General features: G+C 37.4%; 3 protein-coding genes and 1 long non-coding RNA gene across 4 annotated transcripts; 2 read left to right on the top strand and 2 right to left on the bottom strand.

Moving 5' to 3' along the window:
- The first annotated feature begins 4419 nt into the window (after positions 1-4419).
- Positions 4420-55843, top strand: LOC129753017 (homeotic protein female sterile-like). The gene is made up of 10 exons (XM_055748811.1): positions 4420-4471; positions 33222-34288; positions 35003-36026; positions 36131-36301; positions 36719-36838; positions 37311-37439; positions 42656-42765; positions 51567-53479; positions 53551-53719; positions 54780-55843. Exons 1-10 carry the CDS (start codon positions 4420-4422, stop codon positions 54843-54845), a joined length of 4821 nt encoding a protein of 1606 aa, XP_055604786.1. The 3' UTR covers positions 54846-55843.
- A 1276-nt stretch (positions 55844-57119) lies between these two features.
- LOC129751521 (DNA repair endonuclease XPF) lies at positions 57120-60793 on the bottom strand. The gene is made up of 6 exons (XM_055747070.1): positions 60481-60793; positions 59655-60413; positions 59444-59598; positions 58350-59368; positions 57953-58177; positions 57120-57893 (listed from the first exon to the last, which is right to left on the bottom strand). The coding sequence occupies exons 1-6, from the start codon at positions 60702-60704 to the stop codon at positions 57222-57224; spliced, it is 3054 nt and encodes a 1017-aa protein (XP_055603045.1). The 5' UTR covers positions 60705-60793; the 3' UTR covers positions 57120-57221.
- A 3264-nt stretch (positions 60794-64057) lies between these two features.
- Positions 64058-64796, top strand: LOC129757294 (uncharacterized). The gene is made up of 2 exons (XR_008739665.1): positions 64058-64305; positions 64394-64796. It is a non-coding gene; the product is annotated as an uncharacterized LOC129757294 (long non-coding RNA).
- Positions 64797-94899: 30103 nt separating this feature from the next.
- On the bottom strand, positions 94900-96264 carry LOC129753016 (uncharacterized protein K02A2.6-like). Its single transcript, XM_055748810.1, has one exon. It carries the CDS (start codon positions 96262-96264, stop codon positions 94900-94902), a length of 1365 nt encoding a protein of 454 aa, XP_055604785.1.
- Between the last annotated feature and the right edge of the window lie 25632 nt (positions 96265-121896).

Here is a 121896-nt window from a genome sequence, read left to right as displayed (position 1 = left end):
TTTAAAAAAATTATTGAGGAAAGTCCTTTTTTTCGCCAGGCTTCATGCCCTTCTCCGTTCGACTAATCCGGTCAGGTCCGGCTTTTCAGGAATGATATCTGAAGGATGATATGGAATACACCTCGAAGCGGGCCGATCTGAAATAAAAGCAAAATATTATGACGACAACAAGCACAACTAAATGATATCTAAGAAAACACTTACCATTCTGTTCCGATTTTCTTATATTGGCACGAAACAAAACTTCCCTTCTGAACGAAAAAACAGCTTAACCTCAATAAACGGATTCGGCAAAAAGTTACTTTTTTCGAGATGAATTGTACCGTTTTGTTTTGCTCAATCCAGGTCAACTTCACCTCGCTACGAGGTAAGTTTTACCTTATTTGGATTTACCTTTTTTTCTAGGTGAATTATACTTTTTTATTAAGCTCAATTCAGGTGAACTCAAACTCGCTACGAGGTAAGATTTACCACCTTTTTTCTCGGTGAATTGGACCTTTTTTATATCTCGATTCAGGTAAATTTTACCTCGCTGTGAGGTGAGTTTCACCTCGAAGAGGTAGAAGTTACCTTTTTGGCTTTCACGAGCGTTCACCTTGCTTTCTCGGTAAATTTTATCTTTTTATTATTTTCCGTGTATAATAGTTCTCATTTGTCTACCCCAAATTTACACGAAAAATCCTACCATTGGACGTGTCTTTTTTCGACCTTTGAAGGCACAATAGACCAAGTTACTGGTCAAGTGGAGGATAATCAATGCCAGGCAAGGTCATTGACTTCTGAAATGCGCAACAAATCTCCATAAAGGGTGATACGGTCAAAATTTGGTCAAGGGAAAACGCTTCTAAATCGGTGAAATCGTGTATTTAAAAATCAAATTAAATTTCTTTTTCAAGTTTAATTAGTACAAAATTCAGGAAAAATATTCAGTTAGGCTTCCGCTTTTCCAAATCCGAATTGCCGGGCCTTACGCTTAACCCCTGCAATCAGATTTTGTACAGCCACCTTGTCCACCTTCTTCGCCGCAGAAAGCCATTTTGCCTTGAACTGCTGCTCGTCCTTAGCAGTTATTTTGGTCTTCTTTAGGTTCCGCTTGACAATAGCCCAGTATTTCTCAATTGGGCGGAGCTCTGGCGTGTTGGGAGGGTTCTTGTCCTTGGGAACCACCTGCACGTTGTTGGCGGCGTACCACTCCATGGCCTTTTTACCGTAATGGCAAAATGCCAAATCCGGCCAAAACAGTACGGAACAACCGTGTTTCTTCAGGAAAGGCAGCAGACGTTTATTCAAACACTCTTTCACGTAAATTTCTTGGTTGAGAGTCCCGGAAGCTATGAAAATGCTGCTTTTCAAGCCACAGGAACAGATGGCTTGCCAAACCAGATATTCCTTCGCGAACTTTGACAGTTTCATGTGCTTGAAAATATCTTCTACCTTTCCCCTTCCTTTTGCCGTATAAAACTCCCGTCCCAGAAGCTGCTTGTAATCGGCTTTGACGTAGGTTTCGTCGTCGTTTCGTTACCACGCAGCCAAACTTCGTCAGCATCGTCGTGTACAGCCTCCAGGATCGCACTTTGGCCGTCGTATTTTGTTTATCATCGCGATTTGGAGTCACTACCTTCTTGTAAGTCGATAGTCCGGCTCGTGCATTGAGCCAGGTTGTAGACGATACACTCAGCTTATTTGCGGTTAGGTTAAGGTTTCGCTTGAAACTACCGGCAACTCTTTTTGTCGTCTCAGCGGCTTCCGGTTTTCGATTTCCCCCCGATCCAGACTTCCTGGCTGTCGACAAACGTTCCCCAAACACTTTAATTACATTTGTAACGGTTGATTTGGCAACTTTAAGCGATTTTGCCAGCTTTGCGTGCGAGTAGCTCGGATTTTCGCGATGCGCGAGCAAAATTTTGATACGCTGCTCTTCTTCCTTGGACGGCATTTTGACAACTGAAGAGTGAATTCCAAAATCAAAATAGGAGCAACATTCTACACACACACACACACACACACACACACCTTCAAAATGAGGGGTGTTCAGGTTTTTTAAGTGCAAAATTGAAAGATATACGTCAAGTTGATATTGACCAAATTTTGACCGTATCACCCTTTACTATCCGTTAAGGGGGGGGTAGGGTCTAACGGGTATAAAAAAAACACCATTTTCACGATTTTTTTCTAGAGCTATCGTTCAAACAAATGTATTCAAATTTTTTGCATTATACAAAGCATTGTTAAAAGAACATTTAGTAATTTTTTCGTAGAAAAATATTGAAAAATGAGCCGGTGACGGAGCACTTTCGAGGATGCCTTTTAGAAAACAGGATTTGCGGTGGACACTGTATCTCAGCACAGAATCATCTGAAGTCAAAAAATCAGAGCAAAATATTTTTAATAGATGTTTTTCTGGACCCCAACGTTTTTATTCACCTTAAAAATATTTTTATGAAATTTTTGTGGCTGTTTGAAGTAAAAACTACGATTTTTCATTTAAAAATCCGCCATTTTTCACCTGTAAAATCTCCCCAAAGTAAAAAAATCAAAAAAGAAAAACGTTGGGGTCTGGTATTTTATATGTAGAAAATATGTTCCAAATTTGAAAAGTATCGGATAAGTAGTTTTCAAATGACGATGTCCACGGACTTTAAAAATGTGCTTTCGAGAAAAACGCGTTTGAAGTTTCTGTTCTTGCTTTCTTGCAGTATTAGATAGGAGGAGATAAAGGCCTATAACTTCAACAGTTTTGCTTCAATTGACTTGAAAATTTGACACAACATTCTTGAAATGTTTTACAATAAGAAAATAAAAAAATCAAAAAATCGATTTTTTGAAAGTGTTAGACCCTACCCCCCTTCCCTTAAACAAATACTGATAAACGGGGGTTCTCCCCATCAGGCGACAAATTAAAATGGCACCAAAGAGATTAGAATTCATTAAAATTGCAGAACAATCGCAGGGGAACAGAGAATGCAATTATCTTCGAAGAAAACTCATCCGAGCACCTTGCTTAAAGGTTTGGAGCCATATTTGACTGCAAAACATGAAGAACAGGAGAACAGCAACTGCGGTCGAGAAGATTTAGCCTTCGCACGAATTGTAACCTGTATATGACGCTCATTAGACCGGTTGTTCTCTACGGACACGAGACGTGGATATTGCTCGAGGAGGACCTGCGTACACTCGGAGTATTCAGGCGACGAGTGTTAAGAACCATCTTTGGCGGCGTACAGGAGAACGGAGTATGGAGGTGAAGGATGAACCACGAGCTCGCGCGACTCTACGGCGAACCCAGTATCCAGAAAGTGGTGAAGGCTGGCCGGATACGCTGGGCGGGACATGTTGCGAGAATGCCGGACGACTGTCCTGCAAAACAGGTGTTCGCTACGAATCCGGTAGGAACAAGACGAGCAGGGGCGCAACGAGCGAGGTGGTTGGACCAAGTGGAGCGTGATCTGGTGAACGTGGGGTGCCCGAGAAATTGGAGAACGGTTGCCATGGAACGAGTGAATTTTAGGAATTATGTTCGTCAAGTTATGTCGTGAGACGGAGTGCTATGTAAATAAAAAAAATAAATAAATAAAATAATTGACTGCAAAACAGGTACCGACGTACAGTCAATCGCAAAATTGATCGTACACACAATGGTTTTTCAAGGCTTTTCATTTATTTGGTGTGAAAAAGTGGTTCAATATATATGATTTTGATGCACATTAATTGTTTACAGATTAAGCTATTGATCTGATCGCGACGATTTTGAAACATATGTTTTGCTTATTTTATAATTCAAGAAGTTGATAAAAATCCCAAATCAGAGATATGCAAATTTGATCGTACACCTTTTATTATTTAACTTTTTTTTTAGTTGGTAACCACAGGTGGTAAATCCCGGTTTACGGATTGTATTCCAAGGCACAGCGAGCCATCGCGTCCCCCCAGTTTGCTACTCTGGGTCCATGGGTACAATGGGAAGACTCATGATATACTCCATGTATATTCCCTACTCCCTAAACTTCACCTGGGGCCGCAGACCTGATTCCCACCTCGAACTGTTTAGTACACTATGCTTCAATAGTGGGAGGTCTATTCGCGCTAATGCGCTCAAAGGCAATACTCATTAACGAGACCACTTTCAGCAAAACCTCTCATCCTTACGACTCGACGCCTGAACTCTCCTCTAACGACTTGAGAACCGACATCTTCTCGCAATGACTCGAGATTCCCACACAAACCTCTCCTCTTCGCGACTTGAGGCCTGATCTCTCTTCTAACGACTTTATTATTTAATTTGAAATGTTTGATGTGTAAACAAGACCAATGTGGATAAGTGAAGTTTTTTTTCGTCAGTGTGTCATGTCAACACCCAGCAGCTACTTGGGCAGTGTTTGTTTTTGTTTATTTGCTGAATTTCGTAGAGTTGTGATCAAAATGGCAAACAAGCGCAAGGAAATGGACATTGCGACGCGATCGTTGATAATAAGTATGTGTTATCGCTGTAAATAGCAGAAGCTGTCGAGAGAACCCACTTATAGGATCGCCCCTCGATGATAAGTGTTGTGATTGTCTACATCAATAACAAATGTAAGTTTATGTATAATCAAAGACGGCATTGGAAAAGAGAAGAACCGAAGTAGGCTTTGACGGAATAGGACGAAGAAAATTTTCCGCGTGTGTCAAAATCATAGTGTTAAAAAAAATTTTGTTTTTGAAAAGAAATTAATCGAAAAGTGAAATGTCTGCACTGGCCATGTAGTTAGCGATTCCCTCCGCTAGTAAAGCAGAATTATCCTGTCAGGCTATCGAAAATCGAAGCAAGAAATTCTCTTCCCGGAAGGTCCTTTGAGAACACTCGGACGTCAATCATGGAATTCGGATCAAAACAAAGACGGAAACAAATGTTTACCGGAATGCAAGTAGGAAGTAGCTCAAGACTATTCAGGATTCGGGATGGTCTGGACGGAAAATGGATCGAAGCTAAGTATCAACTTATTAACCTGTTTCAACTCTGCAAAAAGCAGTGATTTGTTTTGAAATTTGCATGTTCATTAGAGGAAGATTCCTGGATTTTGGTGTGGGTTTTCGATCTGGGGTATTTGTGCTGTGGCAAGGATCGGGTGAGATTGCTTAGGGGAAACGGTTTAAATACTTTAAGGTCTAGGGTCTAGTTACTTGTAATGCACATAAAAGGACGAAAACATAATGATTGGAAGACAAATTTCGAATTTTATCGAAAATTGAGAGGGGCAAGTTAGCGATTGTGTGTGTGTGTGTGTGTGTGTGTGTGTGTGTGTGTGTGTGTGTGTGTGTGTGTGTGTGTGTGTGTGTGTGTGTGTGTGTGTGTGTGTGTGTGTGTGTGTGTGTGTGTGTGTGTGTGTGTGTGTGTGTGTGTGTGTGTGTGTGTGTGTGTGTGTGTGTGTGTGTGTGTGTGCCATAAAAAAACAAATTCAACGAATTTCAATAAGTCACGATCAAATAATCTCTCTCTCCATATGATTCTAAATGTTAGCAATCATTGTGTAGAAATCAGTGACCCCTGTTCGATTTTAGTCGATTAGAAATAACAATCATTTTTAAATTCGTTATGCCAATCCACAACCCTTATGGAGAGTCGGTTTAAAGTAAACATTTGAAGACTATATGAAAGATCATATTGAAACATCATATTGGTAATGTGAACTTCTTTTTTCAAATCCTAAGCGTGTTGGTTTGTTTCATCACATAATAAATCACAATTTGTTGTATAGTGAAAAGTTAAATTCCTTCTGTTATTTTATTTCTGATTTATTTAATTATAAAATAAATCAACTCATCAGTTGTGAAAATAAGATTGCAAATAATAAAAGGAACATTTAAAGTTTGGTAACGATTTGTTTCATTCTTTTAGAAATCTATAGGAACGTAAGTTAATTTCAATAGTTTTGCGGGATCTTTACACTAGTCAAAAGTGTCTCCTGATCATATCCCTTCACCCATCCTCCAAAAATAATTATTTGCTAGGATGCAGAGGTGACCTCGGTCCTAAAGCATAAATTTGTTCTTTTATCCCTTTCTCTCTTTTTCAAAATCTATCTATTGACTACTAGGACGTGGCCGGCGCCGTTATTGATGTTTAAAGAGAGAGCATCAATTTTGTTCATTGCGAATGTGCTGTCAATCCCAGACACCATTCTTTTGACCTCTGGACAAAATTGATGGCCTCGGTCAATCACGGAGTAGCAACCATTGGCGATGTGGAATTGATTCTACTGAGCCACGCCTGCGATCATGGAATTCGAAATGTGTAGGTTTAAAAAGATTCCCATAATTTTAAAAAACATGAATCAAGTTTACTTAGCTCATTAAAAATATTGGTCTTGAACATTTTTCAGGTTGCATTTCGAGTTCAATGATTTAGGGTGGATGTGAGTAGTCAAACAAGCTAAGCTAAGCTAATCAAAGACGGCATTGGAAAAGAGAAAGGAAGTGATTTGACAGTTGAGGAGTGAAAACGTGGAAATTAAAAGCTGAGTATTTTATTGAAGAATAAACGTTTTCCAAATCGGGAAATGTTTTAACTGGACTCTACAAATTGGCGACGAGGATGGGATGTGAAAACGCTGTACCTACCTGTACCCGTAGTTGCAGTACACATTATTTTTCATTCCTCGCGACCTGCTGTGAACTACAAATTGGTAATTGTGAAAACAATGCTAAGATCTCGATGGATTTTTATGATTGAATGTCAGTTCCATGGGATGATGATTGCATCCTTAGTAAGTATATTGAAGGTAAAGTTCCTTGTGTGAGCACAAATTGTTTGCGTGAGCGCAAATCTCCTGTTGCGAAGTTCCTTGTGTGAGCACAAGTTGTTTGGGTGAGCCCAAATCATGTCCTGTTGCGGAGTTCTTTGTGTAAGCACAAATTGTTTGCGTGAGCGCAAATCATGTGCTGTTGGGAAGTTCCTTGTGTGAGCACAAGTTGTTTGGGTGAGCGCAAACTATTTCCTGCTGCGAAAAAATAGCGTGAGCGCAGACGAGATACCGTTAGATGCGTGAGCGCATACGGAGTACTGCGTGAGCTCATGTGTGATGTTTGCGGAGAGACGAGTTCTTCAAATTGTTTTTGCGTGAGCGCAAAGAGCTATATGAGCAAGCACATTTTGAAATATATCTGGTGATTATGTGTGGGCATTAAAATGCATGTGTGAGCACATGAAAATGACATTTATTTATGATATGTTACGCGAAATTTGAGAATTCCTTTGCTCAAATCGGAGATAGAGATCTTTTCAAAAGAAAAAAAGGAAAGAATAGTGCAAGTTCGCAGAAGTTGGGAGAAACATGATCAGTACTCCTGTAGTAGTGACTCATTTGATAAATGCTCGATGAAAATGGCATTGTACTGTTGTGTAAATGCTAGCTGAAATCTAGTGCAATTTCGCAGAAGTTTGGAGAAACATGAACAATACTCCTGTCGAATATTCAATGTAAATGCGAATGTATAAAGTGACTGAATATACAGAAAATTTAACTACAGCGATCCATTATGATCATAAAGTACATTTTATTACAAAATAGAGCCCATTGAATAGGAACCAATGTATTTCTATGTTTACGTAGAACATTGGTCTTAAAAAAGTAAAGGGGGGATTGTAGGATCGCCCCTCGATGATAAGTGTTGTGATTGTCTACATCAATAACAAATGTAAGTTTATGTATAATCAAAGACGGCATTGGAAAAGAGGAAGGAAGTGATTTGACAGTTGAGGAGTGAAAACGTGGAAATTAAAAGCTGAGTATTTTATAGAAGAATAAACGTTTTCCAAATCGGGAAATGTTTTAACTGGACTCTACACCACTCTACAGTGCAGTACATCATCAAAAAGTGGAAATACGAAGGAACCGTGAAAAATATCGCTGGAAGAGGACGAAAACGCATCTTGATTCCTACAGATGAACGGGTAATTGTGCGAACTCTGAAAAGGAAACCTGAAACAAGTATTCCGAAATTGGTCACTGAGCTCGCTTGGACCATCGAAAGACCTGTCTGCGTAGATACTGTCCGAAGGGTATCTCAGAGGAGCTGTTTGAGAGGTCATGTAGCCCGTAAGAAGCCCTTTATCTCGAAGGTAAATATGAAAAAATGACTGGAGTTCGCAAAGGCTTATGTTAATAAACCTAAAGAGTTTTGGAACAAAGTTCTTTTTACCGACGAAACAAAAATAAACCTTTTCGGATCGAATGGACGGCAAATGGTGAGGAGAAAACCTGGAACTAAACTCCAGCCTAAGACTGGTTCCAACTGAAAAATACGGTGGCGGCAACCAGATGTTGTGGGGTTCAATGTCGGCCTCTAGACCTGGAACCATGGAATTGACTCAACGATGCACAAGATGAGCTATTTAAATATCCTCAAGCGCACTTGCAGCCTTCCGTGGATAAATTGGGTCTACCTCATTATTACTACTTCCAACAAGATAATAACCCTAAACATACCGCTATTGTCGCACGGAAGTGGTTGTTATATAATACCCCTAAACAATTCAAAATGCCTCCGCAGTCTCCCGATCTGAACCCGATCGAACATCTGTGGTGGGAGGTCAAGAATCGCTTGAAAAATAAATATCCTATAGGAACAAGACAGAGCTCAGAACGGCGATTAAAGAGATGTGGGAGAACATTCCATCTGAAGTGACCAAAAACCTCGTTGAATCGGCGCCACGACGCTTGCAAGCAGTGCTAGATGTCAGTTTAAAAATCTTACTTTGTCTTACCAGGGGGGAAGGAGGGTTGAAAATTTCCAAAATCTTGCTTACGTAATTAGTGAACGGCCCCTTAGTTGTTTTTTTGATATTTGTTACTTTCTATAAATTGATAATTTTAAGAAAAAGTGCTGTACGATCAATTTTGCCACGTCTGAAATGGTGTTTTTTTTAATTGAAGTGAAAATGAGCATAATACGCTGATGGGATAGTCCTCTTAAGGAATGATAACTTTTCACTGACGTAGAATTACGTCTAACGGCAACACTATAGGGGGACAAATTGAAATTTGCGAAAAAATCTCGCGTAACGAAAAACGCATCATTAACGGACATCGCATCTAAAGGATTGTGACGTCATCACCAACGCCTGCTTTGATGGCTTTTGTTTTTCCCTACCTACGCAAGGTATAAAACAAAGCGCTCGTCAGTCGACTTGGTTTCTAGGGATGAATCATCCAACAGGATGAAAATCCCAAGAAAAAAAAATCGACTTTCTTTCTCTGTTTGCCGTCAAACTGAATAGACGTTGCTGCGCTTCGATCTGAATTTGGACCCCACCGTCTCAGATATCGACTTGCAGTTGCAGTAGTTCAGTGGCAACCGTGGTGCAACATGGACCAGTGAGCAGCGATGACGGCCAGCAGCGTAGACAGTCAGCGATGGAGGCGTCCAGTGGCAAAGGACTTCAGTGGCAGGGATCCTACATGTCATCGCATGCGGCGTTGTCAGATTATGTCACATAGTCGAATTATGTTGCATGATCGGATTATGTAACATTGTCTGATTATGATGCATGGTCGGATTTTGTCTCATGGTCGACTATGTTGCTTGGTAGATTATGTTGCATGAGCCGATTATGTTGAATAGTCGGATTATGTCAATGGTCCGATTATGTCACATGGTCGATTATGTTGCATGATCGGATAATGTCACATGGTCCGATTATGTTGCATGATCGGATTGTGTCACATTGTCGATTATGTTGCATGAGCCGATTATGTTTAATAGTTGGATTATGTCACATGGTCTCATTATGTTGCATGATCGGATTATGTCACATGGTCCGATTATGTCTCATGGTCGGATTATGTCACAAGGTGATTATGTTGCATGATCGGATTGTGTCACATGGTCCGATTATGTCACATGGTCTATTATTTTGCATGATCGGATAATGTCATTTGGTCGATTATGTTGCATGGTCGGATTATGTCCCATGACCCGATTATATCACATGGTTCGATTATGTTGTACGGTCCGATTATGTTGCGTGGTTAGATTATGTCTCATGATTTGAATATGTTGCGCGGTCGGAGTATGTCATATGGCAAATTATGTTGCATGGTCGGATTATGTCACATGGTCGGATTATGTTACATGGTCTGATTATGTTGCATGATCCGATTATGTCACATGGACTGATGATAATGCTTGCTCAGTTTAAATCGTTTAGCGGTCGTAGCTAAAGTACTACCTCCTCAACTTTTTTGTGGAATACATAAATTTAAAAAGATAATTTTAACAGTTGATGAAAAATTATTCTGCTTTTTCTATATTTTTTTATAGATGAATGTTAATTTGACGAATTTATTTTTAATCCAATCACTGATTGGCAATCAGCACTTCGTTTAGGGGATTGAAAATGGAAGTCAAACTGTCTGGTTGTGTGGATTGAAAAAAAAAACTTATGGCATGTGCAATATAGAACCACACGAAGATTTTTTTAACTCTTTCCATCAATCGATACTAACTCGACGTAAAAAATTCAGTAAATCTAGGTTACAAAAAACACAAGCATCGAACAACGAACAACAAATTTCGGATGGAAATCAGTGAAGACCCTCACGACGAAAAAGGACTAGCAATTGGATACTTGGAACATGGAACTGCCGATTTTTAAATTTTGTGGGCAGTACTCACGTGCTCTCCAATGATTAAAAGAGCCGCAAATCCGACTTCGTAGTGCTGCAGGAGGTATTCTGGGCTCCACGGTACGAACGTCCCAAGATGGTCGTGCAATCTACTAGAGCTGCAGCAACACACACGAGCTTGGAACAGCTTTTATAGTGACATACGAAACACACGAAAACATACGAAACTGGCGCCCGACTCGGTTAAATATCGCACGACTGAAGCAACCTGAGGTCGTGGCAGACTATGCGTAATTGCTCGAAGTGGCGCTGCCGGCTGGCAGCGAGCTTGACGGAGCCCCTCTTGAGGTCCGTTGGGATAAGTAGTGCAAAGAGGCACCCGTCGAAATGTGGAAAATTATCGACAGCGAGTCCGAATTTTCCAGGAGAAATAGCGCCGCCTGGAGGAAGAGGATCTCGAAAAGTTAGAGCTGCTGCATCGTTCCTAAGAAACACGAAAACGGTAGGGGAAGGTACATCGCCGGCGAAGCAAATGAAGTGGTGGAGCCACTCTCAAGGATGAGTGAAGCTAAGGAAGCCATTCGTCAGCTAAATAGCAACAAGTCGGTTGGGATGGATGGCATCGCAGCTGAACTGGGAATCTGGGACACACAACAGCAACCGGAGGAGTGGAATGAGGGACTAATTTGCTCCTAATCAACAAGAAAAGCGACAAATTGGACTGTGAGAAATACCGAGCGATCACTGTCCTCAATGCTGCCTACAAAGTGCTATCCCGAATCCTACTCCGCCACCTAACGCCACAAGTAAACAGATTCGCGGGAAGTCATTAGGCCGGCTTCATGGAAGGACGGTCAACGACGGCCCAGATCATCATATTACGGCAAATCTTAAAAAATGCCGTGAACATCACGTTCCTACGCACCATCTATTCAACGGCTTCAAAGCCGCATACGACACGATCGAGCGTGACGAGCTATTGAAAATCATGGACGAGAATGGCTTTTCCGGGAAACTGATCAAGGCGACGATGGATGGAACGCAGTGCTGTGTGCGGATTTCAGGTGAATTACCAAGTTCATTCCAATCGCGTAGGGGGCTTCGACAAGGTGATGGTCTATCCTGCATGATGTTCAACGGGCCGATAGAAGATGTTTTCGACGAGCGGTGGGCGAAATGCAGGGCACGATTTTCAACAGATCCAGTCAACTTATCTGCTTTGCCGATGACATTGATGTAGTTGGCAAATCATCAGCGGCGGTGGAGGAGATCTTCCGCAAACTGAAACGCGAAGCAAGAAGGATTGGGTTGATGATTAATACGTCCAAGACGAAGTACATGCTGGCCTGCGGATCCAGGACCGACTGAACCCGCTTGTCCAGCAATAAGGTCACGATCGACGGCGACGAGCTGAAGATAGTCGAAGATTTTGTCTATCTCGGCTCACTGGTGACCGCAGATAATGAATGCTTACTATGGACTCCACAAGCAACTGCGGTCGAGAAGATCTAGCCCTCGCACGAAGTGTAACCTGTACATGACGCTCATTAGACCGGTTGTTCTTTACGTGCACGAAACATGGATATTGCTCGAGGAGGACCTGCGCACACTCGGAGTATTCGAGCGACGAGTGTTAAGTACCATCTTTGGTGGCGTGCAGAAGAACGGAGTGTGGAGGCGAAGGATGAACCACGAGCTCGCGTGACTCTACGGCGAACCCAGTATCCAGAAGGTGGTGAAGGCTGGCCGGATACGCTGGGCGGGACATGTTCCGAGAATGCCGCACGACTGTCCTGTAGAACAGGTGTTAGCTACGAATCCGGTAGGAACGAAACGAGCAGGGGCGCAACAAGCGAGGTGGTTGGACCAAAGGCAGCGTGATCTGACGAATGTGGGATGTCCGGGAAATTGGAAAACGGCTGAGAAAAAGCTCAAGAAGGAAACAAAAAAACAAATGAAGAAAGAAGTTTAAATTGCTCAAAGAAAGCAAAAAAAAAATAAAAACAAGAACAAAAAAGAAACCCCTATTTAGTTTTGCTCTGTTTTTTTATGATTGATTCGTTGAATTTTTCAATAATTTTAATTAAAATCAGTTTTCAATAAATTTCAGATGGAACACAAGCTATAATAAATCAGTCATAAAACACAACCATGCAACTTTCGAAATTTGAATGAAGACAATAATTTTCAATCGACTTTTTTGAACAAATGATAAAAATGTGGATTTATCTCCTTATTTTAAAATTGAAATGAAATTTATGTTTCTCATGTAGAATAAATCTAATTTTGTTTTTAATTTTAGGGAATCGACACAGGAATATGCTACAGGAGGAAACACACAGATAAAATATTAATTATTGGTCACCATCGTAATGCAGTTTGAGAAAGCAGCGTTAGATTATTATCAGAGGATCCATTGATATGGGGCACATACTGAAAAACACAGAACCCAAATTTTAACTACATAGTCATGCAACAGAATATTTCAATATATCTACTTTGGTCATAGTGTACGGAGAAGATCATTTAAATGAAATTTTTTTTCTAGAATCCAGCAGCTGTGAAACCTGAATTTCATCTAGAAAATATGAAAGGCAATACTTGGTGTTGAAATTTATTGTTTCTTAAAAACAATATTTGTTCTATAGATGTAACAGTAAATTAAATAGTACTTTCGGGCGCACTGCTCATTGGTAGCTTCTATCTTGAATACACTAGACAAGCATAAATTTTCTTGCTTACAATTTCATTTCGCCCGAATGCCGGAAGTATTTTCTTCTTTTGCGCCCGTACGATTCCGAAAATATCAACAACTTTTTCGGCATCGCACCAGCAGTATGAATGTGTGTGTATCAGCTATGTTTAGGTAGCATTGAGGTTTGACTGCTCTTGGAGTATATTATGCTGGCCTGTTCTGTATGTATGTGTGCGGGTTAGTTAATCGCTCGTCTCGACAAGACATTTTTTGCATTTCGCTTCAGACGATTTTTTTGGAAAAAATATTCCCGTAGTTCCTGGATTAACTGTAGAAAATGGTCGCGAAGGATAGTTTGTGCGAGGCGTGTCTGTTCGATGATTTCGCATCCGCACAAGAAAGTTATTTGGATGCTCGAATCTAAGAATTCCGCGTAAAGGTGCTTTCGACAAGCAAATCACTCCGGAACTGGCCTTGGTTGCGTTGATGCTATTGACGCGACAAAACTTTTTGATAGTAATTTTATATTAAATGGTGTCCTTCGTGAAATAACGCGATGAAATAGTGATGAAAATCAAATGGTCAATTAATATTCAAGTATTTAAGCATGATATATATCAGGTGAATACCTAGTTAAAGTCGTATGACTGATATCATTTTCTTAAAACCCGGTAATACGAGAAATATAAAAAATCATGACCCATTCCAACCAGCGGCAAGATAGAAAGTGAAATAAAAAGCCGTGCGCCGCCATTTTATTTCAACATCGCATTTTTGAATTCGCTCGCTGCCCGTCAACTCCAAACAACCACATACAAATGCGCTGAATCGGGCAGCCAAGTGCTACCAAAAAGGAGGAACCAGTTCTCAGGCAAAACCTTCGGCTGGTCGATTAAGTGAAAAATTCGCGCTGAATTAGGGTGAATTTCGGGGGAAAAGTTAGTCAAAGTGCAAGTTGAAGATGCTCTGCAGTGGTGTGATATGAAATTCAAAGTGATAAAGTGCGATTCGAGGCAAAAAGATTGATTGCAAATTGCAGGAAAATTTTCACACCAGAGCCTACTTTGAAGCGCTGACTTGCACAAAACACCAATACAGTGAAAAAGGCAGCGAAATACGTGTGAATGCAAAAGTGTGCGTTGGGGAAAACGAAGCTGCGTTGAAAAGCGAAATTCGCTCGGTCTGCGCCTTTACTACTACTATTCCAAATACGTCGTCAACGACAAAACGAAAATAAAAAGTAACCCGTCGGTAACCAACAACAGCTAAAAGAAGAGAACTACGATCCGGAACGGCAAAGTGAAGACGCGCGCCCGAAGTTGTGTGGGTTGAAGCACCGTTTCGGAGTTGAGTAAGCGTGCGATTGTGTGTGTATATCCGTGAGGGTCAAGTGAAGCGCCTCCGATTCGGTTCGGTGTTTCTTCCTTAGGAAAAGAAAAAGAGAGTGGCTTGTGTTGTATTGCGAGGACCTGTGTTTTTCTTCGCGATTTTCATGTGGAATAACTCACTGATAACACAGGTAAATAGCCACAAACGTATTCATACAGATTATTCTTGATCTATTCGTTGGAAATCATTGACATCACCTGGAAGAAGGCCTCATAATCTTAATGTCATATAAAAAATACTCACGGGCGTTCTGTCAAGTGCCGCCCGCCATATTTGGTAGAGAGAGGTAAAAATCATTCATCTGCTACTAAACCGTACCAAAATGGTTTAGTCCATCGTGTGAAAAGATTTCCATTGTAAACATTAAACCATGTTTCAAAGGAAATAAAGGATTAATTTGCAAGGGAACCAAACTAGATGAGGAAGTGAAGTGAATCCCGCCTGTCCGATCCTTTGTTTTACACAGTGTTCTGTAGCATTTTTAAATGCCCAGTGCCAATATCATAAGGGAGCAAAATAAAAGGCGTATTTTATCAAGAGAACTTGAAGATAAAAATGAAAATGTCATTAAGAGACATTATTTAAGTTTTAACATTTGACTAGCGAATTACTTCCTTAAAAATGTAACGTATTTGTAGTTTCTGAATGCTAACAGTTCCGGTTATAATCCGGATGGTAAAAATGTCAGATCTTTGTTTTACTACCACTGTAGGTGCTGCAGTTCTTGATTGTCCCTACTGCTTTCAGTTCCTTTTTTTTCACTTGCCGTCGGCTTTTGGAGTTTGTGGATGTATATGACATTTTGGTTATTATTTGAAGGCGTATAAAAAAATTATTTTACGTACGTATAGATGTGGGTCTATCGTTTGCATTTTGCTAAAACCGTGTTGCCAAATAGTAAATATTTTCGATGAAACGGAAAACAACATTATTCAGGATCAGATATTTTGATGTTAGTTTTCTTTCCTAGCACTATAAGTTATAGTTCAGTACTAGTATGGTGTTGAAATATTGCAAATTATATCGTACGTCCAAAGCTAAATTTTGTCATTTATGTATAAATATTTGAAATGGACTTCCTTCTTTATTACACTTCTAATTTTCAAAACACTTTTCGTGATTGAGGGGTTGTTATACTGCATAATTCTCAGACGTAAAATGTAAGCATTTTCAACCAAAACAAAATTACATATTGTTAGGATCGTAGAGACCCTACTTCCCTGCGCTAGCTCAACAGGGGAAAATGTATTGATCACCGGAGAAACTTTTACAACAATTAGAACAATTAAAACTGTGATTCTTGGGCGGACTTTTTAAACCTTTTAGAAACTTTACGGAAACAAACAACAAGAGAAGAAATATTCTGGATCTTTCAGGGAATGCACTTTTAATTAAAGAAAGACTCGACAATTTGGATGAAAGGAAAAGACCATACAAAATTTATTCCAGGAATCTGTTAATTCACTTTTCTTTGTGAGTTTTGTTTCTCGAATGTTTATGGGGAGTTTTTACAAAGAGAAAATGGTAAGTTTGTGGGGTTTAATTTTGTACTTGCGCTTTTTATTTGAATCTCGATGATCTCGTTGCGGCCGTTTCGCGGTGGTCGACTCGTTGGGGGACTTCTACTGGAACAACGTAACGGGATCGGACGAATACAGGAACAGGACGGAATCCGGAATTGCTCTTTGGGCAATTCCCGCAACAACTCGACCTGTTGGGCGTAGGCCTACCGTTTCACTTCGGTCCGGGGAGCTTTTGTGTGCACGGTAACCACGCGAGTGTCTCACTCTATCGAGGGGCAAGTAACGGATTGGTCGGCACTAGAACACCCAGAGGGAATTCCCACCAGACCTCACCACAGCGCGGAGTGCCCCTAAGGGGGTTGTAACGGGGGCGGGGCACTAGTCACAGGCACGACCTAAAGCACTCGCGAGACACCGGTGTGTTCGCGTAAAGGCTGATGGTGATTCACGGCACTGGGGGAAGACACTTGTTCTGGGGTTCTCTTCACTTTGCCACCTCGACCGACCAGCTGGGAAATGGAGTCGTGAAGCTTCCAGCTGGCCGTTGAAAATTGTTCAGACCACTACAGGAACTGATAATAACGGGGAAGGGGGTCAATGCCACCCAAGTACGGTTGGAAACGGGCTAGTCACGTAAGGTGTGTGACGCGCTGTTGCTGCTCAACCTCGGACCGGAAATACTCGAAAAAGCCTCGAGCTTCTCGAGCTCCTCCTATTTATAGGTTTTCTTGTCCTTTCATCGCCATGTTCCCATTTCCCGTGAAGCATGTTTTGTCCCCTTCGAAGATTCTCGATGACAGCAACATGACAGGAACAATACAGGAACTGACATATAGAGGGCTGGTGTCTTTTCGAACAAAAAATTTTATGGCGTGCATTCCATAACAAAATATATTAATCTAACAAAACTAAACCTAACAAATAACTAACTAAATGAATAATAAATAAATAACGCGAAAATAAATAAATAAATAAATAAATAACGAAGAATTTAATAAATTAATAAATAAATAAATAAACAAAACTAAATCCCTAAATGACACCAGCCGATTGCTATTAAAATTAGAACAAGACACCACACAAACATGAGATATCTTATCCTAATTTTAGACAATTACGAACAATAATTTTTATTTACAATATTTACAAAGTTTTCATCCAAACTGGCCCAAAAATCACAATTTTTATTGAAACCATTAAATGAATGGTTACAATATGTATTTCGAGCTAACCAGCAATGTGTATGTTGTTACGTCACTAAAGCGTATAACTTGAAGATCTGACCTGGCCTATGCCTTTCCTTTTGATAAGAACTATTTCTAACATCAAATTTTTGTAATAATTGACCCTTTGCTAAACGCTTTTGTCCACTGTAACTTCAAATCCTGTCCGTTTAGAAGACCTTTCTCGGTTTCCCGGGGTCTTCTCTTCATAATGGATTGTGGCGAAGTTCTGATGAGTAATGGTGTATTTGTCGCAAAAACCTTTTTTTTCTTCGTACCAGTCTGTCTATTTTATATTTGACGTTTATTGATCGTTATGTACGTCGTTTAAGAAGGTGCTTCTACATAATCGCCCAGTACTTCTCGATGGGGCGGAGCTCCGGAGTGTTGAACATTTTCGGCACGAAATTTACCTTACTGTCCGTATACCACTTCAGCACGTCCTTGGAGTAGTGGCATGAGGCCAAATCCGGCCAGAAGATTGTTGGGACGTTGTGGAGAGGAAGCAGCCGCTTCTGGAGGCACTGTTTCATGTACACCTGTCGGTTCATCGGGCCCTGCGGGTCACGAAAGGTGCACTCCGCTTCCCGCACGTGCTGATGGCTTGCCGAACCAGGAATTTATTCGCAAATTTGGACATCTCCTAAGTGCGGACATGCTCAAGAACGCTGAACTTATCATTGGCCTTCACATATGTTTTGTCGTTCATGATTCAGCATTCAACTTTCGTCAGCATGTTGAGGTACAACTTCCTGGCACGGGTTTTGGTGGACTTGTTCTGCTGCTCGTCGCGATTAGGGGCTTTTTTTACCTTGAACGTTCGAAGTCCAGCCTTAGTTTTGGCCTTCTGGATAAAACTTCGGCTGAGGTGCAGCTTCTTAGCCACATACCGAACGGAGACGTAAGGGTTTCGGTTGAAGGTCCCAACTAAGTGGTTGTGATTTTTTGTGTAGTACGGAATACTTTTTACTTCACTTCTGTGCTTACGATCTAAAATCAATCATTCCTCAAACAGCTTAATCATTCGCGACACAGTGGATTTCGCGATTCTCAACGTTTTAGCGTTGGCACGATGCGAGAGATCCTTGTTCTCGTGATGAATGCGCAAGATTTTTTCACGCACGAGCTGTTCTTTCGACCCCATTTCCGCGAGTTTTGATCAGAGGACTTTAAAAACTTGCAGGATGTAAACAATGCACTAAGAACTAAATCCACCCAAATTTCCATTAATATCTAATCGACGGTTAAAAAGTTAGAGCATTTTCATAGTGTGGCAATTTCATCGTGGACACCCTTGATTGCCGGGAATCAAGATTGCAAGGAGAAGCTCATAACAAGAGTGGATCTTGCGATACACAACTACGCTGTCACTAGCATTCGATGGCTTGAAAGAGCTGTTGGAGTTTCTGGAACAAATGAAAATTTGCAATCTGCGAATTGAGGGGATGTGTTTGTTATGTCAAATTTCGGACTATTTGTGTAATAGGGGAAAGGTTTCCTAAATGGGCCTATCGGGTTAAATGGCCCTACGGCTGTTTGATGAAATGGCTGACTAGACAGCTTATCTGACCATTGCATTTTGAGGGTGATACGCTTAGAACATAAGGCAAGAAAGAATTTTATGAATTTACAAACTCAAAAAAATTTAAAAAAACATACAAGGTTTTGATAAATTTTGATGTAATATTTCGTCTTTTAAAAATTATACGTGAAGAAGCTTAAAACAAAAACTAGGATGGTTTTTGTTTCTTACTCAAATGAACTTAAGAAATTAAACATATTTCAGCTTTTGTGGAGGTTCAATACTGATTATATAGTGGAATAATAGAGTGTTTTTGTATGCCCCCATCATGTTTGTAAAATGCCTCCATCCTAAAATAACAGATTAAATAGAATAAATAAATGATTTTTATAATTGAACCTTCAAATCTAAGCTCTGAATAACATCTTAAGAGAGAATTGAAGATCTTAAAACAGATTTGATTAAGTTTTTCTCATGGATAAACTGCCTCCATATTATTGCATCCCTAAGTTATGTTTTATTCCATAAAATTATAATATACATAGATTTTTATAAAACTTCAGCTTTGTCGTACGGAAATTATTACTTTCTAGCAGTTTCAATGAAATTATACGGAAATATTGCCAAAAAAACAGAAATTTTGTTCAAAATATAAATAGGCGCGTTTAGCCCGCACGGTTTGAGGTTCGGCATTTTAGACAACACTTACAACAAAATCATTTTCTTGTAAACAGAAGAAAATTTTAACATGAAAATTACTCCAATGTATAGAAAACAGATGCCTGCACACGTGCATATAGTTTTTGTACACATATTCGATGTGATATTCGATTAAATCAGTGTTCTGCTTAGCTAGCATGGCTAGCCTGCTCCTCCTCTATATATAACGAATGTATGTTTAATCTAAATTATCATTAGTTACCTACAACTTCTTGCAAGTAGCTCATCTTAGTGGTTTTGTGCCAACGTAAGAACTTATACCACAGAGAACAGACGTACAAGCTAGCCCACGAAACTTGTGTAAAATTTCCAGCGGGATTAGTTTAATTATGAGTTCATATATACGATTACGCCTTTTCGAAAACTGTACACTTGAAAATTTGATTTGTAACTTTTGAACGGCGCAATAGGTGCCACTGTTTAAAGTCAATTTTCAACATATTTTTTGGATGTCTGCAATTGAAATTTTAGACACTTTTTTAAAGATTTTTTGTTCGAGCTTGTACGTCTGTTCTCTGTGCTTATACTACACATATAATATACGGCGTATTACAGGACACGACACTTCACGTTCTTACTAACATAAAAGGATTTACCTTTTTTGTCGACCGGTTTCGTGCTCGATGTTGCCCATCTACAGGACGATGTCCGACTGGTTACTCAAAAGAAAAACACTAACACAGCTTCATACTACTGCATAGTATTCGTCGAAGGATGGTCATATCATTTTTGGTTGACCAAGTTGAAAAGAGGCCAACCAAAAATGCCTACCCTTTTTCTGGAACCTATCTTGCAAGTAGGTTCCAAAAAAGGGTAGGCTTAATAGCGGCACGTTATCCCAACATACGGGAAATCGGATCAGTCTTATCGACTAGCTCTTAGAAAGGTCCAGTTTCAAGGACTATACGACCAACGTTATATTCCGCAGAGTTTACAATCTTGTACACTCCGTAGAGCAGGCATGTCACTCATGAGGGTAAAAGGGGCTAATAAGAGGGTTTTTGAAGGTCCGCGGGCCACAAACAATTTTTTTTATGATCTGAAGGGCCGCATGCAAAAATCGATAGAAAAATATTCGCACACAAGAACCTGCGGGCCGCATGCGGCCTTCGTAAAGCCAGTTTGACATGCCTGCCGTAGAGATATTTTGCATTCTTTTATACTCCGTAGTGTTTACAAATCCATTTTCGTTCTTCGTGTGGACTTACAAAGTTCCCTTAACGTAAATTGGAAGCGGTGGGATTCGTTCCAAACACGCTAATCATCAGGCTAAGCGCCCGTCCCAATCCGAAAATCCAAATTTTGTTTTTAATCTTTTGTTGACACTCTCGCACGTGGTCACCTGAATACGGACATAACACGCATTGCATTCCGAATTTCTGCTTTGTGGTTGAATTTAATAACGATTTTGGCAACACTTACCCTCGTTATATTTTGCTTCCCTATATCTCTGGTTGTGTATGTTGAATGATTACCCATACACAGACACACGTCTGCATTGAACAGAATGGCACGGGCTAGCTAACCAATCCATGGAAGCAGTTCATTCCAATGACGTTACTCGCACCAAACGCATCGACGAAAGTCTGATCGAACATTCTGGATTACGGTAGGACGCTCTTCCTTCTTTTTTCGGTGTCAGTTTATGCATGATTTTTTTTGTTCTCTGCTAAGCGTTTAGAAAATATTCAACAAAACAAAGCGAACGTTTTCCAATACGGGTCGACGAAAATTGGCAAAAGCACCTGACGTGGTAACTTGCGATAATTTACTATTGTTATAACAGTCAAAAATGTAGAGATGACGAAACGTATTTCTAAAAATGGTGTAATGGCAGCCTTCATCGAACGGCTAGTCAAATATGTATTGCTGAAAGGTTGAAATATCATTCCATATCAGTGATTGCGTCGTGTGGTGTGTTTTTATTTGCGTTTAGATGTATCAAAACAAACGACTACACACATCGTAGTACTTATGAATTTCTGCTCCGGCTGTACACGTAATGTTTCTGATGGAAAGAATTCACCGGGCCGGTTAAACGTCACAGAGCGGAAGTCTAACGCGATTTGTTGTGTTCAAGGAAGTTTCTGCTACGAAAATCAGAGTAATAGTACTCAATTGGAAGCCGACGTTAAAAGTATGTCTTTCGTCAACGCTCAATTCATGAAAAGGGGCTTTGGTCTCACGCTTGATGTCAGGTGAAAGTATGCTATTACGTCTGCGGGAAGGCACTTTCGTTTTCAATGTGCTTTCCAATATTAATACTTTTCCGCCGCAATCCGCAATGTGTATGCTTCGCAACCGGTATCCCGGGTTAATGTGAAGATTAAAAAAAATTCTTCAAAAATACGGTTAAAATAAAATTACAGCACGATGTTTTCTTGTTTATTCGAAATGATGAGATGGGGATTTTCAAGGGCATTTTACGTGACTTATGGAAGTAAATTAAGATTAATTCTCCAGAACGATAGTATTATTTTTGTTTTCACGAGTCCTAAGCCTTGTCATTCAATTTTGGTTTGGTCTTGTTTCGTAAATGCTATTATGCACAGCAAAAATTATTTCCTGTAAAATTACTCCAATATCCTGTAACAAATAGGAGCAGGACATTTACCGTTATTTTACAGGTCGAAAAATAAATTACGTGACATTTAATTTTCAGTGTACAACTTTTTTACAGGACATTTGCTGTAATAATAAATGAATCTTCGTTAACTTTCAAGGAAAACAATTTAAAGTTACAGGTTTTGTTAATTACAGGTTGATTTATTTAAAGGTTGCAGTTTCAGTGACACGTAATAGTCGAAAATTTATTCTGTGTGGTTTTCCGTGAATCGTATACCTCTTAGAGGTAGATAGAGTTTTCAGTTCAGTTTCTCGGAAAAAATATAATGTGGGTAGCTAAACTCGTCTGAATAATAATCTACCACATTCCGTCTCATTCCATGCGGAGTCTCTAAAATTATTCTATCACCGAAAAAAAAAATAATAATAAGCCATTCATGTAAATTGTTCAACCAAGTTTGTGTATTTTTCGATTAAAATATCAGCAAGGATAGTTTTTAGCATATAGAATAAGTCATCAGTCAGTATGATATTGAGTTATCGAAGACTATGAGCAATAAATAAAATAAATAAACCGACATGTTTTTTGTTTTGTTAATAATCTAACAAGAAAATCTTCTCTAGGTAATTTGTTTTTCTCATCCTCAGTTTTTTTCCTTTCTTTGTACCGAAAATCTACCTAGCTAATTCAGTTTTTTCATTGTAATGAAACGGAGATGATAACTTAGTTTCGTGAGATAATTGGTTATATCACTGGTTATATGTATAATAGATTTTAGTATGGTCATAACTCTGATCTCTTTTTCTCTCTCTACAATTTCAGTGCTGTATAGTATTCCAATAAATTGTGATGATTCTGAGCTGACTGCGCGTACTCCCGTAAGACCTGTGTTGGTAAGTAGTTCATTCAGCTAAAGTAGTTTATAGTTGTATATGATAGGCAACTGTTCCCTGATATTTCCACTATAGGATTCATTGGTTCCCCTAAGATCCATAAGTTTGTCTGGATCACCAAACTGATACAGTTAAAGATACGTACCCGTTGATGAAAGTAGGTTACGCATCATAGCTTTGTCACCAAAAAAAAACCATTGCGTGTTGAGGCTTCTGTCCGCGTTGCGTCAAAACTTCACCTTGGGTGTGCGATATCAATCGTACAACCTTACCGATCAATCCAAAATATAATCCGCGCCGTGAAGCCGCGTCGCCACAAGCGAACGACAGCACCACGACAATGCCACGTTTTTCTCGTCATGACCGTCGCATGTACCGGTAGACCTGCCGCTGCAATTTGGCTTAACCATACAGCTGCAGGGTGTTCAAGTTGAATGAATTTTTCGCGGCGCAAGCCAACACGCCTACTATGAACCTGTTTTGAAGTGACTGGGCATAGCTGATTTGAACGCGCGCGCTTTTCAATGCGCGTTTGTGTTGGAGAGCGGAAGGCACTGTCCTCAGGTGTAATTTTGGTGTTGCCTTTGTGGCTGCTTTGTGTATCTACAACGAATTCGACCGTAAAGTACCGAAATGCTTCGTGCATGGGAACTTTTTCACACCAACACTGCTACTGAATTGAATTCCTATGTTTTGTAATTCACAACTCTTAGTTGCATTAAACAAATTTTAAATATTTTCTAATATGAACATTAGACTACCCAAATTTGTATGAAAAATTTAAAACCTGTGAAATGTTATGCGCTGCAGGCTAAAATTGATCCTAGGTGTAGTACAAGATCTCATGCCAAATTTGGGCCAGATCGGATCACGGGAAGGGGTCGCTCAACAAGCCTGAAGTTTGTATGGGATTTTGAGACATTTTGTTTGGGAAAAACATCTCCGATTTCTTTTGAATGCGGTTTTTCTTAAAACCTAAATTATGACAAATATTTCATCCCAAGACTGCATTTCGATAAAAGTTAAGATAAAAAAGTTATTAGGCTTCAAAAATGGGATAACTTGTTTAACCCTCCAAAGCTGTTCGGGTCAATATGACCCGAAGCGCACATTTCAAACCTTTTTATCATCATTCCAATATACTGAAGAACTGCGAAATTTGACAGACCAAGTATGTTCTATGAAAATGATAAACAAATTATCGACAAAAAACTACAATTTGAGTTTTGAAAATCGGTTCATTTTTGAATGAAATACAGCTAAGCAAAGCCAAAACTGGATGTCGTTTTTTTAAAGTAAGATTTTTTTCTACCGGAAGATCTGAGATAGCGATCAAACCATTCATTGAACCCCAACATATCTAGACATTGTCGGATAGATAGATTCTTGACGATTTCAAACATCATGAAACACTTAAATACAGCGAAGTTGTCAGAAGTTATGAGTATTTTAAAAATAAAATTGGTTTTTCGGACTTTTTACTTTCTGAACAAGTTTCTGATAATCTGGTAATACTTATCGACTTTATTTTGAAATGTTGAGTAATTAGACTAAATTACCAACACAATGAATATAATATCATCAAAATCGGTTAACATTTACAGCCAGGAGAACGAAATCAAACTACAACTAAGATTTCCCCAAAACGGATATTTTGCGAACGGCTTTGGAAGGTTAAGGGTGGTTAATGTCACTGTTAATGAGTTGGGTTGGGGAGTGTGTTTGTCCACAACGTTTTTAAATTTTGAGTACTTAGTTTAAATTTTGAGTACTTAGTTTAAATTTTTTGTTGTTGGAATTTTTGTTGTTGTTTTTTTATTACCATTTAAGAACGTAAATATGCATTTAATATTTATAGTGTTTGTCTAAATTATATTAGTCCTGTTAAAGCGAAAATTGTCTATCACCTTCTTGTTTTGATGATATGGTCGGTGGAAATTTTTAAATTGGTCAATTTTTATCAAAATCAATCATTCACAACCGATGAACTAAAAAACCTAAATTTAAAAAAAAAAACTGATTTTATATATTCTTTTATCATCCATTCAATATAGGATTTAGATTTACAAAGCTTTAAAAAATTAAATCTTTTTTTGTTCTGAATTTTTTATAGATATAATTAAAAATATTTTGAAGAGATTGCTAATCAGCCCAAAACTTAAGTTTTTAAAGCTACTTCGTTTAGGTGACTGAAGAGAATGCTACTCAGCTTCTAAGAGAATGTCAAAAAACTTCTACGTGTCGAAAAAAATCCGTGTGACAGATTGCTCTGACAACCAGTTGACAGATTGCTATGTTGCCGGTCTATCATGGTCTATTTCATTGATGTTAATTATATTGTTTTGTTTACAAAAGCTACTCACGCCTAGAGAATTGAACCGCTGCTCTCTAGGCAGGCTTGTAAGTGGTCACCATCGTTTGAATTTTTCCGGAGACAACCACCACACATCGTTCGTGACAATCGTGGAGAGCGCAATCGTTTGATCGGAGAGCAAAAAAATGTCAAATGAAATTTTGATCTTTTTTGTGGTTAGTCGTTTGACTTTCATCCCCCTTTGCGTAGATAATCGAGATAATCATCCCACATTGTTCGACCAACACATCCAAACATCACCCGGCGCTGCAGAGTGACGAATTTTTTTTCAACAGGAGGGAGTGAATAGAAAAGATTGCATTTGCTTATTGAGTCTGTAAGTTCTGCTGCGTGAAAGAGATAGGCGATGTCGTAAACTGTCGGGAATGATGGTCGTTTGACCATCAAATTATCCCTCTCGTGTACCAAGACACGAAATTTCGTTCGACAATCACACAAAGAAGAATGAATGTCGTTTCGTTTGATGGTAGTCGACTGTTCGGCAAGTTTTCGGTCGCATTCGTTTGATGGCACGAACAATGATACTGATAAAAGCAGGCTGTGCGACTGTCAGAGAAAATGTCGATGGTTTACAAGTCTGTCTCTAGGTTGCAATGAAACTCACCAGCCTCTCGACGAATCCAGAAATAGTTCACTGTCATTGTAATAATTAGTACTCAAACTTAATGTCATTTTAGATCAGTAGTTTTCAAACTTTTTTCCTTCACCGCCCCCTTTTATTAAATTTTCGTGCTCAACCCCCCCCCCTCCCTGAGCAAATTTTGGATAATCTTTACAAAGAATGCTAATAGGCATCGTTGCAAAACTATAAGCTTTTGAAATTTTATGCATAAGTATAAGTATTTTTTCTTAATAAAATAAATTTTAAACTTTCATTTATGATAATTGTAGATTAAATTTGAATAATGTTTCTTTCAATTTTACATCGGTTCCAAAAACTTAAATCCGACATTTAAGTCAGTTGTGTTGTGAGCCTACTTGGTTGAATGATTCAACTGAATCAAAACTATCGAAAGATTCCTTTTAATTCAACCACGGTTAATGAAAAGTTCATATACCGGTATTTTGATAGCAACTTACTACCTTCTTCAGTGAGCGTTTTCGAGTAAGTGTCAATCGAAAACGCTCACTGAAGAAGGTAGTAAATTGCTATCGAAATACCGGTATATGAACTTTTAATTTACGGTGTTTGAATTAAAAGGAATCTTTCGATTGCTTTGATTCAGACATTTAAGTGAAAATCGATTAACATTTGTTGTTTAATCATGTAAAAATTGCCGAGTTCGCTTTTTTCATCGATTGAATTAAATGTCAACTATCAGAACTAGAAATAAAAGTTCCTTTGGCTTGTTAGCATTCTCATGGGACGCTTTTTAATACAGATTTTATTCGATAGATTTTATTGTCCATTTTTAAAGACAATACATTTTAAATATTTTCAGGCTTTGCCATCCTAAATTTTTGCTTTTAGTACAACCCAAAATAAACAAACCAGAAGCAACTCCGATGCCTGAATTGACAGTAAAACAGTAACCAAAATAAGCAATTAAGGCCAAATTCATAGCATAATTTAGCATCGCATCTTTCCCGATGGCAAAATTAGGTTTTGTTGAAGTATCAATATAACAAAACAAGGCATCATTTAGGTTTTTTTTATTACTATAGAGTAGAAAAAGGAGATTATAATAAAGCATGATTTGGCATACAATTTTCTGTTCCGAAAAATCAGATTTATTTAGGTGTTGAAAATAAAATCAAACTGAACACAAAGAACAAATTTGTTCGTTGCTGGCATAATTCGCGCATTTTGAGTGTTGATTTTCTAGTGATGGCAAAAGTAGGCATCATAAAGGTATCATTATTTTGAATACAGGAAATCAATCTTTTAAGTGTTGAAATTTAAACTTAACTGAAAACAAACTTTGTGTTAATTTTGCTGTTATATCAAAACTAGGCATCGTTAAGGTATCATCGAATGGATAAGAAATTAACAACTAATATAAATTTAAATATTTCGGTTGCACTGAACGTTTTTGCAACCTCGTTAAGCCAGCCTTTTCATAGGAGTTTTGAAGGCACAACGATACCAAATTTTTGTTCTATTGAACACCAAAAAGTGGCATCATTAAACCTACACTTGGCATGATTGAGGTATCCTTATATGAAAAGTGAGACCTAAATTTTGGCGTTATACCACCTTTATTCGGGAAAAGTGATACCACATTTCACTATCAACTTTGCCAAAAAAGTCTACTCGGGCAACAAAACCAGATCAATATACAGATGGTATACGGAATTTGTCACAATTTAAAAAAAATCTGTCTGAGCTGTGACCTACAGAGACAAAAACTTGCTTATAAAAAAATGTGAATTTGAAAATGACCAAACCGCCTCCTGAGCTCTTCCAACGCCCCCCAAATTTGAAAGTTGTGCTCACCGCCCCCATAGAAGCTCCACTTTGGGGGGGACCACTTTGAAAACCACTGTTTTATATGATTGAATGAGTTGGTCAATAGATTGTACATTATTTTGTTAAAAGGACTTTCAGTACATTTAATAAATACACTGAGGTTTTTTTTACGCGGTTTTTTTTACACGGTATTTTTTTACGCGGCTTTTTTTACGCGGATTTTCGAATTAACGCGGTTTTTTTTACGCGGATTTTCAAATTAACGCGGTTTTTCAGAGAAAATGTTCTAAGACTTTTTCAAAGGAATACACTTAGGATCTTTGTGTAGTTGAGAAAATCTTAGCTCTGAGACTAAGAGCGTGATACATACATGAGATCTGAGACCTGAGACCTGAGACCTAAGACCTGAGACATGAGACATGAGACCTGAGACCTGAGACATGGAACATGAGACCTGAGACATGAGACGATCTGAATTCCACACTGTCAAATAAGCCTCACTATATTCTACTATTCTATTAATCTAATTGATTTTGTTTTTTATCTTAAAAATAAACTATCATTGTACGCAAATTTTTAAATAATCATATACATATGGCTTGCCGAACCATATTTCTTCGCGAACTTTGACAGTTTCATGTGCTTGAAAATATTATAGACACTATAATTTCATGAAATCATGAAATCATATGAAATTATAGTGTCTATAGAAAATGTCTGCTACCTTTCCCTTTCCTTTTGCCGTATAAAACTCCTGTCCCGGAGGTTTCGTCGTCCATTACCACGCAGTCAAACTTCGTCAGCATCGTCTTGTACAGCCTCCGGGATCGCGCTTTGACCGTCGTATTTTGTTTATCATCGCGATTTGGAGTCACTACCTTCTTGTAAGTCGATAGTCCGGCTCGTTTTTTTGGCTCGATGCACGGTTGTAGACGATACACCCAGCTTATTTGCGGTTAGGTTAGGATTTCGCTTGAAACTACCGGAAACACTCTTTGTCGTCTCAGCGGCTTCCGGTTTTCGATTTCCCCCCGATCCAGACTTCCTGGCTGTCGACAAACGTTCCCCAAACACTTTAATTACATTTGTAACGGTTGATTTGGCAACTTTAAGCGATTTTGCCAGCTTTGCGTGCGAGTAGCTCGGATTTTCGCGATGCGCGAGCAAAATTTTGATACGCTGCTCTTCTTCCTTGGACGGCATTTTGACAACTGAAGAGTGAATTCCAAAATCAAAATAGGAGCAACATTCTACACACACACACACACACACACCTTCAAAATGAGGGGTGTTCAGGTTTTTTAAGTGCAAAATTGAAAGATATACGTCAAGTTGAGATTGACCCTTTAATTGTCCTTTTTTTTAACCGTAAAGGAAGGTTAAAATTGAAGTTTTCATTGATACTTCTTACACTTATATTCTTTAGAAAAAGAAAGCTTTTTAGCGTCAAACTATGTAGACTACAATACTTAAAACTACTTAAAACTAATGTAAGCTATTTTGTTGTTCTATGAAGTTGTTTTTGAATGCCTTTTTTAATTGTGTTTTGTTCATCGCTACGTCTATAATTTCACTTTGTAAATTGTATTTGTACATCATTTGATTAATAGGTTGATGTTTTGCATAGTCTTTGTCGTAAAGTTTAATGTAGAACAAATGTTTATTTCTTAATGGACGGGAGGGTGCGTAAAAATTTAGTTTTGAAAGTAATTCAGGACTGTCTATTCTTTGTGTAACAACATCATTTACAAATGCAATTTGGGAAAATTCTCTGCGTTTACTGAGAGGTTCTATATCAACACGCTTACAACGAGATTCATACGATGGCAGAGGAAAAGTGGTCCAATTTATTTTACGTAGCGCATATAACAAAAATTGTTTTTGAACTGATTCGAGACGTTGCTCGTGAATATTTGAATAAGGATTCCATATGATGCTACAATACTCCAATATCGAACGAACATAGGATATATAAAGTGATTTTATGGTGTTACAAAATAACATCACTTGAAAGTGTTTGCTGAAACGTTTTACAAATCCTAGCATGCAATTTGCTTTATTGATGATATTGTTCTGATGTTCTACAAACGTGAGTTTTGAATCCAGTATGACGCCGAGATCCCTTACAATTTTGCATTTTTGTACTGGTTGATTGCCTAATTTTGTTTCAATGATGGGGTAACTTTGCTTTCTGCTAAATGATATAGAGTTGCATTTTTTAACATTCAATTGAAGTAAACTTTTGTTGCACCATTCAAAGAAAACATTTATTTCGTTTTGAAATGTTTCAACATCTTCGGTTGTTTTTATTTTCAGAAAAAGTTTAATATCGTCGGCGTATATTAGGTATTCAATCCGTTTTAGAATAAAGGAAATGTCGTTAACGAACAGTATGAAAAGGAGAGGTCCTAAATGAGACCCCTGAGGCACACCAGAGGTCACAGCTACAGATTTGGATAATTCATTTTGGAAACGAACGATTTGCGTTCGATCAGTTAAATATGATTGTAACCAGGAGAGAAGATTAGGATGAAGGCCAATTTTTTTTAATTTGAAGATTAAAAGGGGTATGTCAATGCGATCAAAGGCTTTGCTAAAGTCGGTATAAATAGCCTCAACATGAAAGCCTTTGCTCATAGAATCGATAACGTATGTAACGAATTCGAGAAGATTTGATGCTGTAGAGCGTCCTTTGAAGAAACCATGTTGTTTACTCGTTATAATATTTTTTACTTGTTGATAAATTTTTTCATTTATTATTGATTCAAAGAGTTTTGGGATGCAAGACAAAATAGCTATTCCTCTATAATTTCGTACATCTGATTTTTTTCCGGACTTGAAAATCGGAATTAAAAAAGATTTTTTCCAAAATTTGGGTACTTTTCTATAATTTAATGACATATTAAAAAGAATCAGAAGAGGCTCCGTCAATTCGGCCGCCAAGTTTTTAAGGAAACATGGGGGAAGTCCATCAGGCCCTGCTCCTTTGGAAGCATCAAGTTTTCTAAGTCCTTCGGAAACATTATTGTAATCAATTTCATTGACCTGAATGACTCTGGACTCAACAGCAACAGGTGCATCTTAATGGACGACTAAACCTACGTCAAATTCTACACAAAAGTGACGGATGAGGAGGAGAATGATGCCGACTGCACGATTGCGATGGAAAAATTTGGACAGAAGGTTGTATGGCAAGCTATTTATACCTGAGTGGTCTGCGGTCAAGTATTTTCTTCCCAATAGGTACAATAATTGCTTAAGTTTACAAAAATGAATGTTTGAATGAAAGATTGCTGACCCTCTATAAAAAAGCATCAGTATAACCCTTTCTACTGGATTTGGCATCTGTACATTACGCCAAGTCTGTACAATAACATCCAATTCGTCGAGAAAAACATCAATCCACCAAATTGTCCACAACTCCGACCGATTGAACGATACTGAACGATTCTCAAGAAGATCCTCTAGGAAGGAGGGGACAGTTTCTCGAAGCATGGAAGAATTCGAGAAAAATTGGAAGGCAGCATCCAGTAAATGCGCAAAAGCTACTGTGCAAAACCTGATGAAAGACATTTCATCAAAAGTGCGACCATTCTTTAGAACATAATTTTTTGACTTATGTTAATCATGATATTGCTTCTAATCATACTGATCTTCAATAAGCCGAATTGGAAAATTCAACTACTTTTGTTAATTTATCTATTCTCTTAGAATTTTCTCAACTATTTTAAACAAGTTAATACGTCCTGAAACATGTTCAATAGTTGTGGTGTGAATTATGATTGTGCCAATGCTACGTATAATAACCAACGTGTCCTAAATTCGTTTCTCAAAAGTGCTTTTAAATCTTACTCGGTCTCTTTCTATTTATAATTTTTCATAGTTGATCGAATAAACTCTGTAGAATTTTGGAATTTTTCTCTGGTCATTGTTTTGGTGTTTGGTGTTTGAGTAATATGTTTAAAGGACACTGCTTCTGCTGAGAACATTACCGGGTTATGACGAACCCGAGTTTGCTGAAAAGTAACAAATACAGCTAACGTGTGATATTCTAGGTCGAAAATATCCACCAATGGCAGACGTATCTGTTCTGCTTCCGAGGCACCGCATACCAATTATCGATTGTACGGTCTATCATTCTCTCATCTTGCTACCCTAGTGCATCTTTTTGCTTGCTTTTCGGGTGCTCCGACGATGACGACATCACCACGCCAGTCCAGTAGAGTAGCACGATGCTGGCAGTGTGCGTTATTTTGGACTTTGATTACAAAATAACATCACTAATACAAATGCAGACGATTTCGCCGATAATCGGAAGCCAGCGGCAACCCTCACATGTTGGCATATTTTATGTAGGATAGAAAAAAAAAACGTCTGGCTATGACCACCAATGTGTGAGTGTTATTTCGGTTTGATCCGGATTTTAAGGTTCAATTTCGGATATAATTTTTGACATGTTTAGACATACGTTTGCATTCGATGCATTCGATTTTGTCTATTTTTTGATTGTTTTGTTTTATCCCTTTTGTTTTTTTCTGTAATTGCCAAAATGGGGCTTTTCGGTTGTTAAGATTTTTTTGCTTTTCTATTTCTGAGATTTTGATTTTATGCGGATGATTAATCTCTTCGGTTTTTCTGAAGTTTTGAACTTTAAGGCAATGTGGACTATGGTTATTTAAAATATTTTTCATTTGCTTTCGCCAACTGTTTGTTGTTATAAAACATCGTCAAAAAATAAACCTTTACCAAATTCAGTTTTAGTACGACATACATTATGAGTCTTCAGGTGCATTCGAATGATTATCATTAACGCTGCATCTCTTTCGCACGCATTTATGCATTAATTGATAATTAATCCTTATTTAAAAATTTACTCGTCCACCATCGAACCCTAATGGAAGACTGATGCCGAAAGACACCCTCTATAAGCCCCTTCCTTCCCCTCAATTAAATATTGTTAACAGTTGAGTCGCCGCGACTATTACGGCCCTTCCCTACTAACCTTATAGCGAAACGAATATAGGTACTCGGCACATTGAAACTTTGTAAAAATAAAAGGCTTTTAAAAATCTAGTTGTAAATTAGAAAAAAAAATACTCGTAATTTTAAATGTAATTATAACTGTTATTGTTGATTTGTCAACACACGAATTATTGAAGTTAAAATGTTGTTTAAGGTTCAGGAGCCGTTAGCCTAAATTGTAGTAACAAAACGGAAACAAATAGATAACAGCGTTTGCAGCAATGTTGTAAACAAAAGACTTTGAATGCTGATTTTGATTGTGTTTTCTTTCTCTTTGCAGACTTCTGTTGTAACACCAGTGTCGCCGGAGGAAAAAAAATGGACGAACCACCGCCACGAAACGAACCGGTCGTTGAGCCGGTGAACGGCATCGTTCAGCCACCGGTGGTTCCGCCACCAGATAGGCCTGGTCGGCTTACCAATCAGTTGCATTTTCTACTGAAAACGGTAATGAAAGCTGTTTGGAAGCATCAGTTCTCGTGGCCCTTTCAGCAACCTGTGGATGCGAAAAAGTTAAATCTTCCGGATTACCACAAAATAATCAAACAGCCAATGGATTTGGGTACGGTTAAAAAGCGGCTTGAAAACAACTATTATTGGACGAGTAAAGAGTGCATACAAGACTTTAATGTTATGTTCTCGAATTGTTACGTGTACAATAAACCGGGTGAAGATGTTGTTGTTATGGCGCAAACATTGGAAAAGCTATTCCTAACAAAAGTGTCGTTGATGCCTAAGGATGAAGTCGAGATGGAAGTTACCACGCAAAAAGGTGGTAAAAAGAAACCTCCACCTCGTCAGCTAGCACCCCCAGGAACTCTAGTCGGTAATACGACAGTTGCGGTTCCGACTACACCAACAACACCTGTTACACCTGCAGCAACACCGGCCGCGGCCCGGGCTCGACCCAGTTCTTCTCTCGGAGGTGCCGTCACGTCCAGTGTTGCACCAACCAATGCTACGCCCACGGTTCCGATCGTGCCTGTAGTACCCGGTGTTCCTCCCATTGGCACCTTACCGCCGCAAACAGTTCCCGGAAGCACAAACACGACAACAACGGCCACGCCAACTGCTGTTAGTGCCACGCACAATTCAACCCTCACTTCACCTGTCACGCCCGTTGTGGCCAAACCGCCTGCTCCGACGACGTCACCGTACATAATGAACAGTTCGCAGTCAGGAATTGAAACGGTCTTACCTCCACAACAGCCCGCTAAAGTTAAAAAGGGCGTTAAGAGAAAGGCCGATACAACGACGCCAACTGCAACCGCTTACGATCCACACTATGGCGCTAATTTGGACCCTAGCAGTGCTAAGATCGCCACCCGGAGGGAATCTGGACGACAGGTAAACAGTCGAAACTATTTTATTGTCCTTTTTTATAGGAATTTAACCCATTAAGGCCATTCTTCCTCGTAGTCGAAGCTATCTATATACGGCTAGTTATATAAACATTTGCGCTTGCGTTATATAAACATGCGTGATGTAAGATGACTCAAAATACTCTCACCACTTGATTCAGGTCTTAACGAAAAATGTCACTTCGGATGATCTTCAATGGGTTCTCTTCCGGAACCCATCCGATGTGAAGTTTTCGCGATGCTAAGTCTTTTTTTTTCTTCGAGATATCCACAACTTCCATAAGAGAACTAAATCAAAAATTAGATATGAACATTTGGATCTGTCTCTTAAGCTAGTGCTCTGCTTTGATATAACGTCTTGAATTAAAGATAACACAATTTTTAAAATGTTCTTTTGATTAAACTAGATCCCACTTAACATTTTCTGCAAGCGTCTCTGCTTGCCATCTATGTAAAGGTTTTTCAAACCCGTTCGATTAATCTTTCACAATAAAATTTTGTTTGCCTTCTTGGCTGCGTCCTGCTGCTCTTCAGAGAATAAAATTTCCATCGTTGACGAAAGTCAGTTGATATTTGTTACCGACTATTACCCTAAACGGTAGTCCATAATCTGTTCATATTTCACTTTGACAAATACACCATCGACTACTCAAAAGTACTTAATCTTATCATCAATTATTCAATGCATTTTTTCGTTTAGGAAATCGCACCCTTCCAGTCTGCCACTTATCCTATTTCGCCATACCAGGGCGCGGCTGCTCAGCAGAATCAACCGAAGAACAAGGAAAAGTTATCCGATGCGCTCAAATCGTGCAATGAGATATTGAAGGAACTGTTCTCAAAGAAACATTCAGGCTACGCCTGGCCCTTCTATAAACCCGTGGATGCCGAACTGCTAGGTTTACATGACTATCATGATATTATCAAGAAGCCGATGGATTTGGGGACGGTCAAACGGAAGATGGATAATAGGGAATACAAATCTGCGAACGAATTTGCAGCTGATGTTAGGCTTATATTTACCAATTGTTACAAGTACAATCCCCCAGATCATGATGTCGTTGCCATGGGTCGAAAATTGCAAGATGTTTTCGAAATGCGTCTAGCAAATATACCGGATGAACCGGTAAACAATGTGACACCTAATCAAAGTAAAGAGAGTGACTCCTCGTCATCAAGTGACTCAAATGCAAGTGAAGACGATTCTGATTCGGATGAAGAATGTAATCAGAAATTGAAGCTGCTAGAGAAACAGCTATTTGAAATGCAGGAACGAATGCGGAAGCTAGCAGAGGAAGCTTCGCTGAAAAAGAAGGCGAAAAAGAAACTAAAGGAAAAGAAGAAACAGATGGCATCTATGGGATCGAGTGAAGTGAAGCCCGTGCTAGACGTACACAGCACCCCAACCCAGGCAAAAGCCCTACATCAAACAACTGCGCTAGCACCACCTCAGATTGGTAGTGCAGTACCGGCAATACCGCCAGCAGGTGCCGCCAAAACCAAAACGAAAGGTCAACGAACGCCCAAAGCAGCGGCTGCTCCAAATGCGCCCGCCAAGCGAGCGAAAGGAGCAGCAGCTGCTGGAACCGGCGCAACTCGGGGGCCGAATAAGAAGAAAGGTTCGCAAAATATTGCTAACTTTGACTCCGAAGAAGAAGATACTGCAAAACCCATGTCCTACGATGAGAAAAGACAACTATCACTCGATATTAATAAACTACCAGGTAAGCTATGTTCCGGTTATTTTGCGGATGTTATAGTTGAAAAGGTTAAGTATACAAAATGAGCTCGATTCTAAAAAAAATCGTTTTTTTTTTGCTTTTCGCAGGTGATAAACTCGGTCGTGTTGTACATATAATTCAAAGCCGGGAACCATCACTTCGTGATTCCAACCCAGACGAAATCGAGATAGACTTCGAAACTCTTAAGCCATCGACTCTGCGAGAGCTGGAAAGCTATGTCGCGTCCTGTTTGCGCAAGAAAACCCGTAAGCCTTACTGTAAGTTTTCCAATCTAACAAACACTGCTACTGAAGTAACTTCCTACCATAGTTGGAATCTTTGTTCATCTTTCATCGCCAATTCTTGTAATATTGATCACTTATGGCCCTTCCAAAAGTCCTCTTTAATTCACGTGAAACACACATGATCGCAGAACAGCATTGCACAACAACTTAGAACAAATATTTACACCAGTAGCTCAACTAGTCGACTCTTAATGAATGATTTGATTATTCAGTAGTGTCTGTTAATTGGAAGAAAATGTATCAATAGTTTTTGGTTCCCTTTCAGTTTGTTCAGTAGAAGATTGGTATAAATGCTAGTACCCAAAAGACAAACTTCATGTTGAGAATCGTCGAAACTGTTAACGACTTGCTCGCAACTAACAAAAACTTTTAATTGCGTTTATTCAACAGATAAAAAAGTTTCTGGAAAGTCTAAGGATGAACAAATGGCGGAGAAGAAACAAGAACTCGAGAAACGGCTTCAGGATGTCACCGGACAGCTGGGTACTGCCAAAAAGAACGCTAAAAAAGGTTAGTTTTTTTTACAATTGTATCTGTTGCTTTTATAAAAGATGATTTTCTGATGAATGTATTGTTCATACTATTATACAAAAATGATGTCTCATCAGGACGATTATCTCAGTGGTAGATTTGTCATTCAAGCCGATTCACGTGGTACTTAGTGTAAATCGCGCGTGTCTAAATATTCTTGAAAAGTTTCTCGTTAAAAACATTCCTTAAAGAAATATTGCTCAATTTGTTATTCAGTTTAAGCTGCCCATTTTTTTTTTCAATTAATCGCCTTGAAAGACATTTTTAGATATTATAGCCTGGTATTTTTAAACTAGTTTAACGAGATTTTTGTTGTTAAAAAATCACCCATGGCATAATTTCTTTAAAAAATAAAGTGGAGAAATACATGAAATTTTAAATCCAATACTGATGCCTTCTACAAATACATTAGCGAAGTGAACTTATCTTATGCTTTTGTCAACAATTCCAGCAGATGAAGCGGCCAAACAGGATGTGGCACCCTCCGGTGGAAACATTTCATCCAGCAGTAGTTCCAGCGATTCATCGTCATCAAGTTCCAGCGATTCCAGTTCGAGTGATTCCAGCGATAGCGAAGCAGGTTAGGACTTTCGTTGTTTTCGCCATTCTCTAAGTAGAAAAAGAGTTTCCCTTCTTTAAGTAATGTCTACATTGTGCAGAACCACAAAAACTAATGGTGAGGAAAAACGTGAACGAAAATTGAAAGGAAAACACAAAGAGTAGCAGCTATTATAGACCATGAGGTTCGTGCATGGTCTATCCTTTTTTTTATCAGCATTAACTCATGAAAATTCCTTTTCCTTTAACATAGTAAATCAAGCTATTTTTCCTATTTCTTAATATAGAAAAAACATAGGAAATCAGCAAACTTTACTTGAAATAACGTATTTTCTTACCACCTAAGTTTTATTTCGACATTTTGCCATCAATTTGAAAAGCAAAAGCTAGCATAACGATTTGTGCAATACGCTCAATGGTTTGCTCGCAACTGCCTCCGAACTTGTAAAATAGGACACAGGATAAAAAATGAGATCAAATTTTACATAGATATGATGATCGATAGCCCTTGAATAAGATGATCAAAGGTTTTTAATAGTAAATTCTTAAATCAATAGTAAATCATGATATAACAACCTACTAGGGATTTGTTCACTAGATCCTCATCACACAGCCAGAAATTCGTAAGAAGAAGAAGCGTTTTCACTTTCTTTTCTCCAAAAAACTGAAACGGTACAATGATGATCGTTCGCCATACACTAGAATTCAGTAAAATCGATATGATGGATGTTGTTTTGCGCTGCTAATCCTATTTGGCGTGGGGTTCTTTTCGTCCTCCAACGTTACAATTAGATGTCAAAAATCGAACATCAAACTTTGGAAAATAATGGTTAGCAATATTATCATTTTACTTAAAAGTGTCTGAATCTCAACTTCAAACCGAGAAGTTAGGAAAGCTACAGGATTAGCGCATTTCACTACACACACAAAATGGTCGTACTATGTTCAAACCTACAACAACCAACAGCAATCATTCAAATGAAGGAAACGGTTTTATTGTGTAGAAATTTAAACCTACCACTAACTGTATTATTAGTTTACGCGATCGAAAAGATCAAACAACAATTAATTTTAGTTTTGTAAAATGCGAGGAAAAGTCAAATGTACCAATCCCAACAACACGCGGTTTAGTTGTGTTGAGTTGAATTAGAAATTGTGAATAATAAATGTGAGGAAAAAATTATTTCGAATGTTTGAAACAGTCAGTTAAGGTATTTGTTTTCTATTTTTTGTTGCAATGATTTTGCGCGGCCAAATCATGAGACGCAATCGTGTAAATGCATGGCTCCGTTCAAAAAATCATTCTCAGTTTATTTGTTACAAATGCGTTTTTAATCAGAACTCGATACATCCGAATGTACAGAATAAGTGTAAATTGCTATTTATATATTTGTAGTGAAAATGATCAAATCGATAGGCTTAGGAAAACATAGAATAAATAATACCACGTTTATTGTTGTATGCGGTCTGAAGAAAGTGAAAACGAAATATTATTTTCCATTGGCCTGTAATTGAAATAAGACAAACAAAAATAGCGTAAATTGGTTAGACAAAAGTGTTAGGCACAGACAAACACAAATTCATGCAAAGTCACTGTAACGTTCGAAGCACATATTCAAAAACTTCTGGCGATTTGATAAATCTATACTTGGCCCACGGTTAAATTGCACCGCGTTAACCAGTGCGGCCTCCGTGTGTTTATATTTTTATTTTATTGTGATTTTTTGATCATTTCGTTCATGTCAATCATCATTTGTTTTCTTTCTTTATTGGTTTCTGTGTTTCCTCGTTCGTTTACTTTCGAAAGAATAATGGACATATTTAAGCTTTTATACAAAAATCATCAGCAAATTTTCTCGTGTGTAGCAAATGTGTAATTGGGGACAGCCAACAACAAACAGGAAAACCGAAATGCACGCGTTCTCTTTCTATTAGTAAAAGTATCAAAGATTTTATTCTACTCGTTTTACAATGCAATTGTCAGCACAAAATAAACGGTACGAAGACGAAAAGCGATTTGTACTTTCATAGCAAGAGTATAGCATAATCTGAACCAACGAATGCTAACAACAGTGCTGTCAAGCAAAAGGTATGTTTTCTTTTGTATATTTTTGCTTTATGATATGAGCATATACATGAACTTTTAGCTAGGATTATTTGTAAATCTCTATGAGTCACAAAAATTCGTAGTATGAAACCTGCTTGCGCTATCAGCAACAACTAAAATCAATTTGTGAAGATACTTCTTAGCCATGAAAACAGATCTAATCAAAAACCAATAACGATCAAATAACTTCTCGATGTACCCGGAATCAAAAGCTCTTAACAACAATACAATTATGCAGTTTAAGTTGAAATGTAAACACCAAAATCAGTTTTTATTGATTTCTTATAATTCTGTATTCTATTAAGTTTTAGACGAGGCATACGGTATCTATATTATAGAAAACAAAGTTCCGTATTGTATATATTATCATCAGTCATTTCAATACCGCCGATTCCGTGTTATGCACTTTCTGGTATTGTATTGGTGAGTGATCATGATAAATATGAAAACAAATTCAGAATAAGTTAGGAAACATGTTGAGTACAGAAATTAATCCAATGAAGGCGGTCACAGGATCAACAAATGTCCCATAAACTCAGACTTCTCGTATAGTTGATTGATTGTACAGAAAAAAAACTATCATAATTTTAATAGTGATGAAGAAAAGGAAAGAATGAAAAAACATGAGCACCACTACCAAAGTTTTGCCAAATTCAAAATTTTCAGAAATGTTTCACTAAAAAGGCTGAAATCATTATGAGTGGACGTAGATGCCGTTTTGAAATGCATAACGTATAATTAAACAAGATTTTTATACTAATGAATTCTTAATAGGTATCGATAAAAACTAGTCTAACATGAATTTGTATCAGCCTTTTGTGTTTCATGGACGTATTATACTTATAATTATCATTATTCCTCAAGTGTAATATTTCATTCAAAATTGTAGGCATATTTAAAAAAAAATCAAAGCACGAGTATAGAGATAGTTTCTTCATAATAGTAGACTTTTATATTTTTGACGTTGATTCTGTGATCTCATTATATTTTCATCCTACATCCTACAACATCTCAACGCAGGAATCATGTTTTCATTATTTTTATGAACACTCACGAAGAATGCCAAAGAAAAAGAAAAAAAAATGCAATTACAATCGCAGACAATGTGTAAAGCAAATCAATTAATCATCGTGATGTCTGTCAAGAAAACCGTGGAGAAGTAGTATCAAAATATTCTTTCCGCTTTCGATAGAAGTGCTATACATACCCGCCATATTGGGCGTCACGATTCAACTTCGTCGGCTGGTAGTCCTCAATCAGTCCGGCGGGAACTTAAAATTATTAATTTATACTCAAAAGCGTAGATAATCAACTTTCACTTAGTCAGAAATGAGTGCAATTCGATATAATTATATCCGGCTGTCGGCGGCGCAAAACCCGTTACACATTGTTTGCACGTGAAAATGAACATCAACCTTCTTGATAGCGTATCCTGGCCTTGTATATAAATATACAGAGATTTCGATTTCCTTGTAAAGGAACACCCAGTAATGACATGATTGACAGCAATAGTTATTTATGAATTATTATTTTATTTCCATTTTTATTCAGCTAATTCGGAACCCGTTTTCGATTATGCTTCCGTTCTATATTTTGCCTTTGATTATTGGGGAGGATCGAAAACGTTACAGAGATACAAAAAGAAAAACTGATACAGATATATGTATAGATACAGTCAACAATCGCATTAGTGCAAGTTTTGGGTTTCCTTCGCATGAATATATATATTTTGCTTTATTCATATTAAGCGCCAGCAGAGTAGATAGAGAAAGTCCATAAAAGTGTATTTTATCAATTATTTTTCTTCCTGGTACTAATATTCTTCACTAGTTTAGTAGAGTTTACTGTGAGAACGTATTCGTTAAGATTTTTTATTGAACGAACTCCCGTGTACTATTAAGAAAGAGCTCATTGCAAAACAATAGTCCAGTATCATTAACTTGGCTTGATAACAACATACTAAGACTTGCAGAAACGGAAATATGAAAGTCCTTCGCTACCGATTGTAGAATTTCAGTTCCCAACTATAAATTCTGCATAACATATACTGTAAAGGAAATTTCAACAAAACTTGCAAAGAGTTATCATTCAACAAAGCGATGAATTCGAAAGAACAATTTTTTTTTTCCAAATGTTCGAAGAATTGAAAGGGCAACAATATTCATGTTGTGTGTAAGTTTCCGACTGTACTGCGCACCACAGGCAACATTACATAACATAATGCTTGACACAATGATAACAGAAAAGAACTATTTCTTTACATAAGTGTATTTTTTGTTTGTTTTCCTTTCAACTAGTGGCTAAGAAGTTCTTATTTAAAATTTCAAGATGATTAAACATTGTGGTAGATTACAGACGACGAAAATTAAGATAATGTTTCAAGCATCAGCTAATCGAATGAGAACCATCATATTGTGCATCTATGTGTTAAAAATTTAAACATTAACTATAAAAAAAGATTCAAGCGTTTTTCGCAAACAGGTCAAACGAAATATATGAAACAACTACAAGTTAGTGGAAACAAATTTTACAAACACATAACTTTGACGTAGATTCAATTGCTACGAGATGATAAAATAAACATACCCATTACAAAAAAAAAAAAGAAATGAGAAAACAGCAAATAATCGTAAGCATTAATAAAGTTTATTACAAGATAAAATGAAACAAAAATCTACTTTAACTACTACGAAGAAAGTACAGAAAAATATATAACTAAATAAAAACAAATAATATGTTTTAATCACAACCACTGAATGCATTGTTTATTTCCTTTGCCTGATTCTGTGAGGGATAAGACAAAGGCTATTGTTGGTATTATTTCGGTTGCTTTGAACGCGTTGCACAAACGCCCTTCCATTCATCTCGGTTTGTTGGCTGGCTGTCCTCAGGTACACGATTACGCGCGCGTCCACCAAACTGTTTGTTGTTTTGAAGAAAGAGACGCACAATTGCTTGCAGCAGCACACACGTACGCACGGGAAAGTCTGTTGATGAGTGAGAGAGAGGAGTTGATTAAAGACCTACTACTAGCATTTCGAGGTATTTATATACGTTACGATAAACTCGGTGGGTGGTTTACGAATTTTCATAACCGATGATAACTATGGGATCTATCAAAATCATTACAGAATCCGGTCGCCCGCCAAAGAAGAAAAAGAAGGATTCTTCCTCTCCGTTGCTTCAATCCCCCGTTGCCGCTAATGCTTCGACGTCTTCGGGTGTGTCCATATCCAGTGCGGTAAGTAACTATTTTAGTTTGGGTTGTTCGCATGAATGAGTCTGAACCTGTGCATCATGATAACACATTTAGTGAATAAGCAAGCAGTTCTAATATAAATTACTGCGAAGAGAGTTTGTATTTCATATTTTTGAATACGCACTTTAATTACTTTTAGTAAACTATGATTTTGGACTGGTAATAATACTTTAAATATAGGGGTTGAATAAGGGGTTTCCGAAATAGAATAAGAAAATAGTTTAAGTTCGTGTGCCTCCACCTTGACTGATGGCTAGACTTAGACTGATCTTCAATGATCGTTTATTCTTTTCATTCTCGTTCGAGTTCTCTCTCGAGATGATTTACGCTTATAATTATTTATGTACAATTGGGTAAGTATAGGGATACTAAAGTTCTCCCTTTTTTAGAAAATTCTTACAGGAATTTTAATCATGATAATACAAAATTTGAAAGCATGACATGCTGAATATTTGAATATAATTTCGAACACTCGAAATACTTTCGAGTACAACTTTTCGATTGCAGGTTTAATCAATGAGTCTTGTTTTCCTGGACCTCGTCACGATCGGGCTCCTTTCGTGAACAAACCGTCGATCTGTGGTCGGGGCCCCCGCGTCATGCACAAATCGTCCATCCGGAAAGCCTCGGAATGCTGGTTCCTCGTCGCAAGAATCTCGCCTTCGCTTTTTGTTGTCATTCTGATTGTCAGAACTTGGTAGGAACAGCCGACTCATTCTCCTCGGTTTGTAGGCCATTTTCAGCTGATGCCTGTGTGCTGTAGTTACGTGCCTCCCCAACGCAATCTGGAAAATATTCCTTGTTAGTTTCTTGATGAAAATTGCGTCCAACCATCTAGGCACATCATGTAGATGATTGTTCTTGTAATACAGCTTATCCCCTTGCCTCAAGTTGTCAAATTGGTCTGGAGGGATGACTTTTTCATTATTTAAAACCTTTTGTTCAACAAAAGATTTTTCTAAATGTTGCTTATATGTTTTTGTTGGATTAATTAAATCCATCAGCATTTTAGGTCTATACGAAAATACTCGCTCAGATGGAAAATTTGCTTCTGTTCCGTTGCAAGTATTCCTATAGTTAATTAGGAACAAACTCAATCTATCGTCAATGTCCAAAGATTTTGTTTCATCATCAAGCAGAAATTTCTTTAAAACATCCTTCACTACTCTGACAAGACGTTCAGCTTGACCATTGCTACTAGGATGATATGGCGGGCTTTTTAATACATGAATTCCTTGCCTTTTAAGAAAATCCGTAAATTCATAGGAATTGAAAGGAGGACCACCATCAGTAACCACCACATCCGGAAGTCCAAAACGAGCAAACATGGTTATAAATTTTTTTATGACAGTTTTGGCAGTAGTCCCATAACGCATATGCTCTACCTCAAGCCATTTCGTATGACTGTCTATTATCAGTAAAAATACATTGCCATTATAATGGAAAAAATCCGCATGTATCCTACTGAAAGGACGTACAGTAGGAATCCATGATGATTTTTCTTTTGGGTTTTTAACATTTTCCATCCTAGTGCAAATATTACAACTTTTAACGAAATCCTCAATATCTGGATTTATCCCTGGCCAATAAACTGTCCGCCTAGCCAGTTGCTTCATTTTTATCATGCCTCCGTGGTTCTTGTGCAGCATATGCAGAACTTTTGGCCTCAACAGTGAGGGAATTACTACTCTCTCATCCAACAGTAACACTTCGTCAACTATTTGTAATTTCTCCTTTTGAGAATAATAATCTTTAAATTTGTTGTTCACTTTTCTTGGCCAACCTTCTACAATATATTTAAAAATTTCCAACATAAACTTATCATTTTTTGTTTCTTTTGAAACCAAAGCGAAATCTAAAGGAAATTCTGTCGAAAAATTTATGCTATTGACATTTTCTCCGTCAAGGCTGCTGGGGACTGATTGTTGCAATGGAAATCGGCTACAAAAATCCGCGTTTGCCAATTTCGAAGCAGGTCGATATTCAATCTCAAAATTATAAATTGAGAGCTCCATGATATATCTTTGGAGTCTTGTAACATATATTGCATTTCTACCCTCTTTTCCAAATATTCCCAAAAGGGGCTTATGGTCAGTGAATACCTTAAAAGGTTGTCCAAAAAGAAATTTGTGAAATTTTTTAATAGTGCACACCAGAGCCAAAGCTTCTAGGTGCAGTATTGGATACTTCTTTTGTGCAGAGTTGAGAGAGAATGACGTGAAACATATTGGCTTTTCCAGACCATCTTCAATCTGTGCCAAAACTCCCCCCAAGCCGTAACACGAAGCATCAGTTACCACGACAAGTGGTTTACTAGGATCGTAGAAAGTCAACAACTTAGCATTTAATAAACTTTTCTTGCTATCTTGAAAAGCATTTTCACATTGTTGAGTCCATTTGAAACTTACATCTTTTCTGAGTAGCTCGTACAAATATTTTAAATTAGCAGACATGTGAGGTATGAATTTATTGTAGTAATTTATGAGTCCAAGGTATGCTTTTAACTCTGTAGTGTTTTCTGGAACTTTAGCTTCTGATATTGTCGATAGTTTTTCAGGAGAAGGTAATAAACCTTTATCGGTAACTAAATGTCCAAGGTATTGTAAAGATTTAACGAAAAATTTACATTTCTTAAAATTAACACGAATATTAGCCTTGTCAAGTCGTCCAAGGACTTGAATCAATTTGTCTTTACAATCTTGAAAGTTTTTCCCTGCTATCAGCAAGTCGTCTAAATAACAACAAACATTATTTAATCCCTTAAGAATTTGGTCCATACAACATTGGAATAAAGAGGCAGAAGAAGAAGCTCCCTGTGGAAGTCGATTGTAAGTATATAAACCTTTAAGTGTGTTTATGACTACGTATTTCCTTGAACGTTTTGATAATTGCAGCTGAGTGTAAGCACCAGCTAAGTCCAAACAGCAAAAAACTTGACAACCAGCCAAAGACGCAAAGATATCCTGCGCCAATGGAAGAGGATAAGTGTTTGGAATCAAAATTTTATTCAAAGAAACTTTGCAGTCAATTACCATTCTTATGTTACCATCTTTTTTTATAACCGCAATCACTGGTGACGCCCACTCGCTGGCGCCTACGGGAGTAATCACCCCTTGCTCTTCCAACATATCCAAATGTGAATTAAATTTATCTCTAATTTTGTAAGGAACTTCGTATGCACGACGAAATATTGGTTGATATGATTTGAAAGTTAAATCTGCTTCGTGTCCTACAATCGGTGTAGAAAAATCTTCTGTAAATACTTTTAAAAATTGTTGTTTTAACATACATACTGTTGCATTGTGTTGATCTTCAGAGTTTAAATTATTGATGCATGCTGATCCTACAAAACTGGATTTCCAATTTGGAAAAAAGTAATCAATCCAGTCTCTGCCAAACAACGGTGTGAAATCAACATCACTTTGTAAAATGATCAAATTAAGTTTTGCTTTGATGTTGTTAATTTGAACTTCTACCCAAATCTGTCCGAAAATAGTCAACTTTGCCCCATTTACGACAACCAGTTTCTTTGAGCAATGGTTAATTGTGGAATTATTAAAAAACCTTCTATACAAAGGAACGCTTATGACCGAAGCTGCCGATCCTGTGTCAACTTCCATTGATAGATTTTTGCCCTCAATCGAAACTTGTATCATGCATGGTTCATTAAAATTGCTTTCAATTTTCATACAATTGATGTCTGAATCGTCACTTGATGCATGCAAATTCAGTCTATTGAATTTGTCAAATGGAACAACAGATTGTTGCTGAACCTCCTGCTCCACAAATTTGACTGCTTTAGTGTGGTATCTAGCTCCATTATTAAGTAAAGGACAGTTTTTTCGTATATGTCCCCTTTCCCTGCAATTGTTACAAATCGCATTGTTGTGCCCATTCCATTCGCTCTTATCACGTCTCGAATTGTAACCATATTTATCCTTACTATCTTCTCGAGGTCGACTACCCGGAACAAAGCGGTAATTATCTCCCCGATCCCGACTTCTGCTTCTAGAACCTGACCGATATCTCCCCGCAACATCTCTACGGTATGGATAACGCTCATCCTTTCTTCCCAAACGATGCTTTATCGAAAATACATTGCCTCCTGAACTTTCCCCAATCACCTTGGCCCTTTCTACGGCTAACTCGTTGCTAACTACCATCTTTTCCGCAGCCTCTAAGGTCACATCATCTTCCATCAACAACTTATGCTGAAGCTCTTTATCCCGCAAACCAAAAATTAACCGATCGCGAATAGCCTCATCCTTGAATTCGCGAAAGTTACAATTTTCAGCAAGCATTTTAATCGCTAGAATAAAGTTCTCAGCAGATTCCGTGTGACCTTGGTCCCGTTTGCTGAATCTGTAACGATTCATTAACGCCGGCTCAGATTTGTCAAAACGCGATTTTAGTTTTTTAATTATTTCGTCGTACGTCAAATCATTCACGTCTTTTTTAGGGAAAAGTAGCTTTATCTCGTCGAACACATCGTCCCCGCTCAACGAGATAAACCACGACTTTTTAACTTCTGGCTTAACAAGATTCAATTGGCAAAGTATTTCGAATCGCTCTACATAATTGGCAAACGGTCTGCCAACCCTGTAGTGGTCAATTGAACCAATGATTCCAGCCATCATCAAATATATCGAGTAAGGTTTTCTAAAATAGTCAGTATACAATGCAATCAATTCAAGATAAGTACTCACGGTTTTTTTTTCTTTTTCAGCACAAACCTGTCTCCTGCCCTGCAGCCCGTACCAGACCACAACAGCAGCAACGTGAACCGATAGTAGCAACAACAGCAGGCAACAACAACAGCAAACAGCAGCAGCAGTCTGTCCCAGACCTTTCCAGCAACAACCAAATTCGGAGCACCGCAATTCAACAACAGTCCGTACCGGACCACTTCATCCACAACTAAATGCACAGCAGCAACAAACAGCAATCCTCCGATGCAAAATAAAACTGTACCACACCAGTACTTGTCATCAAGCAAACCAATTATCGTCTTAATTGTCGCAATCCACAATCGTACCGAATCTGCACAAGTGTACTTTCCACCGAACCGCTTCTCACCGCAGTCAATCAGAAATGATTTTCTGGTTCACTTCTCACCAACACCGGCTGTCAGTTTTCGTGCTCTCTCACCGGTTATTTTCTCGGAGCTTTTTTATTGCTCGGTGATGAGGATGAGAACACTCACCAATTTCTCTCCTGCGGGTGACTCTCACTTTTCAAACGTAAGCGTTTTATGAGATGGAGATTAAACTTAAACCGATTCGATTCCAGTGGTGCCGAGAAACTGGTAGCTCGGAGCAAAGAAGAAAATAAGAACTGTGGAAGAAAAGATACAAAAGAAATTAGCACAAAGAAACCATGCGGTGTAAAATCCAAGCCGCTTTTATTGATTTGACATCAATTTCAACACAAAATTGGCTAAATTATATGTGTCTTTTTCCAAAACCAATATTCTTTATGCGCAGTTTTACGCTTCAACAGCAACTCTAACCTTTATATTATCTTTTCTTTTCAGGTTTTCAAGTACACCGTCTTACTTACGCTTGCTCACTCTTTAAATCCAACAGATTTTGTTTGAGCTCCCGTTTTCCTCGTCGCCACTTTTGAATACGCACTTTAATTACTTTTAGTAAACTATGATTTTGGACTGGTAATAATACTTTAAATATAGGGGTTGAATAAGGGGTTTCCGAAATAGAATAAGAAAATAGTTTAAGTTCGTGTGCCTCCACCTTGACTGATGGCTAGACTTAGACTGATCTTCAATGATCGTTTATTCTTTTCATTCTCGTTCGAGTTCTCTCTCGAGATGATTTACGCTTATAATTATTTATGTACAATTGGGTAAGTATAGGGATACTAAACATATGAATGAATAAGTACCCTGGAAAAGCGTGGAGTTGAAGCGTTGATTCCGTAGAAAAGGAAAAAAAGGGTTATGGATTTTGATGTTGATGATTCGTCTCCGATTATTTTATCTTGCATTGCGTCGAAATCTGTTGAGCAGCAAGAAACACTTTCGTAGTGGAACGAAGAGACAACCAACACGTTCTGGGGTTAAAACTGCCTACATTTGCCGAGGTCGGGCGAAAGCCATCGCTTTTCTTAATACACTCTGTTCACAGTTATTTTTTATTTACAAAGTATTCCGTCTCACCATATAATTCCTAAAATTCACTCGGTCCATGGCAACCGTTCTCCAATTTCTCGGACACCCCACGTGCGCCAAATCACGCTCCACTTGTTCTAACCACCTCGCTGGTTGCGCTCCCGCTCGTCTTGTTCCTACCGGATTCGTAACGAACACCTGTTTTGCAGGACAGTCGTCCGGCATTCTCGCAACATGTCCCGCCCAGAGTACCGGGCCAGCCTTCACCACCTTCTGTATACTGGGTTCGCCGTAGAGTCGCGCGAGCTCGTGGTTCATCCTTCGCCTCCACACTCCGTTCTCCTGTACGCCGCCAAAGATGGTTCTTAACACTCGTCGCTCGAATACTCCGAGTGTCCCCCTCGAGCAATATCCATGTCTCGTGCCCGTAGAGAACAACCGGTCTAATGAGCGTTGTATACAGATTACACTTCGTGCGAGGGCTAAGTCTTCTCGAACGCAGTTGCTTGCTGAGTCCATAGTAGGCACGACTTCCGCTGATAATTCGCCGGCGGATCTCACGGCTGATGTTATTGTCTGCCGTCGCCAGTGAGCCGAGATAGACAAAGTCTTCGACTATCTCCAGCTCGTCGCCGTCGGCTGTGACCTTGTTATTTCTGGACAAGCGAGTTCGGTCGGTCTCGGATCCGCAGGCCAGCATGTACTTCGTCTTGGACGTATTAATCATCAACCCAATCCTTTCTGCTTCGCGTTCCAGTTTGCGGTAGATCTCATCCACCGCCGCAGATGGTCTGCCGACTATATCAATGTCATCGGCAAAGCAGATAAGTTTACTGGATCTGTTGAAAATCGTGCCCCGCATTTCGCCCATCGCTCGTCGAAAAACACCATCTAGCGCCACGTTGAACATCATGCAGGATAGACCATCACCTTGTCGAAGCCCCCTGCGCGCTTCGAATGAACTTGACAATTCACCCGAAATCCGCACACCGCACTGCGTTCCATCCATCGTCGCCTTGATCAGTCTGATCAGCTTCCCGGAAAAGCCGTTCTGTTCACAGTTATCCAACTCCAATAAATTCGACGCAGCAGCTCGACATTTCATCGGGACTCTCGGCTCGAACCATTTCTATTGACCCCAGTCTCAACACCTCCCAAGCTCGACATCTCCGAAATCGGGCTCGACACACCTTCGGTTTCCAGCTGAAGCACTTCCAATCAGTCCCGGCTCGTCCTGCCGCTGATGATTCCATTCCTCATCCTTTCCACTAGTGCTGGGCCCATAGTCTGTCGACACTAGAGTTGGCATCGATAGCCTTTGGTGAAATGTTAGTCCTGGAATTCGTTTATTTGTTCCAGTGTTGCCAGAAAAGGTTCTGAACGACAAATCCTCTCTTTTATCACTTTTAATCTAAGAGATAAATAACCCACTGATTCAGCTCTGCCCATTTCTCTGACGCTTGGATATTTGACGCTATAAAATGAGGCTCATTAGGCTCATTCGTTTAACCAATGTTAAAGTGAGAGAATCCTCAGAATGTACGAACAATTCGGCAGAATGGCTGAGAAGACGGTTCCTCCAACATCATCCAAAAAGAAGGTTCCTCCAACATCTTTTAAGAAGACGATTACTCCAACATCCTCCAAGAAAACGGCAAACCTCTTATCCTCGACGGAGGATCCCGACAGTTCTTGAATTCTATTCAGAATGGACCGAGAAATTACGACACTTATGAGTCGAAAATGGTTGCGTAGGTTAAAAAATAACTTTGTCCGTTAGCAATGTGGAATGACCAGCAAAATATTCTAGGCCAATCTAGATGGGTTCAGAATGTGCTTTGATGGTTGTCTAGCTTTGAAAAAGTGATCTGAAAATTACTGATAGAGTTAAGGAAAGTGTCCGAAATTGATTCTGGCTGCGTGGGTTAGCATGGTGTGTGTGTGTGTGTGTGTGTGTGTGTGTGTGTGTGTGTGTGTGTGTGTGTGTGTGTGTGTGTGTGTGTGTGTGTGTGTGTGTGTGTGTGTGTGTGTGTGTGTGTGTGTGTGTGTGTGTGTGTGTGTGTGTGTGTGTGTGTGTGTGTGTGTGTGTGTGTGTGTGTGTGTGTGTGTGTGTGTGTGTGTGTGTGTGTGTGTGTGTGTGTGTGTGTGTGTGTGTGTGTGTGTGTGTGTGTGTGTGTGTGTGTGTGTGTGTGTGTGTGTGTGTGTGTGTGTGTGTGTGTGTGTGTGTGTGTGTGTGTGTGTGTGTGTGTGTGTGTGTGTGTGTGTGTGTGTGTGTGTGTGTGTGTGTGTGTGTGTGTGTGTGTGTGTGTGTGTGTGTGTGTGTGTGTGTGTGTGTGTGTGTGTGTGTGTGTGTGTGTGTGTGTGTGTGTGTGTGTGTGTGTGTGTGTGTGTGTGTGTGTGTGTGTGTGTGTGTGTGTGTGTGTGTGTGTGTGTGTGTGTGTGTGTGTGTGTGTGTGTGTGTGTGTGTGTGTGTGTGTGTGTGTGTGTGTGTGTGTGTGTGTGTGTGTGTGTGTGTGTGTGTGTGTGTGTGTGTGTGTGTGTGTGTGTGTGTGTGTGTGTGTGTGTGTGTGTGTGTGTGTGTGTGTGTGTGAGACACAAAAATCCAATGTTTTGAGTTTTGTGATCACTAATGTTTGTTTTGTATCATTGTTAACAGCCGATTACTGCTACTCCATCGGGAACTACAAATACTGCCCCAGTCACACCACAAACCTCATCAGCGGCAGTTCCAACTAGTATCCCACCTCTCGCTAACCCAGCATCGTCAACACCCACAGCATCATCCACAACGCCGCAACCGACGCCACAGAATGTATCCTCTGTCCCATCCTCTGTCGTTGTTCCTTTATTAGAATCGACAGCAACTACTGTCGCATCTACTCCTGCTACTACTACTACTTCCATCACTGCTGCTACACCCACAGTTCCGACAGTTTCCAGCACACCCAGCAATGCTCCCACTTCGAATGCAAATATGACCAACTCTCAAAAAATCACACCGCATTCTCAACCAAGCAACCCGGCTACTATTACTGCAACACAAATCAATTCAGCATCCGCATCCGCATCGACCCTTGTCACACCCACCTCCGCTATCAGTTCCCTACTGTCGCAGGCAACTCAGATCCAGTCGCAATCATTGGAGAGCATGACTTCGTTGACTTCAGATCCTGGTAGCAACACAATTGTAAATAACACGCTCAGTAACAACAGTAACAATTCGGTCAATAGCAGCTCTAGCAACAGTAATCAAGTTCCATTACCAACCCCGTCACCAAACGCGACGGGGATGTTGGCCACCAATTTGATGACAACTAGCAGTAACAGTATAAATAACATCAACAATGTTACACAGCATGCCCATCAGCAACAGCAACTGCAACAACAACAACAACAGCAAACAAGTCAGCATCAATCTCAAAATCTGCAACTGGGCCAACTACCTAGCAATAATGGCCTATCAGTGAACGATACGAACGGTATTGGCAGTGCGCTCAACATACCAACCTCACAAATACCTTCGGGCTTAGCGGCAATCAATAACCTAGCGAATATGGCTAGCGCCAGCATGCAACAGATGCACCTGCCACAAACTCAACTTGTTCAGCCAAATCTTTCGCAGCAGCTTCAGATGGGGTCGAAACAAGCTTCGAATCAATCCGTTGGTCATATGGCAATGCAATTGCCAACCAGCAGGAGTTCGGCAAGTAATCTGCAAACTCATAGCATAGATAATTTTATGGAATCCCTACAACATCTTGCACCGTTCGATAAGTCCGATCCAACCGCGTTGTCACTAAATCTCTTGAATGATCTCAGCTCATTGAAGCAAGATTTGTCGGCTGGTAACATGCAAAGCATGAGCTTACTGCCAACCCAAATGGAGCTGATGACGCACCTACAAAATACCATGCACCATTCGAACAATGGCTTCAACAACGACTTCAACGGTAATGGTCCACTAAACGGCATGGGAAATCTTGCGTCTAGCGTCGGAATGAGCCAGATGCTGATGAACTCGATAGCCACTAGCAATCCAATGCTGAGCAATATGACCATGTCGTCATTATTCGACCCACTTCAAAACTTTATGCGCCCGTCCAGTTACCAAAATAATCAAACACTAAACGATCGCACTATTGACCTCACGGGTGGCAGTAGTGCGGCCGCTTGTTTGCCCAAAAAAGAGGAAGGCAAATTCATGCTAACTCCCAAACCCATAGAAGATTTACTAATGAATCCAAATGAGAAAAAAATTGGTGGAACTCCCCCTGATGTGAAAGGTAATTTTCCGCATGCATCATTCAAGGCGGCCGCGCACGATCAAAATTTAAAGAATGCGTGGTCGTCGTTGGCCTCCGCAGGCTCCCCTCAAAATACTCCTACCTCCAACAAACCGAAACCAGCAACGGACACCTTCCTGGCGTTCCGCAACAAGGCGAAAGAGAAACAGGAAAGGCAGAAACAGCTTCAACAACAGGAACTGAAGCGATCTCAAAAGGAACTGGCGGATAAACGCCAACTGGAACAACAACAGAAGGTGAAACAGGAGGAAATCAACAACGGACGGTAGGTTCAAGTTCAACCAAATGGGAAAATAATCGTTTCATTACTAATTTCATTTTTTTAAACTTTAACAGAAAAGTGGCCATCGAACCGGTACCGGTTCGTGTTGCAGAAGAAATTAAAGCTTCACCTCAGGGAAGTCCTTCGCCGGGAACACCAACCACACCACACAATTTGGATCGATCGGCGGCGAAAAGGGCTGAGCTGCGCAAGCAAGAGCAGGAACGTCGACGAAGAGAAGCGGTAAGTAGGAGAAGAGGCTTTTAAGAATCTTAACTCCGGCGGGCTTTCCCTATCCGAGGAAAAAAAAAATAAATTCTTTAATTTATGGCAGCGGCACTGTTGAGGTCTTATAATGGTTTTTGATCAGTTAGGACCTTAACTTAAAATTTTCCGCTTATTTGCATGGTCTATACTGCCGTTCTAAGCAAGATTGTCCCAGGTGGAAAAACGTGCAAACGAGAAAAACGCGATTGAAATATCAGCTATATTTCCAATTTTTCTCAATTACATTTCCTACAAAAAAAAAAAAAAAAAGAACAGCAAGTTAGAGCCAAAAATGCTCCGTGTGACACTTTTGCGTAGAATCAGAACGCATGCCGATGCTAGTTCTACGAAAAACTGTCACACGGCTACAATTTTTCTATCATTTTGAAAGCTTTCGTGGTTTATTTTTTTCCCAAAAACTCATGCTAAACCGTAATTTGAAAAATACGTTCCTTTTTGTATATAAAAATGTATAGTTGAGTATGGATCCTGTAAGTAGTGCTACCGAAAAGTGTTTAGTGAAAATTTCTCTGAATTAAACACTCAAGGCTTCTCGCTCCTCCTCTGCCCTCTATTTTAGTGTTCTTTTCAATGAATAACATTAAATTCAACAGTTTGAACTCATGTTAAGACAATTTTTTGATAAAATTTGCATTTTTCATAAAATTTTCTCTAGTGTGACATTCTTGCGTAGAACTATCAACATAGATACGTATGAGTTCAGAACAAAGTCTACTTGTTTGTGTTTTTATTCAAAAGTTAACACTAAAAGAGACCGTTTCCAGCAAAAAAGTGAAAATGACCCAAAAGTCACATGGGACATTCTTGCTTAGAACGGCAGTATATAACATATAACCAGCAAATTTTCAATTCCTCAGTAGAGTAGAGACCCTCAAATGAGCTGCAAATTTTAAGAAATAATTTGAACTTTAACAGATAGGAATGCAAAACACATGACTTTTTCTAGAGGTCATCCTATTGTTAGAGGATTAAGAATACGCAAGATAGTTATGCCTTTTCTTTTTGTCTTTTCCAGATGGCAGGTCAAATCGATATGAACATGCAAAGCGATCTGATGGCCGCATTCGAGGAGTCGTTGTAAAGTGATTCCGGTTCGAGCAAAAAAAAAATGCCCGCAGTCCAGGATAGTGTAGAAATGATGTGCGGGCCTGGGCAGATTAAATTAAGTTTCCAAAGCTGTAAACCCACACAACAAACACAATCATACCGACTCATACACACACGCATTCGTATGGCATACCACCGAAGCTGAGAGACTACATGCGAGTGAGTGTGTATTTTTGGTAGCTGCGGCTGCGTCCTTTTTAGTTGCAAACGGTGCTGTAAACTACAATATGCACTCCTTTTGTTTTGTATAAATAGAACTCGGTTACGCAGACCGTAAGCATCTGTCTTCTTTCAGAGTAGGATGAAGAGTAGACACACAGATCATACTAATATTGTAATAAAATAAGTGACATTATAATTTGTGATATATAACGTAAATATATTAAAAATATATATTTAAAACGTGAACACTATGTATGATATGCAAAAAAAAAAGTTATCATCTAAGATCTAGTAGAAAAAATATGAAAGAAAGCTGTTTCCGAGAACGAAGATAGAAACCCAAAAATCACCTTCGACTCAGACGCTCAGTTTAAAGAATCAGTGTTACTCCAACGTTCGCGTGTTAGCAATTAACGGTTCTAAACAGCCAAAAAACTAGATGTAATGTATAGACAAACGAAAAAGTTAGCTTTATGAGTTTCATCGGGTATATGTAGATAACATATTGTAATTCTCCTTCTCATCTTTTCACAGCTCCATTAAAAAAATCAGAGTACTTTTCCTGCGAAAGTCGATGATTAACTTGGATTATTTAATTTTCTTGTGTGATCGTTCACAATATTGATCAGATCAAGGTAGTGAAGTTTCCCAAACTATAATTTGCTTAGAAATTATGTATTAAAAGTTGAAGCTCTTATTTTATTCCGGAGTGCTCTGTTGCTACTTAGTCCTGTCCATTTTAGTTAGTAATCGTGACTAAATTTAGATAGCTGTTTTTTTTTTGAAAATATACGAATGCAAAACAAACTACGCCAACTGGTTTTTTTTTCTCTTCACAAAATTGTTATTTTTTCTTTCTATACTTCATTCAGATATCTTCAAAGGCACAACTCACTTTTGTCGTCAGAATAAAAATTAATCGAAAGATGTCTTGGAAATCCAAATCAATTCAAGTGTAAATGCATGAAAAAGCCAAAATTTATCCAGATACACAAAACGATAACATATGCTCTGCAGCTACGAATTTGATTTTCTAAAGAAAAGTGGCGAATATGTGTAGAATATGTAAGGAAAGAGACGTCTGATAAACCTGTTACAAACTGGTGAAAATCAACATCCTAACCTGACATGAGTCAATAGCTGCTACTCAGGCTGAGTGTGTTGTTCGGAGTTTTGGTTTGTATTTCGTTCAATGGTTCAGTTTTCTGTTAGAATCCAATAAATAGTATTACTAGAGTACCGAGTGAAAGCAAATTGCCAGGAACTTTTGTAACGGAAGAATCTGAGAAGCAGAGTATTTCGTGTTTCCTTAGCTGCCGGTCAAGCTAGCCAAAGAAAACTAAATGAACGATGATGGTTGGTCGTATCGTGTCAGTGGTGTCGTGTATCCGTTCACTTTTTCTACTACCGGGCAGAAAGTTCTGGTACGAAAATAATTATTGGAAAAAAACGAGACACGTTAAATTGAACATAAAGAGCAGAGCAATAGTTGTAGAGGTTAAATATTAAGTAATTGAAAATACTAAAAAAGAAAAAAAAACTTTTTTACTATCTAAATTCAATCAAACACTGATTTAAAAATTAAGTGAAAGTAAACATTGATGAACGTTGAAAGTGAATAAAGGTGTTTTGGCTTGTTTTATGTTATCACAGCCCTAAAAGAATTGGCTTAGTTTTCACAATCTACACGGGTATGTGCGGTGTAAAAAACTATCAATTCCCGAAAGTCGTGTTTATTACGAAAAACGGGACAAAAAAAACCATGATAATTCAGAAGCTCTGAAATTTGAGAAAATTATCCTTAGACTTGTAATATGAAACCTGCAACTTGAGATGTGAAACCTGAGACCTAAGAAATGAGACCTGAGACTGAGAATCATTTTTCTTCCTGTTTTCCATCACAAATACACGTAAGTTCTAAATCAAACAAAAAAGAACTGAATAGTACTGTTAAAAAAAAAACAAATAGAGTCAAATTTATACATATTCTATCACTATAATCGTAGCTATTACCGTTTCTGAATGATTCAAGCTTAAGTTGGTACTTTAGTTTTTTTTTCATCAGAATAATATAGAATTGTTCGGAATCAGATGACCAAAGACAACGTACTAATGAACTGACATTCGAAATGTAATTTTGACAAAACTAAATAAATATTTTATTATTGAACAATGGACACCTTAATTCCTAAAAAGGACGTTTTCCTAAGCCGCGTTTGAATTTCGAGGCAAACTGTTTCTCTCCTGCCTCGTTTTGCACCGGCTTGTGTGCAACATGAAGGATCTCCCACAACATTTTTGCCTGCATTTGGTTGCCGAGCAGCTCGTTTAACTCTTCCTGCGATTTTTTCAACAGTTCTTTGAGATTTTTACAGCGTTTCATCACCTTGGCAATATTTTTCGAATTTATGCCGGGTAGTTTCAGGAGAAAATCGTAAATATTTGGGTTGGTTCGGTCCGAAAGGTTTTCGATTTCGTTACTAGCTTCGTCCGAACCGACGGCCGCTGCAACATCTGGATCCGGCTCCTGTTTACCCTGTTTCAGCTCTTCAAACAGCTGGGCCGTAGCGTACGGACTGGGTGACCAGACCAGTTTTAATTTGGGGAAATGTAAAGTCAGCAACTGCAACTTTTGGGTGATGTCAGCGTTGGACGACGCTGAATCTCCAGACATCATGAAGTGTCGCTGCAGGTGGAAAGGCTTATTCTGATCAAATTCTATGAGCAGGATAGGTTTGGCGTAGCTACGAGTCATTTGCACACACTGATTGTACAAACGACCAGAATTCAGAGACCCAATCAAATCGGAGATGGATTTCCTTTCTACGCAGATTTCCGGGGTTAGGATGTAGTCACCAATCTAGAAGCGAAATAAAATATTATTTACAGGACAGTAATATTAACATAGAAAAAAGTTACGGTGATCGTCAACGGGACCACTTCTATGCCGCGTCGGTGAATCAGGCAAGGTAAATCGGACCGGAATTCTCGCATGTCGACAATGATGCGAGGAGTGATCGTGGCGGCTTCTTCCGATTCGTTTATCTGACCACCTGCTTGACGGGACGAAACTTCCTGCTTTTTCTGAAGCATCATAATTGCGTCCTCCGATCTACCGTCTTGATACTCTGGGATGACCATTGTCTGAAGAACAAAAAACGAAAGTAAGTAATAACCGATAGGAGCGAAATTACAACAACAGGAAATTTACATTTTTAATTGAAGTTCAAGAATGTCTATAAAATTTAAGATACCTTGAATGTGTAATAAATGTAAAGCGCGGTTTGGCACGGACTTTAAACTAAAAGATACTTACCCTTTTTGTGTCGATCAACAGCTCAAACGCTTGTTTTTCTCTCCTCAGCGATGTAAGATACGATTGTTCTTCAACCGTTTTCGAATGAATGATTACGTAGACACGAACTCGTGCCAGTTCAGTGCGCTGCTGACGTGCCTCAAAGACTTCGATTTGACGAATAGCCGTCACATTGCTGTGGTACATGACGATGTACCGAGGTTTGATTTCCTCCAGCGTTCGATCCAACGAAGCTATCCCGTTTACCTCACTTTTGAATGTTTGGATGAACACCACAGGTTTGTTGCTTTCGTTTGCTATCCTTGTGACATCTAAATTTTCCATTTCAGCGAACGATTCAAAGGTTCCACTCTCCAACTGAGTGACATCGAACAAATCCGGATCCACACAATTCTCGGGTAGCGTCTGGTTCGCACTTTGTGTCATCGTCAGTATATACGAATCCTTGAAGCACTGATAATCATCACTTTCTTCCTTAGTAAAAAGTTCGCTATCTCCCCCGGAGGCTGCGTTTTCACGTTCTTCTTCCTCCTGTTTTCTTTTAGCTTCTTCTTCAGCTTCCTTTTTAGCTGCTTCTGCACGTCTCTTAGCTATACGTTCCTTCAAAAAACCACCCGATGAACTGTTTTCTTTCACTGGAGGCTCTTCGACTACTTCTTTACTAGTTTTAGAAGAGGCAGGTTTAACGTAAGTTTCTACATTTTGAATTCGATACGCGCTAGGCTCGTGATCCTTACTGATCTGTCGATAACTTTCCGCCAGTTTTGAAACCGTGATGTCATTTTTCATGGCTGTGTAGAAAAGATACCTCTCTGCGCCCTGCGTTAGGTATTGATTCAACTGATAACATGTTCTGGCGTCTTGGCACAGTATCAGCACCTTAACCTGCTGGCGCAAGTACTTTTGGCGTTCCTCTTTCTTGCGTATCTTATTTGCCGTTTCTTTGATATCCGTTGGTATTTCTTGGCGTAAGACTTCTGAGAGCGATTTCCATTTCGGGCATTTTTCGGGTTCGAATTCTGAAATAAAAGTAACAATAGGTTTTAAAATTTTAAACAGTTTTTTGCGGTGTTTGACAAACGGTTTATAACTACCTTCGTTTTTGTTGAAAACGCGTTCTTTCGCAACGGTGAACATTTTTTCAGCAGAATCGAGGATGGTCCAGCCGGAGTTGCTCAGCGCGTATTCCGTGGTGCGGTACTTTTTCATCGTAGCATACAGTGTGATGGAGTCGTGGTAAATTGTGGAGCTGTAAAGATTCTTTTCGAATAAATTGAAATTTTCAGGATTTACAAGATTACGTACATCATCAAACTGCGGAGCACTTTGAGATCAGCAACGATTAACTTCGTTTGTGAGCTAAGCTGGTGCCAAATGGTGTCTAGCTGGGCTTGTAAAATTTTGTGGAATTTCTTGGTGACACAATTTTCTACCGTAACCTCCTGCAATTCCACATTTCTGTTGAGGGTTTTGATATTTTTGACCAAATAGTTCATGATATCAAGAATATTTGTTTGCAGCAGAATCATATTCTGGCTCATGGGTATTTGCAATTCGACTACCACTGGTTCGAATGGTTTCAACGATTTTTGAATTACTCCATGAAATCTGGGCCAGATAAAAAGTTCTTTCACGAATAGGTTCCTCATAACTTTTTCCACATGCCCATAGCCAAAGGTAAATGCTTCAACATTTTTGGAAAACGCTTTTATGAATCCGGTTTTGTTTTTTTGTCGATATAACCTTAGGGCGAACGCTTCTTGGCAGGATTCGATAATTTCATGAGCTCGGACCACAAATATACCCGTGATCAACTCGATTGGAATCCTACCCTTTAACAGATCAACGACTAATATTCTGGTGCTTATGAATTGGATTCCACCCTGCAAATATACACGTTCTCGTTCTGCAGCATTAGTGGCTGACTCGTGAATGTGATTACTGTCTAGTTTGGAAGTGTACATTTTTTCCTCATAATCCGAACAATTGATAACCAGCACCAGAGTAGTTGGATCACAGAATATTTTCAACAAATTCAGCAGAACTTTTTCGTAACTTATTCCTCTAAAATTGAGTGCGATTGTTAAGAATATCCCAATATGGGTAATAGATTTTAAAGTTCGATACTTACTTAGCACAAACAACCAGACCATCCGAGTGGATTAGGTCGAAAAACATTTGCCGTTCGTATTCCAGCATCGAAACTCCCTGAGAGGCAAGGAATTCTTCGGCATCCACCAGTTCCCCAAGAGTTTGTTCCTCTTTCGCGAGGTCCTGTGCCTGCTGCTCCGTTTCTGCTTGCTCGGCCGAACAGGCCAGTGCCAGGTCGATGTCTTCCTCATCCTGTAAGCTCATATTTGGCGAAAATAGTTATGAAATTATCCTGTAAAGTTGAGGAATATAAGCGCGAGAAACCATGGAGAAACCGGTGAAAATTCCGAAAAATCACTATCAGCAAAATATAAACAAAGCGCAACGTATCTACAATGCTTAACATAGGTATGTCAATTTTAATACAGTAGAGGCCGTTGAACAATGGGTACTCAAATTAATAAAAAAAAAAAACAAAGATAAATAATAATATAAATAATTTTAGAATTTTGTACATATATTAAAGCTTATTTTTTCATTTTTGAATTAAAAAAAAGTGCTTACTGTAGGAAATAAGGTTAATGGTAGTAACAGTATCAACAATGTCCTTAATTTGGTTGGTATATAACAAATAAAAAATATAAATTTATATTTTATTATATTTATATTTTATCATTTAATGATCTACCAAAACTGTTTCAGCATGAAATATTTAAAAAAAAAAATTAAACTAATAACCAAATTTTGACAATGTTTCTTTTAAAAACAAGTCAAAGATTTTGTTTAAAGTAGAGAAAGGGGATAATGTAGGAAATAAGGTTAATGGTAGTAACAGTATCAACTTGACAGCAAACTCTATAATTTAATATTCATTGTTATTGAATTGAAAATTCCTCACATTAAAAAAGCGGGTAGTTTTGTACGTTTCTATTCACTCAATAATAAACATATTAAACAAAAGAAACTGATATTTTTCTGTGTGTGTGAGTTTCTATATCCCGAAAGGTTGGGATTATTGGTTGAGCGTGCAGGAAGAAAATAAATTCATTCAGTTAACCAATTTTGTGAGATAATGTCGCGTTGTCTTTGCGTAGTGAATTTGAATGTTGTGAATGTTTGCGAAAGTGTTTGGAGTCACTACACTTACTTTATTTTATAAAAAAAATAGGTTAAAAATTTAAAAACTAATAAAAATAAGTAAATAATTTGTGTAAGTTGATTAAAATATAAAAAAAAACACACAAATTATTGTGATATTAAATTTTCAATCTGACTTTAAAATTTGAATTTTGAATATTGAATCTGATTCTGAATTCTGAATCTGAATAAAAACTGTTGATTGTGATTTCTAATCTAAAATTGAATTTTAAATAAAAAATTCTTAATCTGGATTCCGAGTTCAAATTCTAAAAATGAATTCTGAATTCTCAATCTGTATTCTAAATCTTTTACGACTTTTTTTACGACTTATTTAATGAGGAATTAACCTGCCGTTTTCACGCTCGGAAATTAGTTTAGGATTTACAGTTTAAAACTCGTTAAATAGTTCATACGGTTTTAAAAATTGTTTCACTTTTTTCTCCTTTGTCCGGTCGTTTACTAATGTTTCTCCGTCAGGCTGCCTCCGGGTAGTATCACTGTCTTAGGTCGTTCATATACTTTCCATAATAATGTGCTTCACCGCTTCACCGTAAGTTGGACACCACATGCATCGCACACTGAGGTTTCCCTACCCTCCTGAATTCTAAATTTGAAATCTGAATCTGAATTCTGAATCGGAATTCTGAATCTGAATTCTGCATCTGAATTCTGAATCTGAATTCTGAATCTGAATTCCAAATCTGAGTTCTGAATTCTGAATCTGAATTCTGAATCTGAATTCTGAATTTGAATTCTGAATCTGAATTCTGAATCTGAATTCTGAAACTGAATTCTGAATCTGAATTCCGAATCTGAAATCTGAATCTGAATTCTGAATCTGATTTCTGAATCTGATTTCTGAATCTGATTTCTGAATCTGATTTCTGAATCTGAATTCTGAATGTGCATCGAAACTTCTTGAATTTTATGCGTTCTTCATAATAAAATTCGAAATCTACCTAGTCAGATTAATATAATATAATATAACTAGCTGACCCGGCAAACTTCTTTAAGCCTTTGAATTTCGCAAAAATAATGAACATGTAAATAAACAGAAAATATGTAAATAATTATTTACGCTCATGAAACTGGATTGTTACCTTCAAACGGAGTGAATCGACACAGTTTTTTGACTATTTTCGTTATACTTCTGTCATTTTATGGTAGTGCCTACCTCCAGGGACAAAAATTTTCGAAGAAGATCGACTTCCAACAAAACTGGAAAGCGAATATCTTCTGGGATAAAGTTAAAAATCTATTTTCTTCCGTTTTACATTTTTTATTCATTTACAGAGGATCCTTGACACCGATATGTTCAATTTCTATTAACCCCAAGATAAGTGCCAAAAAGTGTTTTGTTGAAATGTGTCGTCATTTTAAGCAGTTTTGATCAACTGTCTTTCCTTTTTCGCCAAAACCATGTTTGAAATTTTCTTTATCGTATAGGTACCAAATTTATAGAAATGGCACAACATTTTTTTATGCTGCAAATATATAAATATCAACAAATTGGAAATATCAACAAATTTGGATATGTCAAAACTTCCACAGTCATGCGTAGAATATTATTTTTCTTGAATAATATGACAGTCTTTCATTTAACCGGAAAATAAACAAAAAAAATCAAATTTGGGCTAAATTTAGAAACTACTAAAAAAAAAATATTTAAACGAAAAGCACTTTAATAATTTTTTTTCTTCGAAACACATCAGAAATTTTGAATCGTATTTTAAGCATCCAGAAACCGTGCATGATTATTATCCCAAGCAACATTTTTAATTCTCTTTGGTTTTGTAAGGAAAAGGATAGGTTTTTTAGGGGCATTGAAAAAGCGTTGATAGCCGTATAGCTGATTTCGCGAAGATCGTTTTATAAACTATCTGTGAGTCAGCTACCAAACCACAATAAAACCTTTTTTTAAAACCCCTATCTAGCTCACGATGATTTATATTACCCGTCTATTTATTGGCATTCAAGCCCACTTTACAGCAGTTTTAAAACCTCACTATAAAACCGAAACAAGTGTTCTTAAATGAGCGTGAATGACGTGTCAAATGGCTGAAAAAAAGAAAAAAAAATCGTCAGGATGTAATGTAAACAAAGAATTTCTCTGATTCGGATCCGAATTCTGGAGGAGTTGATTCCATAGAACTGGAGCGGATTAAGGTACGTCCGGAGATGATGAATCGACGTGAAGAAATCAGCGGAAAGCCGCTATCTCCACTGCTGAGCAAATGTTGGAGTGGTACCGAAAGCAGCTAGATTGAAATCAACGGAAGAAGAAGAACTGGTAAGTGTTTCATTTATCCCCATGAAAATAGAAATCCTACAAATATGTTTTAATAAATTTTACAGAAACCTGCCCAACTTTCAAGCACGCAGAAAAAGAAAGGGGGTTGGTTTCTACAAAACGTTTTGTTATTTAATTTTGTATTTAAAAAGCGGATAATTGAATGGCTTTCACAATAAATTCGATTACGGATAAAAGAGAAATTTTGTTATTTTTATACACTCATATTTTACTGTATGCAATTAAAATTTGGTTTATTTAGAAACTAATATTGGGTCTATTCGATAATCGTGTTGTTGAAAAACGATAAGTCGAAAAAAGAAAAAAAAAGTGATTAAAATTTTTAGCATCAGAACACAGAACTGTCTGTCGTTCTTCCTTTAGCAAGTATAGTACTCTCGTTTCGTGGCTCCGGCATTTTGCTTTTCCAAGAAGGTGTGTAAGTCCCAGAAAAATACATTTTCCAGCTGATAAACATCGTGTAATTTTTTTTAAACCGGTGTTATTTCTGCTCTCCTTTCAGTGCTTAGGTCTTATCAGAACAGGCGGAATCGATAACCATGGACATGGTACTGGGGCCACCCATCCGAAATAGAACCAAGAAAGACCATCCAGGTCCGGTAGGACATCATTCCGGCAAAGTCGAAGCTTGCCATCGTGCCTACTCACGGTTATGGAAAACTGATATGTAGCAGTCGGAGATGGCGGTGTACTACCAGTATCCGGAAGCTGAGGGTAATTAAGGAATGCGAGACGGGCACTTTAACCTGCATTTGGGAAGCAAACCAGACATACGCATTTTTATCCTTATCAACGGAATGGTCGTCCCCAATGCCAACCGGAATGGTAGGTAATTTCAATTGACATTGGTGTTAGTAGAAGAAATATGTGAATAAAGAATATAATTTAATGTTTTCTTGATTAAACCGCAGAGAAATTAAACTATTAGATCCGAAAATTCAAATTATTCAAATCATGGTTATTAAATTTGAAAAAAAAAAAATATTTTCAGCACAAAGTTTAATTATTTTGAGCCCATCAATGATTTATTTTTCCAATACAAAAAAATTTTGTAGTTCTCAACTCAATTTCGTTTTATTGTTTTGACAGAAATTTCGATTCATTTTTAAAAAAGGTGTATTTTAGTTTCAATGAAACGATAAGTTTAAATCGAATCGATATTTTTTGTCAGTGTTATCAAAAATATATTTGTGCTTTTTCCCAACCAAAACTTTTATTATTTTTGGCCGAAATCTTATTATTTTTAAAATATATTTTTCTGCGTGAGGATCTGCAGGATGCGGGCCAAATTTAATAGAAGCGGCTACCATGAATTAACGGAGTTTGCAGAATGTAGATGGCTTCGGATAGTGCCCGGAATCAATTTGAAAACACCTCATGGCAGCCATCTTCGGGTGAAAGTGTCTTTTTTTTTTTCAACAAAAGTGAATTTTTTAATAAATTTAAATTTTATATACCACCAGTGACTTTTAATTTTGGTTGATAGTTATTGTTCATTTTGTCAAAAAAAAAAATTAAAGATTACATCCAATAAATCCAATAAAAGTTGGTTCGTTATATATTTCTGTATTCAGCTTTTCTATTATTTCATCATTCTTTTATGGCGCACGGTTTATTTAACAGTTTTTCGAAATATTGCTCGATGAAAATGAAAGCGCATCAATTTTACACATAAAGTTATCGAATAATCGATTTATATAAAAACACGAACATATATAATGGCACATAAGTTATTTTTCAGTCTTGGGAATGTTTTTTTTGTTGAGTTGGATCATCTTATTTCAATACATTCAACTTCAAAACCTTTCTCGGATAAAAATGATTCACGCAAAAATAAAATTCTGCATCGAGAATTATTTATCTAACCAGTTCTGGTTGTATAAAGCCTAGTCCACACTAGGAGACGGTTCGTCTCGAGACGGTCTCAGCGTCTCCCATTTTCTTCGGGAGACACTGAGACCGTCTCAGGTTTCCAACAACAACAACAGACAACAAAGTTCGTCTCATAACAAAAATCGCAGTTCATGTTGCCTAGTGTGGACTAGGCTTAAGGTTCTTGTAATGCTCTCTTCAGAACCTCCTGTAGGTGGTCCTTTTTACTCTTATGAGTGTTTTTTAGATGTTTTAATGGGGTTTATATAACTTCACGTTGTTTTATAACGAGGTTTTAAAACACTCTTTCAGGTTCTTATAAAATTAAAATTGTTACTTGGGTATGTTAAAAGTTGCTCAAAAAATTTCGTTTTAGTACGCAAAATTAAAAAAAAACTTAATAAGAGTTTTTTTTATTATTTGGAAAATGAAATGACTAAATCCGGAAAAGTCGGGTTTTTTTTATCAAAATTCGGACAACCGGGCTGGACGACTTAACCGGGCCCTTTAAATTTTGTTTAATCAATTACCCGGTCAAGTCCGGGTAAAACCGGGCAATCCGGCTAGCTTTGGGTAAATTAGCTTAAAAACTGTTAAAGTTGCCTTGATGCTGAAGCAAAAATGACAATTTTCGAAAATAGGTATACTCCATGCCGGCTTATTGCGTTCTTTTTTTTTCACCCCATATGGAAGGTGAACAATTACATCCAAGTATCCATTTTACTGGTGCCACGTGAAAAGTACACTTGCAACGAAAATGGGCGCCAAAACTTCCTTTAGAGAGATGGATGAACATTAGTAAGCCTTGATTGCTTTTGGCGCCTTCCTACTCTGGGTGATTCGAATGAAAAAAAAAAAAATGGAAATTGGGTGCCATGACTTTTATCTGATACGAATAAAAACTAAAAATTAATTTTCAAATTCCACAAAAACATTTTCGAAACTATCTCTCCGTTGTGTTATTCTTCGCGTAAAGACGAACACAACAAAAAAAATCGCATGCAAATCGGATGATCCAGTGAAGAGTTTTGCGTGTTCGCACATTTCTGTATGGTCTGTCTCTCTCTCTGTTTTATGTGTCGCTAGTAGGCAAAGCTGCTATGATTATTAGCGCTCATAGTTTGGATTTTTTCTGTATGCATAATATATAGATTAATATCGAATAAGACAATCTATCATACTAATTATGGAACGACACTGTGTTTGAAATGCACGTGGTCTTTTTATTTCCATTAAATTGAACACACATAATCTTTGTTTAACACGTATGCTGAAAGAAAAGCAAAGGTTCGTAGCTCTAACATGTTGCGATCCTTGAATATCTGCAGTACACCGCCAAAGCTTTATTTGATAAACTGGCACTACCTAACCTCGTAAAGTTCAGCATATTTGTAATATCGCATCATACCACATTACCCTCCAGCGGAATGAATCTTTCCTATTACAAAGCTCCTTCAGGCATGGGTTTGTAGTAGAAAATATAGGTACCTATACCATGCTTGCATTGCACATCATGTTCTGCTCATTGGTGATGCCATGGCTGGAGTCCTGTAACATATGCTGCAAATGAGAAGCACCTTCATCACGTAGAAAGCTTTTCGTCGTTCGGATTTGAGCTTGTTTTTAACGTCCACAGAACGGTGTTTTTTTTCTCTTTTATACGTTACTCCGTGTTATGCTTGGGAATGTGATGAAACTCCTTAAGAAGGCGATTGGGAGTTTCTTAGCATCCACATTTTGTTGATTTTTGTTGTTTTCGCACGTAATATAATTCACACATGATGGAGAAATATTTGTTGCAGTCCAATAAACATGCTGGAAAAATGTAATTAATTCTTCAAACATTCAGAGTTTATGTTAAATTTGACCGGAATCCTATTGAACGGCAAGGGAAAGACGTATGATTTGCTTGAATTAATTAATATCTTCGATAAGAAACATTGATTCTGTCGAAAATTGTAATAGAATCTGTAACAAGTGCTCGGTTAGTGATGTCAGTGTTTGTTGAAATTTTTGTTTGCGTAAACTTTAAATGTGCCAAGAAGATTCTTTGCTTGTGGAGAAGCTGACCTACGTCGAAGTTCGCCTTAAAACCCTAGGCACTAACCGGACAGCAGAGCTCAACGTCATGCTTCGTAACCTCACTATCAGATGGCGGTAGTGTAACGCGGCGAAAAGGCGAAGCGAATTGAGGATCGAAATGGGGCGAAAGAACGGTGACGTCTAAGAACCTGCCGAAAATCGGCCATTTTCACAACCATCGACTAGAACAGCACATCGTAGACAGCGTGTCGAAAACAGTGTCTAGTAGTGAAGAATAAAATTCCGGAATACACCGATTATCAGGATATCCAGGTAAACACGAACCTCTACCCCGTAACCGCAGTGACCACCGTTCTTCAACGCCAACCTTAAACCCCATTTCGATTTCTCCAGGACACCGGGGTTTTACCATGAATCGAAGGTTTGCTCCCCGCTTCGAGGCTTGGCCTAGACTCCGCCATTACAACTCACCGGCGCTCCGGCCAAGGCCCCACTCGTACAAAAGGGCTTGCTACCAATCGGAGAACGACGCATCGGTCCGTCAACATACCGAGCGTCGTGAACATCATCGTCGTAGCTTTAGTTGCCGCCTAGTCTGTAGACCGGAGCATCGACCGACAACCGCCTTATAGTTGTATTAGGGAACCGCCGACCGACAGCCAATCCAGTGCAGTATAGTGCAGCTCCTGTAACCTGCACGATCGCCGAGCCACGTTGTGGACGCGGTTTTTCTCGCTGTTTAGTTTCGGGAGAATTCGGAACGGAACAGCACCGGTTCCGACGGTGCGATGGATCGGTTGGCGACGGCGTCAGTTCCGGTTGTGCGAGGGTAAGTACCTTGTTTTTTTGGTTATTTTTTAGTTTTCCTAATTGAAAATTACTTTTTCCAGTCGCAGCTAGCCGGATGTCTCCGGCTCCACCGGTTCCATCGGGGCGAGGGTCGTGTGCAGACTGGCCAACAGCACTAACAAGGTTATCAGGAAAAGCACAACCACGTAACTTTTTACAGTGTGAAGTGTTTTTTTTTAATTACAAATAAATTTTATTTCTGTGATGTGAATAAAATGCTATAAAAACAATTTTAAAACTGATTTTCATTTCAATAGTTTAATTTTAATAATTGTATCTAAAGGACACGATATATTGTATCGTAATTTTTTTATGAGAAAACCATTAAGTGAAGATTCCACGTATGATACAACTCGCTCGGATCGAATAGAAAAAAGCAAAAAAATTGAATGGTTATTCTACTTAACGACCCGTTACCTGTATCGTAAAGTGCGTCCAAACGATTCCATTTCATGGAAAAATGATAAGCCTTATCTTACATTAATAATCCAAAACTATAGAATAAATCTTTCGGGTGTCTCGGGAAGAAGATAATGGGAATAGTCATTGTATAATACTGATTTATGCGGGGCAGTGTACACGACCCAAGACCAACAAGACCAACTTAAATAAACGTGGGAGGTTTCAAAACGAATCGAAGTGTTTTCTTGGCTAGCCGAATCGTCTGTAGCTTAAGCCGACCCTGAGGCATAGGATCATGAATATATATACATCAATAATTTTAAACTGTATAATAGTGTTTTACTACGCCCACACAAAATATCGCAACATTTTGAAAATAGATTTTTACTAGCAGAAAAACAATTCAAATACAAACAAAGTTTTGTCTATTTGATACTCAATCAACTATAGGTTGAGTCATAATGTGTGAAAGTTTTTTGTTGGTCAAATTTACCCCGGTGATCAAAGTTACCTTGTTTTACGGTTTACGGTAGTTATCACAGTAATAGTACCAATAGGTAACGTCATTTCCCAAAGCTCGATTTTAATAATTTTTTTGTCAAAAACATAACCAGCCAGAAAAACAAACCGTGGGGTAAAACGGCAAAACTAGTGAACAGAACGCATCATGCCGAAAGGGTGGTCAGAAATAGAATAATGTAACGCCAAATGTTTCGTAGCATGTTCATCGCATTTTCGTAAACTAAGCCTACTTTGACAAAAACTCATTTGTTATTGCTCAACTTATGGAAAATTTCGCTTTTTGATATAGGGGAGAATGAAGATACTTGATCCCTGGGGATACTTGATTCCTTAGCTATATGTGGCTATATCTCGAAACTGGAATGTCTTACAAAGATCAAATGTTCTAGAAAAATGTGCCAAAATGAGCTAAATAACAATGCTTGTAGTTTAAATTTTTTTAACAAAATAATAGTTTGAGTAATTGAACTTTGTTTGAAAAATTTCACAAAATGTTACTTGAAGATCTTTTTTCATCACTTTAAAATGTTCCTTACATGGGAAAAATTATGAAAAAAATATTTGTTCCAATGTATCAATCGTTCGAGCCTGAAATGAACTTCATAATGCCATATTTTCAAAGCAATTGAAAACTCTCAACTTTTTTCAGAAAAAGTTTTCTAAAATGTTGACTATGGGTACAAATGATCCCCTAGAGTTGGGTACAACTGATCCCCCTTCCAAACGGCATATTATTCTTCTGAATTGATCGTTATGATTGCTGATTACGAAATTACTAATATTTATCCAAAAACTAATATTTATCAAAAAATTGTCTGAAGAAAAGAGCAAAAATAATTAATTTTCTCTTAATTATAGAAAATAGCGCCTTTAAGTATGCAATGTTATTAGCGTTGAGACAAAGCTATAGAATTTTCTTCTTATGTCTGCTATAAATTGTGAAATGAGAACAAACATGACCAAAATAGTCAATTAACATTCTATCTTGGGGTTTTGTTTGATTTTTATACAAGGATTAGGGCTTCCTGAATAAAAGATCAAGTCTCCTTCAATAGGGGATCAAGTCTCCCCTAACTTCAGAAAAATCGCAATTTTTTTACTCCCACGAAAAGGCTTCTAGTTCATCAACGGGTTGGTAATTTTTGGAGCATAGAAACTTGAAGTTACAAGTTGTCAGAAAATGTCAAAGACGACGAGTTGCTAAATTTTTCCAAAAAGATATGGTGAAAATAAGAAAAGGGGATCAAGTATCCCCACTCTCCCCTACTCTTTTTGATATCCTTATATGTAAAACGCCTTCAAGTAGGCAACGAGATTCAATTTCTGGGCTGATACTGTGGCAAATATGGCTGCAGATGATTTTTTCGAATCGAATATTGGTCCACCTTTTTAACTGGAATAAGAACAAAATTTATAACAATTAGGATGCATTCTTACCGTAATTTGGGAGTCAGCAAATACAAATAATGTCATTTCGTTTTGATATTTGGATTTTCTCAAAAGTTAACAGCATTCAAAATTTGAGCGTAAAACACGTGGTCTTGCGCGCATTTTGCTTCATTTTTGATAAGATGGTTAGTGTATTTTCGAGAAATAATGGCATGGGCCATCTTACCCCGCTGGTGCGTCTTGTACAGTTTTCCTCTACACTTTACCTTTTATAACGACTGAAAAACGCCTTCATTTATGCTTTATAATGATTGGTGAATAAGCGCCTGCATTTGAAGTAGGGTAAAACTGTAGAAGACGCACGCGCACCAGCTAAGCATAATTGCTATTTACAGCAATACCAATGATTTAAGACCCAAATTGAAAGTTGATGACGATTCAAAGATGAAATTATCGTATTATCGAAAAGAAAAAATATGATAAAACACGATTTTGACTATATTTTTGTGAAAAACTAAAACAGCCAGAAAAGAAACCGCTGGGTAGAACGCCAAAACTAGTGGACAGAACGCTCCAAACAGGAAGGGTGGAAAGAAAAAGAACAATGATTATAAGGAATGTAATGATTGAAACACCAAATGTTTAATTACATGTTCATCGTATTTTTGTAAACTACCATTCTTTGGCTAAAAGCCATTTAGTATTGCTAAACTAATCGAAAATTTCGCTTTTCAAAATACACTTTTATATATCCTTATATACGGTGTGTCTGGGAGAAAACTTTATTTTTCGAAAATTAGCATCGCTAATTTTTGTAGCATTCGGAAGCTGGGACCTTCCTCTTTCATTTAAGCCCAAATTTGAAATAATCCACCGGGGGGTCTAGAACATTTTATTTTTTTGAAGATTTTATAACCTTTTTAACGGTTTTTTCAAAGAGAAAATCATACTAATCACTGTGAAAACGCTCGTCTTACCTTTAGCGTAAATCCAAAATCATATGTTATTAATATGATTTTATAAGAAATTTCTCTGGCTACAATTTTGTAGAAGACGTCAAAGTGATACAAATTGAGTGAAAAGAGGTGGAATGTCATAAACAGAGTGATTATTTTTTCATTTGAAAAATCTAATAAAAGTTCTCACCACTGATGGTACTAAGACCAGAAAAAGTATTCTACGAGCTTAGTTATTGGTTGTGGAGTGTATAAACGTTCAAGACGGTTTATTTACATTAAAAAATCAATATTTTACATAAAATTGATCAGGATTATCTGAAGTTATGGGCATTTGTAGACTTTATTTTGAAAAAAAGTCTCCCGCCTTTCTTGAAAATTTAGTTATTTATATTTTGAGCTTAGTTAGTTTGAATACTTTATGAAAAAACATTTGGGACAAGGAAACAAATTAGATTAACCCCTTACATTCAAGCTCAAATTTAAAATAATTCACCTGGATTTTAAAATCAAACATCTTTGTTGAAAATCTTTCATCCTTTTTGATGATTTCTGAAGGTTTTCAAACTTTTCACTTTTGATTGATTCTAAAACTTTACAATCACAATCACAAGCATGGTAAAGTGTCATATGCAAAATTTAAAAAAAAAAATAAACCTTTTATTTATGCTTGATTGCATAAATAAGTGTTTTTGGAAGCACTTGTTTATGTAAAAATGTGGTCGAATTTAAGTTTTCAAGCTAAAATTCTAGATTCTTCGTTTTTCTCAAAAATACAAAAACTGAACCTAATGTCTTTCATTGTTTTTTTTTTGATTAAAAGGAAAAAGAAGATTACAAAATTTCAACATCAACTTTGTTTTCAACAATTTGAAGAGATTGATTTGATGTAATACTATTATTTGAAAATATTCTCTCAATTTACTTTAAGTTGTCAGATCTGAAGTTTTCAGATTTTTTTTTGCGAATTTTTATATCGTTTTCTGAATATTTTGCATTTGTTCAAATTGATGACTTTCGTTCAAATTTCCTAGAAAAAATAAAAAAAAACATGGCTTTTTATTTGATAGTAAGAAACACTGCAAACATTTGTCTCTGGATTCCTGCATTTTTGGCTTTCCCTGGAATGTTATTTTCTTACTTCTATGAAAACCAAATATAACATCGTGTTATAAACAGTAGGGGAGAATGAGGATACTTGATCCCTGGGGATACTTGATTCCTTAGCTATATCTCGAAACTGGAATGTCTTACAAAGATCAAATGTTCTAGAAAAATGTACCAAAATGAGCAAAATAACAATGCTTGTAGTTTAAAAAATTTTAACAATATAATTGTTTGAGTAATTGAACTTTGTTTGAAAAATTTCACAAAATGTAACTTGAAGATCTTTTTTCATCACTTTAAAACGTTCCTTACATGGGAAAATTATGAAAAAATTTTTTGTTCCAATGTATCAATCGTTTGAGCGTAAAGTGAACTTCATAATGCCATATTTTTAAAGTAATGGAAAACTATCAACTTTTTTCAGAAAAAGTTTTCTAAAATGTTGATTATGGGCACAATTGATCCCCTAGAGTTGGGTACAATTGATCCCCCTTCCAAACGGCATATTCTTTTTCTGAATTGATCGTTATGGTTGCTGATTACGAAATTCCTAATATTTATCTAAAAATTAATATTTATCAAACAATTGTCTGAAGAAAAGAGCAAAAATAATTAATTTTCTCTTAATTATAAAATATAGCGCCTTTGAGTATGCAATGTTTTAGCGTTGAGAAAAAGTTATAGAATTTTCTTCTTATGTCTGCTATAAATTGTGAAATGAGAACAAACATGACCAAAATAGTCAATTAACATTCTATCTTGGGGTTTTGTTTGATTTTTATACAAGGATAAGGGCTTCCTGAATAAAAGATCAAGTCTCCTTCAATAGGGGATCAAGTCTCCCCTAACTTCAGAAAAATCGCAATTTTTTTACTCCCACGAAAATGTTTCTAGTTCATCAACGGGTTCAAGTATCATTCTAATTTTTGGAGCATAGAAACTTGAAGTTACAAGCTGTCAGAAAATGTCAAAGACGGCGAGTTGCTAAATTTTTCCAAAAAGATATGGTGAAAATAAGAAAAGGGGATCAAGTATCCCCACTCTCCCCTATTTAAAACAGTGGCGGCTACAAATGATTTAAATAATTTTTCTACATATATTTGCCCAGATAAAGCACTTATTTTGAAAAAGTGCCTAACATTGCTTAAAGTATGAAATGAGTTACCAAATTTTCAAGTCAAGTAGGTGCCATCTTTTTTATATGGCCGGAACAAATTTGAAATTCTATCTTTTGTTATTAGGAGTTGAAACATCGCGAGGAAGGAGGGGGGATTAAAAATAAAAATTGATTCAAATTTTCAATACATAGGAAAAAAATGAACCAAAGCTGGCTTGCAACAAACTTGTATACAATCTACATTGCACAAAATCAAACAATCAAGAAAATTAAGATCAAACATTTGAAAAAATTTTCTTAACGACAGGTGATATTATTCCCATCTTCTACAGTTTGACTTTCGCTCTTTTAACTGTTTGAATTTTCGAAGAATGTATCAAATTTTTGTTTAAAATACCTTAAACTTTATTTATTCTCTAAATTGGGATTTTTGGATAAATCAGAGTGACAAAAAAAAGAATTTGATATTTGTTCCGGAATGATAAAACCCCAAAAATGCTCATAACTTCAGATAATCCTGATCAATTTTATGTGAAATATTGATTTCTGATGTAAATAAACCGTTTTGAACATTTTTACACTCTACAATCAATAACTAAGCTCGTAGAATACCTTTTTCTGGTCGTAATACAATCAGTGGTGAAAAGTTTTATTATATTTTTCAAATAAAATAATAATCACTCTGTTTGTACATTTCAACTCTTTTCCTTCAATTTGTATCACTTTGACGCCTTCTACAAAATTGTTTCCAGGGAAATTTCCTATTAAATCATGTTTTTGACATATGATGCTGGATTTATGCTAAAGGTAAGACGAGCGTTTTCACAGTGATTAGTATGATTTTCTCTTTGAAAAAACCGTTAAAAAGGTTATAAAATCTTCAAAAAATAAAATGTTCTAGACCCCCCGGTAGATTATTTCAAATTTGAGCTCAAATGAGAGGGAAAAGTCCCAGCTTTCGAATGGTGCAAAAATTAGCGATGCTAATTTTCGATAAATAAAATCGTTCCATCAGAGACACCGTGTATAGATAAAACGCCTTCAAGTAGGCAAGGAAATTGAATTTTTTTGACTGATATAGTGATATCGCGGCAAACATGGCGGCCGATAATTTTCTCGAGTCGAATATTGGTGCACCATTTCAACTCGAACAAGGACAAAATATGTTCTAACTATGCATTGTTATCGTAATTTGGGAGTCAACAAATAAAAAGAATGGCATTTTGTTTGTTTGGAAGTTAGTAAAATACAACAAAATACTTATAGTCTTCCGAAAGTTCACATGAGTGGTAAAACGATAATCTGAAGTTTGATCAGATTGCGCAGGCTGTTTTACCATAAAACCTTATTTGTTACTTATGAAAAATAACAAGTTTCACGCTAATTCCATTAATTCCTCTGTTTCTAAGAACTAAAGTAGATTTTGTGAACTTTTCATCCATTGAATGATGAAAAAGCTTGTTTGCTACAATAAAAATGAAGAAAAACATTATTCGAAGCCGTAGTTTAGTGTATATTTGAGAAATAATGACATGGGCCATCTTACCCCGCTGGTGCGTCTTGTACAGTTTTCCCCTACTAAATCAAACCAATGATTTCAAATAAAGAATATCCCAAAATCATCGATATCAACTCTTTCCAAAATGAAAAAAGTAACTCGAAGCATCCGTTGCAAAAGCTACTGCATAGTGAGTGTCAGAGTGTAAGAGTTCGCACATTTCGTTCTTTAGCCGGAGCCGGAAATATTCGCCCGATCACGTGTGCTCGTTTATCATAGTAAATAAATCAGTTCAAACTGGGTAGATTTCATAAACACGTTCGCACTATTATATTCCTGTGAATGAGAGGACACACTTTTTTCCCGCTTGCTCGTTCTGAGCATGTTGGAAATAAAACTATGTAGCAAACGCCACGGTTGGAAATTCTTGCTAAGAAACACAATCAGCAGATCTAGAGAATAAACAAACGGATAATTGTATGGCATATCAACTCTGTGCTATCAATACTAATATCTCTTTGTCTATTAAGTAAGCTAAAATTTTCAGAGCCTTTATGCAAATAATTTTCAACAAATTTGAACTAAACATTAGAGTCACTCAAAAAACTCAAATTAACTTAACGAACTTTTCAAGAAAAAAAAACCAGAACGATTTTGTACTTATAGATAAGAAAAAGAGCAGAGGATTCTTAGTGTTTTTTTCAATTCCATGTGGATTACTTTTAAATATCTATGTTGAAACACAGTTTAGAAGCGGGAATTCACAAAATATTTTCAGAGGAAATTATATCCTTCAGTTTAAAAGCACTGAAATCGATACATTTATTTCAGATTGAAACATTAAAAAAATGATGTGGAGGTAGTTTCTAATTTTCTAGTTATCAATAAAATTAAATTTTTTGATTCCATGCTTAGCAGAGTTATTCTTGTTTTTCATGGATTCATCATGGGTTCATCATAAATTGAAAAAAAAAAAAATAAAATGGTATGATTATCGGCTCAGTGATGGTTAATGCCAAAAAAAAGGTAAATTTGAATTCTGGATTTTGTTTTTTTTCATTCTTGGGATCAATTCCAGGTTTTTCCGGCAGACCCTGGATGGATGGATATAAATTCCCTGCGAATAATAAAAAGCTTTGACGCATATAATTCATAAATATTGTTTGGATGCTTCCGTATTAAATAATGAACCATCCAGACTGTGCCTTAACCGGCAGCGCAAGCAATGGATGAAAAATTCACGTACACAAAATGTGTTGAAAATTTTTATCTTTCGGTAATGTGCTCACGAAAACATTTTTCAACATACCATGCACATACATCGAGGCGCTTGTAAATCATAAGTGCTAAACGTAACGCCATGGAAAGAGAGGGAACAGTAGGTAGCTAGGTAAATGATAAAATGATAAAAATTCCTTCATCATTGTTGTATTAAACTTTTTGAATGGAGGGAGGGATTGAGTAAAAAAAATAGAGCCTAGGTAAATCGTTATCATACACAAGGGGTGCAACGGAATAGGGTACCTTCGTTTGGAGCATTATCAATCACATCACGTTTTGCAACTTCCCCTTCGTTTGGTTAGACTTTTTTTATCACACGGAATTTGCTAGATCCGGCTCTTGTTTATGAAAAGAAGATGAATATAAATGATATTATGAATATTGTGGGGTCTAGTTTATCTCATGAAAGAAAGGGGTCACTTTTAAAACAATTTGATTCAAAATTAAAGTCCACGGTAGAATTGTTTTTTTAGGCACATACCGGGACCAACAAGGAATCCTTTATTTTTTTTAGAATTTGGGGAATATTCAATAAAATAGGACAAGCTTTTACCACATAAAATTATTTAGTGGCTCCAGATTAGACTAGTTCACTTTTCGGCTTTTTTCGCTGATCACAACGCCACTTACAGGGTTTGATCCTCATTCATTTTCAAGTACTCTGGCCAAATTTGAGCTCATTTGAGTAAGTTTCCAGCGTGCGCTAGGATTTTTATTGAAAAAAGTCCATTTTTCTGGAAAATTTCCGTAGATGTGTTCTAGCAAGCTGTTGTTAATATAAAATGATAATTTTATAGTGCTCGGTGATTAGTATGACAAGCATTCGTATGAACCTGTTTTTGATAATTGACTAAATCAAACCAAAAAATTTAAAAATTCATAAACTACCGACTATTACAGAAAATTTACTTACAAGTTGAGAGCTTAAAATCAGTAGTAAATAGAAAAAAAAATATTTTCGATATAAACTTTTCATAGAAAGATAGCCTTATTTATAACCTTTAATTTGATGTATAACACTTAATGATCGCAAGAGTGCTAGCAAAGTTATTCAAATATCTATGCAACAAATTTGATTTGATAAAATATTTTTCATTCAAGTTTGCTCCACACCAACTTGTGCACAAGAAAGGATATTTTATTCAATCAAGACCCCATGACGGGACCAGGAGTTAAAAAAAGCGCGCGTTTTGATCAAGTTGTAAGCAAGTCCTCTTGATGCCACGTTTTGCAGGTTGCATGATGCTAAAACTTGAATGGAGACAACATTATGATTCAAAGAATGTGATGTGAATGTATGAATATCTTTGCTTGTACTGTTGCGATCACTAAGTGTTATACATCAAATTAAAGGTTATAAATAAGGCTATCTTTCTATGAAAAGTTTATATCGAAAATAATTTTTTTCTATTTACTACTGATTTTAAGCTCTTAACTTGTGAGTAAATTTTCTGTAAAAGTTGGTAGTTTATGAATTTTTAAATTTTTTCGGTTTGAATTAGTCAATTATCTAAAACAGGTTCATACGAATGCTTGTCATACCAATCACCGAGCACTATAAAATTATCATTTTATATTAACAACAGCTTGCTAGAACACATCTACGAAAATTTTCCAAAAAAATGGACTTTTTTCAATAAAACTTCTAGCGCACGCTGGAAACTTACTCAAATGAGCTCAAATTCGGCCAGAGTTCTTGAAAATGAATGAGGATCAAACCCTGTAAGTGGCGTTGTGATCAGCGAAAAAAGCCGAAAAGTGAACTAGTCTACTCCAGATGCTTATTGAATTTTGTGATAAAACTTAAGTCCAACTGGGATACAAAATATATGCTCAATAGACTGAGTCGATTTGGGGTCATTTTCAAATTTAACAAACCTAGGGATCTTTATTTTAATTAAAAACTCATCAATGATTCTTCGCAGAGTTTTTAAGTAATGTTTACTTGAATAAATTTTATCTTTTCGGTTTTTGTGGGAAAAAAGCAATATTTTGTTCTGGAAAATTAACATCATTCTTGTTTCTTCTGTAAATCTTAGCCTGCTCATGGCTTCATGGTATCTATCCAGAAATTCTGTGCCAATGTATACATAAATTTTTCACAAAACAACTTTGCCGAAGACCGTAGCTTCGTATATCATTGGGAAAAAAAGATATTAGATGTTTAATATGCTTATGTTTTTTGGAATTGAAAAACAATCAATTCAACTGACAACAGGCATCACTGCTGGTGCCTAGCGAAATATTGCATGGCTTCGGAAAATTTCCAGAATTTATAAATTGGCACAAACACCATGCGCACCATTTGCTAAGCTCCACAGAAGAAACAAAAATAATGTGGATTTTTCAGAACAAAATATTCAATTTTCCCATACAAACCTATAAGTTAAAATTTACTCATGTAAACATCTCTTTGAGAGTTTGACGACTCCAAATTGACACAGCCTAATGCCACAGCCTAATCCATTCGTGGATGAAGGAAAATTTGTGAATATTTTGGATGTGAAATTTGCTTTACATTATAAAATATCAAATCAATAATCATAATTTGAATACGTTGTTATTCCAATTCTCCAAAATGAGATTTGAAGAATTTTTGCGTTTCTTGGACCTTATCAATTTGCATGTTTAATTTGGTTGATCTTCAATCATCTACAGGTGGATTTAGGCTAGGGAAGGAAGGCTGAAATTCGCTGTATCGTTTTTCTACTGTTTGGAAAAAAGTCTTCTGAGTTAATTGCAGCAGATTCAAATGTAAACATCGAATACACCAGCTAAATTATCCAATGCCAGTCTGCCAACTCTATCGTAATCATAAATTTTCAATTATATAAAAATGTTGGTTTGTCCAAAAATCTAATTCTGTTATTTTGGCTACTATTAGAACAATCATTAATCTAACAATTATTATTTATCAGTTTCAAAAACTTGACCTAATTGCCACACGCCTGAACCTGTAAGATGGTGTCAGAACAAAAGAAAACCTGGAAATAATTGTTGAATACAAATCAAGTGCTTTTCAAAATAAAAAAAAAATTATTGAAAATAACTATATAACAAAGTAAAATTGTGACCTTCGCACTGGTTGAAAGATCGATGAGAGAAATTTGACGTTTGAATTATTTTTTCTTTTTACCATTCAGTCTTCCTCCCCTAGGATTTAGACACATGTTTCGAACTCCAGCAGTACTGCACTGCAAAACATTAACACAAAATTCAAGAAGAATCTACTCTCTGGAGCCACTAGATACTAATTCTCAAAATATACTCCAAGAAAGGGGGTGTCAAATTGAAACTTTTTTTTTAAATACCGAAATTTCTAGTCTAAAATGATTCTATTTTGATCAAAATGACTGAAAGTACCTTAAATTGAGGTAACATTGATCAAAATGCAAAGGGACTATTAAAGTATTACGTAACGCGTTAAAGGGGGGGGGGGGGGGGAGGGGGTATAGCAGCTTGTTACGGTATGTGAATTATTGATAGAAAATCGGATAAAAATGTGTAACGATGAGGGTCGAAAATGACCGAAAATTGCGTTACGTCATATTTGAACAGCCCTAAATATTACAAATGGGGTATTTTTTTTTGATTCCGGATTTGGCTCTGGATCCGTCCGAATAAAAAAACGACTTTCGGTTTTCGGGTTATTCCATACGTAAGTATGCGTGAGAACGAGCGCAATGTTTACATGCAGCTGTCATTTTGTTCTCCCTTCTGGATTTCTTCACTCGTTTCTTCACATCCGGATTGCCTTATTTCGTGTCTGGATTGCACTGTACAGCAGATACTACGATTTTGCTTGGCTGAGAGGTTCAAAGTCGCGGCAATAATCATTTTCCCGTTCATTATTTCAACTGTTTTGCTTTCAGCCACAAACAGCTGTTTAATGTTTTGACAACAACGTTAAGAGTATTGGTGAACTTCTCGCAAAACTGACTTTCTTCTCAGGGCGACTCCGTCCGTATTTCGAGAGAACCTAGGTTGCCTGTAGAGCAGGCCATGTCAAACTCGTTTGGGTGTGCGGGCCGCATTAAAAAAAAAATATGACGTAGAGGGCCGTAGCCAAAATCAGTTAAATCGGTACATTCAGCTTTAGTTTTTTTTTTTCAGTAATATTTTACATAAAAATCAGTGGTGTTTTTTGTGACAATTCAAGACGGGGCTACGCGGGCCGCATTGACCTAGACGGCGGGCCACATGCGGCCCGCGAACCCCCAGTTTGACATGCCTGCTGTAGAGCAATAAATGAGCACGATGACAGCAGTTAGAGCGAACCTAGGTTGCCCCTGGTTTGCCTCCAGGTGAAAAAAAAATACGGTAAAAAATACATAAATGACTAAAAATTATACATATCAAATCCGTTTTCCTCTTTCCAAAGTATATAACAAGCTTCGGATATCCAAAGTGATTTTTGATTAGAAATTTTGTTATCATTTTAAGTCTAATAATAACAAAATTTCTAATATTAATCAATGTAGAATTAAAAGAAAAGAATTGTTCTACCAAAGACATATAAATCTAGCAAAGAACTAAAATTTTATCTCCAAACTTTACCTGGGGTAAGTGGGGACGGCTTTATACAGGCTTGATGTTTACACATTTTCATGGCCGTAGGAACGGGAGGGGGAGGGGGGTCTGGGGTTTAACCCTTTCATGAAGGTCAAAAAGATGTCAAGCAAAATGTTTTCCAAACTCAAATTTTTAAAATCCTTAACTTAATTTTGATGAACAACTAAGTGAATCACGAGTAACAATTTCGACTCAGAACTAACCTCAAAACCTTATCCCAGGTCCACAGATCTACTACAGATTTTCAAAAAATTTCTCACTTGTTGATAGATATTTAAGACTATACCCAAAAAACCCTATCAAAAGTGATTCACCAAAAAAGTTGTGCATTAATTTTAGGTACAGTCTTCAGTCTCGAATTTGACTCACTAAGTTTGCCTGCTTCCTCGGATTTCGCCTGAATGTTTTTACTTTATTTGCAAAAGAAAAAAAAATAAATTTCGTGATAGAAATTATGTATTTTGCGTCAAAAACCATTTTTTTGTTAGCTTATCCAAAAAATCTGGCTAATGTGTTTTGATTACAAAAATAACTTTTCAAGTTATTTTTTTTCTTGATTTTAATTGAAGAATTTCTAAATTTACTTGGATATTTCTTAGATTTTGGGATGAAAACTTCTAAATGCAATGCTCAGATTTTGCAAGGTTTGTAGATAAAATAGCCCAGATCTGCCCTGCTCGGATAAGTGCGGAAAAATATCTGGTGAGCTTAGATTTGAATCGTTTCCGATGTTCTGGTTCCAAATTTGTTTCCTTTGACCGGATTGTGGAGTTTGCCTCTGATTCGGAATTAAAATTCAAAATTGCCCATAACAAAACACAAATCAGGTGAAAGCTACTGTTATAAAATATGATCTGAACTCATTTTCCAAATTACGTTCTTTGGAAAATCTAAATTTTACATTGAAATTTTCGTCACAGGATTTTTATAATGAAATAAATTATAAATGATAATTAATCGTTGTTTAGATAAGGGAACATCCATAAATGACGTAGCTTTTTTTTGAGTTTTTATACGCCCCCTCCCCCCTCGTAGCATTTCGTCACAAAGTCATAGACCCCTTGATAATAACGTAGCTTTAATAAACCCCCCCCCCCCCGCCGCCATTTTTAAAAATCGGTTTTTAATTTTTACTTTCATTATCAGCATTTTGCAAGAATAATACAAAAAATAACAAAAAAAGGGAATGAATTTAAAAATGGAAGTTTAAAAAAGCATATCAATCAGTCAAATAAAAAATCAAGCTACCTTTCAACAAACAGGATAGCTAGTAAGTATTCAATCAGTTGCGTCGGTCCAAATTATCTCCATTAGGGATTCCAATGAAATTGTTGGGCAGCTTTCTTCCATCGTCTGTTCGGCTGGAATAAATGCATCTGCGATGTCAGCTGCCTCCACTCACTCTCTATCGTCCTCCGGAGTGATGACCAGCACTTCGTGTCCTCTTTTGTCTACAATTCGCTTTGGACGAATCTTTCTATCCAAGGCTGGGGCCTTGTAGATTTTGCTATGATCCTATTGGAGAACATTTGAAGCAAAATATAAATTGCATTTCTTGCATGTACGCTCCTTGATACGCTTGAAAACAGTCTGGCAGTAGGTGTCAAAAGCTACATGTTCAGACTGGATTGAATTAGGCATCATATTGCTCAATTTTGATTTTTTTTTCGATATTTAATTAAAGCTACGTAGTTTTACTTGAACCCCTACCCCCCCCTTTCGTCACGCATCGTCACACAAAGTCAAATTCCCCCCCCCCCTCCCCCTCAAATGCTACGACATTTATGGATGTTCCCTAACTTGTACTTAATCTTTAGGTTCAGGAAAATTCAGCTGGAATTATTTTTATTGGTTTGTTGTTTAACATTATTTACATAGAAGTTAGTCTAAAAAACAAGATTTAAACAAAAATTTGAATGTATGTAGTTTACAAGAGCTGAAAATAGGCGATGTGTTGAAAAAAAGGGAGAACAATTTGCGGTTCGATTTTAGTAGATTTGTTTTGGCGCCGCGTTGATAACACACTTTTCAGTAAGAAAAATCTGAACTAGATTTAATAATTGAAAATTGAATCTCATATCTTTAACAGAAATCTGTACATCTTTCGATTTGGGAAGCCCATGTTTTTCCAAAAAATGATAGCATTCAACGCCTGAACTTAGCTAACTCTTTTGTTTTTTTCTGACATCGTGTAACTTCAAGATTACATGTTGTAAAAGTAAGATCTATACCGTAAACTGGGGGAAAATTGATCACTTTTTTAATTCATTTTCGAATATTTTGGAAGGGGTTGCTTTTTTGTAATACTTAAAAGTTTTAAAATACTTACTGAGGTAAGAAGTATTAAGCATGATCATTAATAGCAGAATATTCAAACGACATTAGTGGCTATAAGGGACCATTCAAATATTACGTAACGCTTTTAGGGGGGAGGGGGGTGTTACAGAAGCTTGTGACGCTTTGTGGATTTTGCTTAGAATTTTTGAGACGAATGTGTTACGTAGAGGGGAGGGGGGGGGGGGGGGTTGAAAATATTCGAAAATTGCGTTACGTAATATTTGAACGGCCCCTAAATAAATGTTTGTTACAAAACCAGAGTTCCTGTTCCGGGGTAACTTTGATCATTATGGATTTAACGCAGGGCCGTAGGAAGAACCGACTCATGGGGGGGGTTTTGGTGACTAATTTTTTACCTATAATTTTTTGCCTAACAACACACGAATAAAAAAATATACAAATTATGTTTGTAACTACATGATGATTCATTTTTAAGTACTAATTAATAGTTTTCGTATGCATTCGTAATTTTTGAGAAGACACGAATGCCACAAGGATGGTAAAGTGTCATTAATAAAAACTTATTAAAAGTAACTTCAGAAAAGTGGTCCTTAGCCTCAAGGGTGAGCTATTTTTTTTAATGAAACCTTTTGAAACTAAATATAAATTTTTCCTTTATCGATGGTTAAAATTTTTGAATTGGTTGAAAAATCTGGTAGATCAAAGTTATTTGATTTGAGCAAAAAATAATTCCTATTTAGATAAGCCTTCAATTTCTTAAAAAAAACTTATTCCATACTCAAATCAAACAAGCCCAAAACCTCTTTTGCAAATTCCAAGATACTAACCTTTGATGAAAATAAATTAAATTAAAAAAAAAACAGTAAAAAAAATAAATTTTCGGATCGAATTTGGTTCATGCAAAATTGAACTAAATTTATGATTTTTGTTTGAAATTTGGCTTAAAAAAAAGTTTAACAATACACCGACAAAATAAAAAAATTGTGTAGATTTTTAACGTGAAGATCAGGTACATGTTTCTTAAACAGGGAATATTTTTCATAATGAATAAATTCCAAAATAAAAATTCTGTGTATGATTTTTTTTTTTTCAATTTAATTTGGGATATTTTGCATGAATCTAAACTTAAAAAAATATCTCAAATTCCACTTTATATTTGTGATTTTTAGCTAAATTGTGTGTACAAACTAATTCAGATTAAAAAAATTTGAAATCTGGAAATTGAATTGACATGCCAATTTTAAAGTTAATGTTTTTTGAATTTCTCAACAATTTTATGTTGACTAAAAACTCATTCAGTAGCTGAATGTGTTTTCTGAATTCTTAACCTGAATTCAAAAGTTGAACTTTTTGGATCTATTTCCGAATTTATATACGATTTCTGAAATGTAAAAAAATATTATTTTCAAATTTGAATTCAAGATCAGAATTTAATGAGCTAAATTTTTGAGCTCTCATTCATTAATCTATTTTTTTGATTCTGTGGTGCTGGTTCATTATTTGAATTCTTTATTTTTAATCTATTTTGGAATTAAAATGTGAATTTCAAAAGATGAATCTGAATCTGAGTTTTCAATTTTGGAACGCCACTTAGAAGCTTCAATTGTCTAAATATTGTGTCAGAATAAAGTTTAGGAACTTAAAATTTGAATATAAAACAAAATTCATATTCGGAAAACTATTATCAAAATATTTATTCGCATGTGATTTCCGAAAAACATGATTCAAAGTTGATATGAAATGCAGAACCCAATTTAAACCAGGATTTCAAGGTAGCTTTTCATTCCTTATTTCTTATGGTTATTCGAACTGACAATCAACAATCCTAAACTTGATACAGAATCAGAATTACGAAAATTTTTAGAAATACAAATTTAGAAACATGAAAACAGAACCCTTAAAATGAGTTAATATTAAATTCAATATTCAGACCTGGGTTTCTCTGACGAGTTTGCCAGATTGTCCGATTTAAACCGGACTGGCCCGGATATTTAATATAAAATTTGGGAAAAGTCTGGTCGACCCCGTTGCCCGGATTTTGTTGGAAAAGTCCGGATTTTGCCCGGGTTTGTGCTCATTCTCATTCATAATTTGAAAAAAAAAACAAATAGTGTTGTAATTTTTTTTTATTTATGCGTCCAAAATTTTTGCAGCATATTTCCAAAAAATAGTCATGTAATGGTTTTTAAATTTTTTTTTAAAGATTTTTGATGAGCAATTCCTAGATTTTGGTTGACAATTTTTAAATCAAATACCCGGATTTTGCCAGTTTTTTATATACAACAGCCCGGATACGTGTTGAAAAAAAAATTGACCAGCTTATCCTATGAACAAGTTAGAAAATTTTTAAAAACTGTAACAGAATTTTGAACTTAAAATGGGTTTTTGAGGCTTTTGCATTAGTTTTTAGTCCAGATAGTTACTCTTGTATATCTTTATCTTCTATTATCATAATTTCATTTTGAATTTAAAATTTTGAGTGTAGAGTAGAACACCTCGCTTGGTTTTTTAGGACCTCATGGGGGGGGGTTTAACCCCCAAAACCCCCCCCGTTCCTACGGCCATGATTTAACGTATCTCAAGTCTCAACATCTTCAAAATTATTGTTTTGATGCCAATTAGCACAGAAGGCTTAAAACATCAAAAAAAGATTTTTTTTTTGGACTCATAATTTTTTAACATTTTCTTTCAAAAACAAATATACTCAAAATATGGACAATGTTGCTGCATACATTTAGGGGCAAATATTATAAACATTTCTCAATATTTTTTGGCTTCAAAAACAAATGAAATTTTACCATCATTCAATTCCCTAGACCCTCCCACTATTCCTATGTTCTTTTTTTATTGAAACTTGAGGGTGTTTAGCCATTTGTTCTATACAGACTTATCATAGAAAATGTCCGTTGTTTTAATATCCAAAAATTATTATTATTTATTATTAAATCAACAGATCATATATTGATCCAAATGATATTTAAAAATTTAGAGACTAACTACAAATACAAATCTACACTGAACTTAGAACACTAAGAATTCTTCCTCGGAATACAACCTTCGAAACGTCAAAATCAAAACGCTCTGAGAAGCTGTTAAATTTTCATATAATGATCATAAAAATATCTTTAAAACTATACCTATACAAAGGAAAAAAGTTAAACTTTCATTTAAAACAACTCATTTGCTTCTAAATGCTATCATTTTAACATGAAAGGTGTTTGTTTATCTAAGCGTTAAGATTAGTGCTGTTTTAAAACAACACTATGCATTAAAGGGTTAAGTAATGTAAAAAAAAATCCAACTACAACCCAAAGTTAGTCTATTTGAAACTCAATTTATATGCTTTCAAGTGTAGAAAATAGTTTTCAGATATTTTAACTTCAGACTTAATTGATGATGATCATCTGTAAAAATTTCATGTTGATCAAAGTTACCCCGGTGATCAAAGTTCCCCCAGTTTACGGTATTTCAAAAAACCGAGATTTAAACCAAAATTTGAATGTATATAAATAGTTTACGAGAGCTGAAAATAAATCTGATTTGAATATCAAACAAGTTTTTCTTTCCAATGAAGCCTTCAAGAAACACTTTTAGGATTTATTTTCGAAAGTAATGATTTTGAATGAATAACTGCCTGTGGACAGTCAACGTTCATAAAAAGATGTATGTTTGCATACATTCTTCTTGGTGGTCTTGGTCAAAATAAAAGCTATCAATATGGAATTATGACGAATGTATGTATTTTAGATGATCATAAAATTCGCAAAAAAAACATTTTCTGTTCTCCATCAGCTTTAAAATAAGGCTATTTTTTTTCATCTCTTCCATGACTTAAATGTATAACGAATTTCCAATTTGCATGAAAATTAATGCACCGTCGTGCGGGGTGATTATGGGTTAAAAAACGGTGTTCTTGATTTGTTTTCCCAATAACCTCCTTTATTCAACTCACAACAAATCAGTAACACTGCAGAAATGTTTGCAGATACCAAAGGTGCGCAAAATTTTGTTGAGAGGTATTGTTTATTTTTTAATTAAAAAATGGTTATGAGCAAATGAAAATTTACCCATCCTCACTCCTTATAGAGGGGTGCCTATGGATCAATAATGTTATCAAAATGATCAAACTGACCATAAATTAAATTGAAAAATTGTCTGTTGAAAAATAACTGAACTACGGTTGCCGAATTACCGTTATCATGAGCAGCGTTGTCCCCTAACCCATTGTTGCACAGCATGACTTAAATTGTCAATATTTCAGCTGTTTTTCAACATTTTCTCAAAAATAATACCGAATCATGTAATTCGTAATGTTTTCTGATGAAATGAGGCTTGTGTGATATTTTCTGCTGGTAAGTGAGTATCTTACGACAGTTTTAATTTTTCAACAAAAACCTTAACATTCCTTCTACGGCAAATAAGGTTTTACGTCAGAACAAAACATTTTTCGTATCAGTTTTCTATACAAAACATTTGTTGGACAATTTTAATACCATGATTTTGAAAAAAAAAATGATCCATACTTAACCAGAAAATATGTTGGATCGTGCAACAATTGGTCCGCTCAATCTCCTCCTGCCCCATTGTTGTACATAATTCCGCTACAAAATTTGTTTGCATATTTCAAATTTATAAATTCGTATGCCTCCAATAACTTTGTTTGGTTGTTTTTACAGCTAAAAATAGCAAATAAAAAATTTTCAGCCGGAAAACTCTTGGTAAGTGTTGGTCATTAATTACAAATAAACCCACCTATATGAAAAAAAAAAAAATATAAATCAATTAACTTTTCGAAAAAAAAAATCTTATACAAAATTGTATATCATGAGCATAAATCAATCAAACGATCTGAAACTTTGGGCATGGTTGTGTCCATTTTCAAGTTTCAAATTGAGATTCATTATGTTATAATCGATCGACATCCAAGTGAGTCCTAAACATTTGTTTTATATAATCGCATCTTTTTCATAGGGGTAAAAGGAGGCAAAATAGATCACGTTCTCTAATCTTTCCACCTGTTAATAGCCACTTTAAATTAAGCATCAAATACCTTTCAGTTCATTCTATTGGCTTTTAAAGACATAACATTTTATGTTGGAAGGACATATAAAGAAAAAGGCTCAACACTGGGCAAATTTGGTTAAATAACACTCCACTCAAAAGGTTTCGGGTAAATTAAGAGGTGGATTTGAGTTTCTGAGAAAATTTCACGTGTGATAAATGCTATTCCAGACACTCAAACCGGCGGCTTTGTGTTTTTTTTTTGGGGCCGAATTGGAATTTTAAAGTGCATTGGACGGTTTATATGGAAGACCCCTCCCCCTCCCCTTCATAAGGGACCGTCTAAAAATTAGATAGCATTTGAACTAGAAGTTCTCATAATAAGCTTCCGTAACAAATATCAGCCTATTCGACCTCATAGTGACTGATTTTTAAAATGTGCAACCATTGGAAAAAATCGGACCACATTATGCACGACACAAAATTTGCCTGTGCAACTATTGGGCACAGACAAGCTGTATTAAATGATTTTTTAAATTTTTATGACACTTTTTTCAAACACTTGAACTTTCTGATCTTCTTGACTGTGGTAGTGAAGTATAGGTATAATAAGAATATCTTAAAGATCATCAAAAAACATGAGGATAATTAAAAAAAATACTGTTTATTTTTAGTTAAGCTTGATCTTCGGTTACTGTAGGTTGATTTAATCACTAGAGCGTATAGGACGCACACTTGATAGTAGTTGTAGTGTATCGGTGAAAGAAGTCATAGCAACCTAATCGCCCAAGTATTGGTGCTTGGGTACGGTATCACCAGAGAAGAGAAGAGAAGAAGCCCTCAGTCTATAAACTAGTTTTACAGAGCGAAGTCGTCGTACCGCAGACGTTTAAAAAAAATTAATAGTGAGAAAGAATTCGGTTGTGAAAAAAAATTATTGGATTCACCACATTGACCAATCCTGTATGAGTGCAATCGACAAAAAAATCGAGTGAATTTTGTTGAAATGACTAAAATACAGAATAAACACCAAAATCATGTGCTTAGCTGTGCAACGATTGGCAAATCACCCTACTTTCGTTCATTTAGATAAAAGACCAACTCCTCGCGTATCTTGTTGTTAAAAAAAATCTAATGAATTCAGCTTCAAAATTCAAACAACAAATTACACAGAATCAATTCAACTGGCTGCAAAAGAATGTACCAGTGCAACAAACTGAAACAATCATTCATGCAAATGACACGATATGCACGATTGAAGATTTCTGTGAAAGCGGAAGCTGGAATAAGAGTGGGATAAGTTCATCCAGCTGCAACAAGCTACTTTTTAAACTCATTCGTCCTTGTAAATAGAGACAAAATGGTTTTGAAAAAAACGATTATTATTGTAATCGATGAAAATGGAATTTAAATGGTTTTGTTAGTGCAAGGCACGTGGTTGAGATGATATGATTGATAAAACATTAACAGAATCGTGAGATAATAATAGCACGTGAAGAATGATTTCTACATGTCTTATTTATGGTTTGTTTACTTCTCTTTCAATGCACTGATTTTGCTGCAAAGTTTCCATACCTTCAATTTTTATCTGAGTTTTAATTACTTCAAACAAATATCAGTTTGCTACACGCAGAAAAATATATTGTGAAAATAATCAAATTTCGACCAAAAATAATAAAATTTTTGGTTGGGAAAAAGCACAAATATATTTTTGGCAACTCTGACAAAAAATATCGATTTGGTTTAAACTTATCGTTTAATGGAAATTAAAATACACCCTTTTTAAAAGTGATCCATAATTGATTTCAAAATAATAAAATTCTGCATAAAGATTACAACACAAATCAGGTTAAAAAATAACAAGATTGTGATGTTTGAAATTATTTTTTTTTATTTGGAATGAAATTATTGTATGTCTATTTATATCTACTCGCATTTCGGATTCGGAATTCTATTATTAAAAAAAATAAGCATGTTTAAAAGGTTTGTATTGAATTTCTCAAAATTATTAAATTATTCTCGATCGGTAGACGGTAGAGTTGTTTAGGAACGGCCTGGATCTGAGCCAAACCAGCATATTACGCCGACGGACGGGCACGACTGCGACTGAACCACGAGCTTCTTTGGGCAGACGAACATCCTAACGGCTGTCATCGGGATGGCCGTGGTCGGTCTGCTCTTCGCCTTGGTGGTGGTGATGTTCATCGTGAACCAGATGCGCGGAATAGAGACGAAGGTATCGTCCTGGACGAGCCGAAGCGTTCCCCGACGGCCAACACCTACGCCAACCGGGAGCCTAACTTGATCGAACCCAGTAGCTCGATCGCCACCAGTTGAGCAGCAGTGGGTGGAAAAGGAAGGCGGAACGTTTTGGGTCGAAGTATCTGGAACAGAAATAAAAAAGTTGATGAAATGAAATGAAATGATGTTCCCCCAGCCGTTTTAGAGCAGTTTTCGGGCTAGTTTGAAACTTTGCAACCTACCTTTAAAGCTGCTTTCCGTGTCCGTAAATTTTCCGCTGTTGTGTTTCGGATGCGCTGAAAACTTTTTTCTTTCTTTTTTTTTAAGTTATCGTTTTTGAGTTACACGCTTATCGAATAAACCTAATATTGGATTTCAAATAAACCAAATTTTAATTTTATGCAATAAAAAATGAGCGTGTAAAAATAACAAAATTTTTCGTTTATCTATATTCCAAATCTTTGTGAAAGTTATCGAAAAATCTGCTTTTAAAAAACAAAATAAAATAACAAAACGTTTTGTTGGAACCACTCCCCATTCTTTTTCTGCGTGTAAGTGACCAAAACCTCATTATGATTTTTGAGGTTTCTCTTCTATCTTTTTAATTTTTCTTCTGATTTGTAACGTTTCAAGTCATCTCTATTAATTAAAGCTCGCAATAATCCTCTTCACGTGTCACCGCAATGTAAACAAACGCACCCCAGATTTAATCTGTCATCCAGGCCAGGAAACATACGCTTTAAACTTCTGCCCAGCTGAAAAGGGTAAGATTAGGCAACACGAGGCCCACGTTGTTCGGTGTTGGAAGTGTCGCTGTTGGCCTATCGCTATTTTCAGCATTACGGATGAAGGAAGAATTTATAGGGAAGATATCTACAAACATATTTTGTCCTTAATAAAGTCACCCTTGTTTGTCTGTGCGTTTGCAAATGATGTTGACAAATCTAATCAAGAGGCCGAATCATTTCGCCGGGGTCACGGCAAAGATTGTCAAACGTACGGCGGCGAGTTCCTGGAAAGTGATGAAATAAGTCATCCATTTCACCGAGGAAAGAAGGAAGGGGAAATTTCTGCCCGGGACACGACAGGATGCACAACTGTACGGATGCGACGTAACCTCCCTCAATTAATATTCCTCCGTGTCGCGGAAGCCAATCTCGGAGACGACCCGCCGCGGCTCTCATTAAGATGTCTTTGAATGGAAACTAATTTAGGAATTCGGATGATGGGTGTCTTTATTTGACAGATGTATATTTGTATCTATTGTTGGGAATTTGGCTAATGCGAAATTATCTTCCTTCACAATTGTTGTGGGTGGACGAAATGCTTCAGAAATCGACAAGGAACTCCATGCTTAAGTTTTTAGTTATAAATCGGAAAGGTTGTAAATAATACTGAATCATTATTTCTCGCGTGAGCTTCCATTACGTCGTATGAAACATCTCAAGAATTCACAGAAAACTGCTGTAAAAGTTATCAAATCAACTTTAAAATTTGTATCTGACATATAGAATAAAGTCTGTTTCACTTAGAATCTGGCCGCATCTTTTTATTAACTGCAACGCCCCTAGTTGTCAGAAAATTCTGCACACTCACGTAGAGAAACCGACGTGGTCAGGGTTAAGATAGCGAAATTCCTGAAATATCCAAAATCGACTGTAAATTCGGTGCTGCAACGTTCCCAGGAGACCCTTACGATGGATCGAGCAAAACAAACCAGGCGTAAAAGTATAAGACCGGAAGCTGCGAGCAAAGGTAATTCGATCAGTTCACAATAATCCTGGAATCTACTTGCGTGATTTGGTGAAAAAGTTCAAGACGAACCACAGTACAGCTCGACGAATTTGTTTGCGAGAAGGCTTGCGGTCGTATCATGCAAGCAAACACTGGTTGCCAAAACCAGGGCAAGGAAGTTGTACGAAAAAGTGTTGACCAAGTACAACGGATGCATTTTGATGGACGACGAAACTTACGTCAAAATTTATTTCGGACAAATACCCGGTAACAAATTTTACCTTGCGAAGCGTAAAGGGAATGTTGCGTGTAGATTCAAGTTTGTATTCGCAGATAAATTTGCTCGTAAGTTGATGATTTGGCAAGGGATCTGTAGTTGTGGGAAGAAGACTAAGATTTTGTAACAGACAAATAATAGTCACTGTGGGCTGAGGTTGATGTTACGATGTCTAATACTGTGTTGTGCAATATAAGAGCAAGTTCACTGGTTGTGATGGAGATAGAAATTTTGAAGGTTTACAACACATCACAACACATTTGCCGTACACCAGTGTTGGGAAAATCTGATATTCGAACAGTTTCGCGCTGCAAAATTTGTATCGTATAACACTTTTTGGCCGAGAGTGATAGAAAAACACGATGTTTTGCAACACCGAACCGAGTGATACAGTCGGCGTTGCAATACAGTATTCGTGCATGAAACGCTTCGGTGCTGCCATCTTTCTTATGCTCAAAACCTTAGTTGAGGGGAAAATAAAAGAAATTGACCAATTTCAGGATTTCAACATAAAGAGATATTTTCTTTTGTAAACAATTCTCTTATAACTTAAATTGATACGAATTACAAAGAAGATAATCAACTCTTTAAAACCTACAGCCAATTTTTGTCATGCCCTTGCCAATTGAATTGGCTATCATACATTTCGAGGCGCAGAGATGCCAGAAAGCTGGGTAAATAAATTTTGTTTGTTTGAGCGGTTTTCGGGAGTAGGAGTTTCATTTTTTTATTTGAAAAATGTTTTAACGTCGCCTTTAATGGTCCATCATCTTTAGAAAACGGAACCCTCGCTGTTAATTCGTCGAGTGTCAATCATATCAAACGAAAAATTATTTTATAATTAAACCCCATATTCCAAATTTTAGGTTGTGCTGCCGGAATGCAGAAAATGAGCACATTTTTAAAAGATTTGTAAGCGTTTATGAAAAAAAAAATCGTGCCGGAACCAAACAAAATCAACAAAGCTGCTGTTTCATAGATGAGGCATGCTCAGTTGAGTGAAACTTGTATACTTATCCAATGCAAAACTCTCTCAACAACTTAGAAAAAGTTTTAAGAATGGTATTAGCACTACTATTTCAATAAAGTGAATTTGATTTCAATTTTTAAACGATCAATTCGAAATAGGAAAAATAGTAAAAATACTGAACAGCAAATGCACTTGGCTGCTGGTTGCCCCCAATTTTATACCTTCGTTTTCTATCACACCGGTGGACGGCCAACATTTTTGATCTATTTTTCACGATACAAAAATTCCCATCTGTGCTACAGCTGTCAAAATTCCTACCACTTTTTCCCAACACCATTGGACTTGCTCTAACAGACAAATAATAGCCCCTGTGGGTTGAGTTCTGTTGTTACAATGTGTTATACTGTGTTGTGTAATGTAACAGGCAAATAATAGCCCCTGTGGGCTGAGTTTTGTTGTTACAATTGTCGAATCCGCCGGTGGAGTCCATCTTTTTTTAGCCAAACCTTGCACAACTGATTAAAATTTCAACTCACACAACCGTTTCTACCAATAGTCGCTGAATGACTGACTCGTTCGCCCGCGCCTCGTTGCAACGGCGAAACGCACACTCTGATTCTCAAATCACAATTTGACGTTTAATTGCTCTCAATTTGAAACACGAGAATTTCAAAACACCGTGGGTATATACATTTCAATATATTTAATAATGAATTACTTATTCGATCTTTATTATTATTTATTATTCTCTACTTCATTAATCCTCCACATTCATCTCCTCTTCTACTCTCTACCTGTAAATAAATTGAATTATAATGTTTGGAAGAATCAGTTATTTTAAATAATAGTATCAAGACCTTACCATACAGAATATCCTAATTAACTAAAAATGCAATAAAGGATCATGTCTTTCAACTTTTCTGGCTGCTTCGGCATTCGTTTCGGTCTTTGACATTGCTGGTATCTGTCCAAATCTTCGTTGTTATTATTCGTACCGCCTGTATTATTAGCAATGTCCTCTTCCTGTTTTTTTTCAGGAACACGTTTCACTTCATCCACATGTCTAGTAAGCTGTACACCTCTACTACTTTTGACTACTAATTTCGCATTTTCCCTTGTTACAACAGTGTACCGCTCTGTTCCAAACACAGGGTCTGATTTCCTTTTCTTTTGTTGAGTGATAACTACAGTATCTCCAGGGTTGATGTCAGAATATTTGGCCCCTCGTCGGTGATCAGCATACTTCTTGCTTTGAAGTTTTGAATAGTTGTCTTGTTCTGTTACTGCTTGGCGATCTAATGAAGTATCTGATTTTCGCTCCCATAAGCAAGGGAAAGTTCCTCTAAACTTCCAGCCGACTAACAACTCAAAAGGAGTAACGCCAAAACGTGAAAGGGGTCTTATTTTGTTATGCACATGCACATATTTTTGTAAAGCAGTCTTCCAATCCTGTCCGTCGAGTCTAGCAGCAGCAAGAGCATTTTTAATTCCACTGTTCTGGCGCTCAACTGCGCCGTTAGACTGAGCGCTCAATGGAATAGACTTCCAAACTTTAACACCTTTTCCTTCCCATGTTGAAACAAAGTTATCGCTCTGGAATGGAGGTCCATTATCACTCTGTATTACAAGAGGGAGACCCCATTCTGCGAAAATTTTCATAAGAACTGCATTAGTGCTATCTGCATCCGTTTTGCCCATTTCTACGACGTACAGGTAACGTGAATACGTGTCCACAAGCACGAGAAATTCTCCTTTTCCAAAGTCCCGGTCAGTGAAAAAATCCACTTGTAAGACTTCCCAAGGACCATTAGGTAGCCTTCTACTAGTAAGGGGTAGAGGAGGGTTTTTGCGCGAAAGAAGTAGACACGTCTCACAATTTCTGACGAATTCTTCTGCCGAAGTGCTCATATTGGGCCACCAGAAGTACTCTCGAAGAATTTTCTTTACCGACGCTATACCGACATGTCCTTGATGAGCAGATTGGAAAGCTCTCTCTCTGAGAGAAAGTGGTAGAACTATATTTTCGCTTTTGAAGACCATGGAACCGAGCCAACGTAATTGATGTTTCTCGGCTTCGTATCGACGCAATCGTTCTGGCCAGTGCCCTGATATAATTGCATTCTTCACTGCTAGTAGTTCCTCATCTGCTTCAGCTTCCGACGCTATCTCATCCCAGGTTATTTCCAGCTTTCCACTGTCCAAATAATGCAAAAGATGCTTATCATACGAATCATCAAAAGGCATCTCTGGTAGGCCATCCACTAAACGAGATAATGCATCAGCCACGTTCATTTCACCCGGCACTCTTTTCACTACAAAGTCGAAAGGTTGTAACCTTAAGGCCCAACCTTCCGCGCGAGTTACAGCTCTCTTGCCTATTCGGTGCTCTCCATTAAAAATAAAAGTGTTGGCTTCTGCATCGGATCTGATGGTGAAATGTTTTCCCACTAAGTAGATGGAAAGTCTTTCAACTGCCCAAACGATAGCCAACGCCTCTTTTTGCGTGTGAGGGTATTTCTTTTCCGCTAACGTCAACGCTTTTGATACACATGCTATCACACGTGGGGTTCCTTTATTATTCAATTGGATTAGGACAGCACCTAAACCATAGGGGGAAGCGTCGGTATAGAGCTCTGTCTCGTCATCTCTGTTGTAGTAACCAAGTGTACGTATAGTTTTCCAAGCTTCATTTTTAAGATGCTCGAATTCTTGATCTAATTCGCTATTCCAATAGAATTCTGAAGCATTAGCCAGTTGACGTAACCACTTTGTTTTACTTGCTCTATGCGGGATGAATTTCTCCACAAAGTTTATTAACCCCAAGAAGCTTTTGACTTCCTGTTGAGTATAAGGTTTGCGGAAGTTTTGTAAGGCTTTAGATTTCTCTTCCTCAATACTCCATCCTTTATCAGACAGAGTGAAACCTAAAAATTTGACAGACTTTTGGCCAAAACAACTTTTTTCGTAGTTAATAAGCACATTGTGGTTGCCGAGAGAATCCAATACTGTCTTTAAATTTGCATCATGTTCCTCTTTCGACTTTCCTACAACCAAAATATCGTCAAGGTAGTTTATAGTTCCAGTACACCCTACTAGAATTACGGTTTGCATGATTTCTTGGAACGTATCTGGTGCATTACACAGACCAAACGGAAGTCTGCAATATCTATATAATGCATCACCAGCGAAGAAATTTGTCAGATGGCGACTACCTTGCTCGAGCTCCACATGGAAAAATGCGCTTTTAAGATCAATTGTTGAGAAGTAAGTTGATCCATGAAGTTCCATTATAATTGACTCGAATGATGGCATCTTAAAAGGTGTTCGGTAGATACATCGATTAGGACCACGTAAATCAATCACTAATCGCACATCGTCTTTACCCTTCGGCACGACTAACAGAGAAGAACAGAATGATTTGTCCATGCCGTCGACCACTTTTTCGATTATACCTGATTTTAACAGCTCATCTATTCTTGTTTTGGTTAACTCCTTATATGCTGGTGGGATGTGAGTGAAAACTTTGCGCGAAGGCGGCATATCTTTGTTGTAATTTAACACTACAGGAGGAATATTAAATTTTGGAAATATTCCCGTTTTATCGGCAGCTAACGAATTGACAATCCTTAGTTCACACTTCCATAATGAGTTATCGAAACATAACAATGGTACCTTCAGACCCACGACCAGCACACTATACCTTGAAGCTGTGTTGAAACCCAGTAATGCTCTAGATTCGTCTACAACATAAAATGTCTCAGTAAAAACGGGTCTGTCTTCGGAAATGTACAGATCTGCTGAAAACGTTGCTATAACATCAATCTTATTTTTGCTAGCATAAGCTCTTAGAGACTTATCCGAACCATATCTAAGATCATAAAGCAGCTTGGCCGACGATTCATTTTTGAGAATCGAATCAAAATAATTTTTCGTAATGGTGTTAACTTGCGCACCCGAATCAATAAAAAATCGAACCTCGACCCCAGCAATTCTAGCGGTTATAAATGCCTCGCTTTCATGTTGAACTGAATGTCCTCTATTCTCAATAGACTTGATAACTGTTTGTAATTTTAGAACTTCATTTGGCTTTGGTGTTCTGTTGGAATCCGATAAACTAGTTATAGGCATTATCTAGAAATTAGTAAGTTGAATTTCATTTTACTGAAAATTATACAAAATAAATAAACACCGTTATTCAATGAGCATACTTAATGATTTTTATTTAATTATAATTTAAATTAATTTTTTTTCTAATGAACATGCCTAATCCGCCATACCTCGGAATTCAATTTATACAACCCACTAAAATGTTACGCTGTAATTTTAGTAATTCAATTAATACAACCAACTAAAATGTTACGCTGTAATTTTAATCGCACTGTCAGTTTGTCAAAACATCGCAAATCTAAGTCAGTGTCGTGAAACGATTAGTTTTGTTTTGAAATACAAAATTAAAAGTAGTGAATTGATTGTGATACCCACTAAATTTTCAATAGCTGTTATATCACACTATTGTAGCAGCTATCGGAGAATACCCAAATCATTGGAAATGGACAGATCGTTTACTGGACGAGAAATTACAGTCGTTTCAAGTAAGACATTTCCGATGGATCTCAGGTTTTTCTTTTTTTTTTTTTTTTTTCAAGGAAGATCAAAATGCACTGATACAACAGAATACAGGTGAGTTTAAAATTATGTATTACCAATCAGTGTTCAAACATACAATGGTCCTGCAGAGATTTACAATCCGCATAACAATTTTAATTGAAATAACAATGTATTAAGGTCTATTTAGATAACCAAGGAAATTAATATCTTCTTCTTTAATAAGGAAATTTTGCAAAAATAATTTCATTGACAAAACAATTAGAAACACTAAGTATGCTCTTGAATTTTAAGAATCGTCTTCGTCAACATTTACCTTGATGTCATTTGGTTCCTCGGAGTTATCATCCTCGTCCTGTACCATTGCGATTTTACGGGCCGGAGTTCCTTCGGGCATTGAAGAATTGCGTTTAAACGGTTTTGGATTTGTTCTCGAATTGCTCGCGGGTCGGGAACAATATCGTGCAATATGCCCATATTCGCCGCAGGAGTGACATTTTTTGCAGTTGGAAGTGATGTGATTATTACTTCTACATTTTCCACAGGCTTGTGTTCGAAGACGATCTGGCTGATACCTGTTACTAGAAATTGAATTTTTTCTCAGATTCTGGTAATGTCCTTGTCGTGTACCAATTTGTGTTTCTCTATGATAGCTGCTAGATCTAGGGATGTAGCCGTCATTAGGTCCCCGCAGAAATCTTGGCTGATGATGTTGGTCGTACCCGTGATGATACCGGTCATACTGCATTCCTGATGATCTATTTTCAAAATTATTCTGCCGATAATTAAAACGCCCTTGGTCATACGAAACAGCTGCTACTGCAGTTCGGTAACGGTTGCCTATTGTACGCTGATACTCTTCTTCGTTGATTCTTTCGATGTCGCTTTCTCTCACAGCTTCGATGATGTCGTTAAGTGAACCTTGCCTAACCCAAATTCGGGTTACCATACTGCGTACGTGACTGTCGCTAGTACCTTTTGTGATAGTGCGAACTATGGCTTCTAGCTCCTCTGCTCCTTTGTAACCGCAAACTTTAGTCGCACCGATAACACGTCTCACGAAACTCAGATTATCTTCCTCTTTCTTTTGTGAAATGTTAAGCAACTTACTTCGTTGAGCCATCGTATATGATGGTGATCCAAAATATCCATTTAAACGAGCAATAGCGTTTGCATACGGTTTAGACTGCTCATCAGGCATACCCTGAGCAGTTACTGTACTATTCAAAATTTCGAATAATTTTGGACCAGCCTTGACTTTAAACATACACATTTTAGTGCGCTCATCCGGTTCACCCATCAAGTTCATAGAAGCCTCAAATATTTCCTTCCACTGGTCAAAAGTTTGCTTATCTATTTCGGAACGCCCTTCGGATGGTTTGCATTCTTGAATGGACATTGTATTAAGGGAAATATTGCTTATTAATGAAGCGTCGTTGCCATGAGAAATGTTGTCGTTACGCATGGTGCTAGAGCGAGCTGCCCTGAAATCGTCGAGTACCGTCACATTTTCCGTCAGCGTCGAGTTTTCGATAAGCTTTGCCTTGGGCAACTCATTTTCCTTTTTCGTTTTTCTGAGCTGTTTCCGCAATCGTTCCTCGGTAGTTGTAATTTTTTTTCTAAAGGAACAGAATATACAGCATAGTATGAATAACTGATTAAAAATCACGTTCTTTTTTCGTTTCCCTTTTTATTTTTTTTATTTATTCATAAATGTTGCACTACAAATTCCGTTATGATACCATTAATGAAACTACACAATTGTTTTATTCTCAAGTATATTTATACAGTATATACATATATATATATATATATATATTTTTTTTAAACAGTTTTCAACATTTAAAAAATTCTCTGTTCTTGTGTCAGTGAGCTCTATCAAAAAAAACATTATTCGTTTTTTTTTTTTTTGCATATCCATACATTTTTGTCGTTGTTGATATTAGAGTTCTACCCTTGCGTTAGAACTCCACTCTGGCATTGGAGCTATGCCCTTGCGTCAAAGCTCAGCCCATAAGTTGGTGCTCTGCCCTTGCGTCAGAACTCCGCCCTGGCTTTAGAGCTATGCCCTTGCGTCAAAGCTCATCCTTACGTCGGAGCTCTGTCCATGCGTCAGAACTATTTTTCACGTGGGCGTGGGAGCTCTGCCCTTGCGTCAGAACTTTTTCGCGTAGAAGCTCTGCCCTTGCGTCAGAGTTTCATAATCACAATGTCGCTCAATATGGTAAACAATCGTTACAATTTCTTTTCTCACTTCTTCATCTTACTGTTTTATTTTTTTTGACAGTCGTTATTCAATGTCACCATTATTGATATTTTCATAAATCTACCTTGGTATCAGGATTTTCCAATTTCAATCTGACTACATTAAAAACTCCATTACTTGCTTTAACCAATTTTCTTATTTACTCACCTGGCGGAGGGAGCCTCAACCGCGCCATTGTCGAATCCGCCGGTGGAGTCCATCTTTTTTTAGCCAAACCTTGCACAACTGATTAAAATTTCAACTCACACAACCGTTTCTACCAATAGTCGCTGAATGACCGACTCGTTTGTGGAGGATTAATGAAGTAGAGAATAATAAATAATAATAAAGATCGAATAAGTAATTCATTATTAAATATATTGAAATGTATATACCCACGGTGTTTTGAAATTCTCGTGTTTCAAATTGAGAGCAATTAAACGTCAAATTGTGATTTGAGAATCAGAGTGTGCGTTTCGCCGTTGCAACGAGGCGCGGGCGAAACGCACACTCTGATTCTCAAATCACAATTTGACGTTTAATTGCTCTCAATTTGAAACACGAGAATTTCAAAACACCGTGGGTATATACATTTCAATATATTTAATAATGAATTACTTATTCGATCTTTATTATTATTTATTATTCTCTACTTCATTAATCCTCCACAACAATGTGTTATACTGTGTTGTGTAATGTAACAGACAAATAAAAGCCACTGTGGGCTGAGTTTCGTTGTTACAATGTGTTATACTGTGTTGTGTAATGTAACAGACAAATAACAGCCACTGTGGGCTGAGTTTAGTTGTTACAATGTGTTATACTGTGTTGTGTAATGTAACAGACAAATAATAGCCACTGTGGGCTAGGTTTGTTGTTACGATGTCTTATGCTGTATTGTGTAATGTAACAGACAAATAATAGCCACTGTGGGCTGAGTTTTGTTGTTACAATGTGTTATACTGTGTTGTGTAATGTAACAGACAAATAATAGTCACTGTGGGCTGAGGTTGTTGTTACGATGTCTAATGCTGTGTTGTGTAATATAACAGACAAATAATAGCCCCTGTGGGCTGAGTTCTGTTGTTACAATGTGTTATACTGTGTTGTGTATAGTGAACCTTCATATAAGAGAAGCGACATCTGATCCCTCTTAAAATGAAATATGTGGCAACATCGCCGAAATCTTTGACAAAAAAATTCCCAGCACTGTTTTCTGGCTCAATGTTCAAGCTCTAAAGTGAACGCTCCTTCAATCCAACAAAATAACATTGAACTCGATGCCCGAAGGATCGCGATAAACGGTATGAATGACTTGAATTTCGTTAATAATCAGTTAGCTTTCTAACTAGAAACATGATTTACCAAAGCATTAAATAAAATTGCACCTAATCATAAATTCATATGACCAGCTAAAAAATTATCTGTTTGAACTATAACAACAATCGCAATACCTTCCTTGGTTGAGTTTTCAATAAGAAAGGTAAAAGCTTTGCGACAAAATGCTCGGATCGATTGGAATCGATTTTGACAGTTCTTTTGCTCGATTGGAATTTTGTGTTTCAGATGTCACTTCTCTTATATATAGGTTCACTAGTTGTGTAATGTAACAGACAAATAATAGCCACTGTGGGCTGAGTTTTGTTGTTACAATGTGTCATACTGTGTTGTGTAATGTAACAGACAAATAATAGCCACTGTGGGCTGAGTTTTGTTGTTACGATGCCTAATGCTGTGTTGTGTAATGTAACAGACAAATAATAGCCACTGTGGGCTGAGGTTTGTTGTTACGATGTCTAATGCTGTGTTGTGTAATGTAACAGGCAAATAATAGTCACTGTGGGCTGAGGTTTGTTGTTACGATGTCTAATGCTGTGATGTGTAATGTAACAGACAAATGATAGCCACTGTGGGCTGAGGTTTGTTGTTACGATGTCTAATGCTGTGTTGTGTAATGTAACAGACAAATAATAGCCACTGTGGGCTGAGTTTTGTTGTTACAATGTGTTATACTGTGTTGTGTAATGTAACAGACAAATAATAGCCACTGTGGGCTGAGGTTTGTTGTTACAATGTGTTATACTGTGTTGTGTGATGTAACAGACAGATGATAGCCACTGTAAAGATGTGTCCGACAATAAAATACAAATTTCCACTTCTTTGGATGCAAGATTCTTTATTAGCTTAGCTTAGCTTAGCTTGATTAACTATTCACATCCACCTTAAACCGTAAAACCCAAAGTGCATGGTTGTAGAAAATGTATGCATTGCTTGTTCCAAAAACATATTATGATAACAATCACTTCGAGGTCCACGATCGCTGGCGTGGCTCAGTAGAACAAGTTCCACATTGCCAATGGTTGCTACTCCGTGATTGACCGAGGCCATCAATTTTGATCAGAGGTCAAATGAATGGTGCTTTGGATTAGCAGCTCATTCACACTGCACAAAACTGATGCTCTCTCTTTTAACGTCAATAACGGCGCCGGCCACGTCCTAGTAGTCAATAGGTAGATTGGAAGAAAGAGAAAAGGATGAAAGATCTATTTTGTGCTTTAGGACCGAGGTTACCTCTGCATCCTAGCAAAACAATTTTGGTTGGGAGAGGGTTTGAAGGAATTGATTGGGAGACACTTTTGACTAGTGTTACGGTGAACCTTAAAAATTATTTTCCTAACTCCTATTAGTTCCTATTGAAAGCTTTCAGTTCATTAAAAGAATTGAGTATGTTAAGTTTAATGGTGACCAAAATTAACTATGAAGGGACTCTAAAAATTCTTGTTTCTTATTTCGAGTGAAAATGTTAATGCATAGTGCCGCAAAAATATCGAAACGACTTAAAAAAGACTTGAAGTATGGTTGAAAACTCCACAAAGTTTGTTTTCAATTTTTGGAAAAAAAAACTTATCAAAAATGTTAATGCTGCTTTTTATTCCCAAAAGCATGAAAGTTAAAATTATAGCAACTGTCGTTTCACGAAGATAATCAAACAAAAAACTTCCATAGAAATTGTACACAAACGTCTATCAATTTGGCTATGAATAATAAAACTAATGCACTCTGTTATTTTAAAATGCCAAATATTAATCGATTCTCACCGTTAAAAAATGAAACCATTTGTAGAATTCCACTTAAAATCAATACTTGTCCAGAAAGTTTTGAGCAAATGCATTGAATTGCTTGAAATAATTCACCCTGACCCAGAATCTAAACTGACATTTTAAATTATCATACAAAGTTGATCAATAACATAGGAACTACCGATTTTTCACAAAATTCAATCGAAAGAATGGGCTTTATATAGAACTGAACATTGTTGTACACAATTTCATAAGATGAATGTAGAATTCCAACCAGATTATTTTCTAATCAAAATTTTACAAGCTTGTAAAAACTATGTAAATAAGATAATATTTACTGGCTTTGCCATAGTCCCCCTCTTCTCCCACTAAAAAAAAAAAAACAATACTCATCCGTCTTTCTCGATTCCGGATCCCTCGGTTTTATTCTTGATGGTATAGGTTTGTAATGTCCTTGTCACTTGAAGAGTTGCTGCATCTAGTCGTTCTGATCCGGTGGGCATCATTTGAATCCAGGTGCATCAGCTTTTCCAGATGCTCCTGCTTTCCGCAAAATCCGGGGGACAATCCAAATTAAAATAAACTGATTTTTCTTCAAAATTTTGATTTCATATTTCCATGATTTTTCAGCTGCAAAAAAAACGTGTCCGTCACTCACAAGCACAGCCTACCCTGTCAATTCGTCTCTTTGGATGCAAGATTCTTTATTCACCGTAAAATATACACGCTTTTCTCACTACGTCCACTCAGTCGTACGTACGCTAAACGAGTCCCCTTTTCCCGCTCGTTTCGATTGACAGTTCGCCGTTTTCGCCAAGGTGTATCTATTCATCGGGTGTCGTCAATCACGCTATAGGGTGAGTCCCTACAGCCACTGTGGGCTGAGTATTTTTGTTACGATGTGTTATACTGTGTATCTGAAACGAACATCATCAGCAAGAAAAATTAATAATCTGCATATAACCTGGGCCTTCTAATTAAATGAAGCTGATTTTGATGGAGAGCAAGAAATTAATACAAAATAACTTACTTGAGAGGTACAATTTTGATACAGGTTTACCTACGCTTTTTCTTTTCAAGTGCTTGAACATCTTGGTAACATCTACCAGAACCGTCTCAGTAGGAAAAGAATCTTATATTGTCCTGAAATAAAAATATCATTAAAAAAGGTTTATCACGTAGAATAAAAACAGGTCAAACAATCATTGCTGATCGGACCATCGAGCTAATGGGTAGGCGTTCGTTTAAAGCCGTGGAACCAGCACCGATGAATATAAGTTTCTCATACGACAAGGTAAACTCATTTATATAGAGGTGCAGATATAAATGAGCCCCTACCCGCGTCCACGGAAAAAAACTTACATATGTTTCTAATTACTTCCTTAATTTCCAACGGACATATTGGATTCTTTTGGTCTCGACATCGATAGAAATTCTTACGTTCTGGTCGCCTTCAACCTAGTTTTTTTCCACGCCATTTCCTCATCTTATTTTTTTATATAAAAATTCACTTTTTTCAGACTTCTATCGGTTATGATTTTTTTCTTTCGATTTTGTATTCAATTCATTTTTTTTCATTGAGCTACTTGTCGTTTTTTTCCGAATCAACATTAACCACTGCATTAGCTTTTATAGCCTTCTTCCACTCTTCTGCTTTAGCCCTTTTCCCAATAAATCTTCACCAATTTTGCATAGACTTCATTCATAGTGCTCATTCTGATTCTTCACGTTTACCACGAACGCGCGCGAGTTTAACCCTTTCTACTCGAAGAAACCGGAAGCACTGACGTGGCGAAAGATATTAGCTTCGTTCAATCGCTAGTAAAAATCGGTTTCAACTGGTTTCTGTCAACTGATAGATGTTCAACGAGCCAATGTTTTGGTCGAAACAAGTCGGGTCGTTGTTCAATGGAGCGAGTTGAAACTAGTCGAAACCAATCCAGCTCGGCAGCAGGATTAGTTTCGACTTGGTAGAAATCGGTCGAAGTCAATTGGAAAGAGACAGGTGATCAACTGTCAATCCATTTCTACTTGTTTCGACCCGTTTCGACTAGAGTTGATTGAACAGACATATTATTGATTAGCTTCGTTCAATCGTAAGTAGCGATTGGTTTCGACTAGTTTCTGTCAAGTGATCGTTGTTCAACGGGCTCATGTTTTGGTCGAAACAGGTCTGGTCGTTGTTCAACGGAGCAAGTTGAAATCGGTCGAAACTAGTCGAAACCGATCCAGCTCGAAAGCAGGATTCATTTCTACCACACTAACACACATGCAACGTGTGTGTTAGACAGAGAGCATGTTTTTGTTTCATTTTCGCCATTTCATTTTCGTGCTCTGGATGTTTGGATTCAGTCGGCGGTCGGTCCTGTGTGTTTCGTGTCGGGATTGTCGCTGTGCTTCCTGCAATTAATTTTTCATACATGATCTCTGCTGGCACCGCAATCAAACGGTTTGATGTGGTGCTTGCGGGGAAGTACTCTTGAACTTTTTAGGTACCAACCAAAGCCGTGCGAACCCGCCCCCCATGGAGATTTTTTCCAAGTAAAATTTCCGTAGAATTCCGGAATATTACTTGACTTTAAAAGGTGTTTAATGATAAGTGTTGACAAACAAGTCAGAAATTTGGTTCGCCTCCGGCGGAATTAACACTTTAATCAACCTAATTTCATTTGACGACACTATAATTGAAAATATAATCATTTGATCGGGTCGTCATTTGATCATCGTCATTTGAATGGGTTTTAAATAAGAAGTGTAACTGAATAAGAACATAGTTTGAAACGAACCATTTTAACTTCAAAATTTATTAATCGAATACTTGTTTTATACATCGACAAATTGGAAACCATGTAACAGGAGTTCATTTATGTAATTGAAAATGTTCTGATGACATTTATGTGCCCTGAATTTGAATATGCAATTTTTCTACTAGCTCTTGATGTTGAAATAACTTTTCTAAATAGGTTAAAATTATTTAACGCTTTTTGACAACAATTGAAAACATAAACGTGACATTCTAGAATAAAAGTTTCGAATCAATTATCAAACTTTCCTTAATACTTCAAATAATTTTGCGTTCTGCGAAAAAAGTTATAGAAGTTTCTATTTGATGACTTTTGCTCATTTAACGAATTTTGAAAGAAATTTTAAACCAAATTGAATTTTAGAAAAGCATAAATGTAATTGATTCACCACAGGTTCCAAAAATTATTGAATGAAAACGCTCTGTCTGGAAATTCGTGTGTACAACGCACGAAACACACATTAGTATTGGTGAACGTATGTTCAACGGACGACCTGGTTGAAATCGGTCGAAGTCAATTGGAAAGAGACAGATTATCAACTGTCAAAATCCATTCCTACTTGTTTCGACCTATTTCAACCTGTTTCGACCAACTTCCATTGAACACACATATTGACAATTAAAAGTTATCCCAGAATGATGCTTCCGGATATTCCGACACAAAACGACAATGTCCCTAAATGAAGCCCTAAATCTCAAGTCATAATCTTATACCGTATTTGTGTATGCCGAGTGTTGCACTGGTGCACCATTAGGTGCTGTCAAACTGTTTGTTTATTCGGACGGTGTTGCACTGGTTTTGACCTGGTGTTGCACTGCCATCGGGCGGTAGTGCCCCGAAAATTTTGTCAGTGTTGCGAGAGAGCGTGTGAGTGAGCGAGGAAGCAATACACTGGCGAGGATTTGTGTTTGTTTTTATCGGGTACAGTGGAACACTGATCGAGGGGAGAAAACAAATACGGTATCATTTTACGATTACATTTTTCTTTCTGTGTAGGAAAGATCCTGAACGTAATTGCTATCGCCGGCTTCTTCTTTTTCTATAGCTTAAGTGTAGCTATTTCGTTGAAAATTCGATTATTCAGCTTCCCCCGTCATCACTGCTTGATGAAGCTTAAAAATCCTCGTTGTTTTAGTAGTTTTCATTTTTTTAAACACTCAGTTCGGCTCAAGCGCTCGTTGCGAGCAGACGCGTTTATCTAGAGCTTCGAGTTGTACAGTTTACGGCGTGTGCGTTTCACACTTAAGTGTGACCTTTCTGTAGTTTTTGCGTCAGTTCTCTGGCGACAGTATTTTTATTTTCACGTTCTGCTTCAAGCGTACGGTTCGTGACAATGTCTTTTCGAGTGCGAGAAAATACCTTTAAAGTTGACCTGAGAAACTTTTCCAAGCGCCCATCATATGAACAAATTCACGATTTCGTTCATGGACCTCTTGGTCTCTCATTACAACAAGTGTTACGCCTACAAATGAACCATGCGCAAAACTGCGCACATGTGAAGTGTGTGGATTTGAAAACTGCTCAAGATGTAGTCATTGAGCACAACGAAAAACATGACATCGAAGTGAACAATAAGCGTACTAGGGTGCGACTTATTATGGATGATGGCGGAATCGAAGTGAAAATCCATGACTTATCCGAAAATGTCGTGGGTTTTGGTCCATCCGATCCCATATTTTAACAGAAGAGAACTTAGAAGAGTTTCAGCAAAAGTGGAACCGTTGGCTACGTGAACGAACACGCTATAGAAGTTGGCTAGACTGGTGGATTGAATGCGCTAAACCCAAAATACGAAGCTTCTTCAAGTGGAAAACTAATGAAGCTTTTAAAGAGTTTCATGCGAAAAATGAACTATTATATCGCAATTTGACGGTCGCATATAATAATCTTTTAAATAATCCCCAATCAACTGCAGAAGTCAACAAAATAAAAGCAGAAATGTTGTTGCATCAAAACCGGTTTTCAAGATCTTTTCAACGTCTGAACGATACATACATAGGAGGTGAAAAAATTTCCTCCTTTCAACTGGGTGAACGAATGCAACGTAGAAAAAAGAGTCATATTTCGACGATCCGACATCAAGATACAGTCTTAACTGATCCATCTGAAATCGAGAACTATATTAAAGACTACTTTCGTAGTTTGTATAGCAGACAAAGCGTAACGACGGGCTCAAATTTTCCGGTAAATAGAGAATTTGAGCCAACAATTGATGAGAGATATAACAACTGAAGAGATCTATTTTGCTATTAAATCAAATGCCTCTCGAAAATCTCCTGGAAATGATGGTATCCCTAAGGAATTTTATTTGAAAGCCTTCGATATCATCATAGACAACTACATTTGATCTTGAACGAAGCGCTAAATGGAAACATTTCTGAAAGTTTTCTGGAGGGACTCATAGTGCTGATCAAGAAGAAAACCATTGATGATACAATCAAAGCATACCGTCCGATTTCATTGCTAAACTTTGATTATAAGCTCCTATCACGGATTCTCAAGCAGCGATTAGAAATAATAATGGAACACCATAATATTTTGAATCCATCACAAAAATGTTCGAACAGTAATCGTAACATTTTCGAAGCATTGACAGCCATTAAAGACCGCGTTGTAGAATACAACTGCCGAAGAAGATCAGGAAAGCTCATCTCTTTCGACCTCGATCATGCCTTTGATCGTGTTGATCAAAGCTATCTGTTGTGTGTTTTAAGAAGTCTGCAATTTCATCCTGTCTTTGTTTCTTTGTTGGATAACATCATGTCGAAATCGACCTCAAAAATAATGATAAACGGAAATCTGTCCCCCTCCTTTCCCATCCAACGCTCCGTTAGACAAGGTGATCCCCTCAGCATGCACCTTTTTGTCCTTTATTTGCACCCTCTTCTAGAAAAACTCCTATCCAGTGCTCGAAACAGTCACCTTCATTGACAGAAAACGGGTTGAATGTGAGAGAAAAAGCTCTCCCTTTCATCTTCTCCGGCAGTCGATGAAATAATCTCCGTTTGGAGAGAGTGAGCTTCTTGTTGACTGTGAATGTCTTCTCTTTTGTTTCACAATTCGTTTCACACTCATTCGTTCCACAAAGTCGTGACAGGATCAAACGTTCAAAAATCATTCAATTGGATCCTCTTTGAATGTGTCAGCCAATCATATTCGCCTGTGCTACTTTGCATGTACCGAAAAAAGTGATCAAAATTAATAGCGGCTAAACGGTAAACGATAGACACTTGATGTCTTCGAGACAATTTATCTACGCAACAAAAACTTTCGTATTCTATTTAAAAACATCTTAAAAATTCATCTAGAAGGGAAAAATGCCTATTTTTCATCAACTTATACGAGTTTGGCTGAGTTCGTACATTTTTATTAATGGATTCATTTTTCAAAGTTATTAGCTTTCAGACGATGCGCACGAAACATAAATTTTCATTACATGAATTGCAAACTGAGGCGTTTTCACCTAGAAAAAGTCAATAAATGAATGATAATTCACAGAAAACAACTCAATAGTGATTGAATGTATACGAATAAACTAGTGCAATCTAATGTTTCGTTTTTACATCATTGAAAAGCTGATAACTTGAATAATTGAATCAAATAATAAAAAATACTCTTGAAGTAATAATTGGGGGCATTGAATTGGTATAAATTCTTCTTGTCTCTATAATCTTTAACAAAGTTGGGTGTTTTAGCAATTTGAACATTTATGTGTATTGATAAATACACTGATTTTCTGAAACTTATTCAAAAAAAAAATTTAACCCTCTAGTGCCAAACCCACCTTAAGACGGGGTCTACTAAAATCGCCATAAAAATTTGTTTTACTACAGTAATTTTTATTTACTTTTTTCGCAGAATTTTCTAAATATGGTAAGCTAACAAACCATACTAATGCAAATGGTTTGACAAGCAGTTGTCAAAAGCAACAGCTTAGAAAAGTTTAAAAATATGAGAAAACTAAAAATTGACCAATTTTTCGAAAAATGATCAATTTGGTAGCCTCAGAAATTCTTGGTCAATGAGTTTTACGATCTAAAAAAATATTGGCAGTAAGGTTAAAAAGTTACCGCCATTCTGGATTGATTTTTTTAGAAGACAAATTCCTAAGTTAGGTAGGAGAGATGAAACAGTTAGGTAGGAGAGATAAACCCCGCTTAAAGGTGGGGTTGGAAAAGTATGACAACAATTCGAAAAATATGTACAATATTTACTTTTAGTATAAGTTGAAAAACTCAGTTATTTGTGGAAAAATTTCAACAAAAATTACTTTCAAATATAACTATTGTTCGGGATTTATATATTTCAAAATTAAGGAGAAATTGGTTGAATTTATAGAAACTACAATCGAAAAAGTACTGAAAGTGAATTTCTTTAGCTCTTATGCAATTGTCAAAATTTCTGTCTCATCTTAATAGTTTTTCGTAGAATAAACCTTGTTTGTAATCATAAAACTAGGCTTTTGTGAATTTTTCAGCGAAAAAAAAATTGGGTTCTAGAGGATTAACATAAACTGAAAAATTCTCATTTCATTTTTTAAATTGCTTATAACTTTTTCTGTTTTTTCAATCGATTTCTGTGATGTCCTCGACAATTTTTTTAACTGCACGATCTACGGATCTATTAAATGAATCAGGTGTATACACGTAGTGTTTTTTAAAATATTTTTTATCTCCCTTCTATGTGAATCAATCATTTATTTTTAAATAGAATATGAAAGATCTTGTTGCGTTAATAAATTCTCTCAAAGACATCAAGGTTGTATCGTTTACCGTTTAGCCGCTATTAATTTGATAGTTTTGCGCCGGGAAAAACGCGTAAGTTCAACTTTTCTCAAACGGATTCCATTCATTCAAAACCGAAATGACTGAATTTGCATTGAAGCTCACAGTCATGTCCTCGAAGTGACTGTGACTGTAGGCCAAAACGAATGGGAAGATGAACGAAAGAAAATTGTAAAAGCTGTCAGTCAGAGAGAGCTTTTTGAGTGAGAGAAGGCAATGAAGGAAACGAAAACGGAAGACTCTGAATGGAGAGAAATTTCGCATTCACGCAAGGATGTCGACAGTTTTAAGCTCTGCTCCTATCCATATGTAACAACCCACAAGAGCTAGTTTTGGCGTATGCTGACGACATCTCGATAATCGTGGAGAACGACGACAAATTTCAACGGATTTTGGACGCATTCAACGAGTTTGGGCTTTGCTCTGGAGCAGTTCTAAACACTAACAAGACCATGGCAATTAACATCGGAACCCAATAGAGTACGAGATCCCCTGGTTGGTTCACCCTTTGCGAATCAGTAAAAATTCTTGGCGTCATCTTCTTCAATTCAGCTAAGCGTACAATCGAGGAAAACTGGTGCGACGTCATCAGGAAGACATCACAGCTTATGTGGAAATTCAAACAGCGTATCCTGTCCTTGCTTCAGAAAGTTTCCGTAATCAACACCTTTGTCACGTCGAAATTGTGGTTCATGGCATCAATCCTTGGCATCCCCAACTCATCAGCAGCTCGAATAACATCTCAGATCGGAAACTTTATCTGGGAACGGCACCCAACCAGAGTGTCAATGGAGCAGATTGGTCTTGCTGTCGAGAAAGGTGGGCACAATCTTCATTTACCGATACAAAAAGGCAAAGCACTATTTCTCAATCGTTTTGACACTGTCGAGAACACACTCCTTTTGTTTCTACATTTGATGGATTAATCGTTAATCCACCTTATCCAAGAGGGATTCCAGCGTTATATCCATGCCTCAAAATGGTCGCTCGTGAGCTGCCTTACATCGCTGATCAAGTTCGAGAAAACCCATCCACAACATCACTTTTGGAGGTCTTCAGAGGGAAGATGAAATCACCAAGAATCGTCGAAGAAAACCCATCGGTGGAATGGAAACGAGTTTGGAGGAACATTCGGAGCCGACTTCTCTCTACAACGGAAAAATCCCTGTATTATCTTCTGGTGAATCAAAGGATACCATATGCAGCGTTGATGTTTCGGCAGAATAGAACAGATAGTGCATTTTGTGTGCACTGTCCGACATTTATTTAAGATTTGGAACATAAATTATCCAGTTGCAGTAGAATAGTACATTTGTGGTCCTTTCTAAAATCTAAATTAGAGTCAGTTTTGAATAAGAGAGTAAATTTTCATGATTTTGCCTTTCCCGATTTTAAAAATACCAGAGCAGTGAGAAGAAATAAAGTTCTAAAATTGTTTATTGTATATATAAACTTTATATTAGAAGCTAGCAGTGATTTAACGATAGGGGCTCTAGATTTTACGTTGCATTGCGAGAACTTGTAGAATGTATTCTTTGTAGAAAATAAAACGTGAAATATATATGTTTACAAAAAAAACACTCTAGTAATTAAAAGGTCTTCTTCCATTAAAAGCTGCTGGGTTTTTTGTTTTTTTTTTAATTGCTGGGGAAGCACTGTTCCCAAAGCAATCAGTCTTTAAAGATCAAATGCTTGTAATGGACTTAGATGATCGTGTGTGCCTCCGTTCCGATGGCCAACTCGGTTCTTTTAAATTTCAATTAAATTCAGCTCCATTCAGCTTCATTGATTTTCCAAGAGGTCTGAAGGACTTTGGTGATAATTTTTTCAACCTGTTGATCTTACGGGCCTTTGCTGTAATTTCCCTAAGAGTCAACTACTACTTTTAGCAGCCTAAGAAACTGGGTCGACTCATTAGTATTCATTTATGCCAAATAACAAAAGCCTTTTGCCTCCCATCATCCCAGGTTCGTTTCCACAAATTGGAGAAAAATTTGCGTAGAGTTGCCTCGTGAAACGTGTTGCGACTGATAAAATCAACCTTTCTTTCGGAGAAAAAAAGGGGCAAAAATCAAGCGAATCCTTCACGAGCACTTCCGGCTGAATCGTACATATCTATCCGATACATGGCCCGTATGATATATATACTGTCGTCGTCTGCTCTGCTGTTCTCTAATCCAGGACAAGACGGAGAAAAAATGGTTTCGATTTTTCAGCTTTTCCGTGTTGGACCGATCCGTTCCTAGCCGTTCCGAGAAGGAGGGCGGAGAAAAAGCCATTCGGCGTCGTTGTTTGTTTCTTTGGTTGGCAAGAAATTGATAAAAGATGTGGATGCAAAGTGATCAATATTTCTTGTCTGCTGTTTGCGGAACCATGCCAAGGTTCTCGAGATCGGAAGGGTGCCAAAGTCAACCTGCTGATGAACAAGAGGAGAAAACTAAAACCGGAGAGTAAACGCAACAATTGAATCAATTTATTCAACCAACTGACGGTATCCGTAGCCCACAATCTAGGTTTTCCCCCTTAGTCTCCCTTCTACTCCTTCTGAGATGACGAGCGACGAAATGTTTGAAAGGTTCTGCAATTTGGACCTACTTCCGGGTGCAATCATGACTGGAATATCGATTTGTACCTATTTTTCGTTTTTCATATATTTCAAGCTAGAAACGATTTTCCGGCTGAAATTTGGCCTCAAAGCACATTCAAGTGCAACATTCTGTTTTTTGAAGGCAACGATAGTTCTTGATTTCGGAATCCGGCGGAGCTGGTAGAATTATTTCCTGCCATTTCTCTTCTAGAGTAGGTACGTCAGCTGAATGTGTGCGAGTGTAGTTTCGTGCGATAGCAGGAAACTATAAAATAGAATTTTAGCGTTTTGACGGAACTGTAGTTCTCAAATAGAACTTGGTTGAATGTTCTTAAAAATCCAAAATCTCGAATACAGAGTTAAAAATTATATTTTGATTTTTTCTTCATATAATGCCTTTTAAGTCCGCTACAAAACCTTTAAACAATTTTGTGAAATGCTACTTATTTGACCATAATGAATTTTTAACTTTCAATTTAAAACCACTGCTGCAGGGAAATTGCATTTCGTTTAGCAACAGTTCCTAAAACCCTTTCGAGTAGACGAAAGGAATCAACAAATAAGTAAGCATCAACCGGAAGCTTCTTTCAAATGCTTTCCGCTTAGTTTTCTCTAATGGCTGGCGAAGGGAAGCTGCAATTTTGGAACTTCTCTGGTCCGGTCCGATTTTCGATGCTCAGATGCTCGGTCTGGTTCAATTTAGGTACAGTACACGTTGCCGGTAGAGGAAAATAATTTTCGGAGCCTTATTGTTCGGACACAATCCAGCATTTATTGATGGAATCTCTCCTTCGTTGTGCTGTTTGCTAAATTTTCAGGTGGATAATATTTGTTCAGTTAAGGTGTTTCATACAAAAATTCGAATTTCGAACCTAATGTATAACAAAAGTTTTGATAGTTTTTCGAAGTTTGTAAAACTTTGAATTGAATTTAAGAAGTTTGATATTTATTTCCTAGTTATGCTATCGTCTTCGTACTAAGCACACCCGTACAGATCTATTTTTATGAAATTTTTTTCACGATAGCAAAAACAGCTGCTGTCGGGTTGAAAACATGAGGGAAATCAACAAGTACTTACGCTACCTCTTCTTCAGATTCAGGAAAGCTGCCCGCATAACAGAATGTAGCATTTTTTCACCATTTGTTGTTGCAGTCAAGACGATGGAGATGCACACCTACCTATCACATTGTGTGGTATCCGGTTCCAAGTGCAACAGATAAATCTGTTGCGGACAATGTTTCTTTGCTTGCAGCATTGTTGCTTGATCAATACGAGCAGAATGTGCTCAAATATGAAGAAAGTTCTTGAAGGCGTGTACTGTAACTTCTTCTTCGTTATCTTTTGTGTCTGTTGAACTGTGCTTTGAAAACAATATGTTTCAGTAGAAATTTATAAAAAATGGGTTTAAAATCTTCAAAAAAAAAATCAAATTAGCTATGAAGGCGTGTTTTCGTTGTTGGAAGACAACTCGTAAACCAACTCTGTTGACCAGAACAGAAAATCAGGACCTTCCCAACAGTCGAAAATACTTTTCATACACTGTCATCTGCGGAGAAGATTCAATAGTAGGAAACGAAATTTCTCGAATACTCCCCGTTGATAGATTTGTCTTACCATCAAGCCACGCAATTAAGTAGATTCGCTAGGCATTAGATGCTGCTTTAACATTGTAGTTTAAACCTTGAGGTCTAACGCGTTCTAAATATTGGGAAGCTCGCCGCCGAGAGATTAGTCTAGTCTAGGGTTACAAAACCCTGCAACGCCAAAAAGAGTATGTTAACCCTAAATAATTGCAGCGCGAGTCAAGAATCAACGAAACCAAATCTGCAATCCAATCGACCAACAGCATCAATGAATAGAATCTGTGCCACACGCATCTGACCAACAGATAGCGGTGCGTGTGTGCACTAGCATATGTACAATAGGTGTAGGCAAAGGAATAGGCGACAATCGATTGGACTCGATCGGCTATTAGAGGCTGCACTGCAGCTGGTCAGTAAGAAGTGAGATAAATCAGAAGCAAGAAACGACCCGTGCCGCTTAAATGTGTCGTAATACAGTCCACTGTCTACAGGGTGACAAAAAAGTCCGGTCACACTTTTTTGGGGTCGCCTGTAGTCTACACGTTGCATCTCTCTGGTGCCTTTTATATGTCAAATGAAAGGGCCAACTTTGCTGCCCAAAGTGGCAGAGTTTCGTTTCTGTGCAGTTTGTTTACATTGAGTTGTGAGCCATGGCAGAGTTAAGGGCAGCTGTTATCGCTGCTCGATTTGGCGCGCAGATAACGAGAGTATTTTTTCGGACTGGAAGCTGTTCGTTTTGGAGCAAACAGTTAATCGCCAAAATGATCGAGTTTGGAGTGTGAGTGGAGCTCCTGCGGACAAGCTGAATGTTTCCCGGTTCCATAATAAGACGTCAGTCTTGCTTCCAGACAGATGGCGCCCCATCCCACACCGCAAAGGTTGTTCAGGTGTGGTCTGAGGAAAACTTGGCCGATTTCATTTTGAAGAATGAATGGTCTCCGTCGTCTCCGGATCTGAATCCACTGGATTATTTCGTGTGGGGATACATGATGTCGAAGCTAATCGACTATTTTCTTTTTTTTTTTGTTTCGATTATAGTCGTTTTACCACCTTTACGGCATTCGCGACTTTATCAACGTTCCAGTTGGCGGACAAATATTGAAAAACTTATCCGGTACAACTGTGTTCGATATTTACTCTTGGGCTCGAACTCGCGGACATCGGCTCAGGAAGCAACGGACTTGCCAACTGAGCTATATTACAAGCCCTGAACGACTATAAAATTTTCCTGTGTGACCGGACTTTTTTGTCACCCTGTATTGTTCATCTATCGTTGAGTGTTTCTTAGTCGTGAAATAAATTTGCTCCCGGTGATCATATCACAGTATCGTTGCGTGTTAATTAATTAACGTTTGAATCCCCAAATATTTGGGAATTCCGGCTGCTTAACCGGACCAGCGAATTTTTAGAGGATTGGCCTCAACAGAGTACAATGAGCTTATTTTTGAAAAAAGTAGAGGGTCTTTTGAAATGTTGTGCATAATGTGTAGTTTTACAGTTATGTTGGCTATTTTTTGGTCTGAGGACACAATCAAACAACTAAGCTTTTGAAATGCCCGACGTCTCAACCATTTTTGGTGGTCTTTCTCAAGGGAATTACAGAACAACGGACAGATAATTCTCTTGAAAAAGTCCACCAAAAATGGTCGAAACGTCGGACATTTCAAAAGCTAAGTTGTTTAATTGAATCCCTAGACCGAAAAATATCCAAAATAACTATAAATCATCAATCACGGTCGAAAACAAAAATTTGAAATGTGTACTATTAGGTAGAAAATTGCACATTCAAAGGCGCTTATTGGCTTAACAGTTCAGTGCGGCGACTTTAAGCAAATAATAATACCTCAATTTTTTAAAATAAGGTACCTATTTTATTTTTATCGACACGTTTATATTTATAAAATAAAGCCGATTTTAATTTGAAATAATCAGAAAGGTACTCAAAATTTATTGTCGTACCACCACAATGGGTTGATTTTCTTTGAAATTATTTGAATGAAATAAAAGGCTGTTTAGTTTCTGTCAATATCGTTCGATCCTGACCAAGGTCTAGTAGTAAATTCAAAGAAATTAAATGTTTAACCAAAAAATGTCTTTTAACAAAAAAAGGAGTACATTTAAAAAAAATAACAAAGAGAAGAGTACACCAATTTCATGATCGAAAAAGAGTACATGTACTCTTAATAGAGTACGTATGATAATCCTAGTCTAGTCCGACCGTAGTCCGGTCTTATTGTTTAAACTTGGCCTGGCAATCCTGGGTTCTCATGATCCATGATCGTCGTTTGACAATCGGGGGTCTCTTATCCTAAACTCACAGCTATTCAGCATTAATTCTGCATCGACTTCAAGCTCTAGCTAAAGATATTGGGACTGAGCGTATTCCGTTAGCATAACATTGGAGAACACAAGACACAGTCCGGACAAGTCCTACTTTACTATAGCAAATGAGGAGAACACGCTACTCCAGAACGAGGAGTTGGTTTCCTATCAAGACTGCAGGCCTTTGCGGCCTTCATAAGATGTGAACTGATAAACGAAAGAATAATCCTGGCCAGATTCAGAGCACGGGTTAGAAACCTTACAGTGGTCCAGTGTTATGCGCCGACTGGCAGGAGAAAGAGTCTAGGTCTAGGTCTAGGAGAATGGTCCAGGACAGATGAGCGAAAACGAAGAACTGCTTGTAGAATTTTGTAGCAACAACAACATGGTGATCGGTGGATTGCTCTTCCCCCATCGACCAGCACATATAGTCACTTTGGTATCCCGAGTTGGCAGAACAGAAAATCAAATTGACCACATCTGCATCAGCCGAAAATGGAGAAGGAGAGTTCTTGATGTCCGCAACAAACAGACATTGCATCTGACCATCTCCTCGTCCTTGGCGAAATACGACTGAGAGTTGCGCGTGTCTGAGAGGAGTAAGTTGGATGTGTATATGACGTCCATCGACTGGAGAATCTATAGGTGAAAAGGGCATACGTTGAACACCTTGAATCCTGAGCCTCGAAATTGCTGACAAACGGAATAGGCGAAGAATAGTGGTGTGGAATAAAGAATGCCTTTATCACTACGAACTATGGTACTCTCGGTAAAGTGTGTGGATGAATAAGTAAATAGATGTCGGATGAAACTTGGAGGATGGTCGATAACCGAAGAAACGCGAAAGTCGGAATTGAGCAGGCATATACCGGATCAGCCAAAGCAGCCGCGCGCTTACGATATGCGGAGCTGGAAAAGACAGTTAAACGAGCTTGTAGACGAGACAAGAGAGCCTCGAAAAACTCCCTAGCCGCGATATGCGATTACTTTATGACATTTCTCACCGCCTTTGTGGTGCAAGGACTAATGCAAGAATGCCGTCGAAAGACCGTGCAGGTCTGCTGTTGACAGATCGAACGAATCAGATCAAACGTTGTACTGAGCATTTTGAACAACTCTTCCGAGTCACAAATAGCGATGGCCAAGAGAACCCGCAGCTCAAAGCGCCAACAGTAAGTCGCATTAAGCGCGTCAACGCGGAAGTGCCCTCACTGGCTGAGAATGAATTGGCAATCAAAGTCATGAAATCCAACAAAGCGCCTGGAACCGATTGCATTCCTGCTGAAATACTGAAAGCCGACCCTGTCTTGTCGCTGACACGAGCACCCCCTGACACCTGGGATACTGCAACATTCCCGGCCGACTGGATGCAGGGTGTCCTCGAAAAGGTCCCGAAGAAAGGAGACCTGGCAGAGTGCGGTAATTGGCACGGAATAAGTTTGATCTGTACAACTCTCAAAGTACTCCGAAAAGTGATACTAAACAGGATCCAGGAGAAACTAGACGCTACCTCCGACAGCAACAAGCTGGATTCCAATCCGGACGATCATATGTGCACAACGTTACGAAGAATAATGGAACAAATCACCGATATCCAGGACTCTTTTCTGCTGGTGTTCGTTGATTTCATAAAAGGATTCAACCGACTGAACCATGAAAACATCTGGGTGGCTCTTCCAGCATACAGCTATAATTTTATGCTTTTTTGATATACGTTCCATAAACATTATAAAATGATTGTATGAAAGTTGAAAAAACAGCGATGAAAACTACACCAAATGGACGCTATCCGACAACTTATTTATATCGGAAGAATGCAAGAGAGCGCATGATTTTTCTCTCATAGCCTTCAAATCGATGATGATTTTTAGCCATCTGGATACACTGCTGGTTGCAGTGAGAACATTACGATGATTTGCTCACTTGAAGCCCGGCCGGAAGCAAAATCATTCAAAATTCACAAACATCGCGGACTTTCTATCATATCCGATTTAAAAAGACTTTCGACGACACTTTATACGATCTTTTCACTATCAATTGGAATTGCGATTCGCAACACCGTTGATAAGATTTTATGTTAGCTGGGCTAAGGCGACGAAGAGTTCCAGAGAAACTAGTACATCTCACCGAAGCACCGTACGAGGCATTTTCTTGCAAGGTCCTGCATGAAGGTGTCTTGTCTGATCCAATCCCGGTAACTGCTGGAGTGAGACAAGGATGTATTTTATCATAGCTACTGTTTCTCATCGTAATGGATGAGATCTTGACTGGATCGATTGATTATAGACTAGGGTTACCATATCCTGCTACGCTCAAAAGAGAACATTGAGAAATATATTCAAAATTGTTAAGACAAACGCCGTTTATTCAAAGCCATGATGTTTAGGACATTCAAATAGCGTCAATTAGTTGCAAGATTTGTGACTTAATTGACAAATGCTCAATATTTTAAGTTGGATTATTCAAAGTTTCGATTTCATACTGAGAAAACACACCGAAATTGATGAAAAAAAAACTGAATTTTTAAATAGTTTTTTTAGAGGCGTAGTTTTTCACTCTCACTTCTCACTCACAAAAACATTATTGCTGATGCGTTCGCTTTTGATTTGTGCACTATGCTTTTTAGAAAGTGGTTGTTATGCATATTGTCTATTTTTTTAACGAAAAATCCAGATTGAAATCGTGAATGTACTCGTTATTCCTTCCATAGGAATCCATCCTTTGAAACATTTAACAAAAGAAGTTAACTGAAGTTTTGTGCAACGAATGCATAAAAAGTTGGATTTTTTCTATTTATAAGAATACAATGTTCATGCATCGCAAGAAATAATTTCATTTTTTTTCCTTCCACCGAAAAAAAGAGTACATTTGGTAAAATTTTACAAAAAGAAGAGTACGCTCATTTTTCGATCGAAAAAGAGTACATGTACTCTTAAAAGAGTACGTATGGTATCCCTATTATAGACCGAACCGAGGATTGTCGTGGAACCCTTCGACAATAGAGCATCTGAATGACCTTGATCTGGCTGACTATATGGTTTTGCTCGCTCAAAGACAACAAGATATGCAGAACAAACTCGATGGCCTCACCGAAAGCTCCAAGGCAGCAGGTCTCAAAATCAATGTCGGAAAGACCAAGTCGATGGAAATCAACACAGAAAATCGTTCCAATTTCGTGATAGCTGGGCAACAGCTTGAGAAAGTGGAGTACTCCCAGCCAGCGCACACAGGAGTAAAATATGAAAAAGGCGATCAAAACTATTTTCTGCCGAAACTTTACGTTCTAGACCTACAGTGTCTTCGAGACAAATGACCAGAATAACAAGGGCTAAAAAATTAGTTTTTTGAAAAATTGATTAACCCACCTAGTAGTGAGTTAGAAAAACTAACTTTTTTAATATCCATTTTAGATCTATATTGTCTGAGAAAAATTTTAAGCTTGTACCAATTCTAGCAACTTTCATGTTCATGTTTCGATTTCATGTTTTACCCCTGTGTGCAGCGTTGCCAGATTGCAAACTACACAAGTCAGTAGGTTTGACGAAAATCGAAAAATGTACTGATTTTGGCAAAATGAAACTTGATGACCTTTTTGTTTTGGTCGTCAGGTAGAATTTTTGTTTATCCGCAAAATCCCGTTAATTTTTTCGATTTTCCGTAGAAAATCTGTAGGAAATGCTAAAAGTCCGTAGATTTGGAGCATCGATCCGTAGCTCCGTATAACTACGGAGGAATCCGTAGATCTGACAACGCTGCTTCCAGTATCTTTGCAGCCAGATAACGCCTGATGCTGATACCAAGAAAGACATCGAAACACGGATCAGAAAGGCCCGATTTGCGTTTGCGAGTCTTGAAATCACCTTGC

This window comes from Uranotaenia lowii, chromosome 3 (assembly GCF_029784155.1).
Source record: "Uranotaenia lowii strain MFRU-FL chromosome 3, ASM2978415v1, whole genome shotgun sequence".
Classification (NCBI taxonomy): Eukaryota; Metazoa; Arthropoda; class Insecta; order Diptera; family Culicidae; genus Uranotaenia; species Uranotaenia lowii.
Note: the sequence above shows the minus strand (reverse complement) of the source record. Positions and strands in the feature narration are given on the sequence as shown.

What these genes read in the sequence shown, in the direction of transcription:
- LOC129753017 (XM_055748811.1), top strand. Translation starts at nt 4,420, where the DNA reads ATGGCAAACAAGCGCAAGGAAATGGACATTGCGACGCGATCGTTGATA. An exon ending in CGATATTAATAAACTACCAG is followed by an intron (nt 36,027 to 36,130) that starts GTAAGCTATGTT and finishes TGCTTTTCGCAG; the next exon opens with GTGATAAACTCGGTCGTGTT. An exon ending in GTGTGTCCATATCCAGTGCG is followed by an intron (nt 42,766 to 51,566) that starts GTAAGTAACTAT and finishes CATTGTTAACAG; the next exon opens with CCGATTACTGCTACTCCATC.
- LOC129753016 (XM_055748810.1), bottom strand. Translation starts at nt 96,264, where the DNA reads ATGCCTTTTGATGATTCGTATGATAAGCATCTTTTGCATTATTTGGAC.
- LOC129751521 (XM_055747070.1), bottom strand. Translation starts at nt 60,704, where the DNA reads ATGAGCTTACAGGATGAGGAAGACATCGACCTGGCACTGGCCTGTTCG. An exon ending in GTGCTCCGCAGTTTGATGAT is followed by an intron (nt 59,599 to 59,654) that starts GTACGTAATCTT and finishes GAATCTTTACAG; the next exon opens with CTCCACAATTTACCACGACT. An exon ending in TGTTGATCGACACAAAAAGG is followed by an intron (nt 58,178 to 58,349) that starts GTAAGTATCTTT and finishes TTTGTTCTTCAG; the next exon opens with ACAATGGTCATCCCAGAGTA.